The sequence below is a fragment of the Mirounga leonina genome, unplaced genomic scaffold (assembly GCF_011800145.1).
Source record: "Mirounga leonina isolate KUSES-001 unplaced genomic scaffold, KU_Mleo_1.0 Mir_165, whole genome shotgun sequence".
In the NCBI taxonomy this organism is placed as follows: domain Eukaryota; kingdom Metazoa; phylum Chordata; class Mammalia; order Carnivora; family Phocidae; genus Mirounga; species Mirounga leonina.
The window spans coordinates 48,994,674-49,138,852 of record NW_023270415.1 but is presented as its reverse complement, the minus strand read 5'-3'; the positions used below and the strand labels follow the sequence as shown (position 1 = coordinate 49,138,852).

At 40.0% G+C, this 144,179-nt stretch overlaps 3 protein-coding genes across 3 annotated transcripts; 1 reads left to right on the top strand and 2 right to left on the bottom strand.

Annotated features, from left to right (window-relative positions):
- Window positions 1-62,521: 62,521 nt before the first annotated feature.
- Window positions 62,522-86,075, bottom strand: DCAF13 (DDB1 and CUL4 associated factor 13). The gene is made up of 11 exons (XM_035011685.1): window positions 85,910-86,075; window positions 82,684-82,883; window positions 82,000-82,107; window positions 77,969-78,058; window positions 75,982-76,137; window positions 74,865-74,942; window positions 72,901-72,983; window positions 68,786-68,950; window positions 65,504-65,639; window positions 64,121-64,284; window positions 62,522-63,225 (listed from the first exon to the last, which is right to left on the bottom strand). The coding sequence occupies exons 1-11, from the start codon at window positions 85,977-85,979 to the stop codon at window positions 63,138-63,140; spliced, it is 1,338 nt and encodes a 445-aa protein (XP_034867576.1). The 5' UTR covers window positions 85,980-86,075; the 3' UTR covers window positions 62,522-63,137.
- Window positions 86,076-86,285: 210 nt separating this feature from the next.
- On the top strand, window positions 86,286-99,387 carry SLC25A32 (solute carrier family 25 member 32). The gene is made up of 7 exons (XM_035011684.1): window positions 86,286-86,658; window positions 92,283-92,433; window positions 94,453-94,538; window positions 95,672-95,832; window positions 96,203-96,316; window positions 96,635-96,780; window positions 97,933-99,387. The coding sequence occupies exons 1-7, from the start codon at window positions 86,505-86,507 to the stop codon at window positions 98,072-98,074; spliced, it is 954 nt and encodes a 317-aa protein (XP_034867575.1). The 5' UTR covers window positions 86,286-86,504; the 3' UTR covers window positions 98,075-99,387.
- Window positions 99,388-109,224: 9,837 nt separating this feature from the next.
- On the bottom strand, window positions 109,225-120,734 carry CTHRC1 (collagen triple helix repeat containing 1). The gene is made up of 4 exons (XM_035011101.1): window positions 120,447-120,734; window positions 115,116-115,337; window positions 112,884-113,100; window positions 109,225-109,756 (listed from the first exon to the last, which is right to left on the bottom strand). The coding sequence occupies exons 1-4, from the start codon at window positions 120,597-120,599 to the stop codon at window positions 109,614-109,616; spliced, it is 735 nt and encodes a 244-aa protein (XP_034866992.1). The 5' UTR covers window positions 120,600-120,734; the 3' UTR covers window positions 109,225-109,613.
- Between the last annotated feature and the right edge of the window lie 23,445 nt (window positions 120,735-144,179).

The window sequence follows — 144,179 nt, the reverse complement described above, 5'->3', positions numbered from 1 at the left end:
GTTTCATTTTTACATTTCTTTACTACAACACATGATTTTCCTATTAAAGGGAATCCTCAGGAAGTATCTTAAAATCATCTTTTACCTTGATTCATGTATCTTTCCAAGATAAAAATGGGTCAGACTATATATCATATGGATAAAATATCACATAGAGGGGCGCCTGGGTGGCTCAGTCGTTAAGCGTCTGCCTTCGGCTCAGGTCATGGTCCCAGGGTCCTGGGATTGAGCCCCACATCGGGCCTCTGCTCGGCGGGAAGCCTGCTTCTCCCTCTCACACTCCCCCTGCTTGTGTTCCTTCTCTTGTTGTGTCTGTCAAATAAATAAAATCTTTAAAATATATATATATCACATAGAATTTTTAATGGGCTACTTTTCAAAGTAATAGGCCCAACTTAATATAAGATTGCTATGCTCAGAACTAAAAGTACCTTCAAAATACCTCTATCCTTCAAAAGATCTCTATCTTTTGATCTATAGTCTGGAGCTTAGAGGCATTTTGTTTTGTTTGTTCTGGTTTCGTATTTACTTAAAATGCTTATCATATCTTACTGTATCCTGTATGGCATATGTTTTGCTTGGGCATGTCCCTCAAATATATGAATTTGAGGTTGAGTTCAAACTGATTGTTCTTAACTTTAGAAGTAACTGACCGTCTTCATCATTGAATTCTCAAGGTCCTCTTGACAGGCTACACACTAACTCCAAAGTGCAAGTCCTTTCTTCAATTCCGATAGGGACACAAGTTTGTAAAGCCTTTAAGTCTGTGGACTTTAATTTTTACATGTGAGTAAGAGCTACTTGTAATCTACTAAATAAGTCATATGAAGCATATCTAAACTAAAATCATAAACTAATCACTAGAATCTACTGAGGACTCAGCACTCTGCTAAGATTATCTGGCTCCCTGAAATCATTGAAATCATTGCAGCTTTCTTACTGTACATGAATATATGTAGGTGGTTGGTATTTCTATAGTTTCTCCTAACAGATCTCCCTGCTTGTATCCTTGCAGCTCTACAGTCTTTTCTCAACACAGCATGAAGAGCAAGCCTCCTAAAACAGTAATCAAATCATATCACTCCACTGGTCAAAATCTTGTGGTGGCTCTCCATATTCAGTAAGTCAAAGTTAAACTCTTTAATTGGCCTACAAGTCCCACATAATCTCTCTGACCTCATCCACTACTTTCTTTCAAGCTTTCCTCTAGCTGTTCCCTCTGCCTAGAACACTCTTCGCTGAAGTATTCACTTGCTGACTTCCTCTGCTCCTTCAAACTTTTGCTCAGTTATTCATCCTGTTTAATATTCCAGCCTGCCCCACTGCTCCCTGGTTGCTCCAGTCTCCATTACTGTACCCTACTTTTCTTTTTTCCATAGCACTGGCCGTTCTCTGACAACTTTTACTGCACGTTCACTAATATCCCAATACTAATGTATATCATTAGTTATCAACTTCCCTCTACTGGAACATAAGCATATGCACAGAGCAGGATTTTTACTCATGTAGCCCAAACACCTAGACACTACATAGCACATTGTAGGTGTTCCAACAAACACCTGTTGAATGAATTTCTGGAGAGAGAATTTGTCATCATTATTGGTTTAAGTTGGGCAGGAGAAAGGGGAAAAAGCATTCTCAAAAGAGGGAAACACAGGTACAGAGAAGTAAGATCTAAACTTTGTCAAGGTATATAGGTTCCTTTACAGTTCATCTCCTGCCTACCTCTAGGCTTTTCTCCAATCCAGCCTACCAACATATTCCCCTCTGCAGCCATGACAACCTTGATGCACTTTACTGAATGTGTAGTTTCTCATTTCTGTGACTTTCTACTCCCTCTCCCATAACCCTCTTCTCAGTCAGTTATCTTCTTTGTCTTCATATGCTCATCCCTTCCTTTCTCCTCTTTCCAACATTTTAGCCCGGGCTCTCTCAGCACTGCCCAGACCTTGCTCACAGATAGCACTTGTCACATGGCATTGTAAGCATTTACTTCCTTCTCTGTAGCCTCAACTACACCATGAATTCTTTAAGAGCAAGGAATATGCCTTCCACTCCAGTTTCCCCACGGCCTGCCAAACTATCTTATATGTTATAGGGGCTCAATAAATATATGCTCCACAATTACATGAGTGGTCACAAAGTAATGAGAAAAATCACTGTTACTGGAGTATGCGGGGAAAGAGGCAGAGAACTGTAGCAAGACATAAAGCCGGAGAAATAGGTTGTAGGAAGATTATGCTACAACCTTATATGCTGTGATGAAGAATTTGAACTTGCCCTATAGTCCTTGGACAGGCAGTGGAGGGTTTTTTTATGCACAGGACTGACATGATCAGCTTTAATTTTCAGGAGAATATCCTGCCTTCAATTCCTCATCCACATCCAAAACAGCTGCTAATCGAATTACGGAAAGGACACAGATGTGCAGTGGGCTTGGAGACACAATACCAGAGTTTTTACCTCCTGTCTCCAGAATTCATTTTTCGGGCCATTTTACTCAGTAGATTAAAACAGCATGATAATGAGGCCAAGGTCATGGTTTAAATCCCTGGGTGAGTCAGTCAGTGCAGTGGCCACAGCTGACTGTTCATCTTGCCAGTTGTCAAATGACAACATGTTATTCCTTGACCAGGAACTGTGTGGAAGAATATGACTGGTTCACCAAAAGTTAATCAGCATTATTGGAAAAGCAACACATAGTACTTAGCTGTGGTTATAGGACCATACTGTCATTTTAATTAAAATAACAGTATTATATTAGGGATAACAAAAGAGCAAGCATCAGAGAAAGAATACATTGTTTATTCCTAGAAAAGAAGCTCAAGATTAGTACAGTTTAATTATTGGGATTTGAGGCCAAGAAGTAATGAAAAATTTAGTGGATATTGGTGTAGCTAAGCTTTATTAATTACTTTTTGTGTATTTAGCCATGTAGGAGGTTATTTCTTAATTATTATGTCATAAAACCCATAGAGTCATTTATATTAAAAGGATCTGGGAAAATCATATTCTAATCATCTTTCATTTATAGCATTATAAAGTTATTTCTATTTTTATTCCCTCCTAGCAGTCAGGGAGCACATCTTTAAAGTGAAAAAGGACAATATTAGAGATTGGGACATAGAGGCATAACTGATGTTACTATTTTCTTAATTATACCTTCATCTTAGTTACAACTCTGACCACTTATAGAAGTAAAAAAACAAGTGAATTTTATGAGATCAGAAATAAATTAAAAATCCCTAATGAACAAATGGATCTAGGCATTATAGCAATTAAATAGCAACAGCTGCTAACATCATAAAAGATAATCAGCCAGGCATTATGTGCTTCCTGATAGAAGAACACAGAACACAACACAACCTGTGAAGTTGTCTTGCAAAAAAAGGAAAAAAAAAAAAACAAACCTGAATTTGAACATCTTCTGGTTCCACCTATCAATTACAGGAAACACCGAGAACAAAGGACCATATTAAACTGCACCATGTAATATGTGGAATGAAATTCAGGTTTTTTAGCAAAATACATTACATGGAAAAAATAAAGAGCTGGAGGGAGGATCTATACTTTAAATGAAACCTAACAGACCTCATCCAAGAATTACATGAACCTCATTTGGACCTTGATTTTTAAAAAAAGACTGGAAAAACTTTTGAGAGAACTGGAAATTTGTACAGTAGCAAGGTATTTGATAATAATAGGTAATTATTGGTTTTTTAGGTTAATAATGATACTGTGATGATATTAAAAAATAAAGATTCCCTAGTGATACATACTAAAATACCTATGGATGAAATTACTGGATGCGATATCTGAGATTTGCTTCAAAATAATATAGATGGGGGTGTGAATGGAGCAAAAGTAGTCATGGAAGACAGTAAAAAATCCTTCATAACAAAAGTTTTTAGCAAAAGAATAAGAGTCTCTAGCTTCCATTCTGGCTGACTTTCATTAAACTGGAGAATCAACAAACTCAGATAACCTTTTCTCAAGCATTTATTATTTGATACATACCAGGTTAGCTGCTTTCACATTTTTTACCACCTTCTCACACCATCCCATGAAGAATTAGTATCACTCCATTTCACAGGTTAGAAAACACCCTGAGAGGTTAATTGATTTGACTGGAGGAAGAGCTTGAATTCCAAGGCAAATTTTCAAATCGAGGTCTCCCAGCTCCCTGTCCAAAATTAATGCCACTACACACAATTGCTTAATATGGTTATATGCATATATTGTTTCCCTGACTAAAATACGAGTAAACTTTTACTGCAATATTTAACGTATAACAGACATCATAAGATAGTTATATTTAACCCAAACTGTCACACTTAAAATGGCAAAAAAAAAAAAAAAAAAAAAAAACAATTATAACAGAAACTAATGTGTAGTTAAGGTGACCGTATGTTCCAGTTTGCCTGACACTATCCCAGCTTGCCCAGGACAGCCCTTGTGTAATCTGTGGATCAGGGGTAATTACTAATTACAACTCCTTTCACTCTCAAAAGTACCCCAGTTTGCCCATCAGATTTTGTGGTTGTGCCACACTTGGTGCAATATGAACTGGGCTCAGATGGACAATATGTAATGGGTATAGAAAATCTATTTCAATTCAAACAGTGTGTTCCAAGATAAAGGTCTGTGTCATAACCATCATGTATTTACCATACTACATTCTAGACATTTAATAAATTTGATTGAAATAGAGTTAACGAATTCTCCATTAGAAAAGAGTAAAACCCCTCTGATTAGATTATACTCTCCCCTAGGACAAGATTTTGACTCCTTCTGGAATCCAGAAATAGGAATACCAAGAATACTGAGCCCATCTTCTAATGCAGATTCATGGCAAAAATGGATCAAACAGCCTAGGATTTGTAAGATAAGCATAATAATGGTTATAGATGTCATCCACATAGGCTAAAATACAGTGCAAGAAGATAAAGAAATAACAATCTTCCCAAATGGAAGCAAAGATAATAGTTGTTTATTTGAAAACATGTAGGAAGTGATTGTGGAAGTGTTGGCCAAAATCTAATGACTTAGGAATAGCCTGCAATCTAAGATTTCCAACAAAATTGTGGCTTTCGGAGACACGGAATGGGTTGATCTTCTGCAACATGAACTGGCTGCTGTATATTTCAGATGTCTGCCTCTGCCTGTGAGGATCACTGTAGCCTTATCTAGATGGTGCCTGATCCAAATGCTTTCGTCCATGTCCTTTACTCTGCCAGACACTGAAATTCAAGAAACTGCCTCCTAGATCTGATGGAAGGAGAGGCAAAGCTTACTATCAGCTTTGTACTGATGGTACTGCCTCCCTAATTACTTCACTATCTTTCTGATTAGCATCATATAACACTAAACTGAAAGGGAGATAGAACAGAGTCCTGTCATTTCCCACAAGGGAAAGGTGAAGAAAAGATTAGCAGAAGAGATCAAGACTAATTCAAGTCTATTAGAGTCTTTACCTTAGTGATAATTTAGTTCATCCAAATACCAGAGAGAGTAATAGATTTATCATATTTATTGGCTGGGTATTTTATAGGGTGCCTCATATATAGAGAAAATGTCACCATGCCAATAATTTTGGAGAAGTTATTCAACTTTGGGAGCTTTGGTTTTTCTCTTATAAAATAAAATTCTTCTACCAGGTGATCAGTGAGATTCTTTCTACCTTTCAAATGTAATGATTCTATAAAATACTACCATTATCTAACACTTCCAAAACGTATCACTCAAACAGCAAGCATGTACCAGGAACTACTGAGAAGAACATAGCTGTATTTCTCAAGAAATAATGTCTCCCTCAAAAACTTCATAAGTCTAGCATGAGGCACAAATATTTATAATCCATTGTGGTACACGCTATAAGAGAGGTATCTATATAATTCTGTGGGAGTACAAAGAGAGGATATACTTACCTTTTATGAGAAACCATAGAAAATTTTCAGATTTTTTTTGTTTTTTTTAAAGATTTTATTTATTTATTTATTTATTTATTTATTTATTTATTTATTTATTTATTTATTTGAGAGAGAGAGAAAGCATGAGTGGAGAGAGGGGCAGAGGGAGAGGGAGAAGCAAGCTTCCCACTGAGCAGGGAGCCTGATGAGGAACTCGATCCCAAGACCCTGGAATCATGACCTGAGCTGAAGACAGCTGCTTAACGGACTGAGCCACCCAGGTACCCCAAAACCATAGAAAATTTTCAAATGGGTTTTGAAAGAAAGGTTATTTAGGCAGAAAAACAAATTATTTTGTATGACTTTGTGTGGGTTTTAAGAGGTTGGGAAGGGGCGGTTGCTGCAAATGAGGCTGGAAACAACCTCTAAGATATGGTAAGGAGTTGGACTTCATCCTGCAATAGTGCTTCCCAAACTTGAATGTGCATAAAAATCACCTTTGTAGATTTCATTAAAATGCAGATTCAGATTCACTTGGTTTTGGGTAGAGCCTGAAAGTCTACATATCTAGTGAGCTCCAAGTGATGCCTCGCATACCACTGATCCATGGACCACATTTTAAGTGTGAAGTGTATTCTAAAGTAGGAAAGTGGGCGCCTGGGTGGCTCAGTTGGTTAAGCGACTGCCTTCGGCTCAGGTCATGATCCTGGAGTCCCTGGATCGAGTCCCGCATCGGGCTCCCTGCTCTGCAGGGAGTCTGCTTCTCCCTCTCCCACTGCCTGTTTGTGTTCCCTCTCTCGCTGTGTCTTTCTCTGTCAAATAAATAAATAAAATCTTTAAAAAAATAAAATAAAATAAATAAAGTAGGAAAGTGATATGGTAAGATTGTTTTTAGGAAAGGTTACTCTATGAACAGGTAGGAAGTGAAATGAACAGAAGCAAGAGTGGTGCTAAAGAGAAAAATGAGGAAGCTATTGAAATAATGGAGGTCACATAGAACCTGAACCACGGTAATGGAGATGGAAAGGAGGGGGTGTCTTTAGAATATTTCTAAGATGTAGGATGAATAGGACTTGATGACCAATCAGTTGTGACAGGTGAGGGAGAGAGAGGAGTCCACACAAGAATCCAGTAGTCTCAATTTGATTTAAAGATAGAAAATCTCATTAAATCAGTATTGAACTACATCCGCAAAATAAGAAAAGACCATAAAAACACACTTGTTTGGCTATAGCCATCTTTGGCTATTGTTCTATTTAACCCTGTAACAGTCTCAGATGGATCTAGAACTATGTTGTCCAACATGGTAGCCACTAGCCATAGCCACACTAGCCACATGTGGCTATTTAGATTTAAATCAATTTATTATTATATTAATTAAAATTAAATAACATTAGAAATTCAGTTCTTCAGTTACACTAGTCACATTTCAAGCACTCAATAGCTATATATGTGGCCAGTGGCTACATATTGCAGAGTACCAGTATAGAACATTTTCACCTTAGAAGAAATTTCTATTCCACAGCATGATAAAGGATCAGTTCAGCATCTGTATTGCAGGGAATCAACATAAAAAGCATCCCAATGTCTTTATTTTTTTATTTCTTTTAAATAAAATATATCATTTTATAAGATGTTTTTAATATTTTTTTTTACCCAACAGTCAAAGAATTAAGAAATGGTAACATTTGAAAACCACGTTGAAGGTGAGGAAATCTTGGCAGGCTCAACAACATCATTTTCCTTTGAGAGACACCACCAGTGTTTGGAAATCCCAGAAGATGTCTCAAGATTATAACACCCTTGAGAAAATGAGCTCATTTGTAAGTAAGTGCATGAGAATGGTAACAGACACATTCCCCATATGTAAGCAATGGATAAATAAGGCTTCATTGTAAAGCTTCATGCAATTGCCATGAGTAGTTTAAAGATTTATTTATCTGAGAGAGAGCGAGTGAGAGCATGAGCAGGGGGAGGGGGCAAAGAGAGAGGGAGAGGAAGAATCTCAAGCAGACTCTGTGCTGAGTGTGGAACCTTGAGATCATGACCTGATCCAAAACCAAGAATCAGATGCTTAACTGACTGAGCCACCCAGGAACGCCTGCCATGAGTAGTTTAGACAAGAAGGAAGAACTGAGTACAACGGTTTAAAGATGGAGTCTGTTCTAGGGCTTTTCCCCATAGCAACAGACAACTTACCAATAAAGAAAGAATAAAGAAAGAAAGCATCCCTGTTTTACTCTTACTTTATGTTTAATGAGAAAACTGTGGTTTCAATGACTACCTCAATGAAACTAGTATCTAAAATTGTATCTCTGGGGCGCATGGGTGGCTCAGTTGGTTAAGCGTCTGCCTTCCGCTCAGGTCATGATCCCAGGAGCACCCCCATCAGGCTCTCTGCTCAGCTGGGCACCTGCTTCTCCCTCCCCCTCTGCCTGCCTCTCTGCCTAACTTTTGCGTGTGCTCGCTCTCACTCTCTGTGTCAAATAAAATCTTAAAAAAATAAATAAAAATAAATAAAATTGTATCTCCAACTTCAGTCCTTCATACTCAACTGTCTGTACAGCACTTATACTTGAGGGTTCCACTACCGCCTCAAACTTAATATGCCTAAAACAGAATTTATCCACGACTCCCTTCCTCAACAAAAAAAATAAAGTTCCTTTTCTGACTTCCACTTTTCTATCACTGGAGTCATCATTTCCCCCCAGATCTTCTGGAGCAGAAATGTCAAAAATATCTGTAATTATTCCTTATGTTTTGCTTACATCTAATCAGCCCCTACATACTATTATTTCTTTATAATATCTCAGAGATAAATTCTTCTCACTACCACCACTCTAACTTAGGTTATTATCACATCCCACTCAAATAATTACAGTATCCTAAGTATGTTGTGGAAGAAAAACCACTGGACTTTGAGTCAGTGTACCACTAGTTAGTTATGTCATCTCAGGTGTCACAATCTCTGAACCCTAAATTCCTCTATAAAATGAATAGAACTGGACAAGATAATCACTGTGTTCTCTTCAGTTCTAAAACTTTGTGCCAGAACTACTTTTCCTTGCTTCACTCCTTTCTATTCTTCCCTCCAAATCATTCCACACACCACTCGAAGATTAACCTTTTAAAAGCATCACTTTTGGGTGCCTGGGTGGCTGGTTGGTTGGTTGGTTAAGTGGCTGCCTTTGGCTCAAGTCATGATCTCAAGGTCCTGGGATTGTGTCCTGCATCGGGTTCCCTGCTCAGCGGGGGACCTGCTTCTCCCTCTGCCTCTGCCACTCCCCCTGCTTGTGCTCTCTCTTTCTCTGTCAAATAAATAAATAAATTATTTAAAAAGCATCACTTTTATTATTACATGAAGGAGGCACACTAAAGCAATAGTTAAGGATATCAGCCCTAACGTCAGAATGCAAGTATTCTAATCTCAGCTCTGCCAATTGCCAATCATGTTACTAAGCATGTTCCTCATCTGTCAAACAGGAAAAGAGAGAGCACCTCATTAAAGATTTCAATAATTAAATGGGGCAATACATGTATAAAGCCTGGCACATTGTAAGTGCTCGATAAATGTTATTCTGACATTTCCCAATCAAAACTCATTAATTGACCCTGCCTACAAAACAAGTCCAAAATCCATACCCTGAGTTTTCAATGTTTCCTTACACTTGCCCTGACAATTATATTCTATAGACCCTCCACCCCAAACATATTAGTCTATTCTCTGTCTTCAAGGGGTTTCTGACTTATTTCCATCTCTTCAGTATCACTTATGCCCAGAACACCCCAGCCTCTTTACTTATCTGAAATGTAGCCATCTGAATCAGAAGGCTTTCAGCTACATGATACAAAAGACCAACTTAGACTAGGTTAAATAATAAGGAAATATATTGGTCTAGTGGTAAAACAGGTTTCAGATTGGCTTGATCCAGTGGCTCTACCTCTGTTTCTTTGCAGTTCTCTTGCCAGTGCCCTCCTCCATATATTTCCTTGGCCCTTAAGCTGACTGACATCTGGAAAAATGGCTGTAATGGTCCCAGGCTTCACCTTGTTGTTGGAGGAAGAGAGAGATACTTTCCAGCATTCTAAACAAGATTCCTGAAACTCACCTTGATTGGGTCATATCCTCCTCTCCCCCATCCCCTACCCATAGCCCCAACTGAACAGTGATGTGACCAGGGGAAATGGAGTGTGCTAATGACTGGATTAAACCAACCACAACTCCTCCTGAAGCTTGATGTGGATGTGGGATAAGCTTCCTTCAAAGTACTTGAGCTTAGAGTAGAGGATATTATCCAAGTTAAAGTCTAGATGCTGTTAGTAATGGGAAAGTAGGTAATGAATATTAGTTGCGGAGCCAAGAATGTCCATTCTACCATCCCTAAAGTCCAATTAAAGACCATCTCTTTGACAATGTCAGTTTCTATGAATACTGCCTGGCTTGCCCTATACTGTGTCTTTTATGCATATATCTCTTGCCTCCTTAAGTAGATTATAAGTTCCTTGAAGTCAGGGACATTATATTTCTATTCAGTACTGAGCTGCAAACAGCACTTAATGAAGGATAAAATAGTTTTATGGTGGATTCAGTGCTGTATATTTGGAAAATGGAACTAGGTGGTTAAAAGGAGTGGCCTGGGTGGGAAAAAGTATCACAGCTCTCAGAATTGCCCTTTGAGAAGAGAAACAAGTTAAGCAATGGATCTCTGGGTTAAAAACAAAACAAAACAAAAACAAAAACAAAAAACCTCAATTCCACTCCCTGAAACAGGAGCCCACAGAATCCCATCTCTCCTTTCAGAATGAGTTTGAAGCCAACATGATTTTATCTTTTTTTAAAGATTTATTTATTTTAGAGAGAGAGAGAGAACTTAAAGGAATGGGGGGGGGGCAGGGGAGTGGAGGAGGAGTAGGGGGAAAGGAAGAGAAAGTCTTAATCAGACTGAGTGCTGAGCACAGAGCCTGACCTGGGGCTTGATCTCGCAACCCTGAGATCACGACCTGAGCCAAAATCAAATGCACCCCCGAGGCACTCCCCTAACATGATTTTATAATAAATAGCTGTGTTTGATGATTATATTTATGCCTCCACCAGTGGCTTTCTCAGCCTTGACAATCTCAATTTAAGTTTCTTATTTCCTTTGGATTTTCCAGTGTTCTCCCTCAAGTGGCATCTGGGAAAACATATTCATTTATTTCATAACTGCTCTTTTGACCTCTTTATTACTTCCCTGACTATTAGAACCCAAGATGCTCTTGCAAACAGGACTTATTGACAGTTTTCATCCTTTGCAAATAGAAGTGATGACAGACCCTCTACTTTGTATAAAAATATTTTGCTATTTCTATACAAAATATTTTATTAAAGGAAACTACACATTATGTATTTTACTGAAATGTTATGACTTGAAATTTGGGTATCTAATATGTCTCTAATAATAAAGGCTTCATAATGCAACTGTTGCTTGTAGATTTGCAGCTGGCTGGCATTTTAATTTTGGAATTCAAATATGACTGATTATTAAGAAAAATTCTCCTTGAATCATTGCACTTCAAAAGAAGAAAGAAAATCCAGCTAATTATGATGCAATCTTTTTTTATACACTGAGATCATTAACATTCACCTAATGCTTTTTTCTCTCCATTAAATGTACTCACTAATAATGCTAAATGAAGTGAAGACTCTGTAAAGTTCAACTCACCAGAGCAACATAACAAAGTATAGAGGGAAGAATTTTTAAGGAATAAACTCATTTCTAAAAACAGTTTCGATAAATAATAAGTATGCAAATAATTACTCATTCTCAAACCTTAAAAAATGTATTCCTAGGTAATGGTTCTAATAATTGTTCTGTCTTTCCCACTGGCCTATGAACTCCTGAAGGCATGTGAAATGCTTTCTTCTTACTATTATTCACCTACCGTCTAGCATAGTGCTGAGTATTTATTGAATTTAATTTAAAATCAATAAGCCCTGCTGATGAGCCAACAATTGATAGGCAATGTTTTGACTCTAAAATCTTTTTTTTTTTTAAGATTTTTATTTATTTATTTGACAGAGAGAGACACAGCAAGAGAGGGAACACAAGCAGGGGGAATGGGAGAGGGAGAAGCAGGCTTCCCGTGGAGTGGGGAGCCCGATATGGGGCTCGATCCCAGGACCCTAGGATCATGACCTGAGCCGAAGGCAGATGCTTAACGACTGAGCCACCCAGGCGCCCCTTGACTCTAAAATCCTGACACTTGAAAGAAAAACATGGAAGCATACCAATATGATTTTCTTTGTTTAAAATGAGAGATTGTTTTTTCCTTTTGGTTTTTATTAACAAGTATTGAAAAAAAATTTAATATATCTGGTTAGGCGAATTGATGAAACATTACTTCACCTTTCCAAATTCTAGCTCACCTTCATTTTAGTTTTAATCTCTCTTTTAATTTAATTGTCCTTTTTTTTTTTTTTAGGAAAAAAATGACTAAACTCTTTTCTAACAGGGTGTAGGAGGTCATAATTTTTTCCTCCAGGATTGCTCATATTTTTTCCTTCTTCATATCTTATGTGTTTCTCTGAGATTACTATTCTGTTGTTCCTGTGTATGTGTTATAGTGATACGATTAGGGTCATTTTGAAATGATGAGGATATTGATGATGATGGTGGTAACCTTTTAGATCACTTCCTCACAGATGCTCAAGAAGTTAGCACAATCTGTTAACCTCAGCCAGAAAGGTTTGGGTAACTCATTGTGTGAATTATAATAATTCCAGTAATCTACTATGGATAAATAAGGTATACAGCTCAGGTTAGAAACCTGAACTGCATGAGAAGACCTCAGTTAGTCTGAGACATTTAAACCAGGCTCCTAAACTTTGGTCCAAGGATGAGTCAGTATGTCAGGAAAATAGCTCTTTTGTGATGGTAAATGAGATGCCCTGTCATATAGAGGCAAGAAGATGAAAGGGAAGGAAACCATGCTTGCAAAGTGGATCTAATCCTTTAAGGTTGCTGTATAGTTATAATTATTTCAAAATCAAAACTTACATCTTTTGTGGTTTTTTGTTTTTAATTTGCTATGTTCTGTAATTTTTTACTCTATCTTACTATTTGGTGAAGTTTTCAAAATGACCACCTATTTCTTCTGTCCTAAGGAGACGCAAGGAAGAATATGTTGTTCACATTTGGCCAGAGTTTTGTACCCAGCATAATTCAAAGTAGGACAGCACAAATCTTCCCAAAGGGAGATGAAAATGGAGGTGAAAGAATTAAGGTCATTTACTTGGCTTCTCCTTGTAGAGATTTTCCTTCCAGTATTTTCAATGACTGAACTTTGGAAGATTTTGTGTTTTAGCCATTATTAAGAAAAGGGCATTGCTTGTCACATAGCATATAATACTTTTACAAGGTTTATAAGATCATTCTGAAACATGTCAACTCATGTAGTTTCCCTAAGAGAAGGAGGTAGAAAAAGAGGAAAATCTCAGCAAAAACAAGACTGAAGATGTGGGGATATCTTTGACTATTACCATCATCATTAATTTAATTATAGATCTTCATGGTACCTGATGATTGCCTTCTACTCTACATGTTGCTATGTTGGGCTGGTACAAAGATAACTCCCTAAAGACTTCAAGTATTCAGATAATTGGGAGCATGAGATTTAATGGAGTTGAAATAATACTGAGAAATAAGAAAAAAAGAAGATATAAAGATTAAGTTAGAGGAAAGCTTAGCGGATTTAAAAATAAAAGATAAATAGCACTGAAATCAAGGGGAATTGTGGGTTGGGTCTTTACAAATATAATGGAGAAAAAAAATGACAGAAGAAATGGTTGGGGAAAACATCTTAATGTTCCTGAATTTGAAGGGAAGAGATTATATCCAGGAGGTACATAAAGAGTGGAGAAATATGGTTCTCATTAGCTTCCATCAATCAATTAACTGTGTTGCCTAGAGCATTTTAATCAGTTCTTCTAGGCTTGTAGGCTAGAGAAAATGAGAGCTACTTTTGACTCTTTCCCATAGTGCATCCCCTATATCAGCACCGTTACTAAATCCTTCTATTTTAATCATTTTCTCTACTTTCGCCTTTCTTCTTCTCCACTGCCATTGCCCCAGTACAGTTCACCCTACTCAGTCTATCTCATATGTGACTCTCAGAGTAATATTGCTAATAATTATTTTCATCATGTCACTACTCATCCTCTCAAGAATCTACATCGCCGGGGCACCTGGCTGGGTGTCGCAGTCCGTTAAGCGCCCAACTTTTGCTTTGAGCTCCGGTTGAGAGTCGTGACCTCAGGGTCTCTCGGGTGAGATGAGCGGGCGACAGACTGTGCGCTCAGTGCAGAGTCTGCTTAAAAGACTCTCTCTGCCTCTGCCCCTCCCCTGCTCAAATAAATAAATAAATAAATCTTTTTAAAAATCTACATTGCCTAGAGTATGAAAGTCAAGTTTCTCCTTGTGAGAAAAAGTTTCTCATTTCAGAGAAATGAGAGCCCTCCACAATCCAACTCCACCCTACTTGTATAAAATTGATTTCCTAACACGTACTCTCATTTTAGACAGGGACATCTATCTGGGCACTTCCCTACAATGCCAAGCACATTCTTGCTTCAGTGCCTGTTCAAGAGCCAGTATATTGCTGAAATGACCTTGCTACTTCCCTCTCCTCTCAACTGTCTCATTTCCAAAGTTGAGTTCAAGTCCCACTGCCTGGCTGAGGCCATTTCTAGTTACTCTAGCACTTACAACACGGATGGCCCCTATTTCTGAAATCATTCTGTCCTTAGATTTAGTGCAGAGAAGAACTTTTTTTTAATGCTTTAGTAGGAAGATTTTAAGCTACTTGAGGACATGGACCATGTTTTTAATTCCTTTTTTCCTCCAGTAGTGTATAAAATGAGCTGAGCCTTTGTTTATTCTTAGTGGTTTGACTCAGAAAAAGTGAAATTTGAAGATAATTTAAAAGTTTATAAGACATTTGTGTGCTGTAAGTTTTTGCAATTTATATTAGTTTCTTAAAAATAAACTATACTCGGGGCGCCTGGGTGGCTCAGTCGTTAAGCGTCTGCCTTCGGCTCAGGTCATGATCCCAGGGTCCTGGGATCGAGCCCCGCATCGGGCTCCCTGCTCCGCGGGAAGCCTGCCTCTCCCTCTCCCACGCCCCCTGCTTGTGTTCCCTCTCTCGCTGTGTCTCTCTCTCTGTCAAATAAATAAATAAAATCTTTAAAAAATAAATAAATAAATAATAAATAAATAAACTATACTCATAGCAAAACAAAACAAAACCTTTTTTTCAAAAGTTTTCCTCTTTTTGTCAGCAGCTAACCAGGTGGAGATTTAGTAGCACTAAAACCAAAATTGAACAAGTTAGGCTTAAAGTTTACAGACTTTATCTGTGGCAGCACTAGAAAATGAGCCATGGTGTTATTCTGGAATATTTGCTCTAAAAAGAACACATTAGGGGACGCCTGGGTGGCTCAGTCGGTTAAGCGTCTGCCTTCGGCTCAGGTCATGATCTCAGGGTCTTGGGATCAAGTCCTGCATCTGGCTCCCTGCTCACCAGGGAGTCTGTTTCTCCCTCTCCCTCTGTCTCTTCCCCCTGCTCGTGCTCTCTCTCTCAAATAAATAAATAAAATCTTTAAAAAAAAAAAAAGAACACATTAGTTATACTTCAGGGTGTTAATGGTTAATGGGGGTGGGAATAAAGAAGTGTTCACATTAGTGTTGGAGTGTACATAATAATCAGTTGTATAGTTAAAAAAAATTTAGCACAGGAATAAATATAATAATTATATACATAATTTCTAAAAATATGAAAAAAATAAAAGGCCAGCCACTCTATAGAGGTTACCATTATTAAGTTCCTTCCAAAATCATGCATGAATTTGCTATGCATATACAGTATGTAATTACGGCAAGTGGGATAATATAATACTCTTCTGCCAATTTGCATTTTTATTTTAAAATATATCTAGGAACCATTCCCATATGAGTATTGCAGATTTACATCTGCAATGTTTTGCTTAGTTTTCCATTTATATCAGAGCACCATAGTTTATTTAACCAAGTCCCTATTGATAGGGAATGAAGTTATTTCCAGTTTTATTGCTATTACAATGCTACAATGAACACCTTTTTTATACATTCTTGTGGATTCATGCAAGCATATCCTAGAAGAGAAATTTGTAGGTCAAATAGTAGATGCATGTTACATTTTTTAATGATTGTTAAATTCTGTCTTCTAACAAATTTTACACAAACTCATACTCCCACCAACTATGCAAGAATGTTTCCTGTTTCCCTATGCCCTTACCAGCACTGGATGTTACAACTATTTTAAATCCTTGCCAGTCTAATAGATGAAAAATAATATCTTCTATTTTAAGATTAATTTCTTTAACTATGAATGACAAATGTTTATTAGCCATTTATGGAGAGTTACTGCAAAAGGTCTGTTCCTCTCCTTTTTAATCTTTTTCTCACTAATTTATAAAAATTCTTTGTATATGAGGGGTGCCTGGGTGGCTCAGTTGGTTAAGCAATCAACTCTTGGTTTTGGCTCAGGTCATGACCGCAGGGTCATGGGATTGAGCCCCGTGTGGGGCTCTGCAGTCAGTGGGGAGTCTGCTTGAGATTCTCTCCTTCTCCCTCTCTCTCTGCCCCTCCACCCACTCACATGCTCTCTCTCTCTCTAAAATATATAAACCTTTAAAAAAATTCTTTGTATATGATAGATATGTCTTTTGTCTGTCACATATGTTGAGAATATATTTTCCAGTTTGCCTTTTTTCTTTTTAAATATTTTTATGGTATATTTTTCTCATATAAATGTTTCAATTATTTTTAAAGATTTATTTATTTTAGAGAGACAGCGTGCGTGTGTGCTTGAGCGAGGGGAGGGACAGAGGGAGAGAGAGAATCCTTAAGCAGACTCCCTGTCAAGCACAGAGCCCATTATGGGCCCAATCCTAGGACCCTGAGTTCATGACATGAGCCGAAGTCAAGAATCAGATGCTTAACCCACTGGGCTACCCAGGCACCCCTAAATGTAATTTTTTATGTTGTCAATTTTATCATCATTCTTTTGTTTTATAAAGTCTGCACTTCCTGCCATACGAAAGATCTTCTCATCTCCAAAAGCATGTTTGAAAATTTATTCATTTTCTCATTGACATTTTCATGGTCTCATTTCTTTCTTTCTTTCTTTCTTTCTTTCTTTCTTTCTTTCTTTCTTTCCTTTCTTTCTTTCTTTCCTTCTTTCCTTTTTTTTTTTTTTGACTAAATATTTTATCTCTCTGAATTGGGGAGGGGGACATTATAAGAAATGAAGTACAGATACAGATTTTTTCTAGCCAGTTGCCCCAAAATGATTTATTGAAAAATCCACCTTTTTCTGATGTATTTAAGACACACACACACACACACACACATAAACATAATTTGTTACTAGCTATTTTACTATTGTCAAGTGCAAGGTAAGGTATGACTAACACATTTGACCAGAAAAGAAACAATAGCCCTTTTTTTAGATTCAGACAGTTTACTACCAACATAGACAACAGAAGGAAGAGTATCCAAAGTGCCAGCTCCCCATGGCAATACTAAAGCATAAAAGGCCTGATGACCACACACAAATGATGGGACACCCTGTTGCTGAGAAGCCAATGTCATGCTGCAGCTAAGTAGTTTTATAGGCTACAGCTGTACCCTAAGTAGGGCATGGGGGCAAGTCAGAAAGCCTCAGACCTCATCAGTACCCAGGAGGTGATGAGAAACTGTTTTATGACACCCTCCCTGGTAGATATAGGGACAGGTGGGAAGGACCATGTAGCAACAACTTATTAAGCCTCCCATGCGCCCATGTTCTGGGAAAATCATAAGCATTCTGCCAAATCAGCTGTTGTTCAGTCTTGCTTAACATGGCCTATGAGGATACACACAAGGTCATCAAGTGCCAGCATGAAGCTATTCCTCTACAACTGCTGAAGTCTATTCTTGCTGCTGTCATGTGAAACTTGAAACCTCAATATATAGGATTAACGAGCCCATAATAGCTCAAATTTGTTTGAGACAAATTTGTATCATATGGTTGAATAAGAGTATTATCTGGCCTAAGCAGAGTGAGGGAGTGCAAGTGAAATGAATTATACTTCAAAAGTCAAATATTGGGGCACCTGGGTGGCTCAGTCCATTGAGTGCCTTCAGCTCAGCTCATGATCCCAGGGTCCTGAGATCAAGCCCCACGTGGGGCTCCCTGCTCAGTGGGGTGTCTGCTTCTCCCTCTCCCTTTGCCCTCACCCCCACTCCTGTGCAGGCACATGTGGTCTCTCTTTCTCTCTCAAATACATAAAATATTCAAAAAAAATCAAAAAAAAAAAGAAAAAAGAAAAATCAAATATTTCCTCTAAAACTTTCTTTAAAGAAAGATTGTAAATAGAAATCTTAAAACCATGGTGCCTGGGTGGCTCAGCTGATTAAGCACCTGCCTTTGGCTCAGGTCATGATCCCAGGATCCTGGGATGGAGCCCCACCACGTCAGGCCCTGTGCTCAGCGGGGAGCCTGCTTCTCCCTCTCTCTGCCCTTCCCCCTGCTTGTGGTCTCGCACTCTCTCTCAAACAAATAAATAAAATCTTTAAAAAAATAAATAATGTACCAGTGCATTATTATAAGTACAGCTGAGAGTCTAATGAAAAATTTTCAACTGGCTACACTAATTGTTATTAGTATATTTCTTTCTTAAACAATATCTTCTCAGATTTTAATTAATTCATTTTGCAATAAATTTTTAAATTAGATGTTATTGTACTCAAAATATTAGCATACTCTATATAACCATATTAATTAGAAATATGAATTTGTTGATTCCTTATGAATCTTAAATATACTGAACAATTTTTCAATGCTATATTTGCATACAAAAATTTCCAGGCAACATGTTTCCAAATCATTATATTTATGAAAGGTCACATTAAAAATAAGCATTTATCCTAGGAATAAATTTTACCGAAGAGGTGAAAGACCTGTACTCTGAAAACTATAAAACACTGATGAAAGAAATTGAAGATGACACAAATGGAAAGATATTCCATGCTCATGGATTGGGAAAACCAATATTGTTAAAATGTCCAAACTACCCAAAGCAACCTACAGATTTAAAGCAATCCCTATCAAAATACCAACAGCATTTTGCACAGAACTAGAACAAACGATCCTAAAATTTGTATAAAATAAAAAAGACCCCGAATAGTCAAATCTTGAGAAAGAAGAAAAATGATGGTAGTATCACAATCCCAGATTTCAAGATACAATACAAAGCTGTAGTAATCAAACAATATGGTACTGGCACAAAAACAGACACACAGATCAAAAGAACAGAATAGAAAGCCCAGAAATAAACTCAGAATTACATGGTCAATTAAAGACAAAGGAGGCAAGAATATGCAATGGGGAAAGGACAGTCTCTTCAACAAATGGTGTTGGTGAAATTGGACAGCTACATGAAAAAATGAAATTGGACCACTTTTTTACACCACACACAAAAATAAACTCAAGATGGATTAAAGACCTAAACGTGAAACCTGAAACCATAAAAATTCTAGAAGAAAACATAGGAAGTAGTTTCTTTGACATTGGCCGTAGCAACATTTTTCTGGATATGTCTCCTGAAGCAAGGGAAACAAAAGCAAAAATAAACTATTGGTACTACATCAAAATAAAAAGCTTCTGCACAGCAAAGGAAACAATCAACTAAACTAAAAGACAACTACTGAATGAGAGAAGATATTTGCAAATGGTATATCCAACAAGGGGTTAGTATCCAAAATATATAAACAACTTATAATCAAGTCAACACCGAAAAACCCCCAAATAATCCAATTAAAAAATGGGCAGAAGACATGAACAGACATTTCTCCAAAGAAGACATACGGATGGCCAATAGACACATGAAAAGATGCTCAACATCACTAATAATCAGGGAAATGCAAATCAAAACAACAATGAGGGATGCCTGGCTGGATGAGTAACAGAAGTATGACTTTTGATGTCAGGGTCATGAGTTCGGGTCCCATGTGGGCTGTAGAGATTACTTAAATAAATAAAATTTATAAAAAACCACAGTGAGATATCACCTCACACTGTCAGAATGGCTAAAATAAAAAACACAAGAAAAAACAGGTGAAGATGTGGGGAAAAAAAGGAACCCTCATGCACTGTTGGTGGGAATGCAAACTGGTGCACCCACTGTGGAAGACAGTATGGAGGTTCTTCAAAAAATTAAAAATTTCATTACTGGGTATTTACCCAAAGAATACAAAAACACTTATTTGAACAGATATATGCACCTCTGTACTTACTGCAGCATTATTTATAATAGCCAAGAATGGAAGCAACCCAAGTACCAAGTGTCCATCAATAGATGAATGGATAAAGAAGAAGATATATATATATGGGAATATATATAATGGAATATTACTCAGCCATAAAAAAGAATAAGATCTTGCCCTTTGCAACAACATGGATGGACCTACAGGATATAATACTACGTGAAATAAGTCAGGGAAAGAAAATGCCATATGATTCCATTGATTTGTAGAATTTTTAAAATCTCTTTTTTAAAACGATTTTATTTATTTATTTAGTGAGTGAGAATGTGCACACGAGTGGGGGGGAGGGGCAGAGGGAGAGAGATAATCCCAAACAGACTGCACACTGAGCACAGAGCCCCACATGGGGCTCAATCTCACAACCCTGAAATCATGACCGGAGCCGAAATCAAGAGTCAAACACCTAACTGACTGAGCCACCCAGGTGCCCCATGTAGAATTTAATAAACAAAACAAATGAACATACTAAGGAAAAACAAACAAAAAAAAAAACCAGACTTAAACACAGAGAACAAACTGGTGGTTGCCAGAGGGGAGGTTGGTAGGGGGGGATGGGTAATACAAAGGGGATTAAGAATACACTTACTGTTATGAGCACTGAATAATGTATAGAATTGTGGAATCATTATATTATACACCAGAGATTAATATAATTTTGTTAATTATACTTCAATTAAAATATGTATATATTTAAACAACAAAAAACAAGCTTTTTTTTTTAAGATTTTATTTATTTGACAGAGACAGAGATAGAGAGAGCAGAAACACAAGCAGGGGGAGTGGGCAAGGGAGAAGCAGGCTTCCTGCTGAGCTGGGAGCCCGATGTGGGCCTCGATCCCAGGACCCTGGGATCATGACCTGAGCCAAAGGCAGACGCTTAACAACTGAGCCACCCAGGCACCCAAAAACAAGCATTTTTTTAAAACAAATTAATGTAAAATTATTTGGCCCTATTATTCAAAAATGAAGGCTCCTTAAAACATCTTTTTTTTATAAGAGAATATTTCTAAGTGAAAGAGGGGGATTTTTAAATATTAGCCTCCTTGATGCCAATTCAACATGTGAACATTGAGATTTACAGAGAAATTAGGGCATAATTATTTGCTCTCTTTCATAGGAAATTCAGATTCAAGTAATATCTTTCAAATTCTTACTATATGACAATTACTATGCCTAGTATGCTTTCAGACACAGTAGCTCATGTTTTTCTATGAGCCTATATGAAAGTCAACTTTTCTCATCTATTTTAACAACAGCCTACCCATGGTGAAGTGTGGAGAAGTGGCAACAGATTTAGCTGAGTAGATTAGGCCAAAACATAAAGTGCTTGCTGGGGGTGAAGTTGGGGGTGGGGTGGGCAGGGAGGGAGGCTATTAAAGAGAATGAAAAACAACCCTAAAACCACTGGAAGGCTTCGATTTGAAGGCCCAAGATAAAGCAAATGACAGAGGTGAGGTTTGGGGCTGAAAGAAGGATTGATTGAAAAATCTGGACAGAAAATAATTAAACTCCCTAGGCTCCTTTCTCAACCTCACAAAATCTGTGACTCCACATTCACCTACACCATCTTCTACCCAACTATGTACCCAAACATTTTTGTCAAGATACCATAGATACATGGGCACCCCAAACCAAAGAGGCTCTGGACTAAGGTCCCAGGCTTGGGGGTAAGGAAGGAAGATAAAGGGCTAAAATAAGAAATTAAGAACATGTAATGGACCCTCTCCCCTACTTTGGTCCCAGGACATAGGCACCAATACCTGTTGTAGTTGATTAAAATGTGTCCTCCAAAAATTCATGTCCACCCAGAACCTTAGCATGTGACCTTATTTGGAAATAGGATCTTTGTAGATGTAATTAAGTTAAGAAGACATCATACTGGATTAGGGTGGGCTCTAATTATCTACATGCAATGATCAGTGTCCTTAGGAGAGGCCACACAGACACACACAGAGAGAAAGTCATGTGGAGATGGAGGCAGAGCCCAGAGCAATGTAGCTACAAGTCAAGAACATCAAGGATTGCTGGGAGCCATCCGAAGCAATCAAGCATTGCTGGGGTCATCAAATACAATAGCTAATACTTGAGCCATCTTTGTTATAATACCTTAGCTTCTCACCTACTAATTCAGCACTATTTTGCTTTTTAATTACTTGATAAAAACAAAAATTTATTTTAAAAGCAAAAAGACTCAAGGAATAGAATATATATATTGTATCAAAATACCAGGCAAGCAGGATTTATAAACAAAGGAGATTTAGGGGATTTATACGTCTTACATATCCTTTTTCCTTGGTGCATATACAGCTTATTCTTTGTTTGGAAAGGGCACAGAAAAATTTAATGTACCTTGCTAACTAGCAGTAGACCATCATCATGGTTTGCTAATCTGAAGGCTGAGCCAAAGGCAGATGCTTAACTGACTGAGCCACCCTGACGCCCCTTGGTGAGCATTTTGCGAGTTAATATATACAAAGTTCTCAGAAGAGAACTGGTCTAGAATGTGGGCTGTGAAGCTAGACTGGGTTTACATCCCAGCTCTACCACCTATGAGCTATGTGGCCCTGGGCAAGTTCCCTAACTTACCAGTGCCTGGGACTCCTCAACTGTACAATGAATGTGGCAAGAACAGTACCTACACCTCAGAGTTTTTATGAGGATTGAATGCATTATATCTGTAAAACGCTTAACAGTGTCTGGCAAATAAGAAGCTTCTCCCCATTCTCTCTCTTTTCCTGGGACTCCAGCTATATGTGTTAAACCTAATCACCGTGTCCCATTTGACTTTTACTCTCTTTTCTGTGTTTTCCATCCCATTTTGTTCTCAAGTTTGAATATTTTCTTCTAACTCTTCTTCCAGTTCATCGTATCAAAAATAAATCAGATACGTGCATATACTTTATTGTTCTAAATGAAGAATTTTGTGCACTCAGAAAATAAAAGTAAGTATGTGAAAAGTACTCTGTGCATAGCATATACTTGACAAATGTTAGCTGTGACGATTAACCCCTATGTAACATTAGAGGAAACCAAAATCTGGGGAGAGCAAATCACTTGTCAAGGTTGCACAGCTAGGGGCTGATGCAGCCGGGATTTAAGCTCAGAGTCCATAGCCTTAATTACTTTAATTATCACGCCACGGCTGCTACTGCCAGAAAAGAACTACCTTGATCTTGAGGGTGGATACTGCCTTTGTTATCGAGCATGTGTGTGTGTGTGTGTGTGTATTTTAAGGGCTTTGTCAGACTGGGGTTCGTTTCAACCTAATCCACCCTACCTATATCATGCTCAGTTGTGCTCAAAATACCTACCTCCCAAATAGAAAGCCTAATTCTCATCTGTCATTCTGTAGATGCAATCAGTGGGAGCTCCCACCCAGAAGAGATGATCAGTGAAAGTTCTCAAGCAAACAGCCTGTGATTCCAGAATTAACCTCATGCTGCTGCCGTCCTGAGCCCTTGGGCTGAGATGTGGCTCATCTGAGGAAATGAATGAATCACCATTTGTTGTTGTTTTTTTTTTTAATTAGTCTTTAGCTATTTGGAGCAGTACCACTTTAAATAATTAAAGGAATCCAAAGGGGAAAAAAATAAAAGAAATAGTGATTACTTTCTTTGCTGATAAAGCCAGAATGTACCAGTATTGACTAGTTGAGAGAGAAAAGAGGAAAAACTTTCAGATGATTCTCTAGAAACAGGTCTGCTTAACTAAAAGGCAAACATAGCAGGAAAACAGATTAAAAACTGGAATGATAGACTACAAAGAAAGTTTAATTATTTTGTTCAACCATCCACTTCCCATCAAACACAGACATATATACATTATCTCCTTTTACAGTAAGTTCAATGATTTCATTCTCCAACCAACAGCACTTTTTTTGCAGTTTATTTTTCCCCTAAAATATCATATTCTATCAGCTCTCATGATCACATCTGCAGATAACTCCTGAATTTTCATGTCTTTTGTCTCACATTTGTTACTACTTCTTAAAAATAGCTGCATGCTTATCCTGCCATAAACCCAAATCAAATATAATTAAAAGTAAACACAATTCTAGTTCTATCTAGGATATAGGGAGCTGGAAATAATATTGTTTCCACCCTAACAAGAGAGAAAAAGCAGGATAATCAATATAATCATACCTTTTCTTAAACCTATCAAAGAGCTGGTATCACTGGACAACAAAGTGCTTTGAAATCCAAGGAAAGACAAAAACTTCCAAGGACAAAGAACACTGGCTCGCTTGTGGCAGAACATTGGAGGAAGAAACTCCAGATGCCATACAAGCAGGTAAGAAAAGAATACAACTAGTTTTTTCTTAGTAGACTCCATGCCCAATGGGGGGCTTCGACTCATGACCCCAAGATCAAGAGTCGCATACCCCACTGATTGAGCCAGCCAGGAATCCCCAGAATACAACTAATTTTTAAATGAATTGCTGAAGTGAGAGTCTGGTGAGAGTGTTTCGAATCCCTGCAAACTGCAGACACAAGGGGAAATCACATCCACTTACAGGCTCTTCTTCATGAATATCCACTGAGTGTGTATAATAGGTGCTTAATATATGTGTAGTGGAGAGAATATGGTGTCTGAACAGGGCCATTCCAGAGACAGGACACATTTAGAGATGAACATCAGACACACCTTGATGGAAAAAAAAAGTGACAGAGAACTACAAAGAACCTGAATATCATGTGCACATATGCACTTGTTTGGGAAGGAAGATAGAAGAGGCAGGAGAAGGACATGAGTTCTCACTTAATTTGACTTGGAGAATAAGGGTTTTAGGTATCCACCATAGTGTGGCTCCCTTTCCACAGTTTCCTAACATGAGACCTGACCATTGTTAACACTGTGAAGGGAAGATATAGAGGAAGACGTGTGAAATCAAGACTGAGAAACGGTCGAGAAGGAAGACAAAATTTGACAGCTGTTTACATGGTTGCTACCTTCTCAAAAAAAAAAAAAAAAGCCTTTATCCATCACCCATATTCACCCCCCTGCTCCCTCAGGCTTATATGTGCAAATATCAAATTCTGCCTTCATTTCCAGCTCCAAGTGTATGTTTAGGAAATTCTCTTATTACCTGCAATATAGAGTATCTTGTTCTCCCCTTGGCCAAATGCCCACCTGAGTTTTTATCCTACTGCACTGCATGGGGGTAGGGCACTAACCAAAGAGCCAGGATAGTATCCCCAGGTTTATCTTATCTGGGTGATGGCTGTCCCGGGTGAGCAAGGTGCCATCTACTACTGACACTGGACACCGGTCTCCCATTTCTGAGATAGCACAGTGTCATATGCCCCGTTTTCCTTTTTTCACCCAATGTCTGATTCTACCACCAAGTCATTTCATTTCAGTAAACCTCCAAATTTTTTCCATATCCCCGAATCAAAATTTTATACTGCCTATGATGACCACCAGATTCAATTAGCAGCTTTGCTTTTAAAACAAGCCAACAACAACAACAAAAAAACTCTTTTAACATGGAACCGGTCTTTGAGGGGAAGAGCTCTAAGAAAAATGTGTATGGAATTTCATCACACCCAAAAAAAGGAATTTTAAAGTAACCTGAATCAGAAGCAATCAAAAACTTACCATTGCTTGCCAAACCTAAATGGTAACATGATCCTCCACCTGTAGAGAACAATAGAGCAATTGTGGTAGAAAAAGAGAGAATACAGAATTTCACCATGTGTTTCTTTGGTTTCACTTCTGACATAAGGAAAATTTGGTTTGAAAGAAAACGTATCTAAAAATATTTTACTTATGCTTCAGCTATAATTGAATTTCAGTGTGAATATATATGTATTTAAGTATTCAATAATATATATATTTAAAGTGCATTCTGACCCACCTCAGTTCATACTCAGAACTAGATATGGCAAGATTTGAAGAGTACTAGAAAGATCTCATACCCCTAAATAATCCTTTTTATACCTTGGGACAAAGATGTATCATAGTAGTCCCCAAGAAAATCTTCCTAGTAGTCCATGACCGGTAAGTTTCCCCATCACCACTTACCATGCACACCGTGGCCTTGTCCTTGTCTGATTTATTTGTATGTTTGTTTGTTTCTGGTTTCTTCTCCTTTCTGGGTCTTGCTGTCTCAGCCCAGTTAGTCACTTAGGTTTCAACAAGGCTTTGTTCTGAAGTGAGGAGATTGCAGGATACAAATTATCCCGAGTGACAGGAATACAGTCTGGCTTCTTAAAACAGCTTAATGATTTTTAACTCACTAAACCCAATTTTAACAGATTGTTACTCAAATTTCACTGTCAGGTCAGGTGGTCATTAAGCTCAGTTCTAGCCACCATGCGTTGTCCTTGGTCCCAGCTAAACACCACTTTCTCTCTGCAACCTCCAGATACTGCTTGAGCAGTTGACTGTGGATTCCTTTCTAACTCTCTTCATCAAATTTCCCATCTCAAGATCCCTTCGGTCTGTTCAGAGGAAGTGGTTTAAGCTGCTATTTCCTCTTTCCAAGCCTTTTCTGGATACTTATCTCTATAAGGCTAATGTACTTCTCCCACGGACTCCACTAGCATATCCTTCCAACCTCCTATCCCTGCTCTAGTTTTCCATTTTTCTGGAATTTTCCCCAAGTGTCTCTTTAAGTAACTTCTACATTTCATTTTATCCATCTTCTTCTCTCACCGTTATACCTCCAGTACTTCCAGAGACTTCATCCTTTCCCTCTTGAGACGACATAAAACCCATTTACATTTCTATTATTCTTACCTCCATATGGACAGGAGTACTGTACTCTTAAATCCATACATTCATTAGGGAAGGGTTATCTTTATTTATTTATTTATTTATTTATATGGATTTTATTTTTTTAAGTAATCTCTACACCCAGTTTGGGGCTCAAACTTACAACCCCGAGATCAAGAGTCACACGCTCTACTAACTGAGCCAGCCCAGTGCCCTGGGTTCCCTTTTTTAATCACAACTGCTAATCAATGAAAACTTTGTTAGCAAAGATCACTTTACATCTGGGCACCTGACTGAGACAGGAAGGCCCTGTCACAGGTCACAGACTAAGGCCTGCATACAGAGATGCTGAAACATTGCATGGAACAGTGCAGTAATTCATTAAGGTTCCAAACAGGAGATAGCTCCGAAATTTAGGGATGAAGTTAAGGAAAGGTTAGCTTCTGATACTAAAACTGATGGAAAGTGAATAAGACTGCATCTGCAGAAATGACTCACTTGAAGTCGTTTATAAACATGTCCAAAATAGAGCCATTGTCTCTTAGTCCAGTTAAGAAAGTCACTGGGTTTCTCAAACACAAAAACAAAAACAAAACTGCAGTCTTGTCAGTGATATTGCCAAATGCCTCAGATTTTTGTTGTGCTGTCATAACAGAAGGAGGGCTGGAAGTCTGCCTTAGACCTAAGAAAAGGAAGGCAGGAGACCAAGCTGATGTTAGGTTTATCCAGCCTCCCCAGATGGAAGGGCACTTTGACTTCAGAGGGCCAATGTCAATTATTTAGTTAGAATATACCTAGAATAGAGCAGGGGCAAGCTACACTTAATTTTATAAAAATAGCGAGTAATTACATCTAACTATTTTTGTTGTCATTATTTTCACCAAGTGTTGCACTAGGCAGAAAGAACTAGGAGGAGAGGAGAGGAATGTCATGGGTGAGGAAAATAATGTACATTTAGTGCCAGATAGGAAAATAAATTACTAAATGGAAGTTTCAAGAGAAATACAGCTCAGGGATGGGTGAAGAGAAAGGAAGACTAGGAGAAAGGCAAGGCTGACTTACTGATAAGAGGAAGTCAGGATGAGGCATAATCACAAGGGAGTGCATTTACAGATAAATGCTGAATCTGAATGCTTGAATGAAGAGGAAAATTGGGAGAAACGTCCATGGAGAGCTTGCCATAGTAAGCATTTTTTTTTTTCCAAATGAAGTTCATACTTTGTAATGTCAAGCAATTGAGGGGTAAGCATTTACAACCAGTCAAAGTAGGAGATAGGGAATGGAATGTGATTAGTTGGATTTATTAAATCAGCTATCAGACATATTGCAGAAAAGCTGCTAAAACTTTGTCACTTAATATAAGACAAATAAATTCAGTGTTTCCCAAATTTTGCTCTTTGGTTATTTACCTTTATCATCTTTGCTATATTCTCCTACCACCTATACTCTTCAATGTAATTCTTTAAAACAGCTCATGGAGTTCTTTAAAACAGTTAATTAATAATATTTTTCATACTTTAGTTTCACCCTAAGCAATGGTATCTATGACACCATGAGTTTGATAAGCTAGTTAGATATTTTTCTAACACACATTAACATAAATGCATAACCTTAAAAATAAAATCTCTGCATCTGGGTAACGGCTGAAATCAACCTCTGCACTGCTGGTAACACCCAGACCCGTTTTGAGAAACCCTAAGATAGGTATTGCTTGTCCACAGTAATGTTGTGGTTTGGTGTGTGAGAAGTGAAGTGTTAAATGCTCTTACTTTTTTTTCAGGCTCCTTCTTGCTTTTTGAAAGAAAGTGTTAAATGCACTTACTTTTTTTTTTAGATTCTTTCTTGCTTTTAAAAAGCAAGAGAAAATAAAACACCATTAACTCCCTGCTGCTTGGGATGGCTCAGAGCTTAATTTTTAAGTTATTAAACTCCTGAATTACTCAAAGTGTAATTCGGCGTTTGCCTCTGGGCTTGAGATTCATGGAAGAGCAAGATCTCCCCTAATATGGAAGGAACTGTGGGTAGAGACATGTAGATAGAATGATGTTCCTGGATACTCTGAATATGCTTTTGTCCAGGCTACGACCCACCAAAGAGAAAAGCTGTACATGGGAATTAGCGGTGCACCTCTTAAAAGACAGAACCTCTTTGGGGAAGGTCAACTAATATTTATACATGAGTACCCTCCTTCTATGAGCTGAGAGGGGCAGGTGAAGATCCATACTACCTGGAACCATCACATGCACTTTTACTGTATTTCTACCAAAATGCAGCACCAATTTATTCTCCCAGTGGTTTTACCCCTAAGGTAGAGAAGTTGAAGCAAATAGCCAATGTTGGCCTCTGGGCAGATATAATCTCTATAAATCCTGAAACTGCCATTCTAACTGATACAGCAACCTCTTGTGAGTTGTTAGAATGAAATGAATGCCTCCTAAACTTGAACAATTTCTTAATAAGTCAAAAATAATTTCTCAACCTGCAAAGCTAAACATCTACGGAGACTAGCCATAAAAACCACTCACATCTGGGATATAGGCTGGTCAGAAGGCTGTCTCACTGTGTTTGAAACCTTAGTAGGTACAATAGGTACAAACTTAATCTCTAGTCCAGTTTTCCAAAGGCTGGCCCTGCTTTGGATAGCATTATGAGGGCATCCTACTACTCATTTCAAAGCTGTGTCTAACATCTTATTGGTGGAGGCTCTGCCTTGATATTCAGTGAAAGGTATTAACTAATGGAGCTGCTTAAGAAATGAAATTAATTTGTGTGACAGCTAAAATATTTTGAAACACAGCAAGGATTGGTTTGTGCTGTAAGCCTTCATTTGGTAAGAAGCTTGGCGTCATGTTACAGAACCATCTGCCTATCTTCCAAGGGCTATGTTGACCTTCTTATTAAATTGTCTTTCTCTCACTTAGCTCATCAGTTAACAACCTCTGTTAATTAGATGCTAAGAGGACAATGTGACGTCTAGGTAGCAGAATCTAGGACCAACTTCTAATTATATAGTACTGAAAACAAAAAGTCTTCAGCATTAGATAAGCTCTACTCTGGAGCAGGTTAGTACGTAAACTTTATTGCTTTTTACTTTTGTTTTTAGCAGTCACGCTGTGCTAACTTCACAAAAGCATTTGATGCTATAAAACTCTTAGAAGAAAACACAGTGTGGTAAATCTTCATGACCTTGGATTTGGCAATGGATTCTTAGATATGAGATCAAAAACACAAGCAATGAAAGGAAAAATAAGCTGGACTTCATCAAAATTAAAAACCTTTGTGCATCAAAGGGCATTATTTAAAAACTGAAAAGAAAACCCACATAACTGAAAAGAATATTTGCAAATCACATATCCAAGAGGAAACCTTTACCCAGAATATATAAAGAACTCTTACAACTCAACAATGCAGACAAACAACCCATTTTAAAAATGGGCAAAGAACTTGTAAAGACATTTCTGTAAAGAAGATATGCAAACAGCCAACAAGCACATGAAAAGATGCTAAACATCATTAATCATTAGGGAAATGCAAGTCAAAACCACAATGAGATGCCACTTTATACCCACTAAGATGGCCATAATAAAAAAACAAAAGGAAAACAAGTGTTGGTAAGGATGGGAACAAACTGGAACTTCTGTATATTGCTGGTGGGTATGTAAAATGGTGTAGCTGCTGTGGAAAACAGTGTGGTGCTTCCTCAAAATGCTAAACAAAACTACCATCTGACCGAGCAATTCCACTCCAAGGAACATAGCCAACAGAATTTTAAAAAGATACTCAAACAAATACTTGTACATACATTTCTATAGCAGCACTACTCCCAATACCCCAAAGATAGAAACAACCCAAATGTTCATCAATAATAAATGAATAAGCAAAATGTGGTAGATCAATACAATGGAATATTATTCAGCCATAAAAAGAAATAAAGTACTGATACATGCTATGATGTGGCTGGACCTCAAAAACATTATGCTGAATGAAAGAAGCCAGACACAAAAGGTCACATATTGTATGACCCCATTTATATGGATTATCCAGAATAGGTAAATCCATAAAAACAAAAAGCAGATTGGTGGTTGTCCCAGGCTGGAGGGAGACAATGGCGAGTGACTGCTGAATTGGTATGGGATTTTCTTTTGGGGTGATAAGAATGTCTGGAAATTGATAGAGGCGGCAACTGCACAATATCGTGAATGCACTAAATGCCACTGAGTTGTATACTTTAAACTGGTTAATTTTATGTTATGTGAATTTAACCTCAATTTATAACAAAAAGCAGTTGGTGATTGTTATTGAATGATCTGACACGCAAATTTGGAGCCAGAATCAACAGAATGCAACACTGTTATTCATACCCATGGTGTTTGATGATGTATATAGCTCACTGAACTGAAATAATTTCCCAAAGAATCATAAAAGGCTATCTTTTCAGGGAACCCTTTTATGACTGTGTATGTTCAAAGTTTAGGGGCTCTCTGTTAAATAGCAGTGTAAATTATTTAGCTTTGTTCCCCATAACTGATGGAGAATTGGTTCAGAACAAGTGACACTAACCTGAACATGACTGACTATCTGAAGTGACTGGGAGATCATGGGGAACTTGAGAGTGTCAAATGGTGATGCTGATAGATACACGGCATTGCAGCTGGCTGCTTAGAAACTACACAAGTGTGTCTGTCACTCTGGGGAGTACTAATCAGAACAAGGGGGAGTCGAAAGGAGAAGTGCTTTGGAAGACCTGTACATCTTTCCACTAAAAACAGATGAGTCTGCCAAGAGAGCATGTCCGATTCCCAGAGATACAAAATCGGGGTAGAAAAAATAAGAATACTTACAGAGAAGACATGCTTTCTACTTTATGGAAGTCAGTTTCATTTCATTAACTTGCACAGAAAATGACTTGATTTGAGTTATCTGCACTTCTGATACAAAGAGATTAACTTTAAATTTTCTCCTTCCTGGTCTGTAATTGGCCTCATTTACCGAACTGGTTAAAAGGATGATTCTTGAACTGTGTTACATACACATCTTGATAATGTGCTAAAGTTTGCAACACTAAACTATCCCCTTTGGAACGGTCCAGCTTACTTACTGAATTGAAAACAGCTTATAATGATTAGTACAGATGAAACAATCTCACCTAAAATAGACAAGAGATAAAATGGAAAGTATTAACATCGTTTAGGGTGGGGGTGGTTCTCAGACTGAAATTCAAACCAAACCTTGTATCAGTTAGGGTCTTTTCTTGGTTGTAAGTATTCAGAAAATCAAACTAACAGTGGCTTGAGTCAGTAAGGATTTATTTGTCTCATTACAATCAGAAAATCTAACAGTGGCTTGAGTCAGTAAGGATTTATTTGTCTCATTACAATTAGGAAACAGGAAGTTGTATCTCCTTTCTGAATGATGTCATCAGAGACCCTGGCCCTTTCTATCTTCCATTCCATCACCTTTAGCTTAATACGTTGGACTCATGGTCACAATATGGCCACCACAGTACCAGACGTCACTTTCACATTTAAGGCATAAAGAAATTGGTGAGGAGGAGGAAAAAAGGGTAGCACCAACCACATCTGTCCCTTTATTAAAAAAGAAAAGCTTAAAAAAAAAAAAAGAAAAGAAAAGCTTTCCCAGAAATCTCACAGTAGACTTCTGTTTATGCCATATTCGCCAGGACAGATTCTCATGGCCACCCCCAGCCATAGGGAGGTAGAAAGAAAGTATTTCTTTCTAAAAAGCTAGCATTTCTAGCCTCTCTAGTGGAAAACTGGGAATGGAGAAGAGGGAGGGGAATGTTTTAGACTAGTAAAATTTCACTGTTTGCCATGCTTTTCCTTGTACAAACATGAAAGAGGTTCTTAGGTAAAGAAATAAAATAACTGATTTTATGCATAATAAGAAGAACCTGAACAATGTATGACTCCTATTTCAACTCTCCTAATGTACAGAGTATGAGTTGTTTATGTTTTCACTTCATCTCAGAAAAAAAAGAAAACTAGCATTCTACCTTAAATGATGTGTGGCCTTCAGGAACTAAGAGATCTTCATGCATATTGACTCATTTGGTTTTACTACATCTAAGAGAAGGACTTTGGGGGTGGCGGATGAGGGAAAGATGGGAAACAAGCTATATGATCATTTACTCACTTAAATTTCGAACTTTAAGATTCCTGGTTTGAAGTTCAGGATATTTGGCAGGTACTTTTTCTCTACTATTCTTCCTCCCCTTAAATGCCCAATTAAACACATATACTTCACACACACACACATATACACACACACACAATGATATAAATAGTTGCCACCAGCATAAGGTACGGAAACAATTCCCTAAATGTTGGCATGAGCAAAGGAAGGTCGTGACTGAATCCCCAATGCCCAGGAAAAGAGGGAAATTATTATTTTCCTAGGGAATACAATCTCTTTTAAGTTACCAGATCTGAAAAATGAATTTATACAGCAATATTTCAGGGAACAGTGGTCAGATTTATGATGACATAAAATTCATTCAATTTTAGACGAAAAAAAATCCAGCCTCTTTGTTATCCACAGAACCTATCTTACCCAACCAGGCAAAATAAGCTTAACCTTGACAAATTTTCTTCCTGCAGCAAATGCTCACATCGACTGGCAGATTCTCCTGGCTGTGGATTTGTAATTACTTTCTGAATTTTGAAGAACAAATGAAATGACTACATAAGGATCTAAATATTATCATCCACAAATCTTTCTGCTGATTACTATGAGTAATTAAATGAGTTTTCCACGTTTCATAAGCATTTCCTGTGCTGGTCCATCCTTAGCAATACTACATATTGCCTCTGACAAATAATTCAAAAATAAAATATGAGCGTCAAAGAAAATAAAGCCAACTGTATGACAGAATAGATTTCAAGGAAGATTTTTATAATATCTTAGGGGGAAGAACTTTAAACATACATTTTCCAAGACAAAAAGATAGCAGCCTTTAAGGGTTGCACATAAATGTTAAAATAAATTTTATCAAAAGAACAAAAGTCTTTATAAGTTGCTATGTTTATAGGTTTAGCATTTGAACTTTAATAACTTGGACTGCAACTGTGATAGAAATAATCTGTAAAGATCACTTAGAGACAGAATGCATTCTCTTCTCCTAGGTTGAAATGGACTTCTAATCTGCTAGCCAAAGGGCATAGTTTAACTATCTCTATGGCAACCATTTTTTTTTTCATTTATTGCAGCATCTGAAGAAAGAACACACTGTGTACAGCTGGGTAACACAGTTGTCCTAGACTTTAATAAATTTGCTTTTCTAAGCTATTTATAGATTTCTATCATATCCACAATCTTAGACATTAAGGTTGAGAGATACACAGAGTCTTCATAAAGTTCTACAGATATCTGGTTATATTAATCCCCCTTGGTAAACTCCTATAGTACAGTGTTTTATATTTGGAAAGTACATTCTAATCATTTCCGTTTATCTTCTCAATATCCGTAAGGATGGAGTAAGTTCTGGACAGGGGAAGTGTTAGCTAATATTGAAGGCAGAGGAGTCTGCTGGGCTTTCACAGAGATTTTATAACAGTGAGCAGAAGTTGAGAAGATAGAAGATCATCTTGTTGGAAATGCCTTAATAAAGTCAGACAGACAAGGAGGCAGAACTGAGAACCTAATGCTGGAACTGAGAGAAAGGAAGACACCTACTAGACCTACTAGCTTCCAAGCTCAGAGGGTAACAATAGTCCATAATTGGTGAGCTTAGTGTGCTGGCCACTGAGATAAGCATTTTACATCATTTATTATCACTCAAATCTCACAACAGTCCTGTGAGAAAGATATTACCACCATTTTCAGGTAAGGAGAGGAGGTTTGTGGAAATTGCTCAATAAAATTTAGGTCCCTTCTAGGGCGCCTGGCTGGTTCAGTGGGTAGAGCACGTGACTCTTGATTTCAGAATCCTGAATTCAAGCCCCACATTGGGTGTAGAGCTTACTTAAAAAAAAAAAAGTTAGGTCCCTTCTCTGCTATTCTCCATTATGATGATGCCTAACAAATGATGACCATCCTTGATTTCAAGTCATCCTTGATTTCAAGCTACAAGTATTTAATGTACAACTACTTAGTGCTAAGATAAAGTGCTAATCATTGAGAATACCAAAATAAAGAAGACAGGCCCAAGCCCTACCCTCACAGGGTTAACTTTGTTAGTCTAATGTAGCACAGAGTCCATGTTTAAGAAATGATAATAGCTGGGCGCCTGGGTGGCTCAGTTGGTTAAGCGACTGCCTTTGGCTCAGGTCATGATCCTGGAGTCCCTGGATCGAGTCCCGCATCGGGCTCCCTGCTCAGCGGGGAGTCTGCTTCTCCCTCTGACCCTCCCCCCTCTCATGTGCTCTCTCTCATTCTCTCTCTCAAATAAATAAATAAATAAATCTTTAAAAAAAAAAAAAAGAAATGATAATAGCTAATATTTGCCTAACATATATTACATACCAGGCACTGTTCTAAGTGTTTGACATATATTAATTCATTTAATTCTCCCAACAACCCTATAATGTATTACACTACTCCACAGATGAGGAAACTCAGTCAAGGCTAGAGATTAAATAATTTACCTAGACTTATATTCCTTGTGATTGACAAAGTCAGGATTTGAACCCAAGTGGTCTAACTTGAGGGACCACGATCTTAACTAATCTACCATTCTTTCTCTCTAAAATTTCTTATTGAAAGAAACAGTTTGATTAGAGCCCTCTCTCATTGACTCCCAGGGCTGTAGAATTTTAAATGAGGGATATATTTCTCTAAGAGAATTCAAAATGAGAAAACGAAGACAGAAATAACATCTACTCCTTAGAGTATAGGAAAAAGGGGACTTGTGGAAGGTATAATAAAGCAGAGAGGTCAGGGAGTTGAGAACACACCCAAGGATAACAGACATGGTCCATGACTTCCTAAGGCTCACAGTTGGCAGAGCAGTCCTCTGGGATTACATCATAAGGGACCTACCTGACCTATAGGGACAGGAAACTGTTCTCTGAGGAAATGATGTTTGAGGTGACTTGAAGAATTTGGGACAAGTCCCCTAAGGGCAGAGGGAACAATCTGTGGAAGTCTTGGGGCAGAAGAAATCCAGCATAACTAAAGAAACTGAGAGAAATCCAGTTGGCTGAACATAGAGATGGAAGAGGAGTGTGGCATCAGAAAGAAATGTGATGTTGATCAAGAGAACAGACCATGGAGAGCCTTGTAAGCCATGTGATACTTTGGACTTCATTCTAATGGCAAGAATAAGCTATTGAAAGGCTTTTAAACACAGGAGAGTCATCATGGTGAATTTACTTTTTGAAATGATTACTTTGCCAAAGGGTAGAGAACAAATTAAAAAGGGGAGAAATTTATGTAAAAAGACCCATTAGGGGGGTGCCTGGGTGGCTCAGTCATTAAGCGTCTGCCTTCAGCCCAGGTCATGGTCCCAGGGTCCTGGGATTGAACCCCGCATTGGGCTCTCTACTCCGCGGGAAGCCTGCTTCTCCCTCTCCCACTCCTCCTGCTTGTGTTCCCTCTCTCACTGTGTCTCTCTCTGTCAAATAAATAAATAAAATCTTTAAAAAAAAAAAAAAGACCCATTGGGGGAAGAACTAAGATGGCAGAGTAGTAGGAGGGCCCTAGGCTTGCCCCATCCCTGGAACACAGCTAGATAAGTATCAAATCATTCTGAATATCCAAGAAATCGATCTGAGGACTAACAACAAAATGCAAGAGAGGGAGAGAAGAGGCCACATCTTGGAAGCTGGGAGTTGCAGAGATGTAACTGGGGGAGAAAAGGAATGTGGGTGCTGCAGAAGGGAGGGAGCCTGGTCACAGAGCGAAGGGGGACAGAGAGAGAGAGAGAGAGAGGAGTCCATAGGGGATCACACAAGGAGAACATTTCCCCAAAGATAATGACTGGAAAAATGAGAGGGGTGGATTTTTGTGTGCAGGTGCTGCTTTTCTAGAGCAAGCATGCCTGAGAACCAGAGCAGTGCCCACCACCAACCCCCAAGATCAGCACAAACCCTCCGCGTGCACCACGCCTACTGACCATAGAGTTCTGCAAAGCTTCAGTTCTAGTGGAAATAGCATCAGGTATCATTTAACAAGCAGACCAGAACACACCCAGTTAAAACTCACCACACTCTGGCCAAGGTCCAAATACTCCCCACTGCCGGTAAGGAGAAACTCGGCAGATGACTGGCCTGAGGGATAGAGCAGCCAAAACACAACAGCAGAATACAAACAGCACACTCCAGAGACACTTCCTGAAGTGGCAGGCCCTAGACACTATCTGACCTCTTCTTCATAAAGCCATTACTCTCAGGAGCAGGAAACACAACGGCTGTTCCTAACACAGAGAAGGAGACAGAGACCTAGACAAAATGCTAAGACGGGGAAATTCATCCCAGAAGAAAGAACACGAAAAGGTCACAGCCAGGGATCTAATTAAAACAGATATATGTAATATGCCTGATCCAGAATATAAAATAACAATCAGAAGGATACTAGCTGGGCTTGAGAAAAGCATGGAAAATACCAGAGAGTCCATTACCTCAGAGATAAAAGAGCTAAAAAATAGGCCAAAATAAAAAAATGTTATGACTGAGATGTGAAACTGACTGGATGTAATGACCACAAGGATGGAAGAAGTAGAGGAACAAAACGGGATATAGAAGATAGAATTATGGAAAGGGACACCTGGGTGGCTCAGTCAGTTAAGCGTCTGCCTGTGGCTCAGGTCATGGTCCCAGGGCCTGGGACTGAGTCCCATGTCGAGCTCCTTGCTCAATGGGGAGCCTCCTCTCCCTGCTGCTTCCTCTGCTTGGGCTCTCTCTCTCTGTCAAATAAATAAATAAAATCTTTTTAAAAAAAGATAGAATAATGGAAAATAATGAAGCTGAAAAAAAGAGAGGAAAATTTGGGATCATGAAAGTAGACTTAGGGAACTCAGTGCCCGCATAAAGCATAATAATGTTCGTATCATAACAGAAGAAGGGAAAAATAAAGATGAGAGCAGAAATAAATGATATAGAAACAACAACAACAACAAAAAAAACCAGAATGGATCAAAGAAAGCAGGAGTGGCTTCTTTGGAAAAATTAATAAAATTGATAAACCCCTAGCCAGACTTACCAAAAAGAAAAGAGAAAGGACCCAAATAAATGAAATCATGAATGAGAGGGGAGAGATCACAACCAACACTACAGAAATACAAGCAATTTTAAGAGAATATTTTTTTAAAGATTTTATTTAGTCATTTGAGAGAGAGAGAGAGAGCATAAGCAGGGGGAGGGGCAGAGGGAGAAGGAGAAGCAGACACCCCCCTGCCGAGCTGGGACCCCCAACAAGGGGCTCTATCCCAGGACCTGGAGATCATGACCTTAGCTGAAGGTAGACACTTCTGACTGAGCCACCCAGGCATCCCCAATTATAAGAGAATATTATGAAAAATTATATGACAACGAATTGGGCAAGCTGGAAGAAATGGATGAATTCCTAGAAATATATAAACTACCAAAACTGAAACAAGAAGAAATAGAAAACTTGAACAGACTAATAACCAGCAAAGAAATTGAATCAGTAATCAAAAATCTCCCAAGAAACAGAAGTCCAGGGACAGATGGCTTCCCAGGGGAATTCTACCAAACATTTAAAGAAGACGAGCGCGTGGGTGGCTCAGTCGGTTAAGACTCTACCTTCAGATCAGGTCATGATCCCAGGGTCCTGGGATGGAGTTCTTCCTGGGACTTCCTGCTCAGCAGGGAGTCTGTTTCTACCTCTCCCTCTGCATTTCCCCCTCCCCACCCCACCTCCGTGCTCTCTCTCTTTCTCTCTCAAATAAATAAATAAAATATTTTTAAAAAATTAAATAAGAGCTAATCCATAGTCTTCTCAAACTGTTCCAAAAAATTGAAATAGAAGGAAAACTTCCAAACTCATTCTACAGGACCAGCATTACCTTGATTCCAAAACCAAAGACCCCACTTAAAAGGAGAATTACAGACCAGTATCCCAGATGAACATGGATGCAAAAATTCTCAACAAGATTCTAGCAAATTGAATCCAACAGTACATTAAAAGAATCTTTCACCACGACCAAGTGGGATTTATTCCTGGGTTGCAAGGTGGTTCAATATTTGCAAATCAATCAATGTGATACACCACATTAATAAAACAAAGGATAAGAACCATATGATTCTTTCAATAGAACAGAAAAAGCATCGGGGCGCCTGGGTGGCTCAGTCGTTAAGTGTCTGCCTTCGGCTCAGGTCATGATCCCAGGGTCCTGGGATCGAGCCCTGCATTGGGCTCTCTGCTCTGCGGGAAGCTGCTTCTCCCTCTCCCACTACCCCTGCTTGTGTTCTCTCTCTAGCTGTCTCTCTCTCTCTGTCAAATAAATAAAATAAAATCTTAAAAAAAAAAAAAAACAGAAAAAGCATCTGACAAAGTACAGCATCCATTCTTGACAAAAACCCTCAACAAAGTAGAGATAGAGGGAACATATCTCAACATCATAAAGCCCATATACAAAAGATCCACAGCTAATATAATCCTGAATGGGGAAAACCTGAGAGCTTTTCCTCTATGGTCAGGAACAAGACGGGATGTCCACTCTCACCACTGTTAATTTAACACAGCACTAGAGTCCTAGCCTCAGCAATCAGACAACACAAAGAAATAAAAGGTATCCAAATCGGCAAAGATGAAATCAAACTTTCACTATTCACAAATGACATGATACTCTTTATAGAAAACCCAAATGACTCCACCAAAAAATTGCTAAAAGTGATATACAAATTCAGTAAAGTTGCAGGATCAACATACAGAAATCTGTTGCATTTCTATACACCAATAATGAAGCAGCAGAGAAATCAAGGAATCAGTCCCATTTACAATTGCACCAAAAACCATAAGATACCTAGGAATAAACCTAACCACAGAGGTAAAAGATCTGCACTCTGAAAACTATGGAACACTGATGAAAGAAATTGAAGAGGACACAAAGAATTGGAAAGACATTCCACGCACATGGATTGGAAGAACAAATATTGTTAAAATGTCTATACCACTCAAAGCAATCTACACATTCAATGCAATCCCTATCAAAATACCACCAGTATTTTTCACAGAGCTAGAACAAACATCCAAAAATTTGTATGGAACCACAAAAGACCCCGAATAGCCAAAGCAATCTTTGGAGGCATCAGAATTCAAGTTATATTACAAAGCTGTAGTGATCAAGACAGCATGGTACTGGCATAAAAATAGACACGTAGATCAATGGAACAGAATTGAAAACTCAGAAATGAACCCACACTGTATGGTCAACTAATCTTTGACAAAACAGGAAAGACTATCCAATGGAAAAGCGAGAGTCTCTTCAACAAATGGAGTTGGGAAAACTGGACAGCAACAGGCAAAAGAATGAAACTGGACCACTTTCTTATACCATACACAAAAATAAATTCCAAATGGATGAAAGAGCTAAATGTGAGGCAGAAAACCATCAAAATCCTAGAGGAGAACACAGGCAGCATTGGCTGTAGCAACTTCTTACTAGATATGTCTTCTTAGGCAAGGGAAACAAAGGCAAAAATGAAGTATTGGGACTTCATCAAGATAAAAAGCTTTTGTACAGCAAAGGAAACAATCAAGGAAACTAAAAGGCAACCTTTGGAATGTGAGAAGATATTTGCAAATGACATATCTGGTAAAGGGTTAGTATGTAAAACCTATAAAGAACTTATCAAACTCAACACCCAAAAACCAAATAATCCAGTTAAGAAATGGGCAGAAAACATGAATAGACATTTTGCCAAAGAAGACATATAGATGGCCAACAGACACATGAAAAGATGCTCAACATCACTGATGATGAGGGAAATACAAATATCACCTTACACCAGTCAGAATGGCTAAAATTAATGACATGGGAAACCATAGGTGTTGGTGAGGATGTGGAGAAAGGGAAACCCTCTTACACTGATTGTGGGAATGCAAACTGGGGCAGCCACTGTGGAAAAACAGTATGGGGGTTCCTCAAAGAGTTAAAAATAGCTACCCTATGATCCAGCAATTGTACTACTAGGTATTTACCCAAAGGATACAAAAATACTGATTGGAAGGGACACATGCACCCTGATGTTTATAGCAGCATTATCAGCAACAGCCAAATTATGGAAAGAGCCCAAATGTCCATTGACTGATGAATGGATAAAAAAGTGGTGTATATATATACAATGGAATATTACTCAGGGATAACAAAGAATTAAATATTGCCATTTGCAAAAACATGGATGGGGCTAGCGTGTATTTTGCTAATTGAAATAGTCAGAGAAAGACAAATACCACATGATCTCACTTTTATGTGGAATTTAAGAAATGAAGCAGATCAACAAAGGGGAAAAAAAGAGAAAGGCAAACCATAAAACAAACTCTTAACCATAGAGAACAGACTGAGGGTTGCTGGAGGGGACATGGGTGGGGAGTTGGGTTGAATGGGTGATGGGTTTTGAGGAGGGCACTTGTTGTGATGAGCACTGGATGTTGTATGTAAGCGATGAATCACTGAATTCAAGTCCTGAAACTAATATTACACAATATGTTAACTAACTGAAATTTAAATAAAAACTTGAAAAAAAAAAAGAGGCCATTGCCATGGTCTGAGTGATGTTTGATGGTGGGCTAGATTAGGGTATTGGCAGTGGGGATGAAGAGGAGAGGGAATATTCGAAGATAATTAGGAAGTATGTAGGACTTGATGACTGATGGAAAGACAGAACAGAGCCAAGGACATCCAGAAGTAGAAGTCTAGTGCCTGGGTAAGTATCAAATGAATTATTGGAGCAATGTTAGCATGTTGCAGGGCAGATAGAAGGAGCCGAGGATTGGGATATAGGATGATGGTATGAGAGCTGGAAGAGAAAACAGGCATTGATGCCTAAGATGACAGTAGGAGAAGTGTCTGTGGGTATGGGCAGTCTTCAAGCTGCGGAGGGGGTTCCTGAAGCTTCTTTGGCATTTTCAAAAACAATTCTTCTTCTTTTTTTTTTTTTTTTTTACTAATTTGCTTTAGTTATCTGGTGCAGATTCACTGCTGAAAGAAAAATTTGAGCAAACATTTTAAAATGGAGAGCAGTTACTAGTGAATATTAAATATTTTCTTTATTAACTCAAATCGACTTTGGGTAAAAGTCTCTTGTATTAAAGCCATCACTGCTGACATTAGTTCTCTTCCTAGGAAGGGCAGTCCCTAACCAACCAGAAATTGCCTTACAAAAGCTTATTTGTAAGACCACTATATGATTCTTTTTTTTTTTTTTAAGATTTTATTTACTTGAGAGAGAGAGAGCACGAGCAGGAGGAGAGGCAGAGGGAGAGGGAGAAGCAGACTCCCCGCTGAGCAGGGAGCCCAATGTGCGGCTTGATCCCAGGACCCCAAGATCATGACCTGAGCCAAAGTCAGACGCTTAACTGACTGAGCCACACAGGCACCCTGACCATTCTCTGACTCTTGCAATATAATTTCTAATATAACAAGTTACAAATTGTGGCTAAGTTCCCAAAGTAGCTCATAAGAAGTTATTTTAAGCCTTAATATAGTTAGGCTAAGACTCTATATAAATCATGTTGAAGAGATTCACCACATTTATTCAACAAACCCAATCAAGTATCTATGATTCCATAGACTCTGTTTATATGCTGAAAAGTCAATAAACAACACAAAGTCCCTTGCAGTTCAGTTGGAAATAAAAGGCTGAGGATCGAAAGTAGTGACAAGAAGATTTTCTTTCTTCTTCTGCCTTGACCCCTGTCTCATTTCTCTACCACAGGAGTGGAAAGCAGAAACTGCAGGGAACGTAGGAGAGTGAAGTTTACTAAAGTAAAAATGTGATAAGCTTCCTTCTTCTTCTACCCGCCCCAGATGCTGACCACAGTTTTTCCTTCCTTTGTGCTCCTTCTCCCTATGGAATCCCCCTTCTGTGAAAAACTGGAGCTAACCAATAAATCAGTGAATGTGGAGTGGGGCAGGGATTGAGAGATGAGAAAAAAAAATCATCTTGAGAAGAGCAAGACAGAGTTACAAGAAACAGAGAGAGGAAAATGTGCAGGTCCAAAAGGAGGAAACCTGTCCCCATCAGTTCATATGCAAGATACCCAGGTCAACAGATTGTACAGGGATTACTCTTCTTTGTAGGGTTTCCACTCAACTGCTTTTTTTAAAGAAAAATGATTCTCAGAAAGGCAAGACTGACTTAAGAAAAGCTGGTAGAGGGACACCTGGGTGGCTTAGTTGGTTAAGCGGCTGCCTTCCACTCAGGTCATGATCCCAGGGTCCTGGGATCAATTCCCGCATCGGGCTTCTTGCTCAGCAGGGAGCCTGCTTCTCCCTCTGCCTGCTCTGCCTGCCGCTCCCCCCTGCTTGTGCTCTCTGACAAATAAATAAATAAAATCTTTAAAAAAAAAAAAAAAGAATGAAAAAGAAAAGCTAGTAAATTAGACTCTTTTCTAATGCAAACGCCAAAAGGTAATTTCCTAATGAATTAGTTGGCCAAGAGCTACACACTTATTCTTGAAAACAGACAGAAACTGACTGTTGCTAACTTCAGCAGAAAAGGAATTTGCTGGAAAGGTATAGGGTAGATCACAGATTGGATATGAAGGCTGGAGTTCAAGGCTAGAAATTTGATAGGGGCCAGGGAAGGTTATGGAACTGGAAGCAGGCCAAAGTCCCACTGCAGGAATGATCTGTTTGGGGTGTCTTGATGGACAGGTCCTCCACTGCTGCCCTCCACTGCTGCTGGATGCACCTCTATGTGTCAGTTCAGAACTGGCCCTACATGATAGTTTCACTTACCCCAGATTCAAAGCACTGGGCAGAAGCATCTAATTGGCTTTGCCCATAAGGGAATAGGGAGAGAGAGTGTCTGGCTCCATCACTTCCAAGAATCACACAGTGCAGATTCCATCAAAGTAAATACTGGGCAACCACAAAAAGGACAAATGCCCACTGCATACTGCTTATGATAATTTACTAAAGTGTTATTTTAATGAAGGGGTAGAATTTCTGCCAAGAATTTCAGACATGTTTGTAAGCGTAGCAAAGAAACTGCTCAAGTAACCTCCACTAGTTGATTCATTTGACAGATCCCTTCTAGGTCTCTCCTTGACTTTAATTTTAAGATCTTTAAGCAAGCACCTTTGTCAAGATTGCTATTTGGCTAGGGTATGGCATTGTCTCACTAGAAACCCTCAGCCCTGTGAAGGTGCATAGAACCACCTTAATATACCCATTTTTTTGTATGACATGGCTGAGTCTCAGACAGGATTTTGGCCTATAGTCACACACTATCAGCATAATTGGTAATACAAATGTAATACAAACAGATTTGGAGTAATTAATTTCTTCTACCTTATTTACTCCAATTTAAGCAAAACATGATTAGTAAAATTATTTTAAAATATGTATTTCCTCTAGGAAATTGTTCACATTTTTTTCCTTATAAAATGAATGATGGTGATTTGGAAATCCCTGATGGATGAATAGGAAATTTTGTTACAACAGAAATTGAGTTCATTAATTATAAATTGGAATGGATAATGCTATTCAAAGCTTCACATTTCACCTGGAAAGAATCTAATTAACAAGATTGCTTTTTATAAATTAATTTTCTGACCTATTTCCTTATAGAATTGAAACTAGACCCAAATATATTTGTTCTAGTTACTTGTTATATTTGAGCTTGAAATTTTTGTATTTGGGATTCTATGTACTGTTGTAACATGTGTTAGGTTCAAATGAATTTTTAAATTAAAATTACAAATATTGAGAACAATAGCTTTGAGGAGCATGTATTACCATCATACCAAACTCAATATTTGGGCTTATATTCCCTACCAATTCTAATTGCTTAAGGGAACTTTCTCACAAATCTAATGTTGTAATGTTTTGATTAAGGAATCTTTGGGGAAATAAGTTTCTTCATGAGGAAGTTAAGGTGTTAAAGCCAATAAAAAGCTTCATAAAGCATGCAAAGCAAGGCTTCCTGAGCATGTTAGCAGGACAACACCACCTCTGTACATAGCCTCTATTTTTCCCTGCTAAGGTGATGATAAAATTCCCTTTGAAGTAATAACGAAGGCCGTGATCGTATAGTGGTTAGTACTCTGCATTGTGAAGTAATAATGAAGTCTGCAAAGTTTGTGTTTTTCTCAGATGCAAGGCAGGCTGGAACCTCAGCAGCAAGAGAGAAGCTCAGGCTTGGCAAAATGGCGGCTGCAGTTGCTGGTCCTGGCTGTGGCTTTGTGAGCTTGGCAGAATTCTGGGGCTCATGGTTGTTGGCCAGGGCATGGAGGGACGGTTTCTGAGTGCTGAAGTTTAGGAGCCAAAGAACTTACTACCCTCCATTAGGCCAGTAAGCAGGGCACGGGCTATTAGGATCCAGTGATGGGGAAGTCAATTTGGTAGGAGCTAGTTAGGGTTCCATGGCATTACTCACTGCAGGGACTCAGGGTGGAGCCACATGGAGAAAGGATGGTAATTGGGATCTACACCCAGATCCAGGGAGACACTGAGGGTATAGGGACAGTAACAGAATTCCAAGACCCCCTTACAGTTCCCATCTCAGGAGGAATAGAGGCAAGACTGAGCCTGCTCCCACATATTTGGGGGTGACCATCAGGAGACACAGGGTTGAGAAGCTAGGAAAACGGAGGCAGTCAAAGTGAGTTAAGGATGAAATCAGCCTCCTCTTTCTGTGCCCTTTTATCAACTCAGAGTGACCTATCCCCCACTTTGGACTCCCAAGTCCGTTTCCTACTATTCCTTGCCCATATCAAAATATTGATAGGATGTTGCTATTCCTTTTGATCATTAACTGAAATGTACTAAACATTTTAGTGGCTTAGTACCGACAGCTCATTTTGAAAACTCCCACCTCTAGCTCATGCTACATAAGAGGTCAAGGGCAGACCTGTTAACCAGGGCCTCCAAGTGACTCTGATGCAAAGGACTCTGCCCTCAAGTAGCTGATCTCAACTAAGGGGTTTTCCTCTATGGGAAACTGAAATTGAAAGACACAAAGGTAAGCAGGCAATGATGGGGCACTGGAACTGAGAAGTCATGTCTAGTCAGGCTGGGGCAGTTGTTTGGGTACAGGAAGAGCTGAAGTTGTAAGAAATTCCAAGCAAGGGAAAGAGGCCAATTGGTAGGGAACACATAGAGCAGATGCAGAAGGAGTCTCATCTCCTTGTGGCTCTCCAGTGCCCAGCTCCAGATCCCTGAATGTCTGGCTCAGTGGTGGTTCTGGAGTTCTTGTCCCTGGAGTTCCATGAGATTTCTTCCCCACATATTTCTTGAGCTGCCTTGAGGAAAATATTGTTCCTTGCAACAAAATGATCCCTAATCTACAACAAAGCTATAGTGAGTTTAAATCAATGTATTAACTCAACCAATCATTATATATTAATCTTTGTGTTTCGTTGCAGTAAAGAGATATTTTATTTAGTGGGGGCAGGAGAGAGGAAGTCACAAAATCATTCAGGCCTATTTTTAAAGCTGGCCCTAAAAGTATATCTAATTTCTTCATTTGGTTGGGTGAATTATGGGGGTAAAGATCAGAAGAGATGCTTTCCCTTTTTGTTGCTGTCAGTCTTCTCTCCGCTCCCTCACGCAAACATAGGCATATGTGTGTGCACTTGCTGTAAGCTTCTTTCCTGTCACTGTTGACTGATCTTGTCATGGGCCTCTCCACCAGGATCTGCCGCACATCCTGTTCTGCCTCAGTGCCTCCAATTCTCACACCAACCTTCATCTTTACCTAACAGTCATTCTTTCTGCCCCATGTCCTACACCCCTAAATATGTTTTTTGTGTTTTCTGATCCATTCATCTTTAATACCTAGTAAGACTTCTATCCCATAACTCTCTTATCTCTCTGGAGAACATGAGCCCAAACCTTATATATCATTTGACCTAGGGTAATCGTTTTCTGATAATATAGCATTGCTGCAACAGATTCTTTCATTAATAGTAACATATCTGAATGAGGGGATCACAGATTTATTTTGAAAACAGCCCTGCTATACTTCTACTCGTCCATGCAATATACTAGAACTAGCTGGCACTGATAAACATCATTCACTTCTGGAGGGCTTCTTCCTTTCCCAGCAGGAAGCTAAGGTTTTCCTCATGGGTGCTGCTATGGTATCCTGCTGAGGCATCACAATGGACTGCCATGACTTGTTTTCAATTACTTGTCTATCTCCTTTGAGACTGAGCTCCTTTCAGAATCTTTTATAGATTGAGTGCCAAGTACAGAGACTAAATATGGATTATAACAGGGCCTATAAAGGTTCTATTATAATAGAACCTTTTGGGGTTCTTAAGAGAATTAAATTAGTTTAAATTAAGTGCATGTAAAACATTTGCTGTATTATGAGTGTTCAATAAACATTAGCAGCTATTGTTATTAACACTATTATTAATAATAAAATCTGCTTCCTTATACCCAGGTTTCTGTCTGGGTATCTTTCTGTGTGACACACCATTCAGAAAAAGGTAATGCAGAAGGAGATGAAATTTGGCAGATGGAACAGAATAATGAGTTCATTTTTGGACATTACCTTTACTGCTTGTGAAGAGACCCAGGCATAAAGCTGACTTAAGACACACACCCATAGCTGGGACTCAAATGTCAACTAAATGAAAGAATGTTCACTCAATCTAGAGGGGAGGGGGGTGGGGGGATGGGTTAGCCTGGTGATGGGTATTAAAGAGGGCACATATCGCATGGAGCACTGGGTGTTATACGCAAACAGTGAATCATGGAACACTACATCAAAAACTAATGATGTAATGTATGGTGAGTAACATAACGTAATAATAAAAAATAAATAAAATAAATAAATAAATCATTAATTAATTCACTCATTCATTCATTCAGTGAAAGAGTTCTTGGCCCTGACTTAATCCTAGTTATTTAATAACTTTGAAAGGAGGGATCAAAGCAAACTTACATTTACTTTAACATGTATGCACCATTAGCACTATTACAAGTCATAATACTACAAAACTGGAAAACACTGATCAATTTTATGTTTTAAAACCTCCTTCACCAAATAATCAAATGCTTATTTAGTACCTTCTATTATGCAGCTTTAAGGCCCTGTATAAATCACCAGTGTTCACTAGGCTGCAACCAATTTTGGATTCACTGCTCAAACATCCAAGCTGACCATGAATGTTCTCTAAAGACTCAAGATGCCAGATTTCCTGAGTATCTCTTTTTTCCCATGACACAGTCCTTAAGTCTCTCTAGTACTGAGATGTCACACCAATTTTTAAAAATCTCTGTAATCTATTCTGCAATTGTAAAAATGTAGAAGATAAAGAAGTGGAGGAGATGGAGGAGGAAGGAATGAAAGGAAGAAGAAGAGAGGGAGGGAGGGAGGAAGAAAGGAAGGACAGACAGGACAGAAAGACTGCTCTATGTCCACATCACTAAATGGGTAGCAAGTAGAGGGAAATCAATTCCTCTTTCCCTTCTTTTTCTCTTTAAAAAAATTTTTTTTATTTTTATTTTAATTCCAGTATAGTTAACATACAGTGTTACATTAGTTGCAGGTGTACTCCCTTCCTCTTTTTTTTTTTAAAGATTTTATTTTAAGTAATCTCTACACCCAACGTGGGGCTTAAACTTACAGCCCTGAGATAAAGAGTTGCGTGCTCTACCGACTTAGCCAACCAGGCAACCCCCTTTCTTTTTTCTTAAAATAAGATGATGAGTGGCAATCATAAAAAAAAAAAATTGTTGGATAACAACCTGCTTTCTCTGGTTCCATCAAAGATAAGGCCTAGGGGCGCCTGGGTGGCTCAGTTGGTTGAGCGTCCGACTCTTGATTCAGCTCAGATCATGATCTCAGGGTCGTGGGATCGAGCCCAGCATCACACTCCACACTCAGTGTGGAGTCTGCTTGTCCCTCTCCCTCTACTCCTTCCCCTCCCTCTCTCTGTCTTCTCTCTCTCTCTCAAATAAATAAAAATCTTTAAAAAAAATAAAAAATAAACAAAAAATAAAGATAAGGCCTATAGCAGTGACCAAGTGGCAAGACTTAATAACAAGGTATTTGATGAAACTTCTCTTTCCTGAAGGTTACTAACAATCTTTTGTATTCGCTAGCATTTCTCTACCTCCTTAAGCAACTCTTTCATATCACCTCCATCCTTATTTCCTTCCTTTCCTGTTAGGGTTTCACCCTAACAACCACACTCTTAAAACATATCTTTCCTTTTTTTTTTTTTTTTAAAGATTTTTTATTTTATTTATTTGACAGAGAGAGACACAGCAAGAGAGGGAACACAAGCAGGGGGAGTGGGAGAGGGAGAAGCAGGCTCCCCGCAGAGCAGGGAGCCCGATGCGGGACTCGATCCCAGGACCCCGGGATCATGACCTGAGCCGAAGGCAGACGCTTAACGACTGAGCCACCCAGGCGCCCACATATCTTTCCTTTTTATTCCAAAAGATTTTGACTGATAAAGTCAAATTCAAAAATGGTCAAAATCATGTTCCCATTTCTAGATTAATAGAAAGCTTGAATTACAGGAAATTGCTCATGTCTTTCACCAGTCAGGATCTGTTGAGTGCAATTCACTGAGACATCACTATGGAAACCACAGGGTGTAGCAGAAGGTAGTATCAGTGACTCAGCAGGTGTTATTTCCAAGTCAGTAGGACCCAATGCCCTGACAAGAAGCCAGGCAAACACCATACTATGCCTGTTTCATTTTTTAAGTGGTATATACATTGACACCGGGCTAAGGTACAAATCAGACTTCATTCAGATCAGCCAAAACAGGACCAGGAAAAATAGCAAGAGAAAGATCAGAGTCAAATGATGAAAGAGAAAGAAAAAAATAATAAATTTCCATTCTACTCAACTTTGTAAATCAGTGAATGTTGGCCTCAGTGACTGGAACTGATTACTCAGAGGAAGCTGTAAGGGAAGGATGCGCTTTCCTGCTAGGCTCATTCTTATTACCCGTAAGTGTAAGATATTGCTAGATAATGAAACAGCTTTCCTACCTGTTTTTTCTTTCTTAATGAATTATAAACTGCTTAAAATTTGCAGTTTTGAATTTTGATTTAAAAAAAGAAGGATCCCTGTTGTTATTTCTGTAGTGGCTTGGCTAAATTTGACCAAAGCAAGGTTTCTCAACAATGGCACAATTGAGATTTTTGTACCAGATAATTCTTTGTTGTGGGGGTGTTGTCTTATGCATTATAGGATATTTAGCAGCATCCCTCCCTGGCTTCTACCTACTAGATGCTAGCAACAACCCTTTCCCCACCAGGTATAACAATAAAAAAAAGTCTCAGACATTGTCAAATGTCCCCAAAGGTACAAAACTGGCCCCAGTTGAGAACCACAGGGCTAAAAGTAAAAAGCCCTGCTCTAAGGTAACTGAGAGCTATAAAGCCAGACTCTTCTTAAAGATTTTTAAGAAAAAAAAAAGTAAGCTTTTTATTAAACACCTAAACTTCAATGACAGAGGATTAAGACTCATTTCAGAAGTGACTCCCCTTCCTGGGGCACCTGGGTGGCTCAGTTGGTTAAGCGTCTGCCTTCAGCTCAGGTCGTGCTCTCAGGATCCTGGGATCAAGTCCTACATCGGGCTCCCTGCTCAGTGGGGAGCCTGCTTCTCCCTCTCCCTCTGCCCTTCCCCTCCTGCTTGTGCTCTCTCTCTCTCAAATAAATAAATAAATAAAATTAATAAATAAAATGTAAAAAAAAAAAAAGTGATTCCCCTTCCTGAATATTTGCAATATGTGCCAAGTGTTTGGGGTTTTTTTAAAAACATAATTTTATACTGCTTTTTAAAAAAGCCTCTATGACATGATATTACTAAAAGCTCCACCAAAAAACTATTAGAATAAACAAATTCAGTAAAGTTGCAGGAAACAACATCAACATAAAAAAATCTGTTATGTTTCTATACACTAATAATAAACTATTAGAGAAATTAGGGGCACGTGGGTGGCTCAGTTGTTAAGCATCTGCCTTCAACTCAGGTCATGATCCCAGGGTCCTGGGATGGAGTCCCACATCAGGCTCCCTGCTTGATGTGGATCCTGCTTCTCCCTCTCCCACTCCCCCTGCTTGTGTTCCCTCTCTCGCTGTCTCTCTCTCTGTCAAATAAATAAATAAAATCTTAAAAAAAAAAAGAAAAATTAGAAAACAATCTCATTTACAATTACATCAAAAAGAATAAAATACCTAGGAATAAACTTAACCATGGTGGTGAAAGACCTGTACACTGAAAACTATAAGACCTTGATGAAAGAAATTGAAGATGACACAAAAGAGTGGAAAGATATGCCACGCTCATGGATTGGAAGAACCAATATTGTTAAAATGTCCATACTTCTCAGAGCAATCTATAGATTCAATGCAATCTCCACTAAACTTTCAATGGCATTTTTCACAGAACTAGAACAAAGAATTCTCAAATTTGTATGGAACCACAAAAACTCCTAAATCACCAAAATAGGATGAGAAAGAAGGATGAAGCTAGAGGCATACTTCCTGATTTCAAACCATATTATAGAGCTATAGTAATTAAATTATAGTGTAGTATTGGCATAAAAAAAGATGCATAGATCAGAACAGAGAACTCAGAAATAAGCCCACACATATATAATTTAGTACTGATGACAAAGGAGCCAAGAATATACAATGGAGAAAGAACCATCTCTTCAATAAATGGTGTTGGGAAAACTGGACAGCCGCATGCAAAAGAATGAAAATAAACCACTTAAATCATACACAATAATTAACTCAAAATACAATAAAGACTTGAATGTAAGAGCTGAAGCCATAAAACTATAAGCTCATTAACACTGGTCTTGGTGAAGACTTTTTGTATCTGACACCAAAAGTAAAAATAAATAAGTGGGACTACATCAAGCTACTACACTACAAAGGAAACCATCAACAAAACAAAAGGCAACCTACCAAATGAGATAATATATTTGCAAATCATGTATCTGATAAGGGGTTAATATCCAAAACATATAAAGAACTCATACAACTCAATAGCAAAAAACAATCCAATTAAAAAATGGGCAGGGGCGTCTGGGTGGCTCAGTCAGTTAAGTGGCCAACTCTTTATTTTGGCTCAGGTTGTGATCTCAGGGTCCTGGGATCACCCGGTGTCAGGCTCTGTGCTCAGCAAGGAGTCTGCTTCAGGATTCTCTCTCTCCCTCTGCCCCTCCCCCCCAACTCTCTCTCAAATAAATAAATAAATCTTTTTTTAAAAATGGGCAGAGAGGGCGCCTGGGTGGCTCAGTTGGTTAAGCGACTGCCTTCGGCTCAGGTCATGACCCCGGAGTCCCGGAATCGAGTCCCACATCGGGCTCCCTGCTCAGCGGGGGGTCTGCTTCCCCCTCTGCCCTCTCCCTCTCGTGCTGTCTCTCATTCTCTCTCTCTCTCAAATAAATAAATAAAATCTTTAAAAAAAAAAAAATGGGCAGAGAATCTGAATACATATTTTTCCAAAGAAGACAAAGATGGCGAACAGGTACATGAAAAGGCACTCAAATCACGAATCATTAGGGAAGTGCACATCAAGGCCACAATGAGATAATCACTTCACGCCTTTTAGGATAAAAGAGAGAAAGAGGAAAGAAAAAGAAAAGAAAAGAAAGAAAGAAAGAGAGAGAAAGAGGGAGAGAGAGAGAGAAAGAAAGAAAGAGAGAGAAAGAGAGAGAAAGAAAGAAAGAGAGAAAGAAAGAAAGAGAGAGAAAGAAAGAAAGAGAGAGAAAGAAAAAGAAAGAAAGAAAGAAAGAAAAGAAAGAAAGAGAGAGAGAGAGAAAGAGAGAGAAAGAAAGAAAGAGAAGGAACACAAGTGCTGGCAAGGATGTGGAGAAAAGGGGAACCCTTGTACACCTTTGGTGGGTATGTAAATTGGTATGGCCATTATGGAAAACCATATGGAGGTTCCACAAAAAACTAAAAACAGAACCACCATATGATCCAGCAATCCCACTTTTGGATATATACTTCAAAGCATTGAAATCAGGATCTCAAAGAGATATCTGCACTCTCATGTTCACTGCAGCGTTATTCACAATAGCCAAGACACGGAAGCAACTTCATTATCCATCAACAGATGAAAGGATAAAAAACCACATACACATACACAGTGTAATATTATTCAGCCATAAAAAAGAAGGAAATCTTGCCATCTACAGCAAAAAGGATGTGTGCCAGTCTCAGCCTATCAATAACCAATGCTGTGGCTGAACCAGCCCTTATGGTTCTTATTATAATTGCAAGATGCCCTCAGCAATAGCCATCAGGAAACTTCGAAAGAAACAAGGTTAATTACTAGAAATTACATGGCACATCTGTGGCTACACAGGGAGGTTGTGGGTAGAGAGAAAAAGAGAGAGGGCATGTGTGGCCCTGGGGTCCTGATTTTATTAGGGCTGAGAATGAGGGCCTAGGGTTCAGGCTCACTTTTTATTAGTGAATTATTTAAAGCAGAATAGAAGGAATTTAAAGTGTGGAAAAAGAAAAACAAACAAACAAACAAACAAAACAAGTGGCCCAAGTGGTCACTTAACAAAACCAAGATCTCTAAAATAAAGGAGACTGGTATGGGAGGGGGGACTTGTGGCCTGACTCTAGTCCTATGGCAGGCAAGTGTTTTTTCAAGATGGCCATCTTTGAAGTAGATGCCTCTTTGAAGTAGATGGCTCAGCAATCAAAACTTAAGTCAGGCACTTGCATTACAAAAAGAAAAGCCAAAGGGCTTATGCTACAGGGGAATTACACTAAGTGAAATAAATCAGACAGATAAAGATAGATATATGATCTTACTTATATGTGAAATCTAAAACAAGAACAAACACGAACTCAGAGATACAGACAACAGATTGTTGGTTGCCACAGGCAGGTTGGGCAGAGTGGCAGGTAAGCGAAATGGGTGAAGGGGGTCAAAAGGTACAAAAACTTCAGTTATAAAATAAAAAGTCCTTGGGGATGTAATGTACAGCATGGGTACTATAGTTAATACTGTACTGTGTATTTTATTTTTTTTATTTTATTTATTTATTTTTTTAAAGATTTTATTTATTTGCGAGAGAGAGAATGAGAGACAGAGAGCATGAGAGGGAGGAGGGTCAGAGGGAGAAGCAGACTCCCTGCTGAGCAGGGAGCCCGATGCGGGACTCGATCCCGATCCCGGGACTCCAGGATCATGACCTGAGCCGAAGGCAGTCACTTAACCAACTGAGCCACCCAGGCGCCCCTGTACTGTGTATTTTAAAGTTGCTAAAAGAACAGATCTTTAGACTTCTCATTACAAGAAAAAGAACTATAATTATGTATGGTGATCATTTCACAGTATGCACAAATACTGAATCATATGTTGTACATTTGAAACTAATGTTACATGGCTATTACATCTCAAAAAAAGGTTTATCCTATACATTCATTTCATCAACATCTTTGAGTTGAGAACTCAGTGGCTATAAGTGATAAGCTCTGTGACTATTCATCTTTCATCACTCCCCTCTGCACTCCCTTCAAGTAAAAATGAAAAAGAATGAGGGCAAATATCTAAACTTTCAAAAGTGGTCAGATGGTTTGTGGATAGGCCAGAACCCTGAAATAGTGTTTTTCCATCATTGAAAACCCGTGTCCATCCCCTTCAATAAGTAGAAAAATCTTTGGTCCTCCTTCGTGTTTTATAAAGTTGAAGAAAAAACATAAAAAGAAATCAAGCAAAGGGGAAAACTGGGGCTTTGTTTCTTTCTTTCTTTCTTTTTATTTATTTATTTTAGAGAGATTGAGAGTGCAAGCAGGGGGAGGAGCAGAGGGAAAGGGAGTATCTCAAACAGACTCCACGCGGAGCACAGAGCCCAACGTGGGGCTTGATTCCAGGACCCTGAGATCATGACCTGAGTCAAAAACAAGACCTGGATGCTTAACTAACTGAGCCACCTAGGCACCCCTGGGGCTTTGTTTCTTAACAGCATGATTTGATATATGCAGTCTCATCCCCCATCCCTTAAGAATCACGGTTGGGTCCTGCTTCAGTTATAGTGATTACTCTTCAACGAAACCATAAAATCAGAAAGGTATTTTGTAATATTCATTTGGCCTGACTTTAAATATTTGACTGTATTTTTGGGTATGGATATGTTTTCATGATTTGAATCAATTATTTCAATTAGTTGATTCAAACTGAGGTGTGGTATGAATGACAGAAATAGCCTGCATATCTTCATAAAGGTAAATTTAAGCAGTTATGCGGCAGAGTTCAATGGCTTGAAATTAGTCAACTTTTTATTTTATCAAATAAATTTTTTGATGTTAGCACCATCAAAACTTGAGTTACTTGTTTTTATTCATGCATGTGAACAATACACTTTTTAATATTTCAGAACAAAATATACTTTAAAAAGGCACTCTCCGTAAATAGAGACATTCTGCATTCTCAGCCTTATGGAGGACAAAGGAATTAGGAGAAAAGTGTTAAGTCATGAAAATATATAACTAGAATCAGTAAATATTCCACCAGGAATGCAAGTCTGGGTTTTATTTTATGTCAACAAACATTTAACAAGCACCCACTACGTGCCAAGAGCTAAATGTTGAACTTGGCTTCTTTCTCTGCCATTGGTCACCTCCAATTCCATGAGAGTTAACATTACTTAAGACCAATATTTAAATAACACTTTGCAAATGAATTACACTTTCACTTACATTAAGTTCAAGTAAAAAACTACTGTGTATTTATTGAATCATCTATATGTAGAAATATAAACAGATCCTAATTCATAATGACATGGGTATGAAAGCAGGTAGCTGTGGCAGCCACGGAAATGTGCCCCTCGGATCTCCTTCAAGTACTGGCAGTAAGGAGCACAGTCTACTAAGAACCCCAGTGGCAGCCCATCACCAGGCTCCTGCCAAGGCTACACTTTCCTCCGCTGTTCCCAGTCAAAGACTGAGCACAGTAGGGGTCTTAGTTCTGGCCCATCCCTGAGGGATTAAGAATTCTCTAGTAGGCAACTCTGGCTCAAGGACTCCCCATTGGCTTGGCTAAAGCTTTCTTAGAAATGCACGGCTGCCTGAGGCTCTCCTGTCACAGGTGTCAAGCCTACAGAATGGACAGAAGGCTCTCCCTGCCTTTTTATTTTTTTATTTCTTGGCTCCCTGCCCTTTCACCTTCACAGACACTTCCCTCCAATAAATCTCTCGCTTGCTTAACCCTGTCTTGGCATCTGTTTCTCAGAGAACCTAACTAGAACCTGGTACTAGGAATAGAGCAAGAAAAAAAGAGGTAAGGTGGATATTAGAGACAGGCTCACTCACTGCCTGGCTGATAAAAATGGCTCCAGTCTGAGTGGCTCAACTGCTGAAGATTTCAGTGTGATGACCTAGGAAAATGTCCTGATGGGAGAAACTACCTTTGCAGGTGTGATGATTCAAGCATGTGAAAGACGAGGGCACAATGTCTCCAAGGACAGCAGAGTTGCTGGTTATTAAGTTGTACTGGTGCCTGGCAGAGGAATAATGAGAAACTGAGGGCCATTAATTAAAGGCTTACTGTGAGAATCAGAGACCGGACTCGCTAGTTTACAAAGCAGCCCTTCCCTCCTGCAGTGAAGGTGCAGACAAAGCTGAGGAGCAGACAAAAGATCTGATCATGAGAGTTGCACAGCTCTGTAAACATTTAAATGCTCAGCCAGTGTAGTCTGTTTTGCTAAGGACAAGGCTCTGGTAGGGAAAACCTAGAGCTCTGAAATAGGAGGTGGGAGAACTCCAAGGATATTCTGATGATGTGGGCACTGCAAACCTCCCTGAACCCCTAGTGCTTGGAGAGGAGGTCCACCCTTTCCTAGTAAGAGCTAGCATTCTCCTGTATGGGAAGATACCACACAGGCTTCTTCCCAGCAAGGTAACACATATGGAGCACTCCCTGTCTACACTTTGGACTGCTGAGCCAATAACTAGAGTTAAATCCCAGTATTTCCTGGCTAGGGATATGTTGAGCCTGACAAGAAAAGAAATAGATTACACACCAAAAGAGCTGCAAGAATTGGTGTATCCTGGCAGGAGCCAAGGGAATACTGCTGGGATTGAATTTCAAGGGGGGAGGGGCATCACATTGAAAAAGGAAGAATCATGTCTTTTGTCATGGGATTTGGCACCCTGGCAAGGACCCTAGGGAAAGGGGGACACTCACTGTTAGGATGGCTCCTAGAAGCCTGAAGAAAGTGATGGCCAATGTTGAGCAAAGTGGAAACACCTTGTTGCCCTGGCAGCCTGTAGAGGAAGAAATAGAGCTGAGGGAAGTTGGCATGATGGATGGATATATTATGTAAGGCAGAGACCATCAGATTATGTGCAAGGGAAAGCCTAGGAGACACACCATTTACCAAGGTCAATAGGAATGTGCTGGTGAGAGCAGCAGTAACATCACCAAAAAGTTCAGTGCTAGTTCTCCTCTACAGACCAGAACCGATGGTAGAAAAAGGAATCCGAGAGCTGAGCTCATTAAAATCCATGGTGATCATGCCCTTGCCCCCAAACACATACAAGTAAGAGAGGTCAAGTGGTGGTGCTTAACCATTAGAAGCCAGGAGGCAGTCATGACCAGCAACGTTGGAGGGGCAGCCAAATAGCCTTAATCTGCAGGGAGTTTGGGAAATCACTAAAGCATCATGTCCTTGAGGCAATTAGATGGATATCCAATAATGGTACTCCGACATCTAGAGCCATAAAAAGACAAGAATGGAGGAGGCCGGGTGTAATCACAGTAAAAAGGCACAATCCCTTGCTCAGTTACCAGACTTGAGCTGGAACTGCTGACTGCAGAGGTGGTTGGGTCCTTAGGGGGAGGGACCTTGCAAAACCACAAGTATATGATATAATGGTTTCTCAAGAGGACCTATGGCCATTTACTTACTGTAACTGTGCACGGGGAAAAGAGGGATACACAGATGTTGCAAGGATTATTTGGCCCAAGATCGGAGTTGACATTTTATTCCCAAGACCTGAGGAGTCATTACGACCCTGTTAGAATGGCAACCTACGGGGATCTTATAGATGGAGATCTGAAGTCTAACTTACAGTACGGTCTACTGAGTCCATGGACATACCCAGTTGTCATTTCCTCAGTTCCCAAGTGTATAATTGGAAATGATATAGTTGGAATAACTACCACATTGGGTCCTTGACCCATGAAGTAAAAGCTGTGACAGGAAAAACAAGTAAAAAGCCTCTTACATGCCACCTCTTCCCCCCCAGGACAGTAAATCAAAATCAATATTGCATTGGTGGTGGGTAGGCTAGGGGAGATTAGTGTCAGCATTAAGGACCTAAAAAATACTGGGGTTGGGTGGGCAGGAAAGGAGGAGGTACAGTCTCTTTCGTATCTCCATTGAATCTGCCAGTCTGACCTCTGCACAAACCGGATGGATTGTGGAGAACGACTAACTTATGCCACTGCAAGCAGTCAAGGGTGGTAGCGCTGATCCCCCGCTGCTGTGCTGGACACAGCACTGTTGCTAGAGCAGGTATGCTGGTAGGCCTCAGGTACACGGTGTGCAGCTACGCATTTGGCAAATGTGGTTTCTATTCCGGCTAGAAAAGAGGATCAGAAAGTTCAGGCTCACATGGAATGAACAATATTCACTTAATTTTGCCCTCGGACTATGAACTCTCCTGTACTCTCTCCCAGTCCAGAGATCGAGGCTGACTGGACATCCGTCCACTAATCCTATCAAGGTTCAGTAATCTGCCACATTAGTGACTTTTTAGGAGTCCAGTGATCAGGGGGCATACCACAAGACCTCTTCCAAAGCGTAACTGCTGCATTGGAAGGAAGCATTGGGCTTGGCAGACCCATTTGAGTTTTGTAGGCAACACATTTCACACCTAAGAATACTTACTGCTTTGGCTCATCTGCTGGGTAATACAGAAGGCTACAAGCCTTGAGTGGAGCCCAGATCAGGAAATAGTTCTGGGGATGCCTAGGTGGCTCAGCCAATTAAGCGTCTGCCTTCGGCTCAGGTCATGATCCCAGGGTCCTGGGATCGAGTCCCACATTGGTCTCTTGCTCAGTGGGGAGCCTGCTTCTCCCTCTGCCTGCCACTCCCCCTCCTTGTGCTCGCTCTCTCTCTGACAAATAAATAAAATCTTAAAAAATAAAAATAAAAAAGGAAATAGTTTTATATCAGGTCTAGGCTCTGGTACAAGCAGCCCTGATGCTTGGGCCACAAGAATCAGTAGACCTTACAGTATAGGAAGCATTACTGGTGGAAAAAAACACAGTGTGAAGTTTACGGTAAGCCCCAGTGGGAGAATCACAAGACCCTGGGATTCCGCCGGAGCAAGGCTATGCTATCTGCAGTGGAAAGTTAGACCTTTCAAGAAGTAGCTTCTGGAATGTGACTGACCTCTGGTAGACACAGAATGCTTGATGAGCACCAAATCACCGTGTGTCCACAACTGCCCATTTTGAGATGAATTTAGTCAGAACTACCAATATATGAAGTTGTATGAACTCAGCAGCAGTCCATCAGAAGACAAGAATGGTACATCTGAGATAGAGCCTAAGCAAGCTATAGGAGTAGGTAGCACAGACTTCCACATCACCCACCATAGTTGCATCAGTGTCATTCCTCCCATTTGCACCAACAGCCTTGGGGGGTAAACCAGCTGAAGGGAGTGGATAATGCCCAAGCTTAGTTTACTGAGGGGGTTGGCTTGGCTCAATATGTGGGCACAAGGCACAAATGGACCATGGCTGCCTTAAAAACACACCAAGGGATGGCCTTGAAAGACAGCAGTGAGGGAAAATCTTCCCAGTGGGTGGATCTATGAGCAATGTACCTGGTTATCATTTTATGTAAAGGCGGCCTTAGAGGAGATTCCTGGGCAGCGGTCAATGGCTGGTCAGGGTATAGAAGGAAAAGGGCTAGAAGATCTGACAAGGAAGTCTGGAGTAGAGGCATATGGATGGATATAAGGGAGTCAAGAGTAAATATTTTGTATAACATGTTAATGTCCACCAAAAAAATCCACCATGGAAGAGGCACTGAAGCACCAAGTAGACAGAATAACTCCACTAGTTGACATTAGCCAATCTGGAAGAGGCACAAGGGGCACATGGATGGAATGGCTTGTGGCAGAGATAGAGGCAATGAATGAGCTCAACAAATGAACTCCCACTTACCAAAGCTGATCTAGCTATTGTGTCTCTGACTGTCCAAACTGTTAGTAACAGAGACCAATGCTGTGTTGATATAGCACTATTTATTCCCCGAGGAGAACAAAAGACCATTTGGTGTCAACATGACTATACTGATCCCTTTGATCCTAGAAGGGCCAGCGATTCATTTTCACAGAGATATCTACGCCAGTATCCCCAGGTATCAGTCCCAAAGTCTCAGCCAGCACCACTATCTGGGCATTACCAGAATGCCTAATTCACAGGCATGAATCCCACTCAACACAGTATTCATCCAGGGAGCCTACTTCAAAGCAAAGGAGGTAAGAGACTGGGCCCAACCAAAGGACCCCACTGGTCATAGCACATACACAGTGCAGAAATACACAGTCTCACAGATTACTGGAATGGCCTGCCAATGACATAATGTAAGCACCAGCCCAGATACAATACAGTAAAAGGATGGGGTACCATCCTTCTGAATGCATTAAATCCATCAAATCACAAACCTTTGTGTCCAAGGACCAAGAAAGAAAAGGAATGGCTCCACCATTCCTAGTGACCCACTGCTTCCCATTCCTAAAACTCTGGGCTCTGCAGGGTTGGAAGAATTATTGCCAAAGGGGTACATACTCTTGCTAGGGAACACTGCAAAAGTCCTACTCCTAAGTTATAACTTTTAAGTTATGACTACCACCAAGGTACTTTGAACTTATGTCCAGGGACCAGCAGGCTGGACGAGTGGTCAGCCTCCTGGCAGGAGTACTGACTTTGACCAGAGGCAGTTTGGGAGAGCTGGGAGAAATACGTGCAGAACACAGGCAATCTCTTTGGTGTCTGCTGATATTCCCTTGCTCCACTGCAACTGTTAATGGGTATGTGTAGCAACCCCTATCTGAGAAGGTTATGATTACCAAAGGTTCAGACCCCCCAGGAATGAAGGTTTGGGTCATGCTGTTAGGTAAGCCACCAAAACTTGCTAATAAGGTGATAGCTGTGGATGAGGAAAATTTTAAAAAGATGACAGAAGACAGAGAAGATGAGTACTAGTTGCGGCCCTTCAGAGACAGGAGTTCCTGACCATCCAACCAAACTCCCTCTTCTAAAAGAGGTGCATGGAAATCATGGAGGAGTTGCTCCCCAAACCTGTAAGAAGTGGATCTGTGTGGCACAAGGGGGTGCAGCTATAGAATGCTCTGCTCAGAATTCCTTCAAGAACCGGCTGCAGGAAGTACAGCTGACGGAGTCCTAGCTGAGGACCCCACGGCAGCTCCCTGCCACTGACTGAGCACAGTGAGGGTACTAGTGCTGGCCCATTCTTGAATGTGGGACTCCTTTGACAAGCAACTTTGGTTCCAGGACACCCCATCAGCCTGGCCCAACCTTTCTTAGAACCACACTGCAGCCTGAGGCTCCTTCTACTCAGTCCTTTCTTCCTGCTCTCCTGTCACAGGTGTCAAGCCTACAGTCCAGACAGAAGGCTCTCCCTGTGCACTCCTGCTCCCGCCTCTTAATCCTTTACAGACAGTTCCGGCCAATCAATCTCTTGCCCATCTAATCTCATTTAGGTATCTGCTTCTTGTAGGACTTAAACTACACCAAAGCTCATATTTTTGGATCAGTTTTTGCATATTTCTTTGAAACCACACCCGAACTAATAGCAGTATAGATGCAAACACAACTTCGTTCATCTTGCAAATCAAGTAAGTAGGGCCTACAATAGATCATATGAATTAGAAAGGTAGACAGATGATCTCTTCTCAGCCTTAAGAAAAATATGGTGAAATATCCAAGATATCCAAGAAAGCATAAATAATACAATGATCACACAGCTTAAGAAACTGAACATTAGTGAGAGTTGGAGTCTCCTGTGTATCCCACCCTATCTTCCTCTCTCTCTCCAGATTTGGATCTTTATCATCCCTGTGCATTTCTTTATATTTTTAATACAAATATATGCATTCTTAACATATGTATTTGTGTGTTTTAAAAAATCTCTTCTTTCAGTTTTTTGTCTTTTTAAGTAGGCTCCACAACCAGCATGGAGCTCAGTGCAGGGCTTGACCCCCTGACTTTGAGATCAAGACCTGAGCTACAATCAAGAGTCGGATGCTTAACCAACTGAGCCACCCAGGTGCCCCTAAAAATCTATTCTTTACTTAAAATTTCCTAAAATTTGGGTTATATATACTCATAGTAAAGTTTACTCAACTACAATTAAAAAAAAAAAAACAACATATGTCACACAGAAGTATTTATGATTTACTGAGATTGAGAAATTAGAAATGGATCAAAGTTACAATGTTGAGAAAAGGAGGTTTTATTATCTTAACTTGACCATAAATTATAATTTTTATAAAAGTTATATAAATGCAAGCTGATCATCTTTAAAGTCTCAAAGAGCCAAATACAAATAAAGCACAGAGAATTAATTGAATTAAAAAAGTTCTGACATAATTCTTCCATGTTATATGTAATCATAGGAAGAATCATTGCAATAATTACCCAAAGTAATATTAAAGGTAACAGAAGAGATGTTTGGTCTTAAATGTAAATTCAAATGTATAGTATATCTATAATAACAGATCAAAGCGAAAGTGTATCTGCAATTTCTAACAGTAATAAACATGTTAGTTTGCAAATACTGTATTCTTCAATGAAATAAGAAAGCAGATCAAGGATAAAATGTTGGATAGTCTTATCAACCAGGCCACCTTTCCGGACAGTTTTTCAGGGTAGTGTTCTACACATGTAACTCAACTGTTTGTTATTATTCTAAAGCCAGTACTTTATTTGCAGTCTGCACATCAAAATGTAACAAATAATTATTCATCAGGATTGGTAGGAATACCAAGTATTATTTCACAACTGCCACTATGTGTTTCTTCTTCTCTGACACAATTGATACAGATCCAGGCTTGCTATGTTTGAGACGATTCACCTCCCTAGAAATAAAATAAACATAATTAAACGTAAGCAAGTTTATGAGAAATCACCCTAACCAAAGAAAGCTTTCTTAGAAAAACCACAGTCTTTTCTTTCACTAGAAAACTCCTTATTGGGGCGCCTGGGTGGCTCAGTTGGTTAAGCGACTGCCTTCGGCTCAGGTCATGATCCTGGAGTCCCTGGATTGAGTGCCGCATCGGGCTCCCTGCTCAGCAGGGAGTCTGCTTCTCCCTCTGACCCTCCCCCCTCTCATGTGCTCTCTCTCTCTCAGTCTCTCTCTCTCAAATAAATAAATAAAATCTTAAAAAAAAAAAAAAAGAAAACTCCTTATTAAAAAAGAAGTTTTCACAAGGAGATTGGGTAAAAAGTAGCTAGAGATCAACTTTGTTTAACTTATTTGCTTCTTCTCTTATCACATAACAATGTCCTATTACGAAGAAAAGAACATTCTACTGGGAAAATGGTAGTGAGAGCTCTGTCTTAGATCCAAAATTCTATGATGAATAAAAATTTTTCTAACATGTTTCAAGAAATGGATGCTATGAGTTCTTTGCATTCTTTAACTTGGAAAATATACAATACCTCTTAATTCCATTAGAAATCATTTTTTAAAACATTATTTACAATAGTTTTTTTTAGTATGAGCAGAAATGTTTTCTTATTTTGATTGAATTCATTTTTACTGGTTGCCCTTTAAACATAATCTCAAAAAATAGGTAATGGAAATTCCCAGATAATCATTGCTTCCCCTTCAGGGAGTATCCAGAAACATCTCTACTGTGTAACAGCACATAAACTATTCCCTCAAAAGGCAGGTTTTTGTTTATTTCCAGTGAGCTGAGAGGAGAAGTTAGAAAAGGGTACTCAGAGAGAATCAAATGCCCCAAATCATACTTCCGTCGGCGAGCTTCCTTCATGATGCGCTGTTCCTGGATCTGGCTGTAGATAGATTTTGGTAGATGCCGGTGACGAGCAATGCGTTTTATATGAGGATGATGTTGAAATTTCTCCTTCAACTTCTGGTTATAATCTTTGGCTGCTTTTTCTCGTGATGTAAGCTAGAAAAATGCATTTTGGTATTTCAATGAATGGTTTGTTCTTTTTCTTCATATAACAAAGCTAGGAAGCACCGTTTGTCCCAAAAACTAAACTTCTAGGACATGCAACCAAAATTGCTAACGTAATTCTACCCTTTACAAGGTTATGTGAGTCATATCTCTGCAAACACTGAATTTCCTTTTAGGCTGTATGCCCCCATGTAGATAGGTGCCACCAAGTTAAAATATCAGTGCTGAGGGAGTAGGGCTATGTGGACCACTGAATCGGACCTTCTCTGGGCATAACTAACAGAGAAAAAGCTCCTAAAATAATCCCTCAACATTTTTCCATAAAAATAACTACTCAAACTGAAAACAAAAAGTGTTCAATTCTGTAATGACAAGGTCTTGTTTAACAAATGTTAAAGAAGATATGATTTTAAGGAACTTGTAATGATGAACTGAAACCTAGGCATAGTGTAATACTTACCAATCATTAAGCCTAAAATAAAATTGTCTTTAATTACTATTTATCATATCTTGATTTTCTTACTGGGGCTAAGTAGAAAATAACTCACATTTAACCTTTCCTTTTTAAACTCAGTATTTGTTGCTGATATAAACACTCATATTTGATACGTCTCATGTTTCTGCTATGTTTTTGATGTTTTTCTAAATGTCTCATATTTCTGCTATGAAACATGAGACATTTAGGATAACACCAAAAGAAAAACCAACCATAACCCCAACCCAGACGTAGCCAGCCAATGATAATATGTGTTATATCTTCACTGAATCTTTTTTATACCCCTAAGCTTTCTGTAATTTTTTTTTAAGTTAATGTTCCACAGTTTTTGAAATTAAAAGACCTCCCAGGCACTTGCAGCCTTTGATGTGCCGGATTACTATTCCTTTAACAGAAGAAACAGGTATTCTCAGTTCTAACCTTCTAGTCTCTACACCTTCTCTCCTTATCTCAAGAAAAACACAAAGAATCAAGAAGGCTCAAATATTATCAAACATTTTAATTAACAAAGGCCCCTGAAGGTGCCTGTGACATGAAAAAAGCAAATCTCAATACAGATTTGTCTATTTTGTTGCTAACTTATTTCTTTTTATCACAACTATGCCAGTTTAATCAAAATACTTAAAGAACTTCAAATAAATTCCTTACAATATAATAATACCCACTAAATTAGAAACTAGTTTTATGATAATGAAAGAAAACGAGTTCTCTTACCACACCCAATTTTTCAGAAGCATTAGCTTTCCATAGACGAATGTTCATTTCATCAGATCCACACATAATATATTTGCTGTCAGAAGTCCATTTTACACAGATAACATGTTGCATTCTCTTTGTGTGATAGACTTCCCTAAAGAAGAGGAATTAAGTTAAAATTAGGATTTTGATACAGATTTTCTTTAACCATTGCCCATCAAGTATCAGGATAGCACTTCTGAGTCTGAAGAGAGTATAAAAGGGAAATTCAAATTAATTTTAACATATTTTTATTGAACCAAATTAACAAGGTTCTATGCTAAACCCTGGGGACTTAAAAAAATTCCTGACCTCAGAGAAATTACAATTCAATAAGAAAAATAAACAAACTAAGCAAAACCAGATGCCCAGGATAAAGTTCACAAAATTACTGAAGGCATATAACACAAATAAAATATGTTTAAGCTAGAGTAGTTTTTTAACAATAAGAAATAGGTTGTCTCCTCCCTCCAAATCAATACAGGTCAATAATCACTTTTTTTTTTTCATTTTACTGGAGAATAAAATAAATGTAATAGCATTCAAAGAGCACATCCTGATATGTTGATCCTAATGTCTGATTTTTGTTTCAGTCAAATTGTTTTAAAAAGCTTGCTTAATTAAAGTGAGAGTTGATGATTTACATGTGTGAACAGAAAGGGAAGGCTATAGAAGTATCTGATGAGTTAAGAATCATTTTATAAATGGAAATGTAAAATATCGTACCTATTTGGAAAGGCTGTGAAACATGTTAAGTGAATTCACAGAAGATACTATATTGGGAAAGTGTTAAGAAGAGCATTAAAAAACAAGTAAAAGACGGGGTCAGGAAAAATAGAGACTTGAAGAAATGAACTTTCCATATCTGGGTTAGATGATTCAAAATGTAGACTCGAGAGAAAGGAAACGAGCCTGGCCACTCTGCACAGTAAAAGAAAACCCACACATGATGACCAGATCAAAAAGAATTTGGATTTATAAAAAATATCTGAGATACACTCACGACACTAGTCTTTTACACTGTTTCTAACGGATATGTTTCAAGCTCTTGAGTGAACACATAGAGAAACACTAAGAAATGTATTTCTAAAAGGTGAAGGATGGTTAGAAAGAACATCAACTATTAAAATAAAAACATGATAGACTGCATTTTTCCCCCTCTCTATTCTCTGCTTTTACAAGATTCATTTCTCATAATCTCTACCTATTTAAGCGGCCCTTCTTTTCTTTAGCAATATAATGTATGTATGTATGTATGTATTTATTTAAAAAGATTTTATTTATTTGTCAGAGAGAGAGAAAGAGAGAGAACACAAGCAGGGGGAATAGCAGGCAGGGGGAGAAGCAGGCTCCTCACAAAGCAAGGAGCCTGATGCAAGCAAGACTTGATCAGAGGACCCTGGGATCATGACCTAGGCCAAAGGCAAACCCTTAACCAACTTAGCCACTCAGGCATCCCATAATGAATTTAAATGACAGGAAATTCGGGGTGCCTGGATGGCTCTGTTGGTTAAGTGTCTGCCTTTGGCTCAGGTCATAATCTCAGGGTCCTGTGGCGGATTCCCTGCTCAGTGGGTAGCCTACTTTTCCCTCTCCCTCTGCAGCTCCCCCTGCTTGTGCTTGCTTGCATGCTCTCTCTCTCAAATACATAAAATCTTAAAAAAAAAAAGCCAAATGATAGGAAATTCATCAGGCTTTAACCATTAAAAATAATCTGTTGATATATGAAACCAGTCAAATCCAATGGTTAGTTCCTTAACCAAAATAGAGCCTCCTTAATGGTAAACTATGCAGAGTTCTTAACTTCTAGATATGTTTATACGTGTTAAAGATTTACAAAAGTGGGGCGCCTGGGTGGCTCAGTCGGTTGAGCGGCTGCCTTCGGCTCAGGTCATGATCCCAGGGTCCTGGGATTGAGCCCCGTGTCGGGCTCCCTGCTCATCTGGGAGCCTGCTTCTCCCTCTCCCACCCTCCCTGCTTGTGTTCCCTCTCTCGCTGTGTCTCTCTATGTCAAATAAATAAAATCTTTAAAAAAAAAAAAAAAAAGATTTACAACAGCTCACTAAAAGTTATACTATTAGGAGATACCTTTTAAAAACTTAAATTCTTTACTACACAATCAAATTATTCCATGTGAATGCAAGTAATTTACTAGTTTGCTTAGTAAATATTGAATGAAATAGCAATTAAAGTCTAATTTCATTTTTTAAGCTCTCAAATCAGTAACTTTATTATTTTTTTATTATGTTCGGTTAGCCACCATATAGTACACATCATTAGCTTTTGATGTAGTGTTCAACGATTCATTAGTTGTGTATAACACCCAGTACTCGTCACAGTATGTGCCTTCCTTAATACCCATCACCCGCTACCCCATCCCCCCATCCCCCTCCCTTCTGAAACCCTTGGTTTGTTTCCCGGAGTCCATAGTCTCTCATGGTTTGTCTCCCTCCCTGATTTCCCCCTTCAGTTTTCCCTCCCTTCCCCTATGGTCTTCTGTGCTACTTCTTATGTTCCACATATGAATGAAACCATATGGTAATTGTCTTTCTCTACTTGACTTATTTCACTTAGCATAATTCCCTCCAGTTCCATCCATGTCGATGCAAGTGGTGTGTATTCATCCTTTCTGATGGCTGAGTAATATTCCATTGCGTATATGGACCACATCTTCTTTATCCATTCATCTGTTGAAGGGCATCTCGGCTCCTTCCACAGTTTGGCTATTGCAGACATTGCTGCTATGAACACTGGGGGTGCATGTGCCCCTTCTTTCCACTACATCTGTATGTTTGGGGTAAATATCTAGTAGTGCAATTGCTGGGTCATAGGGTAGCTCTATTTTTAACTTTTTGAGGAAACTCCATACTGTTTTCTAATTTCAAATACTGACTTATTGTAGTTTTTAATAATCTATTAAAAATTTACTTTAAAAATACATTTTACCATTTTAAAGTCTTTCAAAGAAAAACAGTTTAAAAATAAAGATTATTCAAAGCACTGGCTGTGCTTTTGATGTTTGTAATGAACTAGAGCAGACCACAGAACAAACCAGAACTACCTGTTAAGCAGATGAAGGCAAAGATCAGAGGAAATACCACTCGTATCTAAACCCAATCACAAGTGCCATATATCACCGCTGTGATATACAAAGTTAATCCCACCATATACACATAACCAAACAACCTTTCAAAAAAGGTAAATGATGATCAAGACAAGAAAACATCAAAAAGAAAAAATAGTTTACTGGTAGTCACATACCTGCTTCTACTTTTGTCCACAGGAAAGATACGAATAGATTTATCAAAACTAGCGGACACAAACTCTTTCCCAGTGGGAGAATAATCCACATCAAGCACCGCAGACACGTGATCCATATGTACCATTACAGGAGTGTCCAGTGCACGCATATCAAAAGTATACAAGCTGTAAATGAAATTCTGATTATTCCATACAAATTTCTATAAAGAAACATATGCAGTACTAAGAGACACTAGGGAAATTAAGACCATTAGCTAAATAATGCACACCTAAATATACAGCTTTTTTACATAGCAGCAAGGGATAGGGAAAAATATTACCAGCTTTTACTATTCCTTAAGATTACACTTATACACTTTCATCCTCATTGTGGAAAATGTGAGTGAAACTTTCAAAAAAGTACAGAGTACAAAGCTTACCTTCAATTCCACCACCCAGAGAAACAACAGTTAGTGCAGTGTAATTACTTCTAATCTTTTCACTATGCTAATATTTAAATATATACTTTTAACAAAATTTGTAACATTGTATAAAGTTCTGTATTCTGATATTTCATGTAGCATATTATAAACACTTATGGCTGCATACTTAAATGAGTTAAAATAACTTATAAATTATTTAAAAATGTAAATATATTTATTTATAATTTATTAATAAAAAATTTCCAACTTTCAATTTTAAATAATTCTTAAATTCCAGTATTTGAATTTTTGAAATTCAATCTTTAACTGAATGGGACAAATTCAATTAAATCTGGACAAATTACTGCAAGTAAATTACTAAGTCCAAAAGCATGAGAACTTTTAAGGTTTTTGAGTTGACAAGTCATTTCCAACTAAGTTCCACTCCTGTCGGTGATATATAAAAGTGACTATGGCTTTTCAAAGGGTGTATTAAAATTAGAAAGCTATACTTTGTGCACAGCTGGTAAAAAAAAAAATGAGTTCATTATTTTCAAGATTTAAAAATTCTTTTTTTTTTTATAAGATTTTATTTATTTATTTGACAGAGAGATATAGAGAGAGCACAAGTAGGCAGAGAGGTAGGCAGAGGGAGAGGGAGACGCACGCTCTCCGCTGAGCAGGGAGCCCAATGCGGGACTCGATCCCAGGACCCTGGGATCATGACCTGAGCCTAAGGCAGCCACTTAACTGACTAAACCACCCAGGTGCCCCAAGATTTAAAAATTCTTAATCAACAGCTAAAATAATAATGCTTCAAATGAACCAATGTGCATAACCGACAACAGTAACACAGAATTACTGTAATCAAGTTCCTAACATTACAACACTTCAAAATGCTAAGATTACTGAGCAAAAGTTTGAGGAGAAACCAGGTATCTACATAATTTCAAGGTATCTCTCCAAAGATTAGTGTTAATTACAAAAGGAAAAAAAAAATTGTTAACTTTATAGTGCAGAAACTTGGCAGATACCACCTTAACTAAGTGATCAAGATTAACACCACCAGTAGTAAGTGACATCATGTACCCCTGAAGTGATGAGCCAAGAAGGGCACATCTGTATTGTGGTATTCTTGCAAAAATTGTATAATCTCAATCTAATAATGAGAAAACATCAGTTTAGGCCAAATTAAGGGCAGTCTACAAGGTAAACTAACAAGTAAATCCTTTTCAAAAGTACTAAGGTCATCAAAAACAAGGGAAGATTGAGCAACAGTCACAGACTGAGCAGACTAAGGAGACATGACAATTAAATGCAACGTGGAATCCTGTGTTGGATTCTAGAATGGACAAAGAACATTAATGGAAAGACTGGTGATGGAGTAAAGTCTGTAGTTTAGTTAATCAATGTCAAATGTATTGTACCAATGTTAATCTCTTGTTTTTGCTAATTGAACTATGGTTACATAAGATGTTAATCTTGGGGGAAGCTGGCTGACAGATACTATTTTTGCATCTTTTCAATAGCCTAAAAAAATGTTTAAAAAATTGACCTAACACTTAAAGAATACTTTTTAACATCATTACTATGAAAAATCACTCATGGTATTGGTAAAATATCCCAAATGATACAAAATTCTCAAGAGACAAGTCACTGCTGGTGGTGGTGTTTAAATCTCCCAACATACCACAGGATGGTCAGCCAATGTCATACTGATCTTTGAGGTTAAACTTCTGAGTTGACAACTGCTTTATATTCACTGTCTAGAGCAGTGGTTCTCAACCAGGTTTTCTTTGTTTTAGCACACTGATTTGTTAGTAAATTCTGTTAATCTCTACACAAGAAAAAGGTTAAGAACTTATTCAAAATCTAAGTAAATCAACCCATTTGAATAGAAAATGTTTACATAAACAAAGTTTCAAGTTACAGGAGTCTTTAGGGATTATCTATTTCAACCCTATTATCTTACTGATGATGAAACTATGGCATGGAGTTAGTTTACATGACTAAGTCCAAATTTTTACAGCGGTTACTTGGGTGGGTTTTAAATTCAGAATGATTAGATTATTTGGTGGGCAATAAAAGAAAATACAAAAAACCATAGACTACCAAGGCAAGGTCACTTTCAAGTAAGAGCAATTATGGTAGTCTAACAGCCTTCTTACAAGGGATGTGCTTTTTGTTTCAGGTGTCATATGAAATTCTTCCCAAGGCAAGAACTGAGAAATCCCAGAAATACTCTGTAAAAAGGTATCTTGCCAAAAGAGCTAATTAGAACAAACTTTAGAAACCTTAATAAGGGGGCGCCTGGGTGGCTCAGTTGGTTAAGCTACTGCCTTCGGCTCAGGTCATGATCCTGGAGTCCCGGGATCGAGTCCCGCATCAGGCTCCCTGCTCGGCAGGGAGTCTGCTTTGCCCTCCGACCCTATCCCCTCTCATGTGTTCTCTCTCATTCTCTCGCTCTCAAGTAAATAGATAAAATCTTTAAAAAAAAAAAAAAAGAAACCTTAATAAGGTTGGTCAGCAAAACACTATTTTATTACCTTTAACTGGAATAAGGCCATTTAATTTCTAACCGTTCATAAAGACTTAAAGGCCTTCAACTAATTTGGTTGGATATTACCACCTAATGAGAATCCAACTGAGCATAAGTAAAGAAAGTCATAACAGATGTTTTTAGTTGGTACCACTAAAACATCATGTAATAAATCCTATATCTGAGCTAATTTATGTTTTCATAAATAATGACAGTGGAAAGAACAAAGAATTTAAATGCTGAAGATCTAAAGTTCAATCCAGTGACAAACTTTCACCTTCTCAAAAAAACATGTATTAAGAATCTACCATATGCATTGTACTACAACAAATGCTTTGGATTAAAGAAAAGGTAAGACACTCTTTCCTCCCTAGGGGATTAAACTCCCAGCTTTAACACCCTCATGTCTAAAAAGGGGATAACATACATGTCCTCCTATCTACCTTACAGGGATACTGAGAAGATAAAATAAGACAGCCAATGTGAAATGCCTCAACAAGTTTTAAGGCAATATATAAGGGATCATAAAATTCCATCTAGGTCAAAAATGTAAGGCTGCTAAGTAAGTCACTTTGCACGGAGTCTATAAACATTAAGGTAAAAATTGAAACTTTATTTTTCCTTTTGTCTTACTGAAGTTAATAGTGATGCTGATAACATGACTATATGAATATCAGCTATGTGAAGAACTACACATTTGGTAGGCAAATATTTTTAGTTTCTATTAAAACATGTATGGTTCAGTCATTATTTATATGGTACAGAGATCAGCCAACTTTTTCTGTGAAGGGCCACATAATAAATAGCTTTTAGCTTTGTGGGCCATGTGGTCTCTGTTGCAACCACTCAACTCAAGCATGATAGCACAAAAGCAGCCATATTCAACATATAAATGTGTATCATTATATTCCAATAACTATGTACAAAAACAGGCAGCAGATAGGATTTGGTCCATGGGTTGTAGATTACTGTCTCTGGTCTATATCACTTTGAAAACTGAGAATATTTTTCTAAGAAGCTCTTCTCCAATTTGGGAAATACATTTACTTTAGCAAAACAAGTGACAATTTTCTAATATTTGAAGGACTATTACCTACGAAAACATATTAGTAAGATTTATACAACTGAGCCACTTCACATAGAAACAAGTAAGTTTTAAAAAGAAGAAAACTTACTTGTAATCTTCATTTGCTGCAGTAAAAATGAAAGCTTCCATAGGGTTCCAACAAATTGTATTTGTTCTCATATCTAAGATGACCTGAGAAAGGAAGAATACACTAACCCATTACCATGAAATCAATTCCCTCTCAAATGGATAAGTCTCCCACTTCATTTCCTTTCCTTTTTTCTTAATTGATTTAAGCAAATATTTAGTAAACACCTGTTATGTGCAAAGTACTCAGTTCGGTGCAACAGGAAAAGAAATCAATCAATCATTGTTTCCAGAGTACACAGGCTACTTTTGAAAAGTACAAAAATGCTTAATAAATGGTCCTTCAACCACGAATAACTTATAGTTTAGTGAGAAAAATGAGATATATGTAAGAAAAGTTAAAATACAAACAAACAGTAAATGATTAAGTATCAAATTGGGGGCAAAATTAACAGTGATTTAACAGTGATTTTAGGGTTAAAGAAGAGAAGAAAGGTTTCAAAAAAGACAAGCATGATTTGAGCTGACCTGAGGAGGACCAGCATATTAGTGTTCTCAGCAAGAACACTCCTGGCATTTTGAGTAGAATAATCTTTTGTTTTGTGTAACTGTCCACTGTAGATGTTTAGCCTCTCAGGCACATGTCCACTAAAGGCTAGTCTCTAAAATGTCTCTCCCACATTTCTAAAAATATACCCCTTGTTGAGAACTAATTAAGGGTAGGAGAGAAAAGACAGAAGACACAATGACAGCCTACTATATAGAATAAAGAAATGAGAGAAAATAGTATCTCTACCTCCATCAAGGCGACTCGCATATGACAAACCCTATTTAAATTTTGTCTTACTGACTGAAACAAATGTATCAATGGAATGCAAACTGGGACCGGATCTGGAAGGCCTTGAAAGCCAGGCTATAGTTCTTTTCTTCAACTAAAAGTAATGGAGCACCATTCAAAACAGAAAATATAAGGGCAGAGGGGGCAGAAACTACTATTTATTAAGCTAGATTTCATCTTAGCATTCGGCTAAGTGGTTAAAATATCATGTTTTATTCTCACCAATGTGTTGGAAAGTAATTATTAATATCATTTTACAGGAGAAACACAGATTAAGTTGCCTGCTTAAGGTCTAACACCAAAGTTCATGCAAGATTTGCCCACTATACCATGTGAATGAGTAAAATGATTAAAATGGTACTTTGGAAAGATCATCATTTTTATGTAGTTCAAACCTCAATGAATATACTCTACTTCTAATATTTTCGAATTTACTACATGTAGTAAAAATGGTTTAGAAACAACAAAAATGTTAAAAGCATTTCTTTCACATGTGGACTATCACAATGGACTTGTGGCACATGAGTGGTGTCCAGGCTCTTCTGCACTCTGAGTTGGAGCACTTGAAATCAACTTTATACCCTTTCACTTACAGGGGCACTCCTCTCTTTCCTGACAATACATCTGTCCCTCTTGAGTCAGCTTAAGGTTGTTTCAGTTTTGGTATCTGAGTCCTGGAATGACTGCCTTAATTAAAACTGCTGGGAGATGTGTCACCTTGAACAAGATAGTGCCTATCTAAACAAAACGGCAACAACAGTATCCATTAGCATGTAATTAAACAAAGCTGGTTATGGGAATCCATTACAAAACATTCTACAACAGAATACTTTATGTGTCTTTTGAAAACCATGGGGTGTGAAGTAATGGGATGCAATACTTAAGAACTCTGAGCTCAGTAAGTACCAATTTTGGTGCCTAAAATTTACTGGCATTATGGAAGATAGGCAGTTGACTAGGATATAGAACTTAGTGAAGATTTAAGGGTCTTGAAAAAGCAACAATGAGATGAGAGAATGCCATTATAATCACTGTGGCTTCTAAGAACAAGCCTGTGAAAATATTTAATTCTGAAAAAAAATTTGCTCCCTATTTTTTTGTCACTCACTTCATAGAGGAATGCATTAACAATTGTACTTGAAACTCACCTTTTTCAGGGGAGTAGATTGCCTCATATCATATAGTACTATATTCCTGTCAGAAGCACAACTTCCCAAGAGGAATGTCTAAAAAATAACAATCATCAGTTAAAAGCCACCTTGGCAGCAAACCCTGTCCATTCAAAGAACAAATGATTCACATGCCCTTATTGTTTATGTTTAAGATACAAAGTTATAATAATATCAAAGTCCATTTTTAAGATAGAACAATGAATCACTCATAACCTCAGCAACCTAAGTCAAGTATTTTCTTTTTTTTTTTTTAAGTCATGTTTTTTTTTTTAAAGATTTTATTTATTTATTTAACAGAGAGAGACATAGCAAGAGCAGGAACACAAGCAGGGGGAGTGGGAGAGGGAGAAGCAGGCTTCCCGCCGAGCAGGAAGCCCGATGTGGGGCTCGGTCCCAGGACCCTGGGATCATGACCTGAGCCGAAGGCAGACGCTTAATGACTGAGCCACCCAGGCGCCCGGGAAAGGTCTTAAGTAAGGGCTAGCTTAGCCTTTAGGGCAGCCTCCTTTCCTAAATTCAGACCTCAATAAACAATAAGTAGAGTTTAATCTCCAATTCTTCCCTCAGACCTCGAAGGACTTAGGAATCACCATATCAGACATCTGAGCAAAGAAAAATATAATTATCATCATGCAGTATAGTAGTAATCGTGCATATTATTATAGATCTTTAGTGCCCTTGTCACTTACAAATAATTAAAGAAAACAATGCTCAATGCCCCTCTGACCTCGATGAGAGTTAAGAAATGAACATCTCCCCAAACATACAATGATGCAATCTGTGGAACATGAGCACTGAAGGCATGAGTAAAACCGTTCACAGTACAGTATTTGCTTGACTTCTACTCCTAAGAGCACATGCACACACCTTCCTTTAATGCTACGTAACACTGGTACATGGGGCTAAACTGTGCGCAAACATGTCAAGATTGACCAAAGGTGTCAGAACTCAGATATCTCTGGAAAACTAACCAAATGTCAGAAGCCCACTAAAATTTAAACAAATTCTTATATCATACACTCAAAAGCTTCCTAAACAGAGCTGAAATTATTAAAGAAACAACAAGCAGAAGTATTTCAAAAAGCAGCATTACCTCAATTGGGTTAAATTTAACACTACTTATACTGTCGAATCCCCAGGTCATTGAACATACAGGACTTGTTCTTTGTTCATCCCAAATGTCCACTTGCTGTCCACATGTGGCAAAAACAGCTTCTTTCCAGTGATGATCAATTCCCGTATACACCGTCTTTAAGAGCAAAGATGTTGTTTTAGATGGGTCTTTCTATCATTAATATTTCAAATCTGCATATTTTAAATATATTTACCCACACTCTCATTTTTTTAAGAAAATTCCTGTTTACAAAGAAACTCCTTTGAAGCCTTTACTTAAAGACTCAGTAGAGCATACAACTCTTGATCTCGGGGTCGTGAGTTCAAGCCCCACACTAGGGGTGGAACCTACTTAAAAAATGAAAAAAAAAATAAAGGAGAGACGAACCATGAGAGACTATGGACTCTGAAAAACAAACTGAGGGTTCTAGAGGGGAGGGGGGTGGGGGGATGGGTTAGCCTGGTGATGGGTATTGAGGAGGGCACGTTCTGCACGGAGCACTGGGTGTTATACGCAATCAATGAATCATGGAACACTACATCAAAAACTAATGATGTAACATATGGGGATTAACATAACATAATAAAATAAAATATATACTCATAATAAATAAATAAAGGATAAAACAGTATGATAAAAAGTAATGATTCCTATCACACATTCTAGGAATAAAGAAAACTGTTAACATGGATGTATTTAAGTTTGAATACATATCTGAAGTAATCCCTAAATCATCACTGGGTATTCAAGGATCTTGCAAACAATTAATGAAATGCAGAAGTAAGGTCTAAAACACTCAGTTCCACATTTAACATATGAAGTACTGATTCCAGGACAAAAACACCAAAACCAACAACTGGATTAAAATTTTGGGGGAGAAATAAACCTGGCAAAGATGGATGCTAATACTGTTAAAATCTCATAAATTTGGTATTATCCATTTAAAAGATGTAATTGATCTATTCAGGGCCAGATTAAAATCTGTCTTTATACTATGTGGTAAAAAATGTTTGCAAAGCAAATTAAAGGGAACTATTTAGCCAACACTTTAGGCTTTTAAAAACTCTTAGCAGCATCTGCAGGCTTCCAATTATATTTTCTATTCACGAAAGCAAGTCTGACAAACTTTTCCACGGTAAGAATTAATCCCCATTACCACAGATATAGGGGTAAGACGAAATATTTCAAAAATATTTGGAGCTCCTAGAGAGAAGACATTTTCAAGAATGAAGCCAATTTTGTTTTAGGAATTACTACTTTTTTTTACCACCTACAAATTATTTCCATCTTATACTCATGCCCCACCTCCATGTGCCTTTAAAAACATTTACAATTTCTTGAAATCTGAAAAGCAGAACTTAAATATATACCAACATAATACTAAAATGATGAACTGATTTTAAAAATGCATTTATTTAAAGATTAAATCTAACTTTAGAAGTTTGCTTAATATCAAAATGTAAGCATTATGAAACATGGGTAAAGGCCATATGATCTGAATTACACTTAAGCTATAATTAACCATATCATCTGATTTGCAGAATAATGTTCTAAGAAATGTAAATGCGATTTATACAAATAGCATCATATTATAATACCTCTTTGGTGCCTAAAGGGTTCTTTCAAGTAAGAAATTCTGAGCTTTGTGTAAGATCTATGATAATATAAATCAGAGAGAAGCTGAAGCATTATTTTTCTTATAGATTTCCTCCCATGGACTTACCATAGGAAATGTTTCATTGAATCCCCCAGCTAAACACAGAAACTGAACCCAGTAAAATGAACACCAAAGAGCCGTTCAAATTCTTTAGCTGCAAAACACCTTAACTGCATTAAATATTGCTTAAAATAGGTCAATTATTGCAGCCCAAAGTCTCATTTACATCTTTTTTTTTTAATTAAATTCTGACATAATTTTAAGAGAAGAATTTTAATAGACAAAGTACAGGTCAATTTATTTCCGTACCTTTCCTAATATTGTATGCAATGGTTCCTCCTCTTCTCCATAGCTCGGTCCATCCATTTTCCACTGCTTCACAGTTTTGTCATCACCAACCTCGAAACATTAATGATTCAGATGATAATGAACTACTGTTATTAACTGTAAACTTGATAACATATATATCAAATTATAAACATCTCTAATTTAAAAAATACACATCCCATATCCTTCCAGTACTGTATTTGTTGATGCATTTATGTCCCACCATGTTATAGTATGGTATAGTATAGATTTGTGACAAATACACAGGGTAGATAAAATTAAAAATAAGATAGTGTAAGTCAAGCAAAAGGAGAGTAGAAACAAAGGTCATAAATATTGCAAGAAATTGCATACTGTGATAAGGATGGCATTTCAAATTAGGGGAAAAAGTGGATTATAATAAAATGGTATTATGATATCAAGTTAGTCATTTAAAAAGTTTGAAGCAATCTGATACCTGACATAAATATAAAATTCCACATAATTTTAAATGTAAAAAATTAAATACAAAACATAAAAATAGTAGACAGAAGTCATTTTCATTGCCATGGGTAAAGCCCTTCTTTGCATGATATAAGACTCTAAAACTATTAAGTCAGTGTTTTCAAACTGTGAAATGCAGACCTCTGAAGGACCCTGAGAATTTTCCAGGGGTCCATGAGGTCAAAACTATTTTCATAATGTTGTAAAGACATCATTTGCCTTTTCACTGAACTGACAGTTGCAGCAGATGGTAAAAAAGCCATGGTGGGTAGGACTGTTGGCACCTGAGCCCAAATCAAGGCAAGGTAACAAACAATGGTAGTTTAGACTTGGGCATGTGGCAGATACATTCAAGATATTAGGTGAAATAAGCTGTAAAACAGAATGCACAATATAACTTAGTTTAGGGTTAAAAACATAAAATAATCATATACAGGGTACGAACAATTGTATATATACACCAAACCACTAGTTTTAACTGAAAGTAGAAATACAGGGTATGCTAACTTTCTAGCTTACATTTACATTACACACAATCTACATCTACTTTCTAAATAAAAATATTAACAAAGATATATATTTATCTAGGAGAGGAGTGTAAATTTAGTTCTTTCCTTACAGCAAATTCAAAAAGGGAAACCCTTTCTGCAAAACAATTCATAGTGCCCATGATATTAGAACAGGTAAGTGATTAGGGAAGAAGTTTTAGTACTAAGGTCAGACAGGAATTTCTTTTTTTGAGGATGCTAACAGAATCCTTAACAACATCCTTATAATAGACAAGAAGTATTTAATAGAGCTATATCTTTTTTTTTTTAAGATTTTATTTATTTCTTTGAGAGAGACAGAGAGAGAGATAGAGCATGAGAGGGGAGAGGGTCAGAGGGAGAAGCAGACTCCCTGTCGAGCAGGGAGCCCGATGTGGGACTCGATCCCAGGACTCCGGGATCATGACCTGAGCCAAAGGCAGTCACTTAACCACTGAGCCACCCGGGCGCCCAATAGGGCTATATCTTAATAACAATCTGAATCTGAGCTATTGGCATCATACCAAAAACTCAATATTGGAAACCCATTACTGGGAGCTAGTAAGATGTAATTTAGGTACTGAGGTCTTCGCTAATCTGGCTTGACCCACTGGAATTTTAGCATTTATGAAAGACAGGATAAATTGTCATTGAGAATGTCTACCCTAAAGACTGCTTCTTTCAATCAAGCTTCTGATAGTATCTGCAAGCCCAAGACTGAATTCCCTTGTAATCGACTAAGCTACTCTATACAGTCTGTTGAGTATAAGCCTTAGCAGATCCATCAATCCTAAGAAAGGATTAACGTTTTGTAGAAATGAGGAGCCAAGCATTATATGCCTGGCCAGAATATCTTATCTCAAGGCTGAGTAAGAAGAAAGACCTGTTGGTGCCACAAATTGAGATATAGTAGATGTTATTTTGCAACATTGTATATTGAACATTTTTTGAAACATTAAGTGCTAAAATTTGGCCAACAAGTAGTTTTCACATGTCTTACCTGAAGAAAGGAAGTGAATAGTGAATATGAAATACTTTTCAGCCTTTATTCATTTTAAGCGTTAAAAAAAAAAAACTAGCCAGGAAATCCTCTGGCTGGGATATTAAACTAATCAATATATCCAAAAGAATAACCAACTGGAAGTGCAGTTATAGTCAGTCTACTCCAACTTCCCACCCAATTCCTTCTATAACATACTGTATACAGGGTCATGAAGGTTGTTTAAACCCCTTTAGTGAAAAATGCCTGAATTCCCTGCCAACTAGCCTATTTCAGTTTTTGACAGCAAGTAAGTCTGTCCCTACATGGAAACCAAATCTTTTAACATTAACAACTATTCCTAATGCTACTATACAGAAAAGTCCATTTCTTCTTTCACACGACAATCTTTCAAATATTTAAAGGTTTCCCAGAAGTCATCTCTTCCCTTTGCTATGCCTTTTCAATCTACCTTGGCACCCAGCATGCTACTCAAGATTTACATGGTTGATTAGTGTGTAGGTATACACAAACTGCTATATATATGAAAGGACAGACACCAAACTGCCAACAGTGGTAAACTGAAAGATGAGAATCACAGGACCTTTAACTTTCTATTTTTTACAGGTCTATATTCCTAAAATATTTCTTTCAGTCTTCATCCTCATCATCCTTTCTAGAAGTTCACACAACCAATGATCCTTTCCTCCTGGGACATAAAGCTCGTTTACAGGGTCTTCTTGCTCTGGCTACTCCCAGAGTTTTCCTACTTCCTAGGAGCAGGTATTCCCCAAGGCTATTTCTTTGACATTTCTGGTTTTCTACATTTTCCCTGTCACTTTCCCCCAATGATGCCATACCATGGCTTCAATCATTATTCCTGTACTGATGAATACCAAGTTTAGTTCTGACTTCCTTCCTCAACTCCAGACCTACATCTGTAAGGGTCTGATAGACCTCTTCACTCATAGCCCACTTTAGTCCAGTTCATCATACCATATCCTTCCCATTCCCTCTCTCCTCTAAAGTTTCTGACACTCTTGACTTCCCCATTTCTGGAAGGAAAAGGAATCTTCCTATATACCCCTCAGTTGCCACGCCTGTCACACCTCCAAAATGTTTCTAAACCTAACAACTACTTTCCACGGTTTTCCCTCCCTAGCACAGGTTCATTATTGCTTACCCAAATTACTAAAACAGCCTCCAAACTGATCACTTACTGCTGTCAAATTAATTACCCCAAAGCACAGCTTAGATTCTTTCATTCCTGTTACAAAACTTTCAATGAACTTGAGCAGGTATTTGCACACCAATGTTTACAGCAGCATTATTCATAAAAGCAGAAAGGTGGAGACAAATGTCCACTGATGGATGAATGGATAAACAATACATATGTATGTACAATTAGAGAATTATTCAACCTTAGAAAGGAAGAAATTCTGACAGCTGCTACAACATGGCAGATGCACAGAAAAAGAAAGTGAAACAGTGGTTACAAAGGGTTGGGGGCAGAGGGGAATAAGGAGTTACTGTTTAATGGACATGAGTTTCAGTTTGGGAAGATGAAAAAGTGGTGACAGTCACACAATAATGTGAATGTGCTTAATGCCACTGAAATGTACACTTAAAAATTATTAAAATGGTAAACTGTACATTCTGTATACATTACTACACACACAAATACTTCAAAAATTTACTACTATCTGACAAAGTACAAATTACTCATCTCCAACACTGAAAATCTTCCAGAGTAAACAACCTTTCTAGCCTTGCCTTGCATTAATCCCACTTCTCAGTGTTCTACAGAATATTAATTCGATAACATGTTAAGTATTTATTTAAAAAAATCAAGAAGTATGAAGAAGGCTGGAGTATATAAAGAAAACCAGGACTTTTCAAGGCTTTAAGAAGTGATTTTGGGTTGTGAAACTCCAAAACTTGGAACAAATAAATGAATTCAGAAAACATTAGCTCAGTCTTACACATGTTGAAAAGAGTTAATGACTTAATTGCATTATACTTACAGTAAAAAAAGAAGTCCCACAAAAGCGAGTACATATTCCTCGTACAAAACCTTCATGTGCTTGTATTGTACGGTTACATTTTCGTTTAGTCAAGTTCCAAATTCTAACCTATGGTAAAGCATACCAGGAAATTTTAGTGAACTATAAACATAAAATGTTCAGGCGCAGGAGTACTACATTCCAAGAAAAATAAATTCACACTGAAAGGGCTATGACTCACTCTACCAGATTGCTAAAAACAAAATCCTCTAGTTTAAAATACTGCGCTGCATATGGATAGTGTATCAACAAGCAAAAAATTCAATCTGTTAAGTACTCTGTTGATACTAGTTTAAAGTGTTTCAAAGCTTTTTCTTGCCAGAGTGGAAATAAGTGTTGAATCATTAATAACATCCTCTGTGGGGAAAAAAGAAAAAAACCTCACCAATACCTTTACTACTGTAAACATGCTTGAGCCTTCAGCTCAATTAAGCCTTCAGCTGCTATGTTTCTAATTTCTGAGGCTTAGATGAGAAACTACTGTAGTTTGTAATTCAAACAGAATTCATTCTTGAGAATTAATAGAAAACAGGACATAGAAAAATGAAATCAAATCAATTAAAATCCAAAGTAACGCAAAACTAAAGAACATTTGCAACACAACTATTTTTAGTTTAAAATAGCAATGTTTAGAATGACACTTGCCTCTCCATCACATGCCCCAGACAGGACAGTAGCCAGGCTCTTTGGATGCTTTGCCAAGCAATTGACTCCATCTCGGTGACCATCCAGAGAAGCAAGGAATGGTTTTGCAAATACCCGTTCCAGTTTGGTAGCATTTAAAGCTCTTATGTATTCTCGTGGGACCTCAAAAGGATGTAAGGTAGGATCATAATTTCTTGGAACTGAAATAAAAATGTCTCCTCTTAATAAAATAAAATAATTAGATTTTAATATTTCCTGTGGTCTTCCTCAGCTAATTATTCAATTTGTTACCCAATAAGCCTTTGTTAGGAACACTGTTCTATGCCTAGCACTGTGAAAAATACAAAAGCAGAGGACGTTTTACTCAGAAACCTTTCCAAAACTACCGGAAAATCATGGAATGCATACATCTTGCAAAATAATTAGACCCTACATATAACCTCAGCTTTTCCTTTTACATGTCTGACTATTCTTTAACTGGATTGTAAAGCCTTCATGGGCAGGGCTTTCACCACATTCTTCACTTTACTACTTATGCCTAGCACAGTGCTTGGTACAAAACAAATATATGACAAATGTTTACTCAACCGAACTCTAAGCTCCTTTTGAGGCACGGAACACTTAATCTCCAGTGCTAGTCACTATACTGATAGGCATACACTGTTGTGACTATGATTATAGTTACTTTTTATTGAGCATTTCACACATTTGTTTACTTATTTAAAAAAGTTTACCATGTCCCAGGCACTGTTCCAAATACTGTATATTAATCATTTAATCTCCACAGCACCCTATGGGGTAAGTTCTATTACTATTTCCCATTTTATAGCTGGGAAATTGAGGCACGGAGAGGTAACTTGCCTATGAAGTGATAAAGCTGCCAAACATGTTGTCTCAGTTAACAGTTGTGCTCAGGAAATATTTCTAAGCACACGTCTAAAAAACCCTTAATGTTTAAAAAGTAAATGCATTTTCTTACCCCACATCTTCACCTTGCTGTCTTTTAATCCTCTAACTCCCTATTAATGGTACTATATCCAACATTCAATCAAAATTTACAAGGGGGTGCCTTGGTGGCTCAGTTGGTTAAGCGACTGCCTTCGGCTCAGGTCATGATCCTGGAGTCCCTGGAGTCCCTGGAGTCCCTGGATCGAGTCCCGCATCGGGCTCCCTGCTCGGCAGGGGGTCTGCTTCTCCCTCTGCCCTATTCCCTCTCGTGCTCTCTGTCTCTCATTCTCTCTCTCTCTCTCAAATAAATAAATAAATCTTTAAAAAAAAAAATTTACAAGGAAATAACACCTAAACACCTAAACAAGAATGAAAGAATAAAAAAAGGTAACAAATGGAGCGCCTGGGTGGCTTATTTGGTTAAGCAGCTGACTACTGATTTCGGCTCAGGTCATAATCTTGGGGTCCTGGGATTGAGGCGCGCGTTGGGCTCTGCACTCAGAGGGGAGTTGGCTTGAGATTCTTTCTCTCTCTCAAATAAATAAATAAATAAATATCTTTAAAAAAAAGGGGGGGTAACAAATGTCTTCCTTGATTTATGTTTTACAGAGCTCCTAAACTTCTATTTTTCCATTTTGCTATTAAAACTTCCATCAAAGGTGCTGGGTGGCTCACTCAGCTAAACGTCTGCCTTCAGCTCAGGTCATGATCTCAGGGTCCTGGTAATGAGCCCTGGGACAGGCTCCCTGCTCAGCGGGGAGTCTGCTTCTCCTTCTCCCTCTGCCCCTCCCCCTGCTCATGCTTGCTTTCTCTCAAATAAATAAATAAATAAAATTTAAAAAAAAAAACCACTTCCATCAGAAACTATAAAGAAATAGGAAGATATAGAAAATAAGACACTCAATAACATCAGATGACGAATAATCTCCTAACATGGAGAGTCTACGACCAGCCACTCACTCACTCATTCCTTCCTTCACACATTTATAAAGCAACCACTATGTGCCAGGTGTTGTCTAGACACAGTGGATATAGAAACAAATAAGATTCTTCCCTTCTACACAAGCTCAGTCTGATGGAAAGGACTAACAACCAAAATAATCATGAGACAGTGTGATACACACTCTGACGTTAGTACAAAAATGTGATCAAAGCACAGAAGAAGGGTGCTTTAAATGGCTGGGGGGGCAACTACAGGGAATAAATATGCAAAGATTATTGTTCAGAGGAAGGAGCTAAATTGAGTAAGGGTGTGTGCCACAGGACATCTGAAAGAGAAATGTCTGAAATGCACTCAGATTTCTAAGGGTAAATGTAAGCTACTTGCAAAGAAAGTAGTAACTAGGGAGATTAGAGAGGAAGATGGGACCAGAGGTTCAAGAAGCAGAGATGATGTCAGGTCCAAACGACATAACCTAATTTGCATTTTAGAAATATTACTATCTTGTTACCTAACCTGTAAACATCTTGTGAACAGAGGTCACATATTTACCTCTCTGCATTACTCATATATATGTGGATAATCTCTACTATTCAATCAAAATACTGAAATATCATCCGAGCCTCATCTTCTATGGCTTATCCCCCTTACTCAAACTCCGAAGACATGGCCCTTCTCTTATGCTTTATCTTTATTCCTGCCTTAAGGCCTTTGTTATTCTCTTTTCAGACATGGGTAGTCCCTCGTCATTTAGATATCATGATCTATAAACGATAAGCAGTCAGGATGCTAATGGGGGAACAGACCAGTAAATAAGAATAATAAATAAGACCAATAAATAAGACTTATTAATTTCATTGTAGCCATTTTCCCCATCAGACTTCTGCACAAGAGTTTAGAAAATCGATGGCTTTACGTTTCACCTTTTCTCTTTCCACATTTAGAAGGACGTAACTTTAAGAAGTAAAGTCGCCGAAAGTTCGAGAGGTTTAAAGAAGCCTGTTAAATTCTTGAATTCACGAGTTTGGCTTTCACGTTCCACTTCTCAACAACTGGAATCTGAGAAAAATCAGAGAGCAGCAGCTGGAAAGGGGAAGGCGGAAGCATTCCAGGTATGACCAACTTTCCCCCTTACCACTAGAAAAAGTTCTTCAAAAACGGCCTTGAAGAGAAGTTACCTGCTACCCAGTCCCGCAACGTCCTTATCTGTACAAAGTCAGCCTCGGCAAAAGGGAACAGGGAAAGAACCAGACTGGAGCGCCAGTGTGCCCCCAGCTTTGCTCCGGGGACGCTGAGGCCACACTCAAGGCGGGCAGACTCCCTAATAACTTGTCTCACCTCTTTGTAAGTCCAGCTTGGTCTCGCGGACATAGTTGTCCGGGTTCCGGCTCAGCATCTTCACCTTCATTTTGGCGGCTAGTTAGCCCAGACCACCCAAGCCTTTCCTCCGCATTCGGGTTACCCCCGCCTCCTCAGGCACATGCTACTTCCGCTTCAATACTACTTCCTGTCATGTGACTTCCACGGTGTGGAAGCCAGCCGCCTCAGCAGGACCCTGCGGCGCTCCGTAGTTCTGCCGACCGAGGTTGGCCCGAGGTGGTTCTTAGCAGTGCTCTCGGGTCCGCTTCCCTCGGCCCGAAACGGCCGCAGCTGGGGGCGGGGCGGGGCGGGGAGGGAGGGGCGGGGACTTGGCGGAGGCCGGCGCCCCGCCTCCTTCGCCCTCTCCGCTGGCGTGACGTGCTACCTCGCCCCTCTCACGCCGGCTCTGCGCTGGGGTCTCTCCGCTTAGTTACCGCGTCCTAGCGCTGGTCCCGGAAGTGGGCTCGCCCCCCGCGGTTTCTGGTCCTGCGCGGCGACGGTCGCCACGGTGGCGGCCACTGCATCTCCTACCACCTCCGCGGCCCTGGGCGTGGTATCAGCGGGCCCTGGGACTATGACGGGCCAGGGCCAGTCGGCGTCAGGGTCGTCGGCGTGGAGCACAATATTCCGCCACGTCCGGTACGAGAACCTGGTGGCGGGCGTGAGCGGCGGGGTCCTGTCCAACCTCGCGCTGCACCCGCTGGACCTCGTGAAGATCCGCTTCGCGGGTAAGAGCCCACTCGGACCCTGGGCTCCTTCTCCTTGCTGGTACCCCGAACTGGGTGATATAAGCAAAAGGAGGCCTTGCCTTCCCCTGCCCCTTGCATACTGCGAGGCGAGCGTTGAAGCAAATGCTGCTTATCCGGCCTCACCTGGAACTAGATTTGAGGAAGGGGAGCCTGGGAAAGGGATCCGGCCGGCCTTGTCCCAGTTCCCCAAGTCTAAGGGATGGAGAACAGGGATAGAAAAGTCTGAGAAAAGTTCAAATTGGCGTAGGATGGGGGACTCAACGCCGTATTTGTAAAGTGAGAAAGGGATTGGCACATTTTAGGGTTTAGCCCTCGCATGTGCTAATCATTCACCAACCGTTGGAGGTACTTTGAAATCTTACGGTAGCCACGTGTTTGGCAGCTGAACTGAGAAAAAGTGCTTGGGCTACGGCGTAATCCTCAGCGGGTGGCTGGGAATAGGTTTGGGTTAGGATTCTCTTGAAGTCTTGTTTTTTGGTGTTTATAGTGTGGTACAAAGTCCTATGAAGGAATAGATAGCTAGAATCCAAGTGCTATTTTTTTAAAATTTATGTTTATTGAATTAAGTGCAGGGAGTTAAGTGAAATTTACAAAGCACCTTAGAAGTTAAACTCAACAGTAAATTCCGGAAAAGATAGTTTCGAAGAAGGTCTTGATAACTTTACTGGGAAACTATTTTCTGGCATTTGGTTTTCTTACTACAAGTTCTGCCTTGAGAATTAGATCTGCAGAAGTGGTTCATCTTCAAGAGTCAGAATGATTCTATCCGCCTAAAATATATTGTTCTCTTAATATTTGTAGACTGCTGTATAGGATACAGAGGTACCTAAACAAAGTTCTTATCCTCAAGGGACTTATAGTCTAATTGTAGGCTTGAGTGTTAGTCACATAAAAGATAATTCTAAGACAACATAAAATCGAGGGCAAAATCCAAATATCAAAATATGAGTAGAGACAGACTATCAGGAGAATTATAGATTGCTGACAGCCATATGTATCTGTATCTGTAAGATTCCATTAGATCTTGAGGTTCCCCACAGAAGGACTGATATTTTGACAGCTGGAAAGGAGTCAAGAAGCTATTCTACAGAGGAAAATCAGTGAAAATTATGGAGTATACTTCCTAGAAGAAAACCCAGAAAGGCATATAATTTTGTCTAGGAGAAAAGGTGACAGTTGGGATGATCACTGAGGAATAGTGTTGGCTTGGTGAGTTTAAGACTGTGCTATGAAGCAGATTATGCCTGAAGAAAGGGAATTCTTGGTACCTGAGAAGATTGGTCATCTTGATGAAATGGGGAGAGTCTTAGGAAACCAGTGTGGCCAGGGTAATAGGTAAGATGATTGAGACTGGATGGGAGGACAAAATTAAAGATCTAGGAATCAAAGTAGGACTTTGTAATGATAAAGTGTGGCTGTGAAATCGCGATAGAAAAGAGGAAAATGTAGGAAGATGAATAACTGAAATCAAAATAGTTGATTGGCCATCAGCATTAATGCTGTAGTTTTTATGCTTCATAAAACTTACGCCCTTGTAATGAAATTTTAATTACCTAGTGACAGGGGTATTAGTACTGAATGTCCCATTAAACCAAACCTGGAATATTTCAATGAGTTCAGGTGCAAATTGGAACTCAGAAGTGTCCAGAGTGGTAGAAAGATTAGAAATCACTTGTGAGAAATGACTGAAGAACTAGTTTGGCTGCAGGTGGGTGGAGGGCAGGGACAGGTATTTGAAGAGCTGCCATGTGTGAAAGGGATTTATCTTATTATGAATTCATCTAAAGACCAGGTAGAGGTTGAGTGGAAATGACAGGCAAGCAGATTGTGGCCTGCCCCAAGTGGGGGTGCTCAGAAATGAAACTGGTGATATCTGGAAGTGGTTCAGGGCTAGAATACAGTAGATAGAAGATACTCTTGGTTGAGTGGAAAGGTCTTGAGGACCCTTCTAACTTTAAGATACAATTTTAAATCATCCAAGAATGATGAGAGAGAGGGGTGCCTGGCTGGCTCAGTTGGAGGAGGGTGCGACTCGATCTTGGGGTCGTAAGTTCAAGCCCCATGTGGGATGTAGAGATTATTTAAATAAAACTTAAAAAAAGACTGATGAGAGAGAGAATGCATGCCCCAATGAAGAATGAGGTATAAAAACAGTAAGTTTCTAAAATAACCTGAAAGCCTAATAATCCATAAGTTAATCGAGGAACCAAAATGTAAAATCAAGTAACAAGAATACCATATAGTCCAGTTTTGTATATATAGGGTAATATTGCACGACCCTGTAGCTTAAAGAAACTAATACTCACTTAATGCTTGCTGTGTGCCATACATGATTTTAAGGGCTGTATATGTATTAATTCATTTAGCCCTTTGTAATTTTTATAGTTAGGTTCTATTATCTTTCCCATTCTGTGGATGAGATAACCACAGAGTAATCAGGTAAGTGATGCAGGGTCACACACACATTAAGTGTTGGAGTGGAAGGGGGCTGCAAAGGAAATTTAGTGGCCTGCGAAGAAAGAGGAAAATCAGGAGAGTGTGGTGTAAAAATAGCCCAAAGAAGAGTGTTTAGGAGGTAGACAGTCTTAGGTGCTGCTGAATGGTTGGGAGAAAGAGGATTCCCAAAGTTCCCTTTAGGGGCTTTGGAGCACTTGCAGTAATGGGTGGAGGCCCAAATCACAGGGCAGTGGACAGTTCATACTATCACACCATTGTCCTACTTTCTAGCCTAATTTCCTACCATCCCTTCCCTCCATCAACTGTACACTTTTCACCAAAGCCCTAATGTTCTCCCAGACGGTGCCAGGCACTGGGATACTTGCAGGTTATCTACACCAGCTATTGCACTTGTCTAGAGACAAACCTTTCTCTCCTGTCCCCAAAGACAAGTTTCTAATCAATCTTCAGGGCTCCACCCAAGCATTTCTCTCATGTTCCCTGTCACTCTACTGCATCTCCCCAGTTCCTTCTATACAGAACATTTTTTTGTGTTTCTTCTGTAATCCTATAGCATTTCATTCACCATAGTGCTTGTAACTTTGCAACGTGATTGTTCCTGTTTGGCCTTGAAGATTATGTCTTCCTCAGGGTCAGGGTTTGTGTCCTACTTATGTTTAGATTCCCCCTTTGCCTGGCAATAATAAGGAGTCAATAGTTTTTCAATTTTTTTATAAATTGATAGGTGTACAAATGAATATTTTTCAGATTTAAAGCTTTGATCCTAACTATATAATGGAGACAAGATTATAGTATCAGGGAAGTATAGGGTATAGAATGTTGTTGCCTGTTAGTGAGATACTTAATACTCTACTTTTATAATTAAGTGACCTGTCAAAACAGTAAAGAAATCATTGGTTCATACCCATGAAAAGCAAAGATGGTGTTTCTGTGGTTTTGTTTTTTACCTCAAGAGAGAAATTGTGTTGTGAGCTTATTATTGAAAGGAAAATGGAAAGGTACTTAGAAGAAATTTATGAGGAGAATAAGAGATGTGAAATTCAAATTCTGATGTTTATCAGAAAGATTATGAAATAAACACAGCAAAATATTTCTTGGGAGCCAGTCCCTCTATTACTTGCTTTTAAACTTGGTATCTTGTATAAACTTGACAGCAACCTGTGAGGTAGGTCATATTTATCCCCATTTTATAAATGAGGATGCTAAAGCTCAGAAAGATTAAGATCATGTAGCTAATTAGGGAAATTAGATATCAAACCCAGGTCTTCTGACAAAACCTCATGTACTTTAATCTCATTTCATGGTGTAACATTGTTAGGTTAATGATGAAAGAAATTGACTTTTCTCCCTTTCCCTGGCAATGGCAAACAGTGATTCTTTGCCAGGCTGCGTTTTGTGGTGGAGTAGTGACAAAGGGGACAATGAACTGGGCGTGCTTTTATATGGCCAGAGGACTGTAATTTGCATAAACTAGAGGGCAGTTTCAGTATGTACTTAAAACCTTTGACCCATATTAATTCCCATTCTAGTAGTTAATTCTAAGGATATAGGAATTTGAATGTTGTACAGAATATTCTCTAGAAACCTTTTAATAATAGCAAAAAAAAAAAAAATGAGAACAACTCAAAGGAGAGAAAGGTTTGTCTCTAGACAAGTGCAATAGCTGGTGTAGATAAACTGCAAGCATCCCAGTGCCTGGCACCGTCTGGGAGAACATTAGGGCTTTGGTGAAAAGTGTACAGTTGATGGAGGGAAGGGATGGTAGGAAATTAGGCTAGAAAGTAGGACAATGGTGTGATAGTATGAACTGTCCACTGCCCTGTCAAGTAGGGGAATGATTGTACAAATGATGGGATATCTATGAGAGGGAAAACCATCATACCATTTTTAAAAATCTTTTGATAGTCTATTTAATTACAAATAACAAGTTCATAATAACAGAGGAATTCTCACAATATACTCTTGAGTGAAGAAAAAAGCAGTATACAAAACTATATGTAGTAAAATTCCAATTTTAAAAAATCTAGATTATAAATTTGACATTATTTCATTCCATTTCCCCATAGGAAACAGAAGGCACATTCAAAATAAGATAATTAAGGGCGTGGCGGGGGGGGAGGTTGCTTAACAGGACTGTTTACAAAGATACGGGATTATAACAAAACTAGTACAAAAGTATAAAAGAGATTATAGCAAAACTAGTATAAAAGTATAAAAAGGAATACTGCAGTATTCTGGAGCTAGAAACCGTTTGGGCTGTTGCCACCTGAAGGGCCAAATGTCAAGGGGGAGAAGGTCACTGAGAGAGGGCCACCTTGAGAGGAGCTGTGACTGGCAGTAGAAAAGTGCAGCCCACCTAAGGCAACCCCATAGGAAGGGAGGTAAAAGAGGAAATACCTGCATCCACTCTCTTCCATCCCTCTGATCTCTTGTCAGGCCTCCCCACTAGCCCAACTCAACCAGAAACTAGAAGACAAGGTCAGGCTGCTAGGCAGAACGTGGTAGAGAGGGATGGACAATGGATCTGGAAAAGAAACAATATTCAGGATATAATAATTGAGCAAATATATATTGAGCGCCTACAGTGTACAAAGCACTAAGATAGGAGTAGAAATATTGCATCAAAGAAGTAGTAGTCTCTGCCCTCACAGAGCATCTTCCTACTGGGCAGCCAGAATAATTGAACAATAATGATTGCAATGAAGAGTGTTTTTATTATGGTAGGGAAAGTATGGTATGCCATGGGTGCAAAGAAACTTGAGCTCATCTAGGGGATAGGAAAAGGATCACCAAGGGAAATTATTAAACAGACCTGAAAGAGGAATCAAAGTTAGCTGTGTAAAGGAGTTAGGTGACTGAGAAGACAAGAGTGTTCATGGCAGACAGAATAGCCTGTGTAAAAGCTTTAAGGTTCAGAGACTGTAAGAACTGAAAGTTGTTGAAGATTCTAGCAATATGCATCAGATATTTTAAAGAGAAATTAATAAAGAGTAAATAATTCCAAAAAATAAAGAGAAATATTTTTCTCTATCTAAAAAGGGTTTTCTTCTGAATTTATCTCCGTACTAGGACTATGTGATGTCTGTGTTTATATGTGATTCAGAGCTAGAACTTGCCTCTCACCTAATTTTGTGCCTTTACTGCAGTGAGTGATGGATTGGAACTGAGACCAAAATATAAAGGAATTGTGCATTGCTTGACTACCATTTGGAAACTTGATGGACTACGGGGACTTTACCAAGGAGTAACCCCAAATGTGTGGGGTGCAGGTTTATCCTGGGGACTCTACTTTTTCTTGTGAGTAGATCTGGGAGATTTTACAGTATTAAATAAAAGGAGTTTTTGTTTTCAGTGATCTGTACATTTCAGTTGATGAAGCAAGATGAGTCATTTCATCAGTTTCTGTGAATAGAAAGGGTCAGAAAGAGCAAAAGGCTTATTGCTTTCCTTCTCTCTCAGCTATTATCAGAGGCATTTGGTCTGCAAGAAAGTTCTAAATAGGAAGAAGGTGAAGGATGAGTTGGAGAAACACTCTTACAGAAGCCACCTCTGTGAGGTGAATTCGGGAAGATGCCTTATCAAAGTACTCCTGATTCGTAAGGAAGTTGGAAAGCCGAAGAGGACATGTCTTGGGGTCCTCATAAGAACACATACAATGGGAGCCCCCTCTTGGGAACAGAAAGTAAAAGCCAGTGCGCGGCTAAGAGCTTGAGGCACATCCCTTCTTGCCTCCTGTTTGACCTGCTCCATCGTCTTCCTAGCTCGTTCATTTCCTTCCTCCTTCCCCTGTCAGGTATGGTCACCGTGTGAAATAGCTGTGATTCTGTGAGCAGTGAAGAAGCCGCAGAAAGTGCCTGTGACAGGCGCACCCAGCTTACTGACTGTGCAAGAGCGTGGGAACAGAGCACTGCATTGCAGGAGCGCTTGCTGCCTCTGATATTTGAACCTGAATCCAGGATTGGGGAGGCTTGTTTTTGTTTTAATAGATGGCATTTTTAGGAGAACATCAGGACCTGGTCTATTTGCCTTTTTCTCTTTTGTGTTGTATATTTTACTTTATCTGCCATAATTCTATGGCAGTATCCAAACCACAGTCTTCTTGGCAGTGGGGAGGAGCAGAGGGAGAGAGAGAATCTTAAGCAGGTTCCCCACCCAGCGCAGAGCCTGGTGTGTGGTTCGATCTCACAACCCTGAGATCATGACCTGAGCCAAAGTCAAGAGTTGGAAGCTTAACCGACTGAGCCACCCAGGTGCCGCCAAACCACAATCTTAAAATATTTTTTAAGTGAATGCAAAACAGATTCAACCTCAAAATTGTTTAAAAATGTATTTTTCTTCTTTTTGGTTCTGAAACACACTTAGATGGGTGAAACTATAGGTTTAAAATTGATTCTATTATGAATTTTAAGTTGTGTAGGTTCTCTAAAGAGAGTTTCTAAGGACATGCTCTATGAATGTAAGGTTTATGTGATGAGAATTTCTTTAAAAAGTGTACTTGCCTCATGTTAGAATAGTATTGGTAAAGTTTGGAAGGATTTATGTAGCTGAACTCTTCTTCCAATAGGAAAATGGAAATTGGAGTTAGAGAGAATAGGCTGATCTGACTCCTCCGCTGAGAAACATTGAGTGGCTCTCAGTTTTCTGCCAGATAAAGCGCACGTGTCAGTCTGCCACTCAAGTGTGTCTCGGTTTTCTCTGTCTTCCCCTGCCGCCCTTATTATAACCGTGGCTCATGCTCACCTGTTTCCCCATTGAAACTGTACCTGTCTCCACGCCCCACCAGTGCCGCCTCCTACACAAGCCTTCTGTGAGCTCAGCCATAGTTTCTCTAGCTCTTATGACACCATCTCTGCTGTCTTTGTTATGATTACTTATGTGCTGCCTCTGGTCCTTGTTAATCCACTAAGAAGGACCCACTGAGTGTTTTATCTAGCAGAATTGCCAACCACAGTACCTGAACATGGTGCTCAGTACTTCTTTGTTAGGGGCCCCCTTTTGTCCTTCTGCCTTGTCTGCCCCATTGCGGCACCACTGCTACAGCCCTCCCCCTCCTAGTGTTCCTGTTGTCGCTATTAATTGGTTAAGTATGTGATTAAAATATTTTGCATATGTAGTGGTAGCCGTATACATTTCGGGGGCGGGATGGGTAAACTCTTAGAGTAAACCATTTCCAGCAAATCCATTCTTGGTTGCCTTATGCATTGACTTTGACTTCTGGGGTACTGCTGTTAAGTTACACACATTTTAAAACAGACTTTACTGCTCTATGACACCTATTCAAATATTTATCAAACTGCTTATGTTTAATTCTCTTAGTTACAATGCCATCAAATCATATAAGACAGAAGGAAGAGCAGAACGTTTAGAGGCAACAGAGTACCTCGTCTCCGCTGCCGAAGCTGGTAAGGCAGTGTGTGAAATCTAAAACAGCAACTACCAACTTGATTTTCACTTTTGTATTTTGTTTGCTTTTTTCCCCCCCATTGAACAATAGAGTTTAAGTATGCTTATGTAACCAGTTATCACATGGAATTTCTTAGAAAGCAACTCTTCTTACTGGTTACTCTGGACAGATTTCAAGAATTCTAGTTATCACAAAGGAAGTAAAATTTAGAAAAGTTATGAATTCTTGATAGTTTAAGATGATTTGGTATGGTGTTTTCTTCAATTAAAGTATAATTTCAGTTTTCAAATTAGACAGTTTAGTAGCCTTGTTTAATTGTCTCATGTATGTATAATATTCTGAAGAGAAAAGCAGAACAGGACCCATAAATCTTTATAACTCATACTTTGACACTTTGTTTACTGATAGTTCTTGTCTTAAAAAACCTACTCATTTTTGAATACCTAGCTGCTCGCACAGACCTGAATCACAATGGGACTTAGTAAATGTTTGTTGAATAAAAGACTACTTAGGAAACTCAGCAAATGAGAAACTTAACCAGGTGAAATTCTTCATATACAAAATTGTCACTTTCTGTAAAGAATGTAAAATATTATTTATCGTAGTTCTTTAAGTTTTGAGATGTGTTAGCTACTTTGAATGGATTTGAGGAGGATTGTGGTAAAGTTGGGGTGGATACATATATAGGCACATGTAGAAATTATAGAGGTGTTGGATTCCTGATCCTTTTCCCCTAATATCCAACCCCTCTGGGTTATACTTTGTCCTACTCCTAAATATTTATATCTTATCAGAGTCCGCTTCCTAGGACTCCCATCTGTTCTCTACACCAAACCATACTGTTTAGGAGCCAGGACATCTTTGCTGTCTTCACACCTCAAAGGGAAAGTGTTTCACATTTCCATTTCCCTTTTAATTTACCTCCCACTAACTGAGTGAGGAACTTTTTATGACCACCAAAAACTATGGCTACCCTTTAACCCTCAGACTTCCTCAGAGATTATATCTCACTGTTTCAGGTACAACCCCTGGGCAACCCATTGTTTATATTAAAGGACTGTTCTTAATCTGGATTGTCGTAAGTGACAAAGTACCTGTATGCTGAGTAATCTTATTTAAATTTGATTTTAGGAGCCATGACCCTCTGCATTACAAACCCATTATGGGTAACAAAAACTCGCCTTATGTTACAGTACAATGGTGTTGTTAACTCCTCACAACGACAATATAAAGGAATGTTTGATACACTTCTGAAAATATATAAGTATGAAGGTGTGCGTGGATTGTATAAGGTAATGAATTATCAATATTTCTTGAATAACTGACCATTGTAACTTCCCTTGACTCTGTTGTCTGAGTTCTGAATGACCTCTAGTCGGTCCTCAGAAGAAGCCAGACTCAGGCAAGAAACAATTTAATGAAAACCAAAGTTCTAGTTTATAAACAGAAATTGTGCTTTAATCTGTTTGTCCTAATTACCATAAGGTACATCATCGTGACACTGGTGGGTGTGAGAAGGCCTGTCTAAAATTTTGTACAGTAACCATTTGTCTAAGTCACACATCGAGGCCACCCATTCCTTACTCCTGTCCCTGGAAACTGTGGTCCTTTGGGAACTGGCTTAGTTTTTGTTTTTTTGTTTTTTTAATTGTTCCCTTTTAGGGATTTATTCCTGGGCTGTTTGGAACATCACATGGTGCCCTTCAATTTATGGCATATGAATTGTTGAAGTTGAAATACAACCAGCATATCAACAGATTACCAGAAGCCCAGTTGGTAAGATGGCTCTTTATAAAAGAAAAAGGATATCATTTACGTTTATGAGCATTTAATAGATGGAAATTTTGTTATGTTTACTTTGGTAATATTGCTATGATGACAACTGCCACTAATTTAATTTACAGTTAAATATTTTATAGGCAAATGACACGTGTTAAAAATAGAACCCCGTATTTGCTAGAGCTTGTATTAAATGGGGAAACCATATTTTTCACTCTCAGATCCATTTAAACGCTTTCCTATATAATGTTTACTTTTATATTTGTAGAGGAATCCCGTCTAAAGAAAAACAAATGTTTTGTTTTGTCATTTTAGAGCACAATAGAATATATATCTGTTGCAGCACTCTCCAAAATATTTGCTGTGGCAGCCACGTACCCGTATCAGGTCGTGAGAGCCCGTCTTCAGGATCAGCACATGTTTTACAAAGGCGTGCTGGACGTGATCACAAAGACGTGGAGGTGAGAGCATGCGGCGTCTCAAAACGGCTCTCAGGAGCTGCCCTGCATGCCTCAAAGTATCCGGTTGCTATTAGTTGGGTAGCAAACGCCACTGTGCTGTGGGGAAAACATGGCTGGTGGCCCCTGCTTTTCTGTTTCCCATTGACTACCTATAGAACCACAGACTTAATCTCTGAGGCTTGATTCCTTCATTTGTAAAATCAGAAAATCTAGGCTGACAAGGTTGTTAAAAAAATCAAGTGAGATTAGGGCTCCTGGGTGGCTCGGTCGGTTAAGCATCCGACTCTTGATTTTGGCTCAGGTGATGATCTCAGGGTTGTGAGATCGAGCCCTGTGTCAGGCGCTGCACTCGGCGTGGAGCCTGCTTACAATTCTCTCTCTCCCTCTTTCTCCTCCCCACCCCACCCACCCCCACCTGCTCACACTCTCTTTCAAAAAAAAACTGTGCTTCAGCAAATTAATATACCAAAATTTAGGTGTCAGAAGATAGTTGAATGGCATTGAATATAGGAAGTCATAAAAACCCTAGTTTAATATAATTAAACTGCTACTTGCACAATAATTTGCAAACAGTTGTCTCCATATAGGGAAGAGATGCTCGCTCTTTAGCCTGTGGAGAAACTGTTATAGGTAGACATCCCCGTATTTTTCTGTAATTCTGAAAGGCCAGGGCAGAATATTTAGGATGTTTACATTGAGTTCAGTTCAGTAAATATTTATTGAGAACCCAAGTGATAAGTTCAAAGGCCATATTTCCATTCTAGGTATTAAGGAAATAAAGTTTTGTTTTTGTATGTGCTAGATTTAGTGTCGCCTCGCATTTATATAAGCTATAAGGTTTTTAATGCGTACATCAGTTAATCAGTTAATGCTCCTGTATGCTTGTACGTTTAGAGACATTTGAAAGATGGTAGTCATCATAGCACTTTTCAGTTTTGGAGTGTCTCTGCCCTCTCTTCCTGAGTCAGTCACAGAAGGAATGGAAGCCCCTACAAATAGCTCGTAAACTACATTACTTTAGCATGTCGAAAACATGGACTTAAAGCACAGGGAGGCTTGAATGCTGATTTCATGCCCTATGCCAATTAAGCTTCTGTATCGTCAGGTTAGCTATGTAGGAAACTAAGCATGTATCTATTTTTCCCTCTAAAGGAAAGAAGGCATCGGTGGATTTTACAAAGGAATTGCCCCCAATTTGATTAGAGTGACTCCAGCCTGCTGTATCACTTTTGTGGTATATGAGAATGTCTCACATTTTCTACTTGACCTTAGAGAAAAAAAAAAAGTAAGCTAGAAGAAGATAATTCCAGTACATCTGCTTAAGGGAGCAACTGTTCTTTCTTTGTGTTTGAGATGTAAACCTCGGAAGAAGACTGCACAGCAACGTGGTTCACAATGGAAATCGGTCTGTAATCATTAGAAGTCAGAGAACTGCTAAGACTTGGCAATGTTTTTCTGCTCTTTGCCTTCCCCGTACGTATGGGACTTGGCTACCTCCGCCAGAAATGGCTCCCACCAACACAGTAGTAAAACTGACATCAAGCGGAGAGTTTCACAGATTTCTGTATTTGTCCGTTCACGTAGAAGCTGATTACAGTATTTGCTTAAATGGATTAGATAAATGTGCTTCTTTTTCTGAACTCATTTGCCTGGATTGGCTTTAAAATCAGTCTCTGTGCAATAGAAAGAAAATGGCTTCTGAAAAGAATTATCATTGCTGTTTCAAAGGTAAATTAAACTTTAAGGATTTGCTGGGAAAAGTACTGCTTAAATCCAGACCATTTTTGAATTGGGAAATTTTGGTAAGAAAAAAAAAAAAAACGCTGTCAGTGTGCTTTAGTTGTAATTCAATTGGAATGTGCTAACTAGGGAAATTTGAGAAGTTATATACTCTTAATTTGAGAAATATCTGGTATTTGTTGTCATTCTGTCATTAATTTTTTTCTCCAGGGGCTCTTCCATAATTTAAAATGTAATTGTGGGTCCAGTTATTATATTTTTTGACATAGGTACTTAGTTTCTCTTAAACTTAGAAAATCTGAATTAGGATCCAGCTTTGTCAGCCCTTACTTAGCATATTTGGCTATAAATCACTAATTGGCTGTAGATGACTAGTAGATCACCTCATACAGATACTGGAAGGATTGGAATGTGTTTGTTGAGAAAGTGTGTGAAAATAAGAAACTAACTTCCTACTTCAGCTATCGGATATATGGGTTCAGATCCCAAATAAATGATTAATCTCCATTGGTTGTTCATATTCAGGTTTAAATACAAATTACATTGACAGCCATTATTGATTTTACTTCTTTAAGCCATTGTAAATATCTATAAAAGCTTGCCCCCAAAAGGATGCCAGAATAATATTTTTATTTATCATAAACCTTTATGAATGCTGTTGCACTTCCATCTATTTGTTGTAAATAAAACATTGTGGTTTTCAAAGCCATATTTTAATGGTTCTTTGAAAATAGGTCTATTTTTTATATTTTGAAAATGGCATTGTTTTAAAAACATGAAACAGTAAGTATCTAATTGTATTTACTCTAATCTCTTGTAACATGCACAGGAATACTTTATAAATTAAATGAGATGTATTTTTTCATACTTCTGGATTTACTATAATTAATATGAAATTACTGTTTGGAGTTTTAGAGGTAGTGCCATTGTTTGAATGCCTCCTGTGTACTCCCAAATTACTAAAACATAATTCCTGTCTTCTAAAAGCATACAAGCTTGCAGAAAAAATAAATAAGCATTAAGTAACTGATAGTTCTAAACTAACAGGCAAGAAGATTTCTACAAAGCCCTGTCAGAGTTCTGAGAAAAGAGAACTCATTGCACTCATGCAACAACAAATTGTTACTGAGCTCTTGCTCGGCACCGTGCCAGCCCTGGAGATAAGCAGGAAACAGGCCGGACAACCCTTCCTGCCCTCAGGGGGTTTTCATTTTAGTGCGAGCAACAAAAAACATAAATTATGCATAATACAATCTCAGATATTAAATGCTGTAAGTAGAACTAAAGCAGAGTTGGAAATAGTGCTGCTATCTTAAGATGGTTAGGGTAAGGAAAGACCTCTTGGAAGAGGTAGTATTTGAAACATTTTGAAAGAAAGGAGGAAGCAAGCCACAATGAGATAAGGAAACACATTCTAGGCAGAGAACTTATGAAGTACAAAGGCCCTGAGGCAGGAATTAATTTAGCTGGAGGGGATGAGTGAGGAGAGGGTGGCCAGGGAGGAGGAAGTTGGAGAAATGACCCTCATAGTATGGTAGGAAAGAGTACAGGATTGTCTTTAAATTTCAGTTTTCCCATTTGCTATTTGGCCTCAGGCCAATCAAGTTTTCTCATATGTAAAATGTGTCTTAGATTTGTTCCCTTGTGAATGAGGATGATATGAGGATGCCTGGGCAAGTGATTATTGAGGGAGTGCTCTTATGAGAATCTGTAATGGAGTGAAGAAAACAGAAGAAGAAGTTTCAGCCTGACCCTACAGGACACTCTGCAGTATGAATTAGACCACAGAGATTGTCCTGCCCTGAGGTGAGAGGCTGGGCTGTTGTGTTCTCATATCAGGCAGTCATTGACTACCTGTCACGGGAGGAGGGGAGGCTAGGTCCCTCTCAGTCAAGAGCAATCCTCCAAGTAAGGTGGAGGTGACAGCTCTTAGCAGCCCTGTAAGAAAAAAGGGATTTGGTGGGTCATCAACAGCGTCTGCCAATGAGGATATTAAAAAGTAGGTAGCTCATAGGATCATTGATCGGATTAAATGGATCAGTCTGTGTAAAGTGCTTAGCATTTTACAAACATTAGCATGGGCCAGATCTTATAGGCCATGGTCAGAGGTTTAGATTGTGGGAGAGATCATTCTAGTGATTGTATGAGGAAACAATTAGGAGACAAGAAACAGGGTTACTAGTTAGGAAGCTTTCACAGATACCTAGTGAAGAGCTGGTGATAGCATGGACCTGGTTGATGGAGTTGGAGATAGTTTATAGCTTGGGGGGAACTAGAGCAGGGTTCATGGAAGGGAAAACTTGAAGCTTGGCCTTGATGGTAGAGATTTCAAAGGGAACCATGGAAAACACAGGTGACATGTCTTGAGCAGTGTGTCGTCAATGTGGTAATAAAAGGAAGAAGAGAAAGCTGAAAGACCAGGACCAGAATGTGAAACTCTTGAGTCTTACTAAATGTGTTTGGGTTTTATTTGATGAGTAAAGGAGAAATGAGAGACATGGTTACGTCTTAAGGGTGACAGAAGACAACCAATCAGATAAGAGGAGCAAACTCAAAGGGAAGGGGTTATCAACCATGTAAATATTTCAGTAAGATGAAGATGAATGTCACTGATAACTTTAAGCAGATTCCAATTATAGAGGCTGAAGACAGATTGCAAGCAGCTAAGCAGGTGGGGCAAAGAGCAAGTATTCATTCCACTCTAGGCTCGTCTTTCTTGGATTTCAGCAGATAAAGGAAAGGTAGAGAGAAAACTTTAGCTTGAAAAAGGTACAGGGAGTCTAGGAAAGGGTGCGAGCGGGGAGGTTGGCCAAGGGAAAACCAGAACACGATCGTAAAAATGCTCGAAGGTTAAGATCTAGGCCAAAACAAAACTTGGAGTTCAGCATCAGAGAATGAACATATGGTAGAATGTGAACCAAGACAATGTTGGGTGCCATGCCTTGTGAAAAGAAGGTTATTATGTTGTCAGTATGTGCTTTTGTAGTGTGGCAATTTTAGAAGGTCATGTTGTTTAAAGCTGTACTGGAGAAGGGATATCAAACTAAAAAACACGTTTGAGTTCAGGAGTCATCAGAGCAAGGTCTGTCTTTTGAATGTGGACACATTACTGAACATAAAATCCTCCAGACAGAGTGTTACTACTTTACTAGCAAGGCCTCTTTAGTGACTGTAGAATTACAGAAATAAAATACCAGGAAATGATTTAACTGTTTCTTTTCTAAAAATGTATTAGTTAACATGCAGAAAGTATGTGAAGTTTTGGGTTACTTTGGGTGAGGTCTTAAATTTCTTTCGGAGTGAGTGAATAAGAAATAGACTCTGGAAGTATCTATAGTGAATACCTTGTTACCGGCTGCTTGGCATCTATTTCCCTTCTGAGACTAGTAGCTGGAATTTCTTTTCAGAACCTCTCTCCTCCCTCCATTCTCACCTTTGTGGTTTAGATGGAATTGGCCCCACCTGCCCCAGAGGGGGCCCTCATTAGCAGAGCCAATCTACATGTGCCAGCTCTGTTCATAAGGAATGTTTGGAATTGACACAGTTGCCTAAGCTGGCCCAGTCGGATGACTCTGAAAAAGACATTTTTTTCCTGTGTGTCCTGACATAAGTTCTCTCTTTGTTGTTTCATCAGTTAGGATTTGTGTCCTGATTCACAAAGCTCCTCAAAGCCAATTCAGATTATGAATTGGGAAGTGGGAGTTTGGAGTCAAAATGAAATAAAAACCAGGGAAATGACAATAAAAATTGAAAGAAACTAGGACCTAAATCAGGTCATATGAGATTCTGGATCAATTCTGACCCCCAGCTACATGTACCTCTATAGTTTTCATTTGAGTGAACCAATAACTTTATTTTTTAAGCCACTCTCAGTTGGATCTTTCTATTACTCGCTGTGACTGGAAGCTTCCCAGATGACACAGAATCTGTGATACAGACCCTTAAGTCTGTGTGTCATTTTTCCCATCAACTGTCATGATGTTGAACTCTCGTTTCTGTGGAAATTGATGTTACCTTTAGGAAAAAGGAGCGCTTTGTGACCCTTCCATAGGTTGTATAGGTTTTTGAAAATGTTTTTACCTTAACTGAAAAACATTAGTTATTTAATATTTATAAAGAATTAAAGGGGTTATTCACCTCACCATGAGACGCATGAAAGAGGAAGACGGATCAATAGCCTTAGAAAAATAACTAAAATCTGCTATTGGAGAAGGTCCAACTGTACAAGTGTTGGATGATTTGAAAGTTGTCCCCTATGTATTTTCTGACATCAAATATTACAAAATTGTGTGTTTATATTAAATTTCAGTATATATTAATTGTGATGCCAGGCAAGGCTAGAAAGTGATAAAACCAGTTCATACTCAACATGTCAAAAAGCAACAAGATGCTTTTGTTAAGTGATTCACATTAACCTCTTTCTCATCCAGGCTTTAAAAGATTTCATAACTAGGGGGCACCCAGGTGGCTCAGTTGGTTGAGCATCTGACTCTTGATTTCAGCTCAGGTCATGATCTCAGGGTCCTGGGATAGAGCCAGCATCAGGGTCCCGGCTCAGCAGGGAGTCTACTTGTCTCCCTCTGCCCCTCCCCCTGCTTGCGAGCTCGCTCGCTCTCAAATAAATAAATCCTTTTTTAAAAAAAAAAAAAAACTAATTCATAAATTGATAAGGTAAGTGAAGCATGAAATATTATCCTTAGTAGTAGTAAGGCAGAAATTAGAGAATGAGGCTTATAACTGTGTAAAAGAGGGCTTCCTTATACTAAGCCTGAGTCATACAGACCTACCCATCCAGCCACAGAGAGCACTGGACCAACACTCTTACAGTCTGTCCTTGTAAAACAGTAAGGAGGGAGTGCCTGGGTGGCTCATTCGGTTGGGTATCTGCTTTGGCTCAGGTCATGCTCCCAGAGTCCCAGAACCGAGCCCCATGGCGGGCCCCCTGCTCAGTGGGGAGTCTGCTTCTCCCTCTCCCTCTGCCCCTACCCCCAGCTCCTTCTCTCCCACTCTCACTCAAATAAAATCTTTAAAAAAACAAAAAACCAGCAAGGAGATACAGGGCTGAACTCATGCTGTGAGCAGCTTGTTCCCAAAGAGGAGAGAGAGAAAGCATCACTTGTGCTCACTTCCTTGTCCCCAACTCTTTTTTTTTTTTTTAAAGATTTTATTTATTTATTTGATAGAGAGACAGCGAGAGAGGGAACACAAGCAGGGGGAGTGGGAGAGGGAGAAGCAGGCCTCCCGCCGAGCAGGGAGCCTGATGCGGGGCTCGATCCCAGGACTCTGGGATCATGACCCAAGCCGAAGGCAGACGCTTAACGACTGAGCCACCCAGGCGCCCCTCTTGTCCCCAACTCTTAACAACTGATCACACTCTTACCAATCTAAGTCAAGCAGGAGACAGATTTAACCAGGAGAAGATTAAGGAATTGCTAAGCTATGATAAATATATTACAGGAACTCTAAACAGTACCCTAAAGCTGAGAAAGTAGCCACGGAAGGACAAGCTTGGAAGAGGGTCCCCCTTTGAAATTCAGACCTCTTGAAGAAAGTGCTGATGCAGACCACTGGATGATGAGAAAGTCTGCTGGGTTTACTGGGTCAGAGCTGTTTTAGAATTACATAATAGGAGGCAGGAAAAGATCCCTTAGGACACAAAGCCAAGGCTAGTTGAGCAGGTGGCCAAGGGAGTTGGGACATTTTTGCAGGTGCAAAACCAGGGCAGACTTTGTCCACGTTGGAAAGGCGTCAGGAACAACTCTGGGACAGGCAAGCCGAGACTTGTGGATGAGCGTGCTGGGGAATGACGGGCACTGCTGCAGCGGAGGCCAGGAGTATGTGGCGTCCCTCTCAAGTGCAGCAAGATAATCAGACCACCGGGGCTGGGGCTGCAAGTCCTAGAGGACTGTGCATTCTGGGTGTGCAGCTGGAGCAAAGTACCACGAGATAGACACACACACCACTGATAGGAGCAAGAAAAAGCACGTTGCGGCACACTGAAACCATGTGCTTGCTTGCTTCTGCAATGTCCCTCCAGTATTCTCTTAGCAGGCTCCTTCTAAAGGAGAAATACTTAGAGGCCAGTTCATTATCGCAGCTGTAGGTACTGAAGATAGAATTTAGAGCTCAGAAGCAACAAATTGATGAGTAGTTTAATTGACCCTTTGGAGTACTTAGCTTCATTTGCAACCTTCTACACACATTCCAATTCCCGCACAAGGACGAAGCAACTAACTCTGTATTTTAACCCTAGCATGAGACAGCCATCCCAATAAGTGAAGTGCCTGCCCTTCCCCCATATGAGAAAACAAAGCCCAACAGTCATGGAATCCATTGCTGGCTATATTAAATACTCCTCAAATTCAGTCATGGTCCCAATGAATATTTTGTTAACTAAAGACTACATTGTAAAGTTGACCTCCACCAACTTTTATACAAAATAAAGATGGGAAGGAGAGAAAGGAAGAAAAGGGGTTAGCATGTATAAACAGGCATATAACAAAGAGAAAATATCCAAAATTACCACAGTCCTGGTTTCTGTCCTTGTTCACAAGGCCGTAGTTGGTATCTATAGCTTCCACCTTTAACTACCCATTCCACATCTTCCTTGCCCACAGCCACAACCCACAGCTCTGGGCTCTTTACCTGGTGAAGTCGATCCAAATCCTCCTTTCTGAAAGGTCTGGATCCCCAGTCACTCTGTCTTTTCTGGTTCCTGCAGTTCTCCATTAATCTTTGACAAGGAAGTACTTTTTAGAACCTCAGAAAATATTCTGGGTTCCAAACACTTCCACCATAGTAGCAACCAATTTCCCTTGGTAATTGGGATCCATCAGCAAAGCCGATAGATAAACCTCCTGTTTTTCACCTGTTGGTTCAGTGGTATAAAGAGTGCAAAATGGCCAGGTGGCAGTCTGCGGTAGGTGGGCTTCTAACACATATTATGATCCCTGCCCCCTGATGTAAACAACCTATTTCTACTTGAGCATAGTTGGTTATCAAGTCCATGATTATGTTATATGGCAGAAGGAATTCTGCAAGTGTAATTAGGGTCCCTAATCAGTTGGCTATAATCCAAAAGGAGATTATCCTGGGTGGGTCCAACCTACCTAATCAGGCAAGCCTTAAAAGCAGACAATTTCTCTTGCTGGTCTGGAAGAAAAACAGCCATGTTGTAAGAGGAGGGGCCACATAGCAAGCACCTGGGAGCGACCTCCAAGAGGTAAAACCAGGCCTCAGCTCACATCAAGAAAACAAGCTATTCAACACAGCTGCAAGGAATTGGATGCTGCTAACAATCACATGAGCTGACAAGAGAATCCTGAGTGTCAGATGAGACAACTGAGCCAATATTTTGATTTCAGCCTAGTGACACCACGAGCAGAAGACTCAACTAACCTGTACCTAGACCCTTGGCCCACAGAAACCATGAGATAAATAAATTTGTGTTGTCTTAGTCTACTAAATTAGTTATGCAGTCAACAGAAAACTAGCACAGTCCCATCTTCCAATTCAGCGGAACTACTTTTGTGTCCCCTGGTGGAAGCAGTCCCCTCTTGGATACCAAGATCTCCAAACCAGCCATTCAAGGTTGCCAGGACAGGAAGCAAAAAGTCTACAAATGAGTTATTAGGTATAATAGTGAGAGAACACGCTCTCACTTCCACTGCTTGTATTCTGGCTACAGGAGAGATAACAGCATATAATGATTTCTGATCCAAGCACATAGTGTGTCTTGTAAGACAAAACCCCATTCTTCTAGGATGCTGTCTATTGACTGGTACCATAATGAGTCCTCAATAAGCCATTTCACCTTTCCTTTAGACTAGGCACTCCCAGGTGATGGGGTATGTAGTAAGACCAGTTAATTCCATGTGGTGAGCCCCATTGCTGCACTTCTCTGTTGTAAAATGAGGTTTCTGGATCTGGAGCAGTGCGGAGTAGAATGCCATGACAGTGGTTAAGGCATTCTGTAGGTCCATGCATAGTAGTGCTGGCGGAAGTATTATGGGCATGGAGGGCAAATCTATATCCAGAATATATGTCTATTTGCATGAGAAAGAATCTCTGCCCCTCCATGGTAGAAGAGGTCCACTAGGTGTCTGGCTTGTCCTCTCAGGGAATGGTGCCAATATTACATACTCAATGCTGGTCTCTAAGTAGTAACATTAGCCAGGCCAACCTTTTAAGGGAAATTCCATGCTGTTGAATAGCCTCCATCCTTGCCACCATGGCCCCTTTGTTCATGGGTCCATTGAACTAGCACTGGCGTGGCTGGGGAAAGGAGCTGACATCAATAGTGTGTTATTTTGTCTATCTCATTATTAAGAGCCTCCTCTGCAATGGATGTTCTTTGGTAGACATTCACATGGAACCCAAGTATCTTCACAGTCTGTGCCAATTTAAAGAGGTCTGAACTAACTTGTCCCCACCCAAAATGTTCTTAATCCCAGTCCCATTTCTCAAAATTTTTACCCATCTTGGTTAACTTCTCTTTTCAACATTATTTCATCTAGACTCCTTTTCACCCACTTTTCCTTTCCAGATATTCTGAAGCAAATTCCAGACATCATATCACTTTACCTTAAATATCGCAGGACCTCTAAAACATAAACATTATTCAAAAATAACCACAATATGGGGTGCCTGGCTGGCTCAGTGGAGCATATGACTCTTGATCTCGGGTTTGTGAATCTGAGCCCCATGTTGGGTGTAGAGATTACTTAAAAATAAAATCTTTTTTTTTAAATATTTTATTTATTTGAGATAGTGAATGAGAGAGAGAGAGAGCATGAGTGAGAGGGGGGGCAGAGGGAAAGGGCAAAGCAGGCTCCCCACTGAGCAGGAAGCCCTATGCAGGGCTTGATCCTAGAACCCCAGGATCATGACCTGAGCCAAAGGCAGATGCTTAACCAACTGAGCCATCCAGGTGCCCCTTAAAAATAAAATCTTAAAAAAAAAAAAGTTCAAAAAAATAACAATACCATTATCATACCTAAAAAATAAGTAATTATTTGATATCAAATATCCAGTTAATGTTCAAATGTCCTCAACTATCTCAAGCATCCAATTAAAGTTCAAACATTGAGATGGATTGATATGATAGTAAATCTCTTTTAATCCATGTTTTTTCTTTCTCTTGTTTTGCAATTTATTTTTTGTTGAAGAAACCAAGTTGTCTTTCAAGTTTCCCACAGTCTAGATTTGCTGATTATGATTATGTCAATTAACATGTTCTTCTATCCCTTGAAAATATTCCTAAAATTTAAGGGTTATATCTGGAAGCTATATCAAATCCAAGTTTGATTGTTTCTTGGCAAAACTACTTCTTGGGTGGTATTACATACTTTCATTAAGAGGTACATAGTCTGGTCCCTCCCTTTTTGGAATGTTATCAGTCACTGATGGTCATTGCTAGATCCCTTAATTTGTGAGGGGTTGCAAATTTGATATTCTAATTCCATCACTCTTCATTTGTTATCTATACCAATACACACTACAAAATACACACACACACTTCTATAAGGACAAATTTCCCTTCATCAACAATTTGGTCACCCAGAAATGTGGTTCATATTGAGAAAGTAGAATAAACGCTTGTTTTTTTCTATTTACCAATTTTCAAAGTAACAAGTTGGTTTGCTGGCATCCTCCAAGTTGACCAATGAAATTTGTTAATATCATTATGAACTCCTGCATTAAAACATATTTGATGTGTTGCAAACCATTGCAGTTATTATCTTTATTGACACTTACATTGTACCATCGTTGCCAGTGGGAACCAATTCAAGCTGGATCTTGGATCCTTTTCAGTTGTCTTTCAGAGCTGCCTTGTTTTCCAGTATGCCACGATGTTCCAGACTCACACTGTACATTTCCTGCCCCAGAGCTGAAATCACCCATTTCTTCAAGGAGGCTTAGTTCCTTTTAGTAGGAAATGGAATGTGGAGATCTCAGTCGGGGTGTTACCCGACTTGTCATCATTTCTAAGCCTTTTCTAGGTCATTGTTTGCAGGCCAAAAACTAGGAGGCTTTATTGTTATTGTTTTATAGGCTTCTTTAAGATAAAGTACTTCAGGAGTTCCTGATACTTCCAATTCAAGGCCAGGATTCACCTAACTTTATCAGTCTGACATCTGTACTTCCTTCATCATGAATTCTTTCTGATCACCTCAGCCAGAGGTAATAGAACATCCTTTGAATTGTACCACCCCTCAATCAACTTTTATGTCAATCAACTTTTATGTCAATCAACATATTGATCTTTGATTTATTGTTATTTTTGTATATATCTTATCTTCCCTACCAAGTGGCAAGCAGTTTGAGGACAGAATTCCTCTTTTTATTCTTTGTTAAAAATAATGATCTTTTTGGGCGCCTGGGTGGCTCAGTCATTAAGCGTCTGCCTTCAGCTCAGGTCATGATCCCAGGGTCCTGGGAAAGAGCCCCGCATCGGACTCCCTGCCCCGCGGGAAGCCTGCTTCTTTCTCTCCCACTCCCCCTGCTTGTGTTCCCTCTCTCTCTCTGTCAAATAAATAAATAAAATCTTAAAAAAAAAATAACCTTTTTATTCTTTGTTAAAGATAAAATTCCAAAAATGCTAATGTATTTCCTGACAGGTAAATATCCTTTTTTTCTTTATATTCTTCAAAATATGGAACTCTAATTTTACTGGCAATTAGGTTAACATACTGAAGTTGTTTGAAATAACTTTTATTTCACAGATATAAAACAGTTCTGAACATTTACAACTTGTACAAAGCACTGGTATGTTAGCCTTTCTGTTTTAAAAAGTGCTATCCTAAAAGAATAGAAGAAGTTCAAGACCACAATGACATTCCAAATTATAGGTACAGGGAATGGGGAATATGAAGAAAGTATTCTAATCAACTACAAAATCCTGAAACCATTTTTGATGGAAGGAAAATGAATAATACTGGATTTTCAAACAGTGTGAAATCACACTTTGGTCTGAAACACGTTTCGCTTTGCTTTTTATTCAGATGTATACATAAAAATTATATAAAAATGCCACTAAAATGAACCCTTCAAAGGCTTAATTAAAAAGAGGTAGGGAATGAAAATTAAAGGATTTATTTTGGCAGTTCTTCAATAATGATGCGAGATACTGAATTCCATCCAGTAGAGGCGTCTCCTTTCGGGTAATCCGAACAAGTCCCAACCCAGATGGCAACATCCACTAATCCAGCTCCAATTCCTTCACAAAGCCCTTCCACTGCAGAACAGAGATGAAAGTTAGAGCTTTCTTTAGAACAAAAAGCAAAAATCTTCACCTAAATGTTATTACTTTAGCAAAGTAGGTGACAAATCTATTGAATGCACAGTGAATTAAAAATTCTAATGCTCAATAAGGACTTCATAAAGATAAGGTCTCTTTTTCTTACCACATAAATATTTTTTAAAAACCTATATCTACCCATCTGATGATATAAGCTGAACAGGCAGTTTTCTTGCAGGTTTCAGCCATAAAACCAGAATCTGTTTAGTTACTGAAAGTTACCGTTTAGGTGACTGAAAACAAAAAAGCAATTTATTTGACTAAACAAAGGAAGCCAAGACTTTTATTTGCTTTGCAGGTCTTTTTTAAAGAAAGCCTGTTCTAACACTTACCTATACACTTGATGCATAGAAGAAAGGACTTTTGTAACATTAAAAGAAATTCTAGCATAATCATTATACCAGTCCTTCGATCTGGGAATCCCATTGTACATGGACTTTCCTCACCGTGAACAAACAAACAATCTTGCTTTTCCTCTATGTTCTTATGCTTTATAAATATACGACTTTTCTCAGGGTCTCTGGACTTTCACATACTAATATACAACTTGCAGTCTATCTTACCAAGATCCTTCTATATTAAAAAAAAAAAAAAAATCCCCCAATGGTCATTTTAACAGACAAAAAGGTATGTGTCTGTGTAAGGGGGTAAAGGAACCAGAGGTTGCCAGATTCTTTCAGAAAATGAGTCCTGACATACAAGTAGTGTAGGGATTGCCATCATGTGACTGGTCAGGTTTCCCATCTGGTAGGTTAGTACATTCCAACTGAGCCTCGGGATGTAGTGCTGGAGCAATCTTCTTCCTTGAGCTGACACATCAATGAATCTAAGGTAAGTCCCTCAGAATCCAGACTTGACTGGTTCAGGCCCCTTTCAAAGCTGGGAGAACGAAGCAGTGTGGCCACAATCCCATTTAATCTAGCACCACACCGAGTGAGAATGCCCAGAAATACTCATGTTCTCCCAAGTTCTGCACGTCCATGGCCTAGAAACTTGTTCACCTCACGCTACAGGCCGTAAGACAAATTTGGGTCTAGCATCAGTCTCACATGAGGAGAATCAAATGGTCACTTCACGGTCTTTAACCTGTGCAGTAATATTTTTTGAATGAATGAACATTTTTGCTATGATAAGGTAATATTGCTACTTATTAAGCACCTAAAATATGTTGGATTAGGGGGTTCTAGACCTGTTTTCCTCTTGGCCCTAGGTAACAAGGTGACATTCAAATGTTTTTCAAACTCCCCATGGGCATATCCAAGGCTCTAAGTCATCCTCAATGTGCTAAGTGTGTCTCCTTTCTCTCAAGAAAGAGTTTCAGTGTATGAGGGAAAGTGATTTTATTGCAGAGGTAACCTTCTATCATCTTAATACAAAAACTGTTATAAATAACAAATTACTTCTGACATTCCACCCAAGTGATCACACCAAATAAATTTCTACACCATGGTCGGGAACTGCTATGTTAAATAAGTTATAAAGCATATGCATGTATAGGGCACAGTTCCTGGGCCTGAGGGCTTATATTACAGCAAGATATTAGCACAAACACCTTAAAGGTAATACAGTAGAAAGTAAGTTGCTTATACCAACTATTTTTATCACATACATACTATAGAGTATGTAATGTTTAATATATATACTTATATATATAATTTAATAACATATATACTAAACATATATCACTTCCTAATTAAATTTTGATGTTATATCTAGATTTTTCTTATTGTAGAGACTGCTTCTCAGATGGAAAACACATCATCCTTTCCAGCACAAGTATCTAAGGACTTAGTGATGAAGCTTTTTAACCTGATCAAAGAGAGGGCTGGGGAGACAAGACGGCAGGCAAGGAGCTGGTTTCTGCTCTCTTGAACACTGATTCTACTGTCCTGCATAACACACTTTATTTCCCTGGACCTTCTCTATAGGCCAAGAGAGGGGGTTCAAATATCTTCTTTATGTCTCAAGGATAGTGTGGGGATTTGAGGAATAATGCAGAAGGGATGCCCTTGATATCTCAGGAATAAACGTGCTCTGTTAATTTTTGGGTTCAGTATCTGACTTGGATCCCCAAAGCATGCTGAAATAGAATTTCCTCTATTAACAGTGGAGGGATCTCTTCTCTTCCCTCTGCCATTTTTTAAGTACAAGGTTAGTGAGAAATCCCTGCAAGACATCAGGGGAATGAAGCTAGTGATACATACATCTTGTGATTCTCCCAGCAGGGACTGTCATGATGTACAATCCCACTGCAACTCAAGAAACCAAAATGGCCAGCAGCCAAATATCGATAGAGGTGTGTCTGGGTGAGGACATTAATAGACACCCCGACCCCTTCTATTTCTTTGGTATCTTCCAAGCTTTCTTTAATGAACCTTAAAATAGAATAAAACAAACCAATAATTTTTTTTTCTTACAGCTTAAGTGACCACTGGTTTAAATGAATGTCTTTTCTCTTATACTAGGCAGAAACAAAGAATGCACTATAGAAATGTCCTCTTTTACAAATTCAGCAGACAATATCTATCCTTTTAAAGGACAAGGTGGAGAAATAATCTCCTTATCAAGTGGATCTCAACCTTGGCTGAGCATTAGACTACCTGGAAACGATTCTGAAATCCCAGGGCCTTGGCTGCATCTAGACCCATTAAGTCAGACTCCCTGGAAGGGTGGTACCCAGGTATGGGGATTTTTTTAAGTTCCGTAGTTGAGCCTAATGTGTAGCCAGGGTTGAAAACCACTGCTCTGTGGCATTATGGGCTGTTTTGCCATTTCATCTAATTCAGTGATTTTCAACCTTGGGGATCTTTAAAAAAAAAAAAATACGGTATTATCCCCAGAGATTCTGATTCAGTTCGTCAGAGACAGAGCCCAGTTATCTGCACATTTTTTTAAAGATCCATTTCAGGGAATTCTGAATGCAACCAGAGTGAGTAGTTAGGTACTGAAAACTTGCTATAGGTCTCTTTATCACAGGCTGGGGAACCAACATGATCGTGGCTTTAAGACCAGTCTTTGGTGTCCAAAGTCATCAGGCACATCCTGCAGTCACTCTTCCACGTACCAGAAGAAGTGCGATGAATATTAATTGTTGAATTGAGTTCGGGGCTTCCTTGGTCCAAATAAATGATGGCTTCGATGGGAAGAGGTCCTGAACATTCAGCTCCATTGAACGTGAAATACCAACGCTGACAGCATGCGTTCCTGCATTTTAACCGAAGGGAGCCACTGAACAAAACCCTCAGAGCGCTGTTTGAGCGCATCTTCGTAAATGTACACTCCTATCACAAACACAGAAATAGGGTTCAATTAGCATTTTCAGTCTTCATTCAAAAGATGCTTTCAAGTTGTAGTGTGAATGTTATTCAATTTTCCTTTTCCTCAAACTACATTTTAAAAAGCTTAGCTTTTACAGAAGGAGAGAGATTCTCTGCAAGGCAGAGAAGAGACTCATATTGATATTAGACACTCTAAGAAAATCAAATTATGGCATTCTTAGAATTCTTCACACCACGGAAGGTATCTTTTAGTCTTACTCAAAACAGCTGGTCTTCAGTATTTTAAGCCAAACCAGTCTATGTATTTACTTTTCTTTTTTCATTCCAAAAATATTTCCTGAGCCCTACGTGCTGGATGCTACAGTTAACGACAGTAAATGAAACAGAATCTCTGCTCTCATGGAACTTATATTCTAGACTATATATTTATTCTTGACCAGTTTCTTTTTGCGCAACAGCAAACAGTATCAGGGGTAAAGCAGAGGTGGAGGTTTTTAGGTTTATATAATGACACAATGAGAAGGCCCCGGGTTTTTTCTCTAATTACTCTTTGCAAAATTTGTCTCTCTACTGGCTCATGGTCTACTATCCTTTACTTTCAGAAAGCTCCCAAACTCATTCTGACCGCTCCTAAAAGAAACTTAAAAACATATTAATAATTCAGAGTGCACAGGGATAGTTTCAGAGAGAACTCAGCAACTTTTGATGAACTATAAATAAGTAACCAGTCTATCAATGTCAGGAGTTTAAAGAAGCAGGCAACATTTTAACACATTTAAACACAATGCTTTCTAAGAAGTAACAGGAAAATAAAAATGGTCACAGTCACCAAAACTCTGGAGGCTCTATGGAAATTCTAGTACAAAAAATCAAATCAAGACAGCCTCAAACATTTTTATAGATAATGGAACAGACAGTAAAGAGCTGAGATGAGGAGCATCTCAGAGTTCTGTGAAAGTAAGATCTCTTCTACTTGCATTTGCCTGGTGGTAGGAGTGGTTGATATCAAGGAATAATGTATTGTTGAATAATAATAATATACACACGGAACCATGTACAGAGTTGGTCGACAAAAGAAAGAGCCTTAGGAATAGCACCAGTTTCTTCAATTCTGTGCCATCCCAGTCGTCTGGCCAGTTACCTTTAAAGCAAACACTAATTAAAGTGACTGAATCATTAACCAAAATGCGTTGCTAGACAGGCTCTTTTGAGTACTTTTCCCCCCTAAATGTTGCAGAAAAATTTTAAATGCTTACTGTTGTACATCTCTGGTCCGTTCCACTTCTCGTAAGCTTAGTAATTTTAAGCCACATCTGCTACCCAGAATAAGGACAAATACCAATGGACTTCCCACTTGGGAGATCATTCCTATCACAGGGTTAGTTTCTTGGAAATTTCTTCCCACCCTTATGGTGTCTGGAGCCACAGCAGAATTTCTTATACTCATTTATTTATTTATTTATTTTAAAGATTTTATTTATTTATTTGACAGAGAGAGACACAGCGAGAGAGGGAACACAAGCAGGGGGACTGGGAGAGGGAGAAGCAGGCTTCCCACTAGGCAGGGAGCCCGATGCGATGCGCGGCTCCATCCCAGGACCCTGGGATCATGACCTGAGCTGAAGGCAGACGCTTAATGACTGAGCCACCCAGGAGCCCCTTTCTTATACTAATTTAAAGTTAAGTTCACTTTCAAACAAGATTGGAAAGTTGCTTACTGTCCAGCACAGATACTTATGCTCTCTCTTTTTGCTTGCGTTTTTAAAAAAGGAGTGTTATTTTAGATATTATTAGGTTTAAAATAACATGGTGATTTATTTGCCTTAGAAATACCTTTATAAAATTAACTCTGAAATGTTATCTTTTTTATTCATTAATTCTAACTTAGCCACAGGGTCCCTACTCCTTAATTTTGTAAAAGTCTTTTAGCAAAAATAAAATAAAATCTTAAATTCGCACTCAACTATGAACACTCTTAAGTTTTGCTTCAACTTTAAAATAATTCAGACTTCACTTACCGCAATTTTTCCAAGATCTATGCCATAATTGAGTGAACTCCATGAACACTGCTTGTAGTTAGGTGTCCAGGACTCCTCAAAGCTTTCCCTCAAGCATTCCCCCTTTTCTCCTTTGAATCCATCCCGACCTGGGATCCCAGGGGTACCGGGAATGCCATTGGCCCCAGGGCTTCCATCTCGCCCAGGCATCCCTGCAGGTCCTTGTAAGCACATTCCATTATACTAGAGCAGAAAAAGGAAAAGGGGACAAACCCTCATCATTCAAGATTCAAAGCTCTTTCTGATTAGTTGCATTCTTAAAAGATTTATTTTATTTATTTTAGAGAGGGAGAGCGAGCAGAAGGGGCAGAGAGAGAGGGAGACAAGAAGATACCCGCTGATCATGGAGCCCAACATGGGGCTTCGCTTGGGGCTCAATGGGGCTCGACTGGGGGCTCAGCTGGGGGTTCAATGAGGGGGGCTTGATCCCAGGACCCTGAGATCATGACATGAACTGAAACCAAGAGTTGGTCGCTTAACCAAGTGAGCCACCCAGGGGCCCCTAGAACTGCATTTATTTTGAGCCCTTGGAGTCAAGAATCCCTTCATACCACTTGCACATGTTCTAGATGAGTTATTATAGAGAACTGATTTTAAAGTTGTTTCTAAAATATTGAGATTTCTTTCCCATTTTTTTTTTGCACAGACTGCTCACACACACACACACACACACAGAGAAATCAAAAAAGACAAAATGTTTTCATTTGCCTGCCTTTTCTCTACTGCTTATTAAAAGCATACATGATTTAAAAAAAAAAAAAGCATACATGATTTTTAAATTGCTGTATTCCAGGGTGAACATAATTAGATATACTGCTTTTTTCTTCTAACCCTATATGTTGTAAAGCACTGTAAAGTATCATAATGATACTTTAAAAATTTTATGCAAACATTGCACTATTTTGGGATACTTAGGTTATTTCTATTTTTTCTATCATTAGTATTATTGTAATGAAAATTTTCACCCGTATAACTTTTTTTGTCTTTTGAATTATTTCCCTAAGACATAGTCCTAGGGATATAATTATCAAAAAATCTTAGTTAATAATTATCTTACACCAGCAATATCTTTGAATTGGATTGCACATCTCCCGCTTCTATTTTATGTGAAGGAAGTGTCATTAGATTAAAACTTCTGGCCTCCAACCTCACATCTCCTCAGGAGCAAATGGCCTGGTCACAGGTGACCACTGGTAAGTGCCACCAGTAAGGTGGCAGTAATCTCTCAAACCTCTTTTTTTTTTTTAAAGATTTTATTTATTTATTTGACAGAGAGAGAGATAGTGAGAGCAGGAACACAAGCAGGGGGAGTGGGAGAGGGAGAAGCAGGCTTCCCGCCGAGCAGGGAGCCCGATGTGGGACTCGATCCCAGGACCCTGGGATTATGACCTGAGCCGAAGGCAGATGCTTAACGACTGAGCCACCCAGGCACCCCTCTCTCAAACCTCTTAAGTGCCAGGATTCTCTCTGGTTTTCTTGGTGGGCCGACAGCAAGAGTATCAGGTAGAAATTAAGAGCATGGATTCTCTGGATTTTTAATCCTGGTTCCACTGCTTATTAGCTATGTGAGATAAGGCAACTTGCTCAACATTTCAGTGCCTGTTCCCTTCCCTGTATAAGAGGGAAAATAATAAAGATTCTTACCTGGCAGGGTTCGTGTGAGATTTAAGTGAGATCCTATATAAAACCGTGCTTAGACCCGTGCAGGGCACATAGTATGCACTGCGTATGTCAACCATGATGATTCTTATTACCCCCCAAGATCACGTGAGGCAGTGACACTGGGCAGGTGTGCCTACTCCCTTGGGGGAACCTTACCAGGGTCTAGACCTGGGACAGACAGCATTGGCAAACCCGTCGGCCAGCACGCACACACAAGCCACACACACCAACATAGTTGGGTATGTGGTAAAGGTAATATTTTATCTCCATCTGTCTAATTCCCCTGTCTTTTTTGGAATTGGTCCATTTATTAGGACCCCAACCTCAAATGCAATCCACTTAAATTTTTACTTTAACATTCCCCTATTGGTGTAAATTGTACTATCATTCTGTATAACGACACTGTCCAGTGAGAACAACAACAACAAAAACCAAGATTCCTTATATATTAAAATAACTTCTGGACTTAGACATGGTCATATCATAAAATCCAGCAATGCCGCTGCCTAGGAAGGATCCTCATGTACATAATGTTTCCCAATCAATTTCTTCTCACATCACCAATTTCATCTATCAAATCACTGATAAATGATTTTTGTCATGACTTTGGCCACTACCATTTTCCTGGTGTAAGAAAAGGCACTATTTATTTATTACCAAAGAAACACTAAAAGTGTTTAACAAAATTACAAATGTATTTAACAAAATTTGAAGACAAGCTAAAGTATAAAATATTCTAAAACAGTTTGGTTTATTTTAGACTTACTTTTCATTTTAGTAATCTCATTCACTTTCACTAGCAGATACATGTTTAGACATAGATTTCAAGTGGGAAGGGAGAAACAAGACCTGATTTTTTTTTTAAGATTTTTTTTTTTATTATTTATTCATTTGAGACACAGAGATAGAGAGAGAGAGAGAGCATGAGCAGTGGGAGAGGCAGAGGGAGAGGGAGAAGCAGACTCCCAGCCGAGCCAGGAGCCCGATGTGGGGCTCGATCCCAGGACCCCGGGATCACGACCTGAGCCGAAGGCAGACGCTTAACCATCTGAGCCACCCAGGCGCCCCATGATTTTTTTTTTTCACTATTATCCCTGCCCCCCCGGAGGCAAGATGATACACAAAGTTTTATTTTCCTATGTATCACTAGTTTTCAATCAGGGATGATTTTGTCCCCCAGGGTATACTTAGCAAATGTCTGGAGGCATTTTTGGTTGTCACAACTTGGGAGGGGAGGGTACCACTGGCATCTAATGGGGATAGGGACCGCGGGTGCTGCTAAACATCCTACGATGTGCAGGACGGTCCCCACAACAAAGAATTATCTAGCCCCAAATGTCAGTAGGGCCAAGGTTGAGAATGTTTATTCAGATTTTTATCTAAAACCTGCATTTCAGTGGCCACATAATTTTATTGAATTTGGTTCCACGGGTATTACATGTCCTCTTTCACTTTAAAAATGTTAACCCAGGGGCGCCTGGGTGGCTCAGATGGTTGGGCGTCTGCCTTCGGCTCAGGTCATGATCCCGGGGTCCTGGGATCGAGTCCCGCATCGGGCTCTCTGCTCCTTGGGAGCCTGCTTCTCCCTCTGCCTCTCTCTCTCTCTGTCTCTCATGAATGAATAAATAAAGTCTTTAACAAAAATAAAAATAAAAAATAAAAAATAAAAAATAAAAAAATAAAAATGGGGCGCCTGGGTGGCTCAGTTGGTTAAGCGACTGCTTTCGGCTCAGGTCATGATCCTGGAGTGCCGGGATCGAGTCCCACATCGGGCTCCCTGCTCGGCGGGGAGCCTGCTTCTCCCTCTGACCCTCCCCCCTCTCATGTGCTCTCTCTCTCTCATTCTCTCTGTCTCAAATAAATAAATAAATAAATATCTTTAAAAAAAATAAAATAAAATAAAATAAAAATAAAAATGTTAACCCAGCATAGGCTTAGTACTAGGCAGGCGTTCTGTAAATGTCTGTAGAATGAACCCCTGTTTTTCCACTGGCCACCAGGGGGCAGAGCTTGCTGGAAGCTTGAAAGGAACGCTTTGAAAGCTCCCGTACAAAGAAGTTGCTTCATAGAAACCTTCTTGAAACCTTCTCAGTGACCACATGAACATTTTTTTTTTCTCCAGCAAAACCAAACCTAATCTACAGGATGCACCTGAGCTTGGTTGCACAATAAGCTTTTCCAAGTTGGGCGAGAGTTGTGGGAAACCGCAGGTACTGTAAATCCGTGGAGGAAAAGAAAAAATTGCTAGCTTTATGGAGAAAAGGGGTATTTTGTGCATCATAATTACAAATTCATAAAATGCAAACTGCACATGAACCCCAGCCATTTGGTACAGTTTTAGGCAATTTAGACACTTAAAATAAAACCGTAGCCCTGAACACATTGTCTGCTTTGTGGAGCAAAATTACATAGCGCATCACCAAAAAGTGCAGTGTGCAATGGCAGGAATTTTTTTCCAGAGGTTTTGAATCTGGCATAGAACTAGCTGCCAGGGAGTTTGGTTTATTAGCTCAGTTTATAATGGCAGCTTAGAGAAACAGGTGTTTTGTTTTGTTTTTTATCAAAACAATGCCCCCCCACCTTAGGTCCTGCAATGCCTGTAAACGACACTTGTCTGCAAATAAGATTGGCCTAAGGACTGAAGTTTATTATGTGCCAAGGAATATGGTAGTTGTGAAAGGACAGCTCTTGACACAGGGCAGAGGACTGCTCTGCTCTCCACTGGGTTTGTTGACTTTTGGAGGGAAAGAGCTTTAAGCAAACAGACCTTCCCATAGATTAGACCCTCAGAAAGCACTTGGGCTGTTTGTTTTCTCTTCTGAAAACTGTCTTCTCCCTTAGCTCCACTGTGGTGCTCCTGCTTGGTGGCCACAGGCTGAGGACCCAGGGTATCTGGAAGGACTGACTGCCCATCTGCCTATAAACAGAACAATGACTTGGGTCCTGGGAAGGTTAGTGCAGGGTCCCTTCATTTTCCCCTTCTGGCCTTAATCCCTCTGAACCATTCCTGTCCTGAGCTGTGGTTGTCCGACAAAGTAAATTGCAGCCCACACTCCCTAGGAAGATGACCCAACATGACTCATAGTGTTCAAGTTACAAAGAGTTGGACGGATACTTTGTGAGGGTTATTATTCTCTCCTCCAGGCAGACGTGGCCACCAGCCCCAACACAGGACACGTCGCAGGGCTCTGGCCCAGGCCCACCCAGGGGAACAGCGAGTCCAGGTCTCCCAGACAGCTCCCAGGCCCACCTTCTAACCGACTCAAGCTTCTCATTCTCCCCCCTTGCCGCCCTAACCCTCTCTGTCCTCCCGGGGTGTTGGGGGTGGGGGGACGAGGCCCTCAGAGGCCAGAAATGTATTTTGGGACATCCCACCCGACCCACGTCGCATCTCCGCTCCAGCATTTGGGTCTCCCGTGCGAGTTCCATGTCCCCATGTTGGGGGTGGGGGGGACGGGCGCATTGCTCGCATTGCCCAGGTCATACCTTACACGCGGACTCCGACAAAGCGGGACACCCGGGCGCACGCACGACCCACAGACGCAGCTGTACAGACCACCCCCCACCCCACCAGCCGGACTCCCGTCGCCCCCGTGCGGCCCGCGGCTCTGTCCCCGCCGCCGGACTCACCAGGTCCACCACCTCCCTCTGCCGCAACAGAGCCTTTTGCTTCCCCTTGGGGCTCTCGGAGGCGCTCGACGGCGCCCGCAGCTGCAGCAGCAAGAGCAGCAGGAGGCCGAGGAGCCGCCGCGGGGAGGCGGCGGCGGGGCCGTGGGGGCGCATGGCGCGCGGCGGCCCCGGGACGCGCGGAGCAGGAGCACCAGGCGGAGACGCGGCGCCGGGACGTGATCAGAGTCTGGCCCCGCCGCGTTGCGAGGCCGCCGCAGGCTGTATCAATGCCCCTTTCACCGGCGTGTCCCTCCCTGCGTCCCTCCCGCCCCTCCGGACACCGAGTTTCCATCCTGTAATAGGCGGGAACCCCCACCCCAAGCCCGACACGGGGCGGGCCCACAGCCGGGCCCGCCCCCTCCGGCGCAGCCGCCCGGACCCCGGCAGAGAAGCCGCCTGCGGAGTCGGGGCGGGGGGGGGGGGGGGGGAGGCCACAGGTGGAGGCTTCCAGGCGGGGGTGGAGATGGCACCGCCTAAAGGAACATTGAGGGGCACGTGCCCTTACCGGGGTCCAGAAACCACCTTCAGGGGTTGTCAGACTGTCACAGTAGGCAAGCTCTTCTTCGGAGATGACATTTGGGGGCGGAGCAGGGGTGGGGGAGGAACCATAGGTATCATCGGGTTCTCCCAGGGGCCCATGACCTAACTGATTAAGAACCGATGTTTCATAAACCAAAAAGCAGACTCTTAAATACAGAGAACAAACTGGTGGTTGCCAAAGGGATGGTGGGTGGGGGGATGGGTGAAATAGATGAAGGGGATTAGGAGATATAAACTTTCAGTTAGAGAATAAGTCACTGAGGTGAAAAGTACATCATAGGAAATATAGTGGATACTATTGTAATAACCTTGTATGGTGACAGATCGTGATTACGCTTATTGTGGTGAGCACCGAGTGATGGTATAGAGTTGTTGAATCAATATGTTGTGCACCTGAAACTAATATAACATTGTATGTTAATTATACTTCAATAAACATTTTTTAAAAATACATTAAAAATGTAAAAAGAACTGATGTTTCAGGGCGCCTGGGTGGCTCAGTCGTTGGTCATGATCCCAGAGTCCTGGAATCGAGCCCTGCATTGGGCTCCCTGCATCAGCGGGAAGGCTGCTTCTCCCTCTCCCACTTGCCCTGCTTGTGTTCCCTCTCTCTCTGTGTCTCTCTCTGTCAAATAAATAAATAAAATCTTCAAAAAAAAAGAAAAAGAACTGATGTTTCATGAGCATTAACACTTACTAAGCACCAGGAACCACCCAGGCCACCAGATAGGGTCCTTTATACACCACTGGCTGAAATCTGGCAGGAGAGAGGTTTTGCCACACCTGGAACAACGTGGAGGTTGTTGACAGAATGGCAATGCTGCTGAGGTCAAATTCATCTCAGCAAGGTTCTCTTTAGAGACCCATCCAGTTTCCTGGAAGTTGCAGTAGACCCAACCGATGGACATTACAGAAAAGGAACAGTGGCAGGGGAGCATGTCAGGGCATTTGGAGGAATGCTCCCTCCTGGGCCACTGCCTAACTGCAAGTAAATTTCATTCCTGTTTGTCAGAAGAAGCAAAAATCCAATGGGTTCTAAAGCCAGGACTGGCTACATAATTTTCAGGGCTCAGTGCAAAATGAAAATGCAGGGTCCTTTGTTTAAAAAAATTGTTAAGAATTTCAAGACAGTTTTAACAGAACTATATACCAAGCATAGGATTCTTTTAAGCATAGCTGCACAGGTCACTCACGCATGAGACAGCCCTGCATAAAGCTGAACAAGGTCCCCGCTGGTGCCTTTATGTGCCAAACCACTGCGGTGGCAGCAATCTATAGGCTGGAGAGGAGGGGAGGGCACCCCCAGAGGGTATCCAATCGCAACTCCTGCTGCAGTTCCACCCAGGGAGTTCAAATGGTCCTTCTCTGTGTAAATTTGGGGGTCCAGATTGGATTTTTAGAAAACAGCTCATCTTGTATTACCATCCACGTGCTTTTTTTCCCCATTTCTTTTGCTTAAAAAAAAACTTTTTTAGGGGTGCCTGGGTGGCTCAGTCGGTTAAGCGTCTGCTTTTGGCTCAGGTCATGATCTCAAGGTCCTGGAATTGAGTCCTGCATTGGGCTCCCTGCTCAGTGGGGGGTCTGCTTCTCCCTCACCCTCTCCCCCAGCTTGTGCTCTCTCTCTCAAATAAATAAATAAAATCTTAAAAAAAAACTTTTTAATTTTAATTTTTTTAAGATTTAAAAAAATTTTTTAAAGATTTTATTTATTTGACAGAGAGACAGCGAGAGAGGGAACACAAGCAGGGGGAGTAGGAGAGGGAGAAACAGGCCTCCCGCTGAGCAGAGAGCCCAATGCGGGACTCCATCCCTCCGGACCTGAGCCGAAGGCAGATGCCTAACTGAGCCACCCAGGTGCCCCCAGAAACTTTTTTAATTGAAGTATAGTTGACACCCAGTGTTACATTAATTTCAGTGTACAACATGATGATTCAACAACTCTACACGTTATGTTGTACTTGCCATAAGTGTAGCTACCATCTGACACCATAATATCAATATGTTTTTAAAGTACACATTCACGGGGCACCTGGGTGGCGCAGTCGGTAAGCATCTGCCTTCGGCTCAGGTCATGATCCCAGGGTCCTGGGATCGAGCCCCGCATCGGGCTCCCTGCTCCGCGGGAGGCCTGCTTCTCCCTCTCCCACTCCGCCTGCTTGTGTTCCCTCTCTCACTGTGTCTCTCTCTCTGTCAAATAAATAAATAAAATCTTTAAAAAATAAATAAATAAATAAATAAATAAATAAAGTGCACATTCACATAACTAATCAAATTACACTGTAAGATAAGTTAACCAGATATCATTATCTATATTTCAAAGATAATCCATAATAATGTATAAGTGCCTTACACATACCCTCTCGGGTCCTAAAGTTATCACATATCTCTTCCCACTATGGGTTTGATTAACTTCACTGTCTCTGAGCTTACTTCCATATACCTCTGTGTGCTTGCTAAGTCATTTTTCCTACTACCTCTAGAATTTACTATTTCAGTCGAGTTTTCTTGGTCTAAAACTTATGTCCATTCTACCATTACAGATTTTAGTTCCAGTTAGAGATTATGGACTAGTTTAGTGTCTCAGATGTTTCCAGAGTGACCTTTCCCAGAGATTTCCAAATGTTCTGCATATTTTCTGTTCAGATATTTTACTTCTTTTTCTATTGGACTATTCATGCACTTCTTATCTATCATAAAAACTACTTTAAGGTTGACATCTTTAAAACATTTGATCTTCCCATTAGGGACATAATATATCTCCCCAGTTTTCCAAATCCTCTTTTATGCATCAGTAAAATTTTAGGATTTTCTTTATATATTTCTTATTGTTGCTATTTTGCTGCTATTGCAAATGGAATCTGCACACACACCCCATAGACTATATTATTTTTCTATTACTGCATAACAAATTACCACAAACTTAGTGACGTAACACAACACAAATTTGTTACCTCCCAGTCTTGTGGGTCAGGGGTCCAGCTCAGATTAGTGTCACAGGAAGCTGAAGTCAAGCAGTCAGCCAGGTCAGTCCTCATCAGGAAGCTTGACTAGGGAAAGATGCACTTCTAATCCTCCTTGGGTTCTTGGCAGAATTCATTTCCTCGTGGTTGTAAGACTAAGGTCCCTGCTTTTTTGGCTGTTTGTTGTCTGGGGTCCGTTCTCATCTACCAGAGGCTACTCTCATGTCTTTACCATGTGGCGCCTCCCTGTAAGCCTTTGAATCTGTGGGGAAGAGTGTAGTACCTTTTAAGGTCTGATATGATTAAGTCAGGCCCATCCAGGATAAGTCAAAGTCAACTGATTAGGGAACCTAATTACACCTTCAAAATTCCTTCTGCCATATAACACAATCATGGAGGTGACAGCCATCATCTTCACAGTTTTGCTCATACTCAAGGGGAGGGGATTATTTACCACAGGGCAGAAATCTTAGGGTGCTGTCTTAGAAATCTGTCTACCCCATGTATCAATGGGCTATGGCTGGGAGCTTTTGATTGTCATCACTTGTTTCCTTATAGCGTAAGAAGTGATGTTTTCTAACATAAAAAGTTCTGGCAGGTGACAAGAAGATCAAGGTGGTCAATAAAAATATTGTAATCACACTAGTGGTAGGAGTCAGCCCACAGAATTCTGCATTTCCCTTGCAGGAAAGGAAGCACAGGGAGTCCTCAACTTTTAAACTGTTAGGCATTCACATATCTCTCAGTCACCCTTTGTTTGCCAAGTGCATCTTCCACGCATCACTTGATAATGAACATTTCAAAGTATCATGTAATCATAGCCTGCCAGTCAAAATTCCAGCAGCATCTCTATCTTCGTAAACAGTATTTGTGCAATTATTTGACAGCTTGTATTTGTTAGACCCCACGCCCAGCGTGGAGCCCAACATGGGGCTTGAACTCACAACCCTGAGATCAAGACCTGAGCTGAGATCGTGAGTCAGACGCTTAACCGAATGAGCCACTCAGGCGCCCCTGTTCTTATTATTTTCTAAAAAAAAGAGCAAAAGGGAAAAGAAAGGTAGCGATGTAAATAAGAACTCATAAAGTTAGTATAGTTGAAATAAAATAGAAATAAATGGGCTGAAAGTGCCATTTTTTAAAGACTCAAGGGGACACTTAACTGGAATTAAGGTAGAAGAGCGTATAGCATCAGTCGAGGTCTAGTCAGAGTAACATAAACCATGCAGGCGAGTTCAAACAGAGGAGATTTATCAGCCGCTACCAGGAGAAACTGGAGGCTAAAGCTGTAGCTATCCTCTGTGTAGGGGCTTACTAAGTGCTTTTCCCTGGTACTCACGGAGTGCTCTCTCTATATTAGCTATTATTATTTTTATTGTAAGAGTTGGGGATTCCATACAAAATTAAAAGGAGCCATGGTTCAGTAGAGGACACTTAACATATACATCAGTTGTATTATTCAGAACCCAGTGAGGAAACAGAAACCACTCTGAGTATGTAAAAAGAATTTACATGTAGGAACTAACGTAGGAAATTGACTACAAAGTCTAAAATGTCAACAGGGGACAGTGAAGCGACCCACAATTAGCCATGGCCATAAGCTGCTACCACTCTTAAGCTGGAGAGACCTAAGTTGACCAGTCAAAGCTGGAATCATGGTGGGTTTATCCACTGGAACCTGGAACCGTGAAAGAGATGGAGCCACTGCCAGAGAAGGAAGATGAGTAATACCGGGGCTATTCCCTTCTTCCCCCCTCCAATCTCGGATTGGTCAAACCCAGCTAGCAGCCCCCAGAAACAGGAATCTGGGAAACAGCCTGCAGAGCTCAGCCTCCGGAGATACAGAGCAGAGCTGGGGAAGCTTGAAGAATGATCTGAGGGCAAAGAGCACCGATCAGTCCTGAAGGGGGTCCTGAAGTCCTCCCTCCACTGGCTCATGCTTACGTGTGTACATGCAGCTCTCAAATCCAACCCTGCGGTGGCTTCATCTGCAATCTGAAATATGTAAAGTACCAGACTGTTTGGACTGGTATTAAACCATTAATCTATCCACATCCGGCACTGATAAACAGTAAGTATCTAGCACCCTTCCCAGCACATGAGTGACTGGGATTTTTATAGTTCTACAAGAAGAAATGGAAAATTATAGAACCCAAATTGTTGATAAAAGGTAAGTGTAAGTCCCTTGCCTGTGATTATGGCGAGGACATTCTTCATGTACCCTTTTTTATTTGTGCACATGCCTGAGGGCAAGCCCTGGTGGTCTGTGTTAGACCTGCAAGAGTTACATTTCATTTATTCTGAATCATAGCATGTGACGTGCTTTCAGCTTGAGTAGTCTTTCATTTCCTGTCAAATTTTCTTCCCTTTCTTAAGTTACCCAAAGCTGTGCGCTTTCTGCCCCTCTTCATTATGCCCTGTGTACAGAAGTTTTGAAATCAGCATCCCTCTGAACAGGCTCTGCATTGTAAGAATTCCTTAGAAGATGGTTCACCATGGAGATCTGTGTTTGAGAATGGTCAAGATTAAAGGCATCTCTGGGCAGTTCAGATGACTCTGCAGCCTGTGTGCTCTTTCAAGGCACAAAGAGCTGCCTGTTTTCTGCTAAAAGAAAACCAAAGTAAGCAGGATATTTGGAATTACATCCTAAAACATTTAGGTTTACAAAATGCATCCAGGTCTCTTGTTCCCCTGCACACATCTCCAACCCCATCAGCTAGACCATGGTTTCTGGTTATTGCTTAGTTGATATAAAGTCAGGTCATTGGAGTGGAAATCAAAACAAGCCAAAATATTAATCCCCTCCCTCACCTATCAGAGTTTTTAGCAAATAACAAAGCAAGCTGAATGCAATTTCACTTCCTCCCAAACTGCCCAATAGAGAATGCTGGATAGTGACAACATGGGAATTGATTGGTGGCAGGAGGGAGAAAATCAAGAGGTTTGGATATGAAACAAGAAATGGTTAACTGAGGGTGCCTGGGTGGCTCAGTTGTTAAGCATCTGCCTTCGGCCCAGGTCATGATCCCAGGGTCCTGGGATCAAGCCCCACATTGGGCCCCTGCTCAGCGGGGAGTCTGCTTCTCCCTCTCCCACTCCCCCTGCTTGTGTTCCTGCTCTCGCTCTCTGTCAAACAAATAAATAAAATCTTTAAAAGAAAAAAAAAAAAAAAAAATGGCTAACTGTCCAAAGAAAAAACAAGAGTGAATGGAACAAATCACTATTTATTATGGCATGGAAGTTAGTACCATTTGCTAACCACCACATGTAGAAAATTGAAACTAATTTTAATTAAGTTAAAATTGGTTTAGGCAAATTCTCTTCCTATGTTCTTTACCATGATTTGAAAATAACCCTTTGGCAATATTATCAGATACTTTGGCATTGTTATCAGAATCATCAGCCTTACAAAATTATCAGCATTATCAGAAACATCCTGTTGCCCCTTTTCCTTCTAACTCTTGGCTAAATGAATGATTCCTATTTTTATGGACTGTTGACCTCCTCATTTATTTATGGGTTCTATAGAAAGCATGCTTTGCTATTTATAGATGACCCAAAGCTGGGAGAGGTTGTCAAACTCCTTGCAGCAAAGTGTCTCGGGGGTGGGGCACAAGAGGGAAAACTGAATTAGCCACTTGTTAAATGAAAAACAAAGAATTATTATACAGAAAAAAGTCACCTGAAATTGAATGGGAGACCACAAAAATCCTCACCCGTTAAACAGATATAAACATCCAATGACCCCAGCCATATGCAAATTTTCTTTTTGGATCTTAAATTCACCAGTTAAATGTGGCAGCAGGTAGTTGTATGTGATCCCCACACCAGGGATGAGAAGAGATACCCTACAGCTTGATCCCCTCATGGTTTTGTTGCGAAATCTCGTCAGCTAACTGGAGTCCTTGCCATGGGCCCTCATTTTTTTGTTATTGAGGTTATATTAACATATAACATTAAATCAGTGTGAGATATGTTCCCATACTTGTATATATTGCAAAATCATCACCACAATAAATCTAGGTAACATCCATTGCCACATGTAGTTACAATTTTTTTCTTATGATCATAACTTTGAAGGTCTACTCTCTTAGAAGCTTTCAAATACACAATACGGTATTATTAACTATCTTATCATGCTGTACATTACACCTCCAGGACTCACTTATTTTATAACTGGAAGTTTGTACCTTTTGACCCCGTTTCCCCAATTTTTAAGGTGATTGCTCCCTTGGGCATGAAAGGAAATTTGCACCCATACCCCCTTTCATTTAGGTAGAATTCTTCTAAGAGCCGGGTCACTTCCTCAGCATCTGCTTAATATGTCCCCAGGAATTTCTGCTTCTTGGTAATTCATTAGTGTCTGATGACAAGTCAAGGTATGGTTGGAATATTACATTCTGGGGCTATGGCCCAGTCACCACGCCTTCCTGGCCCATATTCATGCACATAGACAAAGGCAAAGTCCTGCATTTCTACTTTGACGATAATTATATTGCTCCATATTTCACTACTAAAAACCAAGCTAACCTTAGTGATATCGTAACCACGATAAGAAATAAAAAGCATTGACAGACGTAAACTGTCCTGCATGGTTAAAAACCCTGCTGGATTGTGGTGCTCAACGCCAGGCAACATGTTTGTTTTAAAGATTTGTTTATTTGAGAGAGAGAAAGAGAGAGCACCTGTGAGCGGGCGGAGGGGCAAAGGGAGAGGGAGAGAGAGAGAGAGAATCTCAAGCAGACTCTCTGCTGAACACAAGAGCCCAACAGGGCGGCTCGATCTCCCGACCCTGAGATCCTGACCTGAGCCAAAATCAAGAGTCAGACACTTAACTGACTGAGCCACCCAGGCGCCCCAGGGAACATGTTTTAAGAGGAACGAGGGCAAATAGAGCACAGGGATGTTTCTTGGCAGAGGGAGCTCAAAAATCATGTCAGAGATGGAACAGTTGGAAAGTTGGAGCAGGGTGGTGAGGAGGAGACAAGGGCTGTCACGAAAGGGAGGGAGGAGCCTTGATCTACTGTGCTCTGTGCTCGGGCGGATGGCATGAGCTTCTCGGAGGTTATCTGTGGCATTCCAGCACATGTCAGGGTGGAAGCGGTCGTTGAGGATGATGTTGGCTTCATAGTAACCGACCAGCTGCCCCCACAGTGAGCAGGCAGGAGCAGGGGTGCTGTCCGAATGGGCAGTGGCACCTCCACAAGGCGTCTCCTTGAGGGGAGTTTGCATAGGCAGTGGGTTGATTCTAGGAGACAATGATTACTACGTTCCAGAAATAGGATATGAATTGGCAATGTCTAAATCCCCGAAACTGAGCTTAATAGGTAGTGAGTGTCTCGGGGACTGAAATCAGATACCTACTCTCCAAACAGCCTGGAGGCAGAGCCAATTTAAGAGCGATGAGGCTGGGGGGGGCAGACCCCAAGCTTTATAAAGCAGGGCTCGGGGACATCATTTTCCTCTCAACGTTATCTCGGGACTTTTAATTTCGAAGAGACTCCACCCAGCCCTGCCTTGCCCAGCAACTGTGCCAACCCTCTATTTCACGTTGGGTTGACTCTGCCACTTGAGTTAGCTCCATTATTCCTGGAAGTCATTCACTCACTTATTTAACATTTATGCAGCACCTACTATGAATTAGGATCCAGTGTTAGACACTGGGAATAAAAATAAGAGAAAGGCACAGTTTCTGTCTTCAGAGAGCTCTGAGTCTGATGAGAAAGGCAGATTTCTAAAAACAAATTTCTAAACATACGAATGCAGAACAGGATGGTGAATGCCATGGTAGGGGTGCGTACAGGTTGCCCGAGATGGGGAGAGGGAAGAGGAAGAGGCGCTGCCATGGAAGGCTTCCTGGAGCAGGTGATGTCTGGCTATTTGCAAGAGTATGGCATGGAGGGTAATGAGAGGAAGAGCATTTGGTCAGCGTGGCAGCACAGAGGTAAGGAATAGCCCCCATTTCAGGGAACTACAGACTTGGGGTTGCCAGAGCTTATGGTGCAAGGCAGGGGTGTCCGGCAATGAGCTGGAGAGGCCAGCAGGAGTAGAGCATGGTGAGCTCTGTATTCCTTGCAGAGGTGATTGGGTTTGTAACCAGGACTGGCCTGGTCAGGTTGTTTAGGCAGACCCTCCTGGCTGCAAGCAGGGGCTGGACTTGAGGGAGCCCAGTGGTATCTGGAAGATGGTTCAGGCCAACAGCTGTCTGCAATGCGACTGTGTCCTGATCGATCTGAGAACTGTCTCTGCAAGAGTCCACGGAACTGCCCAGGATTTGAAGCCTATTTTGTCTGGACCGCCTGCCCTAGGAGCAGCCTGAGCATACCTGCTATGATCATGCATGAGTATATTTTTCTCAGAAGAAAAAAGATGCCCACTGGTGTGGGTGAGAGATAACAGGGATCGAAACTTGCATACTGATAGCTGGGTTGATGAGGGAAGGGTGACAATGAGAAAAATCTAGAGGATGCAATCAGAGGATTTAGTGATTGATCAGTCTAAGGTGGTGGTGTGAGAGAGTGAGAGGACCACCAGGATCTCCTCCCTTGCCAGGATTTCTAGCTTGGGTGGCAATTCACAGACTGGGGTGCCGCCGAGTGGAATGTAAGTGCAGCCAAAGAAACAGTGTTCAGAACGCACAGAAGGAAGACCGTGTGAGGACACAGCCAGAAGGAGGCCATCTGCAAGCCAAGGACAGAAGCCTCAGGAGAAATGAAACCTGCTGACACCTCGATCTCAGACTTCTATCCTTCAGGACTGTGGGAAACCAAACGTCTGTTGTTTAAGCCCCCCAGCCTCTGGTATCTTGTTATGGTAGCCCGAGCTGACCAAGACAGGTCCATAACTCAGAACCGGAGCCTACCTCTCAACACTTGCATTCAGAAGACTCAGGCATGTGCTTCTACTCACTTTGGGGAACCAGTTCTGCGGGGGAGATGTATTAGCACAGCGGCTGTCAAGCTTCGATGATCATGAGCATCTCCTGGAGCTTGTCAAACCCCAGTTGCTGACCCCACCTCCAAGCCTTCTGAGTCCATAAGGTCTGGGGAGGGGCCCGAGAATCTGCATTTCTACCAAGCCCGGCGGAGGCTGCCGGGCCAGGTGGCATGCATTAAAAATTGAAATAGAAAGCTAAAAAATATTTTTACAAATTCATTTTAAAATAGCAATAATTAGCTCCATTATGTTAGAATAAATAGCACTATAATGAAAAAATAGCTATATTTTCTAAAACAAAAAAGTTAACAAAGAGAATGGCATTATTTTGCATCTTTTGCAAATCTTTTTTGCAGCCAGATTCTCCTATTTACTTCTGTATTCAATCTGTGACCATATCACACATCATGTGGCCTCTGGAAAACTCCGCTGTGCACACGTGACAGAATGAGGGTGGAAAAGATAAACAACATCTTATTATTATGAACATAGTTTCGATGTCACATTTTCCCTGAGACTGTCTCAAGCAGCCCCAAGGGTCTCTGGACCCCACTATGAGAACAGATGATTTGTGGGATGGGCAGAAGAAGAGAGCCCCAAAGAACGGGCCAGAGAAACAGGAGGAAATCCAAGAGAGGCTCAGCAGCGGGAGTAGAACTGCGGTCTGCGCTGTGGTCAGAGCCCAGCCAGCTGGGTTGGAGTCAGTCCTCCTCTGGCCACATGCACATGGCTGAGCACACGTGTGCCTTGCACACTGGGGAAATTAAAATCATGGCACAGAGCAAACATACTTGGTGTATGATTAGCAGCTTCATCCCATTCAAGCCCATGGTGGGCTTCCAGATTCTCGGACTATAGGTTCTGCTCTTCAGCCCTGGACTTTGGTACTAGATCCTCTTATGAATCTTTGCGGACCTCCTGGGCTTTGGAGTTTGTTGATTTTCTTGGAACCCTGGTGCTGTTCTTCTCCTTCCTATCTCCTTGCCTTTAGCCTTTGTCCACAGCATGCATTTCCTTCTCCCCGGCCTCTCCACCAAGCTGGGCCTTCAGAACTGCTCAGCCAGAAAACCAGCCCTTAGTTCTTCCGGGCTGCTAATTCCCTTACATTTACACTCTATTTTTAAGGGACAGGACTTTATTGGAATATGCCTTTAAAACTCGCCTATAGTCATTTAATTAAAAAATTTATTTTTTTGAAACTCGCCTATAATCTTATTTAATTCAATTAATTATTATTTTTTTTTTTGAAACTCACCTATAATTTTAAAGTCACCCCTTTCCAGTTCAAGAATAGGTAGACTTTGGATTTCAGGACACAGGCTGGGCAATAAATATTTATTAAGTGAATAAAGAAATAAATATATATTAGCATTCTTCCAGAGGCAGAAACATGAAATGACCCTGTGATGTGTCCCTTTTCAAGAGTGAGAAAATTCTTTCCAGAGTCCTTCTGGCACATTTCCTTCTTGTCTCATTGGCCAGGATTATTGCACATGCCTGTTCCCTAAAACAAATCACTTGGCATGAGACATTCGCCTCCCGGGGCTAGAAAAAGACCATGCCTTCCCTGAAAGATGTGGCTGCTTGGAGGACAGTGAACAACATTTGGGTTCTATTAGCAAGGAAGAAGGGCAAGTGGCAGGCCTAGTGACTGACTGTTGGGTAGACAACTGAGAGTATCTGCCAGAGTACAGTCTTCCTCATAGTGATAATCTTACCATTTCCCCACTCCTGTCACCCACAGGAAAGCCCTTGGTTTGTTCTGCAACCTACTGTCAGCTCTGGGTACCTTTTGGAAATAGGAGACCTCCAGGGAACGGGCTTAGGATAAAGCATCAGGGAAAGTAAGCCTCTAAGTCCAAAGGATGTGTCACAAAGTTCCATTTGTGGATATTAACTACTCTCTTCTTGCACCAGTAGTTTTTCTACTACACAAAGGCCTATCAGAGAACTCAGGTCTGTTTTTTAGGGAAGTAGCCCCATCTCTGTGTGGTTGCTGTGGAATGTTCCTGAGAGGATCCATTTTCATGAGTGTTTTATGTAAAGACTAAGGAGCTTACATAAATTTCTGGCTCACTCAGTATCTTGCCTGTAATGTTTGCTTCCTGCCTCCCCAGGGATCTAATCTCCATGGAATGTGCTTTCCCGCCCCCATCCTGGGGTGATCATTCCTGGGGCCCCACTTACTGAGGAGCCTTGTGTAAGCCTGGGAGCTCTCACTTGAGAAGACAGTTTTTTGGGTCTGTCATTTTGCCACAGGCCCTTCATTGTCTCTTGATAATTCTTCAAATGAAATTTCGGCTCTCTCATAATGCCTGTATTCTTTCCTAGACTCAGAAACTGAATTATCAGGAATTTGTTTCCAAATTGCTACTAATGATTACCACCATATCTCTGTTATGATGATTGTTACTATACTTTAGCTCACTGGTTGGTCGTTTCCACACTGGTTGTTATTTCCACCGGTGTGGTCTTCATTTCTACACTAAAGAAAAAAGTATGAATCCTTGTGATAAATTTCTTCATTTACAGAGTTCTCCACCAGTTTATTTATTTAAAAGAAGTGTAAGATGATTGTTCCATTCCCTCTTCTATTCTGCCTGCTGTACTTTAGTCTGCCAGTAAAAAATAAAATGTATATACAGCTTATAAGTTTACAGATTAATGGTTCTCAGTAACACACCTGCCCAACTGATTGTCACCTTTCATGAAATAACTTTTAAATATATGTATTTAGAAAATTTGCGGTTTAATCAGATAAAGGAGTTTCATCGGAAGTCCCTGAAGGGGATACCACCCATTTAGCAATTAATTTGTCTTCATTGCCATATTTTTGGTTTCCCCAAAGATTGGCAAGATGGTAGGGGCTGTATTTGACAGTTCTTTGTATCTTCCACAATACTTAAAACAATGTGCTGGGCACAGAACATAATGATGTTAAGTGATGCATATTGCATTGAACTGAAATCCTAGGCTTGCCTTCCTGTGAGTTTCAGAGAACAGATGGATAGAATCTGGTTGGGAAAAGGATCAATCCCTTTTAAATCTGTCACCAAAATGAAGTTAAAAACTTGGCTCGACAATTAGAAAACAAACAACCCGATTAAAAAATGGGCCAAAGACCCGAAGATACACAGATAGCAAATAAGCATATGGAAATTCTCTACATCATATGTCAGGGAATTACAAATTAAAACAACACTGATATGCCAAGGCTTACCTATTAGAATGGCCAAAATCCAGAACACTGACAGCAACAAATGCTGATGAGGATGTGGAGCAACAGGAACTCTCATTCATTGCTGGTGGGAATGCAAAATGGTACAGCCACTTTGGAAGATAGTTGGCCATTTCTTACAAAACTAAACATATTCTTACCATTTGACCCAGCTATTATACTCTTTAGCATTTGCATGAGTTGAAATGAGTTGAAAATTTATGTCCACACAAAAACCTGTTTATAGCAGCTTTATTTATAATTGACAAAACTTGGAAGTAACCAAGATGTCGTTTAGTAGGTGGATGGATAAATAAACTGTCCTACATCAAGACAATGGGATATTATTCATCACTAAGAAGAAGTAAGCTATCAAGCCATGGAAAGACACAGATGAAAATTAAATGCATGTTACTAAGTGAAAGAAGCCAACCGAAAAGCCCGCATATTATAATATGATTCCAACTATATGACATTCTGGAAAAGGCAAAACTATGGAGACAGTAAAAAGATCACTGGTTGCCAGGGGTTGTGGGGGAGGGATGAGTCAGCAAAAGAGAGTTTTCAGGGTGGTGAAACTATTCTGTATGAAACTATAATGGTGGATACATGTCATTACACATTTGTCAAACCACAGAATGTACAACACCAGAACAATCTGTAGTATAAAGTATAGACTTTGGGTGATAATGATGTGTCAATGTAGTTCATCAAATGTAACAAATGTACCAGTCCAGTAGTGATGGTGATCATGGGGGAGGCTATGAATGTGTAGAATAGGAGGTATATGGAAAAGCTCTGTACCTTCCATTCAGTTTTGCTGTGAACTTAAAACTGCTCCCAAAATAAGGTCTGTTTAAAAAGACGAGTACGATTGGGTGGAACAGTACAGTGTTGACAAAGGTCCCCATAAAGTCATGGCTCTGTGTCATTGTTTGAACAAAGTCTTCCTAGAATTGCCATTATCCCCATTGTAAAAATCACTTTGGCTGTGGCAGTATGCAAAGCAGATCGGCAGGTGACATTTCTCTAAGTACCAAAGAGTACAGGAACTCAGGGCATAACCCAAAACTTTAAACCTTTTGTTCTAGAGGCTCAGTATCTATTTCATTTGTCTTTACCAGACCTCAGATGGGGAAAAGCTTTCAGCTTATCACTTATTACCCTGTGCTGCCATCATTCCCCTATGTTTACAGCAGAATTTTCAAGGATTTTGTACTGAAGGTCGAAGTCCCTGTAGGAATAAATCACATTTTTCCAGCCAGATGGTTACTGCTATGTTCCCTGCCTACTCTTGACCAATAGTGAGTCCTAGATGTACTCAGTCCAGATGATCCTACAATGTCCTCTTACTTTGCTACTCGTTTTGCAGTCTAAAGAAGCTCAAATTTAGGCTTGTTTGGGTGGAATAATGCAACTCTAGTTGAGGTCACCGAAGGGTCTGAGATTCCCATTCCTAGAATATTTCAACAACCAGGTATTGAGTGTCTTTTATGTGACAGACACTCCACTGGTGACTATGTATCACCCCCAAGGAATGGACTGTTGTATCAGTTAAGATGCTTTCAGCAGCAAATAATAGAAACTTCTACTTATTGTGGCTTAAATAAGGACATTTATTGAACACGAAGTTCAGAGGGAGGGCTGCTCCAGAGTTGGTTAATTCAGTGACTCAACCACATCATCAAGGATTCAGATGTTTTCAACTTTTATGTTCTGCCACCCTTAGGATTTGGGATTTCTCCCCATGTCATCATTCCCCCCCTGGGGCAACAGTTGGTCCAGGTGTCCCTGCTGGATGAAGCAATGTCTAGAAGAGGCCCAGTTCTTGTGGTATCTCCTGGTTTAAGAGGAAGAGAATCTTTTCCAGTAGCCCCCTGCCCTTGCACATCCCATTGGCCAGAAGGAGGTCATCTCCCCAACCCTCAAATACTTCTCAAACAGGAAAAGGAGATAACCATAATAGAAATTAAGCAAAGGAAGAAGAAACTCCATGTAGAAAGAGGAGGCCCAGACTCTAGTAGGATTATCCAGGGGATTCCTGGGGATTCCCTAAGAAGGCAAGGAAGTACAGATTTCCCTCCCCTTATAACTTGTCACCAGGACTCTTATTGTTCTTCTTGGACTTTGCATCAGAAGCAAGGATTCAAGTTATACCATGGGCAGCTGTGAAGATATTTTCCCCCTCCTGCCTGACAGAGCCTTGGGAAACCAAAGGCAGAGGGAGGTGGGGAGGTTCCCCTCCTGTCTGAGCCCAACAGGGTGCATTATTAGCAAACTCTTGGCTTTGAAGTTAAGAGTCAAGTCCAGTATATCTAATTCAATTCAAATTTTCTGTTGGAGTTATGGTAATCCTAGACCTCAGCTCATCCAGAACTATGAGCTAAACACTTAATTCCTCAGTATATTTAACTCATGTGGTTATGAGTCATTGTTAATATGTTCAACAGATATGCTGGTTTCCAAGCTGCATATCCAAAGTCAGGGTTTTAATTGTTTTTCTTAGTGATTTGCTCATGTCTGCATACCAGCAGTCAGGCTTGGCTGACCAAAGCCATCTTGAAATATTTAACTTAGAATTGAGTATAGGACCAAACATGTTAAATATTTCCAAGATCTCTATCCAAAGACCTACAGATCCTTCATCAAAGTTAAGGTCCAAACCAAGTTACAGTAGTAGGTAAAACCAACGATGTATTTTATACATTAATATCATCTATGCGATGAATGAAATTTTACATGCCATGTAGACATTTTTTTTGCATGTAAGAACAAACCTATTGTGTCTTTTGCAAAATTGGGGGAAAAGAGGAAATGTTTATCTGGTGAGCAATAGTTTTGAATTCTAGAATAATATCGATAATAACGAAATTCATAAAGTTGCTTATCTTCATATTGATGTATATCTTGAACTGCAATATGCCTTCATTTAGCTGAAGTATGAAATAAAACAAGTAATAAAAGTTTGCAAAACAGGCTGTTCTTTCTTACCACTTTGAGTATGCCCCATGGCACCCAATTTTGGAGGCAGGTGGTAGTAGGTGCTCATTTTGAAATCAGACGATATAGAAGTGTATAAATCTGAAAATGAAAGGTTTCCTTGTTATTAACTCTCACCATGATCTCACTCCTTGAAAAGAACTATTGCCCATAGCTTAGTACATAGCTAGATGTTTCTAGTCATCAAACATATACACAAGACAGTGTTTGTTAAATAGGATTATTGTATTCATATGTGATATTGTGACATAATAAGAAATATTTGATCTTTGTCCCCACTTCTGGCACAGAGCTTCTAAAACCCTTGGAATTTCTGAAGTGATAAGCGTGTTAAATGGGTCTTGATATTCATAACAAACCCCTTTCAACCACCTGGGTTTATGTGAATGAGATGACTTTTGGAAAATACCTAAGGATGGATACTGATTGCTGGGGGACCAACCACATGATTAGAGGGTTGGCTCTTTCAGTCCTACCCCGTGACCTCCAAGGAGAGGAGAGGGGCTGGAGGTTGAATCAGTCACCAATGGCCAAAGATTTAATCGATCCTTATAATGAAGCCTCCATAAAAAACCCAAAAAGGTGGGCTTTGGAGAGCTTCCAGGCTGGTGAACTCGTGGAGGTGCTGAGTGGTTGCTCAGAGACCGTGGAAGCTTTATGCCCATTTCCCCAAACCTTGCCCAATGGACCTCTTCACCTGGCTGTTCATCTGTGTCCTTTATACTATCCTTTATCATAAACTAGTAAATGTAAGGAAATGTTTCTCTGACTTCTGTGAGCCGCTCTAGCAAATTAGTTGAACCTGTGGAGGTAGTTATGAGACCCTCCAACTGTAGCAGTGGGTCAGAAGCAATGGGGACAACCTGGTCTTGCAATTGGCATCTGAAGTCAGGGGCAATCTTCTAGGACTGAACCCTGACAGTGGGATCTCCAGACAGACAGTGTCAGAACTGACTTAATTGCTGGATGGCGTTGAAAAAAACGTACACATTGGAACACATTTTGTAACCTGCTCTTTTCACTAATGATAGTTCCTGGACATCTCTCCCCGTGAACATTTAGAGTTCCTCCTTTTCCTTTATGACATTTTCACAGCATTCTAATGAATAGAATAAGTTATATAACCAGTTGCATATTTATAGATACTTAAGTTTCAGGTTTTTTTTTTTTAAAGATTCATTTCTTTGAGAGAGAGAGAGTGGGGGAAGGGCACAGGGAGAGGGAGAGAGAGAGAATCTCAAGCAGACTCCCCACTGAGTGCAGAGCCAGACATGGGGCTCAATCAGACAACTCTGAGATCCCACGACCTGAGCCAAAACCAAGAGTTGGACGCTTAACAGACTGAGCCACCCAGGCGCCCACTTAAGTTTCAGTTTTAAATGATGTTTCAATTAATATCATTGAGTAATATTCTAGTATAATGCTAATCTCTATCAGAACTTATTGTCTATTTAGTTACTTGCTCATTGTCTGACACCCCCTGGAAAATAAGCTCTGTGAATGCAGGGGCTCGTCCCTTGTTCCCGATTAAAGATTTTTATTTATTTATTTGACAGAGAGAGACACAGTGAGAGAGGGAACACAAGCAGGGGGAGTGGGAGAGGGAGAAGCAAGCTTCCCGCTGAGCAGGGAACCCAATGCAGGGCTTGATTCCAGGACCTGGAGATCATGACCTGAGCCGAAGGCAGAGGCTTAATGACTGAGTCACCCAGGCGCCCCCTCCTTGTTCCCGATTATATCCTTAGCAGCTGGGACAGTACCTGACAGATAATATCACTTGTTGTTGTTACTGGGAGCACATAGATATTTCTAGGTCTTTTCAACGATCCAACCTGGGGTGAGGTGGCTACTTCTGGCCCTCTCCCTACCTAGTCCTCTGACTTAGCTAGTTATAACTCCTTCTTGCCTAAGCAGTGCCCTTGTGGGGATTCTGCTTCTCTAACACCTTGAAATAGTCACAGTTTGAAAATTAGGAACCAGTTCAGAGCTCAGGAATTCCACCCCCACCACGTGTCCTTTCCTCTTGGCGACTTATCTGACTGTATGAGGCAGGTGGGGAGCCAGGACACATTGGGTCACTCACGTCCTTTGACACGTGTGCTCTTGGTAAAATCCAATGGCTCGTTTACCATCCATCTGCATATCTTCTTTGGTATCTGTTAAGGTCCTATGCCCATTTTTTAGTTTGGGTTGTCTGTTTTCTTATTGTTGAATTTTAAGAGCTCTTTGTATATTTTAGATAACAATCCTTTATCAGATGTATCTTTGCAAATATTTTCTCCCAGTCTGTGGCTTGTTCTCTACTACCCTTGACATTGTCTTTCACAGAAGTTTGTAATTTTATTTTTTTTAAGGTTTTATTTATTTGAGAGAGAGAGTGAAAAAGAGAGAGATCACAAGCAGGGAGGAGGGGTAGAGGGAGAAGCAGGCTCCCTGCTGAGCAAGGAGCCCAGTGTGGGACTTGATCCCAGGACCCTGGGATCATGACCTGAGCCGAAGGCAGACATTTAACCAACTGAACCACCCAGGTGCCCTAGAAGTTTGTAATTTTAATGAAGTCCAGCTTATCAATAATTTCTTTCACGAATCATGTCTTTAGTGTTGTATCTAAAAAGTAATCACCAAACCCAAGGTCATCTAGGTTTTGTGTTTTACAGTTAAGTGTCTGATCCATTTTGACTTAATTTTTGTGAAGGATGTAAAGTCTTGTGTAGACTCATTTTTTTTTTTGCATGTAAATGTCCAGTTGTTCCAGCATCATTTGTTGAAGTATGGGAGTTTTTCCAATCTTTACTTTTACCCAACTAACTGTGATGAGCAACAGAGCGCTGAGAAGACAGCACAACCTGCCTTTTTCCACTTGATTTATTAATAGATTTACCAAAAATCTCTATGGTTTGTCTGAGTGGTTCCTCGTTTAGTTTTACCTCCCCTGATTTTTGAGACTGTATGCTAATTTTTGTGTTTGAGGGTCCTGAATGGTGCCTACATCTGAAAGCCCTCAAGAAGTGACAAGAGTCAGGCAGGTGAAGATAACAATCCCACTTTTGTTAATGTTAAGGCCGCTGCTGCAAAGCATGGCTTGTGAGCCTAGTGGGCTTGCTTCTGCTCCTTGCCTCCTAACCCTCCTGAGTTTAGACCTTCGAACAGGCCACCTAAGGGAAAACAGCTTACACCCACATGTTGGATATTTATTGATTTTAAAACCTAGAATGCTAAACACACACTTCAGTAAAAGGCCTTTATAACCAGGAAATGGCCGTTTCCAAATCCAGAGCAATTTGGAATTTGGAATAAGCATCTCAGCAAAATATAAAAATAAATTTAAGGTTGTATTGTTGTCGTGGGCCTTTTTTTTTTTTTTTTTAAGATTTTACTTTAGTTATTTGCCAGACAGAGAGAGAAAGAGGGCGCACAAGCGGAGGGGAGGGGCGGCAGGCAGAGAGAGAAGCAGACTCCCTGCTGAGCAGGGAGCCTGATCTGGGACTCGATCCCAGGACCTGAGCCGAAGGCAGACGCTTAACCTACTGAGCCACCCAGGCCGCCCGTTGGCCCGTGTTCTTTATGAGACACATGATTTTAACTCTTTGGTATATCTCGAGTTCTATCCTATGAGGACCTTGCCTGCCGCCGGAAATACGAACAGTTGACTTTAACACCCCCACCCCATGGAAATGACGCCGAAGGACTGCAGCTCACAGGAGGAACACAATCCAGTATGGACACCAGCCTCTCATTCTGCAGAAACCGTAAAACCAAAACATATGAACGAAATAGCTATGGGGAGTTACTGAGTTCAGGATCTATAGTGTGTATATAATCTTGCCAAAATATAACTTACGTGTTCTTCTTGGCTGTGCACCAGAGGTGAGCGGTACATCCAGTAGGGAGAGAGGGATCCCTCGGAAAGCTCCAGTAATCTCCCAGGACACAGCTGGGCCTTCTCTGTGGCTAACGTATGCGGTATTTTATCCCCCCGATTAAAAATAACGAATCTCCGGCTTAGGTGTCAGGTGGGTAGGAACGTTATTTTTGCTCTCGGCAAACACGTTAAGAGGAAAAGTTGACTCACCTGCTCTGGAGGGAAAGGACTAAGGCATTTTCTAAAAGCAAGAGCTAATCTCTCAGCTGTTTTGGCAGTAGGCAGGGACAGACAAGAAACATCTGGCCTTCACAGTTCTGCCCAAGTTTGGAACTACCCAGCCAATTGGGAGCTGCTGATCAAAACGGGGTGGTCCCTGAGAATACCTCGCTGTAGCTACTAGACCAGAGCCAGTTATAAATGGCCAACATCCCTCTCACATGCCCCGTCTGAACTCAGCAGCCTGGGCCGACTGCATTGCTCTCAGGGGTGCGTGAATGCACTGGCGGAGTCTCTGGAGAAGGCCAGGGGTCTGCCTTCTGCCGAAAGTCACCAACGCCTTAGCCTTAGACTCTCCCTGACCTTCAGCCCTCAGACTTCTGCATTCACTTCTGAAGTTGGTGAGTATGAATTATCCACGGCCCGGGGCACTTAAGACGTGGGTGAGGCGGGGGGGTGTGGCGGATGGAAAGAATTTGCCATCATGGGTTTTCTGAGGACTTCAGTCTTCCCTTGTGTCCCTCCATATCACATCCTGGGGGGTTGGTCGTCTGGCCTCCTGTGTCTCCCAGTGCTGGGATTAAGTAAGCAGGTCTAAGCTTTACTCATGGGGGTAGGAGTAGAGTCTCGGGAAGGGTCTCGAGAAAGAAGTAGGCACAGAGGTTCTCAAAACACCTGTGGGATTGCCAACAAAAGAGAAAATGGCTTCGGGGACTGAGAAGCACAGCAGGGAGGAAGCAAAGAAAGTTTGCACTAGATGAACTGGGGGCCTTCTGGGGTCTCAGTGGGGTCTGCTGCCCGCGCCCCCCCCCCCCCCCCCCCGCAAGGCATGCGGCTCACAGCAGGATGCCTTGACTGCCCGCAGGCTCCGTCCCCCTCAGGCAGCTGGGCTGGACCCACTGCAGCAGCATCAGCTAGATCCGGGCTCAGTAAATTTTCTTAAAAAAAAAAAAATTAATTTGTAATTACACCACATGATCTATTAACAGATTCTCTTTATAAAAATTTAAACATTACAGACTGGGTTCAAGTCTGCTTTGATTATCACCTACAAGGCTGATCTCCTCCCCAGAGATCACGCATGTTATCACATTTTCTGGAGTCTTCTTGTGCATTTACATTTATGTATCTATATAACATATACAGGGTTATTCTGTGTGGAGAGGAATTGCTTACATGCATGGTATCATTATGCATTTAGATACATGTATATTTAACAAGAGAAAACATAGTACGGTTCTATGGGGGAGGGTTTACATACACGGTATTCTGTAAGTATAGTTTGGGGACTTGTTTTTTGGTGCATAACAATGCCTTGGAACTCTTCCGCATCCGTGGCTTTAGATTTCACTCCTCTTAAGTGCTAATTCTTTAGGTGTTCTCGCCTCTTTCACACGTGGATTCATTCTCCTCCATCGCTCTGGACACTTGGTGAGTAGAGGACAGGATTTTATATTGTTTAGATCTCTCCCGAGTGTCCAGGGTAGCCAGACTCTGCCCTGCCTCTGAAGTCCCTGAGGCTCCCGCCCCCTGGTTTCGGGTGTATTTGCCCCTTTCCTGGTCTTTGCTTCATCAAGAAAACGGCGGAGCCTCTCCGTGTCTGCGGGGCAGGCCTGGAAAGCCCTGGCCAGAGCCTGAGGACCAGGGACAAAGAGGCAGTGATGACGGTCAGTCGACGAAACACAGTCCTCCTGTTTTGTTTTACTGTACTTTTTCTTTGCCCACCGCCTGCCAACCAGGTCAGCTCTAGAAACACAGCGTGCCATTCTCCTTCCCTCGGAGCCTGCCCGGATAGAGGTGGCGGCGAGTGCCAGCAAAGATTTTGCCGGTGGTCAACTTTGTTTACCGGCTCTGGAGGTTTCGGTTTCACGAAGGTTTACATGAGGGCCACTGGACTGGCCATTCGAAAGGATGAAAACGGCTACCGGAGCTTATACTTGTGAATTTTTCCAGATAAAGTCTAAGATCTATTCAGCCTTATATATTTTCTGACCGTGAAACTAATTAGATCCTAGAATAGGCTCCCAAGAAAATAAACCCACAAACTTGCCAGTTTTACTTTAGTTAGCACCTTAGAAAATAAGGTGGAGAAAATATTAAGGTATTTTATTTTCTTTTGCTGTTAAAAACTTTTCTTAATCTTTCTTGATTTTTGCTCTCAACATTTTCTGAACGTAATATGTAGATTATTAAACATCGAGTTTAACAGACTCTTTGCACTTATGTCAAAACTGTATACAAGCCACGTTAAGTAGGAAATATTTGTGATAATAATGTAAATAAATGGCATGAGTTTGGAGAAAATGGCTTATTTGAAAAACTTTAAGATGTTTCTGTTGAAACTTAAGTAGATTCTCTCTCTCTCTCTCTCACCCCTCCTTTTGTGGTGGATATCCTTAGAAGTTTTTCTGGTTTTCTCCTTTTTCCTTCTAGGGATGGAAAATAAGAGCCTTGGATTTGGCTGGTGAAATTTATTCATTTTAGCGTCATTTTTTTCATTTATTTTCATTTCTAACTAGTGTTTACCACTTCTAGTCCTTTCTTTTCCTCTTCCCTACTTTTTCCATATGGCTACCTTTTGCTTCCCCTCCCCCAGCGGTGTCCACCACAGACTTTCCTACGCTGTTCACCCTTCACCCCTACGGTTCAGCTCTGGATGCCAATGCATTTGGAGAAGTTTGGATTAGGCTTTTAATCTTGTCTGCTCTCTCTGTTGGTGCAAAGAAGTTAATGAAATTTTGATTCTTCTGCACATACAGATCACAGTGGCCACTGTTAAAAACCATCAGCGTCTGGAACTTTCAGTCTTTGACTTGCGCTGGGGGCAGTGAGGTATTAAAGATTACGCTTTCCATGCAGAAGAGTTATAGCAAGGCTTCCTGTGATTATTAAAAAATATATCTTTCCTTTCTTGAGAGTACCAGTGCTTGCCTTGGCAACGTTAAAACTTTCCAGCAGTG

Coding starts and splice junctions, on each gene's coding strand:
- SLC25A32 (XM_035011684.1), top strand. CDS start 86,505: ATGACGGGCCAGGGCCAGTCGGCGTCAGGGTCGTCGGCGTGGAGCACA. Junction 86,659..92,282: donor CGTGAAGATCCGCTTCGCGG/GTAAGAGCCCAC, acceptor CCTTTACTGCAG/TGAGTGATGGATTGGAACTG. Junction 95,833..96,202: donor GTGTGCGTGGATTGTATAAG/GTAATGAATTAT, acceptor GTTCCCTTTTAG/GGATTTATTCCTGGGCTGTT.
- DCAF13 (XM_035011685.1), bottom strand. CDS start 85,979: ATGAAGGTGAAGATGCTGAGCCGGAACCCGGACAACTATGTCCGCGAG. Junction 76,138..77,968: donor TGCATACAATATTAGGAAAG/GTACGGAAATAA, acceptor TTGCTCTTAAAG/ACGGTGTATACGGGAATTGA. Junction 74,943..75,981: donor TTAAATTTAACCCAATTGAG/GTAATGCTGCTT, acceptor GTTATTTTTTAG/ACATTCCTCTTGGGAAGTTG.
- CTHRC1 (XM_035011101.1), bottom strand. CDS start 120,599: ATGCGCCCCCACGGCCCCGCCGCCGCCTCCCCGCGGCGGCTCCTCGGC. Junction 115,338..120,446: donor AGAGGGAGGTGGTGGACCTG/GTGAGTCCGGCG, acceptor TTTCTGCTCTAG/TATAATGGAATGTGCTTACA. Junction 113,101..115,115: donor TAGATCTTGGAAAAATTGCG/GTAAGTGAAGTC, acceptor TGTTTGTGATAG/GAGTGTACATTTACGAAGAT.